We start from the raw sequence: 117,341 nt of genomic DNA, 5'->3' as shown, positions 1-117,341 counted from the left end.
AAGCAAAAAGTAAAAAGAACAGTATTTGCCTATGAGCTGTAGCAGACAGTACATGAGTGAATATACTTGGTTACTTTCTACCACTGAAGACTAGACAATGCTATTTTAACACAGCACTTTGATGTTGTGAGGTATCAGGTAGTGGTATTTATAATTTCATAGTAAGTACACACTACCATGAGCCACAGAAGTGCTGCCAGCACTTGAAGCATGCATACAAACTGAGCAAATAGTGTCGCATGTTGGGAGGAGCCATCAATCAGCAGCCTTACCCCTGAGGTGACCGACAATAACACACTTCAAAGATCAGGCCGCTGCAGTTTTATATTTTTCTTATTGTCAACAATTTGCTAGAAAAGACCAAAAACAGTCTCAGTCCTTTCTACTGAAGATGGGACACAAATATAGAATTTATTGTCACAACAGTTTATACCAAATGTTACTCACAAAGGAGGAAATGGTGCATATTGTTGGAGACTGATAGTGAACTGCCAGAGCAATTAGCATGAACTAATGGTTACTTAATACAATAATGAGCATTAAGTAGCTGATAACAAATTGTCTATTGTTACCCAAAGGAATGCTTTTTCAGCATTCTTTCTATTCTATGTTTACATCTTTAAAAAAGGTCACAAAGGGAGCTGATTAGCTCAGTTGATAGAGCGTGAAATAGAAAAATATTATTATGTAATAGGGCCTATATTAATAATACAAATAGTATTCTAGTATGTGGTTGATTTATATGTTGCACAACTTTTGTACATACAGAATAAACACCAGAAGATACTGTAGAACTTGCATAACACAGAAAAATGATTATGTCAGTGTTACAACAATGAATATTAAGCAGAAGAAATGAGACACAGCAGTATGACCTGAGAGGACACTGGAGCCAAACCACTGTAAATAACAACATCAGTCATTGTCAACCAAGGAAGTTACTATAGAGCAACACTAGCCAAAGTGAGGCGTGCGAGCCAAATTCGGCCCGCCATACATAAAAAGATACATTAAAATAATTAATTAAAAAATTAAATATAAATAGCTGTATATTCAGTCAATTAAAGGGTTACTCTGCCAATTTCACACATTAGTCTGTTTACAGGTCTTGGGTAGTACTACTGTGGCTCCAGAGGAAGCTGCCTGTAATCTAATAAATCGCCTCTAATGATGTCACTCAGTGGCAAGGTTGCATTGTGGGTAACGGGTTTTTTGAAAAGCAGCCCATTTGTCTTGCATTGCACTCCTATAAAACTGTTAAAACTGTTTGTTAAAAACAAATGGAAATCGCCTCCTTCCCACCACCACCTCCTCTCTCCCAATTTTACATGTCTCATGCCTCTGCCCGCCCTCAGCTTCTCCCCTCGCTGTTGTTCTGACAGCATCATTAACCCCATGTGATTCAGGCTGCTACTCTGATGCCAGAGGCCACACACACACACAGAAACAGTCTCGGTACAAGACAAAAACATCACAGGGAGTATACTAACACACTCACAAGGATGAAATACTAGACTTGCACAGGATAGGGGAGTCATGAGGAGTGTGGTAGTGCTACCTCCTCCTCCTCCTGTGGTGATATAATATTAAAATTCATTTAAAAGTAGGCAAATCCCTCAACTAAGCCATGAGGATTCTGTATCTGATCAGATAAGACTCTCCATGGGCACACAGCTCCTTTCAGTGGCACAGAAAAGGCTTTTAGAAGCTTTCTCAAGGACTCCTCTTATGACGCTCATATGATGTACAAATCTGACACTGGTTGATTGTTTCTGACCTCTTTAAATCAATTGCTGATACGAGTTATGAAATTATGTTGGCAGTTGTTGTTAAAACTTTAAACCACACGAAGGTTTAGTGGAGGAGAAAATCACAGTTTTTGCACACTTTTAATTGCAGAAACATTTCTTCACTCTTCATGCTGGCTGAGTGGGCTCCATTAAGATCATATCTGTGCGAGACATAAAATAGTATTATATTTCCAGTCTGTGTGACTGTGCAGAAAGAATGCTAGCTCAAAAAGACAGGACAGGGAGGTTTTAGCTGCTGAAAATTCTCCTCTGCTGAGAAGCTCGAGCCCAAATCTGAAGACATCGCTCAAATCAACTTTGGCCTCTGACTCGATGCCGGCGTTCACACAACAGGTCAAGCTGCGAAGTCAGGTTGAACCTGCTCTACTTCCCTTGCAACACCGGCAAGAAGATATGTGGGAGGTAGCTGCTGTTCAGCGGTCGAGAGCACTCGGCTCAGCTTGTTTTTGTGAAAGTGAGGGAGCAATTGTGTGAAAATCTGAAAAGTTGAATTGCAGTAAAGAGGTGCAGATGCTATAAATGTAGCCCCAAAGTGACAAGGTCCTGCAATGTTTCTAAGATAAGAGCTTTTCAAACATATATTTGTTCCACTTCAAACATATCAAACCTACAGTAAAAGGTCAGTCCACCCAAATTACAACAAAAAGCTGTTTTAATCACTTACCTCGAGTGGAATCTGTTCACATGCTTGGTTTTATTTGTCTAGATTTTTAGATTTATGCCACCACTGCCAGAGGATGAAGGTTAAAGGAATTTAATTGCAGCACTGAAAATTACATTTTAGAAATTCAATAGCAACACAATGTCCTTGTTGCTCACTGTGAGCGGTTTCCAACTGCGTAACCACTAGCTTCTGTTTTTACCAGACCGCAATAATAAAGCCTACATAAAGTAATAGCATTTGCCAAACTGTTAAATAAAATTGCGATGGGGAATTACAGCTTTCGTTGTTTCTCTGTTTATTCCATCTTTTGTCGGCCTAACTCACCATGTGCTGTCTACAGTGGTAGACATGGTTTTATTAATGGATGATGAGTCATTTACTCATGCTTTATAGAACTGTTGAAAGACATTGATAATTTGTAAAGATTATACCTTTTTAATGATGTTTATTGTTTCTATTTGGTAATAAGGAAGTTATAAATGTTGGTAATAGGGATGTCACAATACTAGAATTTCTAACTTCGATACAATACCTTGAAAAATATCTATATTTGATACCACTGGGAAAATTTGCCACAACGTTGAGGGCATCAAATTTCAGGTTTTTAATTAAAAGATAAATAGAGCAAGGCTTGTGAACAGCATCTAAGTTAATGTACTCCTGGAGGACGTGGGGATATGTTGGCACTCCAGCGGTGCAAGTGTTAAGAAAGGAGAGAAAAAAAACACAGCTAGTACTGGAGTATTGATACTGCAAAACATGAGTATTGAAACCATTTCCAATATTCAGTATATACATTTCAATCCTTTCCATTTATTGGTACGCTGTTTTGTAAATGGATTCTGGTCCAGATCCTCTGCAGCCCCTTTTGATGAAGTGAGTGGTCATACAGTCTGCTCAATGAAGGAGAGTTTTTTCGCAACCTGGCAACCCAAAAGATGGTCTTGATAATGACTTTGCAGATCATTAAAGTTTTAGAAAATGATTCCTTTAGAAGAGAGTGGTAACCAACATAGAAACTGTCTGGTGTGTATAAATCCATGTATATAAATCAGCAAAAACAGCCACCACTGAGTTATTTACACACACTTCAGACGCTAACTCCTTCAGCTTAGCAGCTAAAGTGAAGATTTCGTTTTTTTAAGAAGGGTATAAATAAAGTATTTTTTCAGTTGCTTATTTATGTTTTAAAACAAGTCCCCATCCATTTCAGTTGTTCAGGAGAATGCTGCAATGCATGCTTTGTGGACTATGCAACCGGTTTGAGAGTAGATAATGCCTGAATATCAATTTTGGGTGAACTTATCCTTTAACTCACAACTGCTGAAATGAAGCTGGACATTGACAGACTCCCAGGTTCATACTGTATTAAAAAAGCAATCTGTTGCTTCATTTGAAGGTATGAGACACCATTATTACAGCCTCCTCACATGTCTGTAAGAAAAGCCTGCTGCCCCTCCCAACATGTATGTGGCTGCGAGTGCCTGAGGTGCATAGACCCATGAAGTAATGTTGACACTCAAAGATGAGCCTTCTTACGCTGGGTCAAGTCGTGTCACAGCCTCCGGTGCTGGGTCGTCAGGTTCATGAACAGGCATGCTAATCAGCACACAAAAACAAGGAACGCAGTCATCGTCATCCATCTCTTGAACGCTGTGTTTGTCACACGGCTGATCATCAAGATGTCTGTCCTTGTGTTCTCTTTTGAAAGTCTTTGCCTTTCAGCTGTCGGGGAAAGCTGTTGTCAATTCGGCATAATTTTCCATTCTGTGTGAATGTCTAGATTAATAAAAGTTTAAATTTTGTGTAGTTTCACTGAGAGGCTGCAGCTCCACTTGCTGCCTCCTGAAAAGATGTTTCCTGTCTTTCAAGTCTTCCTTACTGATGTATCCATGTCTTTGTTTGAACTACGCTGTGCATGAGGCCAGTCTGTCAGCCGGTTCAGGTGTGATGTTCCTCAGCCTTCGTGGCTACTTTGTCCAGTTTAAGATAAGATCAGATGCACCAGAGGGGAAATTTGGGAGTTGCAGCAGCACAAGGACAGAAACAGACAAGATAAACAAGTTAGAGACACACTTGCCAACTTTGAGACCCTAAAAAATAGGGAGGCTTTCACAAACAAAGATGGGGTCTGTGTGTCCTCCCCCAGAAAAATCTGAGTTTTGACTTTTAAAGAATGAAAATAACAGTTTTATGTTGAATTATTTTAATTTTACTATTAATTCTCAGGAAAGAATATAGGATCATTTCCCCCTCTGGTGTGAGTCTCTGGCACAAACTAATGTTCACCATAACCACTCATGCTCGACAGAAAAACCGATGTGCATGGTGTGCAAGCATTTTTTTTCTCAGAACTCTCCAATTCTCTGCAGGTGTTGTGCAGGTGGAAACATGCTGTGCTGTGCCAGAAACAGGTTGCTATAACGAAAAGGGAAAATAAAAGGAAAACGTGCCATGAACTGGGAGAAATATCGGGTGGAAACAGCAAAAGGGCAATGAAGACGAGAGATTCCCGTGAAAATCAGAATGGTTGGCAAGTACGCTTAGCGTGCTTTGAAAGCTCTTCCACGCATGTTTTAAGACATAACAATCCTCTTATATGTTTTTGCATGATTTTTGCAGGAAAAAAAGTAATAACGACGTTCAAATCCTTATTAAAAAGAAGTTTCTCCTTGTACCTACTTCAAAATTCAAAAGTCATTTCGTTTTCTCGATAACAGGTGTTCCTTACTTCAGTGTAAAGTCTATTCTCAGTGTGTCATGCTCGTTGGACCGCCTCTCCAAATCGATTTTTTAAAACGAAGAACAGGGAAAATTTCGAGCTTCAGCAATGAATATGAAAACAGCCTTCTACTCTCAAGCTCTGCTTATTAAAGCTCAAACATTCAACTGTAGGAACAAGAAAAAAAAAGGTCTTTCACAATTAAAAAAGTATAAAAAAGTTTGTTCAGAAAGCACAGAAACCTCTAACTGTAAACTCCAGATCACCTTAATTTATGTCTTACATATATTTTATTGAACTGAAACTGACCTGACACTGTAGCATATGCAATGAATAGTTTGGCAGCTGGTCAAAATGTGTTTTATAGTTATCTTAAGACTTGAGGAGTTTAATGTAATACAGCTGCTGTGAAGCAAAGAGCAGATCTGTGGTTGGGCCTGACCTCATGGTCGTGGAATGTATTCTTTGTGATAAAAATATAAAATGGACTAGTGGGAAAACAAACCTTGTTTGTGATGGCAAGTGATGAAAACAGGGAAATCCCTGTAGTTCACAATGCCATGGTAGATTTTGGAATTCCATATTTGGGTTCTCATGTTTCCAAAGATCGGCTGATTTTTTGATGGATAACAGAAAGTTTCAGGTAGGATGTCATTAGAGGGCTACTTGTCGATAATAACCTGTCTGGAATCAGACTCAGAAATACTTAATTTTTTTCCTGAGGTCGAATTCGGGTTACGTTACAGTCGCTCCTTCTAGAAAAGAAAAGTCACAGTATAGAGAAATTATAAGAAAACACTTTACAGTAAGGTACACAAATATTTGACTAGTTACTCAGGAAGGAGTGAGGAATGAATCAGGAACTACTTGATAGTGAATGAATCGTTACTGAGTAATACCTGAAGAACTGTGATTTCAGGACTGTGTAAAAGATAATGATGAGTTACAAGATAATAGACTGGGAGACACCAGATTAATGAATCATTTGAGTCAATGAGTTTGCTTGCTAACTACTCAGTATTATGCTGCACTACTTAAAGGTTCACATAAAGAGTAACTAATGATTAAGTAATTAGCGATTAATGAGTTGTTACTAGGTTGTGCTACTCAGCGATTGGTTCACGTTAATCAAGAGCAACTCATCAAGAAAGTGGTCAGTACGTTGATTCACAGATATTAATATACTAATCATTACCTAATGATTCATTAGAATCTCCCAGTCTGTTCTCCAGTAACTACTCATTATGCACTACATAGTTGTGGAAAAACAGTTATTGAGGGATTACTTGGTGAGAAACATTAATTACTAAGTAGTTCCTGATTCATTCCTCACTCATTACTTGGTAACTATTCAGACTTGTATGCACCTTATTGTAAAGTGTCACAGAAAAATATAAAATATAGAATAGATAAGAAATGAGAGTATGTAAGAATAAGAAATATATAAAAGGAAATGCTACTAGAAATATAAATATGTTAATATATGTGCCTCATACTGCACATTAATTACAGTGTAGATCATAATGAGTGATAGTGAAATAATAATAACAATAATAATAATAATAATAATAATAATAATAATAATAATTGACAATAATTTGCAGTATACATGTCGCAGTGTACCAGAGTAACTGCTTAAACAACACTAGAATAATTGTGTAAGTGTTGTTCATGTGCCTGATGACAAACTGAGACTGATTGTATAATTTCTGAGGTTCAGGTGTTGTTTACTCCACTTCATTCTCGGGACAGTGTGTCCGCTGAGCAGCAGCTGATTGGTCCAGGGGAGCGGTGATGTCACCGCCGGCCGGTGCTGCCGCTCTTGCATGCTGGAGGGGAGAGAGAGAGAGACGGACAGAGAGAGAGAGAGAGAGAGAGAGAGAGAGAGAGAGAGAGGAGCTCCAGATGGAGTTGGCGCGCGACGAGAGTGGAGCTGTGGCTCGTGCGGCAGACTGGAGACGCTGCCTCGCGCTGCCTTGATGAGCTCGAGCTGGTCCCGCACTCAGCGCAGCAGCCCGTCATGGGGGACGGCGGCGCATCCTCGCTGGTGAACCTGCAGAATGGCTCCGCTGGGAGCGGCGCGTCGGACGCACCGGGCTCCGCCGCGTCCGAGCAGTGGATGGCGGGGATGAGCCTGGTGATGGCTCTGATCGTCCTGTGCATCGTGTTCGGGAACATCCTGGTCATCGTGGCCATAGCCAAGACGCAGCGGCTGCAGACGCTCACCAATGTGTTCATCGTGTCTCTGGCGAGCGCGGACCTCATCATGGGGCTGCTGGTGGTGCCGTTTGGCGCCGCGCTGGAGGTGCGCGGCTCGTGGCAGTACGGCTCCTTTTTCTGCGAGTTCTGGATCTCCGTGGATGTCCTGTGCGTCACCGCCAGCATCGAGACCCTGTGTGTCATCGCCATAGACAGGTACGTGGCCATCACCTCGCCTTTCCGCTACCAAAGCCTGTTAACCAAAGCTCGGGCCAAAGCGGTGGTGTGCGTGGTTTGGGCCATCTCTGCGCTCGTCTCCTTCCTGCCCATCCTGATGCACTGGTCCCGGGACAGCGTGGACACAGCGTGCTACGACGACCCTGAATGTTGCGACTTTGTCACCAACAGGGCATATGCCATCTCCTCATCCATCATATCTTTCTACATTCCTCTTCTGGTCATGATATTTGTTTACGCCCGCGTGTACAGGGAGGCGAAAAAGCAGCTGAGGAAGATCGACAAGTGCGAGGGCAGGTTTCACAACACCTTAACCGGACTGACCTCCAAGTGCAAGAAGAGGCCGTCCAAAATCCTGGCGCTCAGGGAGCAGAAGGCGCTCAAGACGCTGGGCATCATCATGGGGACGTTCACCCTGTGCTGGCTGCCTTTCTTCATAGTCAACGTGGTGCGGGTGTTTAGCGCAGAGGTGGTGGACAAGGATCTTTTCGTGTTCCTGAACTGGCTAGGGTACGTGAACTCAGCGTTTAACCCCATCATTTACTGCCGGAGCCCGGACTTCAGGAAGGCTTTCAAGAGGCTGCTGTGCTGCCCGAGGCAAGCCGACCGCCGGCTGCACATCAGCTCCTGCGACCTGTCGCGGTGCTCCGGCGGGTTCGTGTCCGCTCTGGAGCCCGGCACGCTGGGGATGTGGACGGAATGCGCCGGCTTGGACAACAGCGACAGCAGCCTGGTGGGGACCGCGAAGCTGTCTCACTCTGAATCCCAGCTGTGAGGGAAGACATGAAACTTTTTATTGAGGTGGATTACAACAACCTGGTGATGGTGACATAACAGGAGAGGTTTGCGCAAAAAGAGGCACGAGTGGGTCCATTTTTTATATCTGCGTAAATCACCAGACATGTATTTTGAAAGCCATATTTTTGAAAGAGCCATGATGCCGAATGTTTCCAACACGCGCAAATCTCTCCAGGACACTTTAGTGCCGAGGATTGGATCATTCTGCGTCATGATATCGACCCTAGAAATGTATTTAAGTGGATCTGATAAATCACAATGCGTGCGTAAAACAGGATTCAGCGACAGAGCGCATTCGCTTTTTTTATTTTTATTGGATCAGCTGTTCAGTATTGAGGAGCATAACGTGTTAAGTGGAAGTGGGTTTCCTATAATTCGACCCCAGGGTCGTCATGGGTCACACTTTTGTCCTTAAGATGGACACGAGCGAGCCATTTGTCGGAGTGACTGTACTGTAGTCATGTAGTGCTGACTATCATGCGTATTTTTATTTTTATTTTTTACCTCACAGCCATCGACAAGTGCAATTTGTACGACAGGTATTTGTTTATATTAAACATTTTAATGTGAGATAGGTGTATTTATTCCGCGCTGTCTTTTTCCAACTAAGAGAGTGACCGTGGTGCCTGATTCCCACGCACTTTGTACATATGATAGTAAGTGGTGTTTAGTGCCCAAGTGAGGAATTCGAGTCTCTCTCTCTCTCTCTGTCCCCTCTCCTTTAAGCTTGACATGCTGTTGTGAGGTGGTGTGTTGACTCCTGTGAAATAAAAGGAAGTTCTATTGTTAATTAATTACCGTTTCTGTATTATTCTGTTAAGGGTTTGAGGTTTGCTGACATAAAACTGACACAAATGATTTAAAATGTAGAGGTAAACAATGGTTTGGGATGATTCTCTCCCAGCTGATGTGGCTCTGTGTGGTTTCTGCTCTTGCTGGGACTGCTGGGAGCAACTGGAATCTGATTCGGCCTCTGTGGAGAGATGAGCCATGAAATCTGTTTTTTAAACAAGGGAGTTCATGCACACTCACGCACTGTGGGTTTTATCAGCTCTTGTGTTAAGTGTTTACATGATTGACCTACTTTATTCTCAGCTGTGCACTGATTCATCCATACAGCACATCTGCATTGTTTTAAGCACTTGCACACAGGCAGACACTGAAACAGCTGTATTGGGGCTGGACTGGGTTAAAGCCGAATATGTTTTTAGATATATTATTATGGCTGAACATGTTAAAGATTAGTTGCTATTTCACATTATAATTGAATTGGACTATGAGAGGAATGGATTTCTTGCATGTTAGTAGTCTGCAAGCACCTTTTACTCCACTGTGATGTGTTTTTACATGGTTAAAGTTGCATTTTGATTTGAAGCCAATGCACTTTTTAAAAGTTTAAAAGTGCAATTCCAGCAAGAAACCAAATGCACTAGCTTACGTACAACATAACTGCCTTTTTACAGTCACGTTATTTCAAAGTCTGTATCTCCCATTCATCTAAAATGCTCTCCTTATTATTAAAGGTGCAACATGTAAGAATTTCAGTTCAAAACACAGAATGTGAAGAAACAACATTGTTGACGTCATGTCAAAGACGTCTATGTACTGTGTCGAGGAGATATCTACTGAAGTTAGCATGCTAACCAGCTAGCCCTGGACATGAAAACCTCTTTCACCAACACTAACTCTCCCCTGGTAGTCCAGCTAGCTGCACGGCTAACTAAGCTAACAAGCCAACAGTAGCCAAAATAGCCAGACTTTCCATCCCTGGCGAGGCTCGTCCTCCAAAAACACTGCATCCTACATTTCCCATAATGCAACTCGCTCACGTCTTTCATTAGACCCTCCCTGCCTCCTAAACCTCACGCCTCCAGTTTGTAGCGTAGGCTTTGTGTTAAAGTATTCAAAAGAAAGCCCCAAGCACAAGGCGAAATAACCCTGATGACATCACTGTGACCTCATCGGGGTTATTACTTTAGATTTTGAAAACAATTCAGACAAAAAGTACAAAAAAATTCAGTGGAATTACCTTGTAAGTCTTCAAACGCAGCACAGTTGCAAGAATAAATGTCAGGAATGTACATTTCTGCATATCATGAATATGTTCAAACTTGTCGCATCTTTACGTTTCTTTGGGTTCATTTGTCTATGTCACGTTGGGACGACCATGTGTTTATGATCTGGTTAGGTTTAGGCACAGAAAACACTTGGTAAGGGTCAGGAAAGGATCATGTTTGGCTTAAAATACCAGTTTTAGTCGCCGAAAACACGGCTGGTAATGGTCCAGAGGTCTCCTTAAAAACATCCAGTGGTGTCGAGCTTACAAATGTTGAAACGACATGGTCCCTCGTCAAAAACATTCTCTGGTTTCACACTTGCTAACATCGGGACGTGTGTCTTCTTGTTTATCATTATTTACTCTGTCAAACCTGTTGAAATGGTCCAAAATCCAAACAGGCCCAGATGTTCGTCCTGTTCGATGTTAACTTTAAACTTTGCTGTTTGATTGCCGCCTCAGTCTGGAAGCCTATAGAAAACATCTCAGTAAACATCATGACAGCTGGTGTTACGAAGCGCATCTTACAGCAGACATTTCCATTTCTTTCTGGGGAATATTAATTAGCCCTAAAGCTGGACGTCTTTAAAATGCATTAGCATGATGTTGTCGGCTAACGATGCTCTCCCAGAGGGGCCCGGCCGCACATTTCAATTAGGCCAGAAAAAACTGAATGAGACTGAGCTCAGCTGTTTTGACTGTTTAGATGTGATTGGCTTAACTAATGTGTGTGAATGAGACCCAGCGTTTGGGGGGAAAAAAGAATAACAACAGCAGTGCAGCCAGAATCATTGATGGCCTCCTGGCAGAGACCCACGTCATTATTAAGCATTGTTTGTTTGGCAGGAAGTTTGTGTTTGGGCAGATTAGCAGTGGGCTCGCAGATGGAGAAGCTAATCAGCGGCTTTAAGAATAATTGTTTCAAATTGCCTGTGTATTTTTTGACATTTTGGCAGCTCCAGGTCGAAGTAGATGGATTGATATCAGCGTGACCTCGGGGCGAACGGAGGTCACGCTGATATCAATCCATTAATAGTGTTTCACTGGAGTATTTGACAATCAAGTCACCAGAACATTCATTTAACCGTTACAGGGCACACAGTATGTTCAATGATGCAGAATACAATGTTTATATATTCTATTAACTGTAGGCTTATTATATTTAATGCTAAAACTTGTTCATATCTATTGTCTAAGAAACAAGAAGACATTTTACAAGACCAACTTATCTTAGCTTAGCATGAAGTCTGGAATGAGGAGAGAACAGGTAGCCTGGCTCTAAAGTACATACAATCTGCATGTATCTAGTATGGAGGACTGAAACTGCCAAAATCAAAAATAAATAGAGAAATAACTAATTGTCTCAATTATTAAGTAAACATGTCATTAAATGCATAATTGATATTTTTGTTTTAATTTGCTTCTGTATTTATTTACCTTTGTATCAATTCACTCTATTTTCTATGCCATCTGTTTTACCTTTTTTTAAAAAAAAGTATTTATTCATGATTAAATTTATTAATTTAATTATGTATTTGTGCAAAATGCAAAATGAAAAGAATACAGGAATAAATACAGAAATAATATATTTTTAAAAAATAATAAAAAACAAAAACAAACAATAAATAAATAATAATACAAATATAAAAGCAGATTAAAACATAAAAATATCAATTTAAGTCACATTTTATACATTTATTCATGCTTACATTTGCTTTCAGGATTATTTTTGGTGCATTTAATGACATATTTATGTATTGATTGATTGATTGATTGATTTATGTTTGATTTTGGCAGTTACAGTTACTCTAAACCTGACTAACTAACACTTTATATCTCCTTTGTTTTATGCGTACAAAAAAAAGTGTAAAAACTTTAAGTTTCGGTTTCACCGCAGAATAAAGTCAGACATTTTCCACGACGTCCCGAAGCACCACATCCACACTGCACTGACACTTTGAAGGAGCATCTGGACTTCTTTCAGATCCTCTCAGGCAACAACAGGTGTGAGGTTTCATTCAGTTATTACAAAGCCTGAACCTGCTGTCGCCCTGATCATGAATATTGTCTCTGCCAGCCTCCTCCCACCGCCATCTGTACTTGATGAAAGACACAAACATCATGATCATCAAAAAAAATTAAAACATGCAGACTATGAGAAGTCTTTGTGAACATTAATAATCCTCTCATTCCCTAAATGCTACTGTTAAAGTGATGCACGAAGAAAACCAAGTCGGTCGGTGGCCGAGGACAAAACAAAGAACAAAAAAACCATCAGCGATGAGTGATTCAGCTAATTACGGCAAGAGATGCAACGGAAACACGATTATGAAACATGATATTGTGAAATGCAATGTCACTTTCGGCAGGAGGTGGATGGTAGGAAGGTTGTTCTGAGGCAGAGAGTGAGAAAAACAAAACAGTCATTGCTAAAAAAACAGAAATGTCAACACCTGGAGATAATTGCTGCTGATTGCTAAATAATTAGGCCCACAACCTTATCAGATCTGCACAGATATGCTTAAAAAGTGCACGGTGTAGTTCTGAGGAAGACATTTTAAACGAGAAGAGAAAGATCTTCATTGATTTTTTTACACAAACTAAAAAAACAAACTCTCTTTGTTTCCATGACTGAATAAACAAACTGACCTTAAAGGACAACACAATTTCATACTGTTGTACTTAGTTTATATGTGGCGGACCCCGCCACCTTTCTAGCTTCAAACAGTGTCCTGGGGGACCTTATTTTCGGACATTTCAAAGACGTCTATGTGTTGTATTGCAGAGACATCTTCTGAAGTTAGCATGCCAAACAGCTAGCCGCAGCGGTCCAATGCTCCTGAGGTAGCGGCGTTAACACTCCCCCACCGCTCCGAGCTCCCGGTCTGGGCATACTCGCTAGACAGCTGACTTGCTAACGGCAGCTACAGTTAGCAGCAGTTAGCGGTAACTCTGTCGATATGCTGCGCCCTGTTTGTTTGGAGTCTAAATTCAAGCTTTCTGATTTTGCACCTTTAAAATATTTCATTTCCAACTGATAATGAAAGAGATGTCCGCCATTTTTTCAGTTCCACAGCCAGAAACTTGAAAGTCACAGACAAAAAAAAAAAAGATAAGCACACTAAAATGTAAGTACCTCACAACTTTTCAGCCTTTGTTGTGAAACTACTTCTTCTTGCGTGAGGATTTAATATACTTTTTGGGGAATTTTAGCTAATAGGAAAACAAATATTTAAAATCTTAATTATGCATTAACTTTTGGAGACCCTGTTGCCGGCTAAACACAGATAAAACTTCCACTGGTAATTAAATGGCGAGTAATCCTGTCAGATATACGTAATTCCCCTGTGATTTTTTCCACTCTAAATCACGCTGCGAGTGTCGAGGTGAGCTGCCAGAAGCTGGTGCCACGCTTCATGTGTCCATCTGTTTGGAATCCCATGTGAACTTGGCGCTTAGCTTCCTCCATCTGCCGCGCTTCGGCTTCATGTAAAGATGGGGCGAATGTGGTCAGTCATTTTCAGCATTTGCATTCAGCTTCGATAATATAAACTGACAGATATGTGAACGTAGAAACGGAGCGGAGCACACTCGTGGCCACTTGACTGCCTTTAGAAAACAAGATGCAGCAAAGTTAGCAGCAGCAGAAACAATATTAGTTTTATAGAAAAAATCTTTGCCTGAGGACTGATCTGGGATCAGACTGTGTGTCAGATTAAATGAGTTACAATATGGATTGGTATCTCGGCATCTTAAAGAGGATGGCTATCTTTATGTACGTTGTAGAATTGATGATGACTGTGTGGAAAAGCAAGTCCAAACAGCCTTGAAGTGGAGCGATCTGCTGACAGGCTTGTCTCACGTGGGTATGGTGCACTCTAAATTCACCACTTTTCTTTCTTTTTTAGACCTGATAGTCAGCGTTCTCTCTGTCTCACTGGTTTCCTCACTCCAAATTAGAAACTTTTGGCACAGTCAGATCTATGAGTTTCTTTCCAAATTGTACATAAGGGTGCCAACCTCTCGAGTCTTGACCTTTCATTAAATCCTAATGAGCTGGTGATTCAGCATCTGATGGTGCAGGAGTCCCTTTTGAGATTTTGTGCGCAAGATGACAATGGTTATGTCATTAAAGGAGCAGTTCAGACATTTCTTTCTGAGGGACAAATGAGAAGATACCACTCTCATAGCCTGGCTCACTGGATGTAGACTGTTGGTATAAACCTGCCACTGGCCGACTATTTCAGGAGACATTCAAAAATACAAAAATCAGTGGAAACAAAAAAAAAAAATCAGAGGGTTATGTGCCAGTTCACCTCCTGAGCACTGCTGAGGTGCCCTTGAGCAAGGCACTGAACTTCTAACTGCTCGCCAGCATCCTATATGAGGCCGCCCACCTCGCTCCATTAATGCAAGTGTGTAAAAGAAATCATGACACTGTGGAAAACCTGAATTTCTCTGTAGTGTACTGCTGGTTGCCCTTGTTTCCAGTCATTATGCTAAGCTAAGCTTAGCTAAGCTAATCAGCCTCATGTTAAACAGACAGATTTGGGAGTGGTACTGATCCTCTCATCTAACACTCAGAAAAAGAAAGTGAATTTTAAAAAAATATCAGACTGTTCCTTGAAGTCAGCAGCGTCTGTGACTGATGCACTGATGAGAGCGCATGAGAGTTATTATGGAATCCAGTTCAGACCCCTGCAGTCTCCAACCTACTGAGAGCAGAACCAGGCACGTGCTCCTCCAGCAGATGGCAAACACAGTAAGATACCATCCTCCGCTGACGATTTCTGACCAAGACTCTTCATCTCTTCGACCAGCGTGCAGAGATCTGACCATCATCATCATAGATGCAAACATTTTTAGACAAACGCTTGCTGCTTATCCAACTGGAAGCGTCTTTTTTTCACAATAACAATCAGGTTCAAGAGGTGAAGACTTGAATCACCCATGATGAGCGGCTCCACTGAGCGTTCAAAGCCCCCTGAGAGGCCGACCTGAGTCTAAAAGAGGAAGAGTGCCCTTTTGCAAGACCGCCGACTGACATTGGGGTTTTTACCCCTCATGGTAAAACATCACAGAGGTGAAATAGATCACAGAGCACCTCAATTGTTCATCTGAATCTCTGCTGACCAAATCAAACCTCAGTAAACTAATTGTAAAAGTGGTTGAAGAAGTCTTCTTAAGTGGAGGTAGGATTTAGCGGCATCTAGCAGTGAGGCAGCACATTGCAATTGAAATCTCACCCTCCTTACGGTAGCCGCTAAAAACATGAAAAGGCCCCCTATAGAGCCGTGTAGAAACATGGAGGTAGACTCCATGGCTCATTTTAAGGTAACGAGAACACTCTTAGTTCTTGGTTTCAGGTGATTATACACTAATGACAACAAAATTATAAATATAATATTACATTTCTGCCAATAGATCCACTTAAAGTGAAAGTACCACTGCAACAATGTGAAAAATATTCCATCATCACTCCTTCATTCATACTTAGAGTGTCAAAACTCAAGTGTTCATTCTGAGGGGTCGTGACATAATTAATGGGAGAGGAAAGAAGAAAACTAAACAGTTCTGTCATTTTCAGGACATTTCTCTAATTTTTTTGATTGTAAAGGTCTCACACAAGTATTTAAATGAAACCATTTGAGAAGTTTAGACGGGACATCACTCCGTCTCCTTGTTGGAACAGCTAACTATTCACAATCGTCATAAAAATGCCAAGAGGCTCCAAGTAGAAACATTTTTCTTTTTGTAACGGGTCGTGTGTCAGAAAGCTGTTATTTCTGTAATGTTGCAATCTGAATTAGCTACAGCTGTCAAATAAATGGAGTGAATTCGCACTGAAGGACAGTATTCAAGTAAATGCCAAGTATGAAGTATCCACCTCTTTCATCAAGCTCAAGGTCCTTTCACTGCATTCAGCAGCACTGACTCAAAGCTTTCACTCCACAAGGATCTGCTGCCTCCAGCATGAAGACACAGGAGTCAGTCTCACACGTCATGGTGCACATTCTTGTTTAAGCATGAAACAAAATGAATTTCATTCACTCTGCACTTTTTGTGTCATGCAATTCATACAGTTCAGTTATGTCATTCGTTCACAAAGCTTTGGATAAGAATCAAGGAGCAGTGAAACAACAACAAGCCTAATTTAACTGATAAAAAACAAACAAATGCAAAAAAAAATCATGTCTATTAAAGAAACAAAACATGGCAATGTTCTATGTTTTAGCCCTTTTTTTTACATGCACATCCATAGTGAGATTATATTCATATAATGGATTTAAGCTGTGACCTTTTCCATTTTATGTTTGGGGATTGTAGCATTTACCATGAGATTGATATAGTTGGCCAATTACAAGTAGGATTTTTAAAGGAAAAATTCACCCAAACATGAACATTTTTATCATTATCTCCCCACCCTGCGGAAAGTTGTGTGAAGATTTGAAGTTCACTAAAAACATCTCTGGAGCTTCACAGCAAAACAGTGTTGCAGCATAAACAACTGAAGCAGATGGGGACTTGTTATAAAATCTCGACTGTGCGTCAAAGTTGCAAATAATGTCTTTTTCGAACCAATTTGGGATGTCTGGAGCTCATTGGAGACTTGGATTATACCGGACAAGCTATTTTTACTATTTAATTTCCTAAAGGGATCCCTAAAATGAATAATTTTGGGTCCAGGTTTAATTTGTATCCAAGATTAGTTCTGTTTCCTTTGTAACATCAGCATCATTGTACTGTAGACAGTAACGAGAGGTCTCCTTGGTGGACACAAACCCTCAAACCTAATCCTGACAATCCTCTATTCAGCCATTACGACCGTAGATCCGAAATACCTGTTCTGTCCTGCACTTTTTTATGAATTAAAATTCTGAATGACCAGTACAGAATCTGAGTAGAATAATGCAGCACCTGGAGAAAATGAATCATCTCAGTTTCCATTGAAGTGTCTGGAGGGGCCGAGCGGGAGAGAGTGGCGTACAATCAAAGAATTACACGCGTGGGATATTCCCAATTAACAAAGGTCTATTTTTGTGCACAGACTCACGTAACACTGACGTTAAAAGACAATTAATGGGCTGTAATAACGTTCATTAAAGAGACTCATTCATATTCAGATGTTTTTATCTTAATGGTGCAGCCGTAACTGTGTCTGTGCTGGGATGGAGTGTAGTAAACAAAAACAGGGGGACAAAGACAGGACAGGCTCCTTATCTCTGCACCTTGAGCGCTACTGTCATGGCGGCTGCTGCTGCATCCAAAGGACACGGGAGATGCTTTATGAATTCAAGGGTGGTCATCTCAGCTGATAGGAGAATCCATTATCAGTGAGCTAAAAATAGCCTGTCAGTAATCATTGGCCTGAATTGGATATTCGAACCTGCAGTGTGCCGCTGCGCCTGCAGATAAAATGGGAAATTTCGACCAAGCATGACGAGAATGGGCAAGGAAGCGAGTTTTTCCTTTCCCCTCTGCTAAATGATGTATTGTTTTAATGGCAGGTGCTATCAGTTGGTCTGTAGGTGTTTCTGCACATGTGCATGCGTGGGGAAGGAATAATAGAGAGAGTGACTCAGGATGGATCAACAAAACTGCCTTTATGACGACGATTTTTATCAAAAAAAGAAGGACGGGAAGTAGAGCTGGGATGACAATCAATCGACTATTATCGGCAACTATTCTGACCATTGATTGATTATTGTAATTATTTTTCAAAACATTAAAAGAGTTCTCCACCGATTTAGCATCACAAGGAAGACAGAAAATAAATAAAAGATGAAAATTGTTGCAGCAGAAACAGAAATATCCTCTTTTTTATTAAACTACAGGAGGCCATTCACACAAGAAAGATGCTTTCAGTTTCACTAAAAGCGACAGTGAAATGAAAGTTCATCCTCGACTTGTTTTCGTTTTGTGAGTGTTTTCCCCGAGCGTCTGCTTTTTAAATCATCCGAAATGCTGCCGGCTTTGACTGACAGTGGTGCAGTGTTGTCCGTGACCTCCAGCACTGCGCTGACGCTGCTGCTTTTTGAAGTGGGACCTAAAGCTACATCCCACAGATTTACAGTGCGAGGTTATCTGTGTGCAAAACTTACCAGCCACCTTAATTACACCTCGTTCCCGTGTAATTAAAAAAGCTGAAACCAGGACAACAGATGTTCGTGTCAGGCTTAAATTTATGAGACGAGACCAGTGTGGAACATTCAAGAGAAAGTTTAGACTCTCCTTTTATTCCCTGGAAACACCATATATATATATATATATATATATACACACAAACATCATCCAGAATCAGCATTTTTAAAAACATCTCATCGTAATTTTTACAGAATGGCGTATTTACAAATGTATATTATAATCACAGTTTGTATATTCCACAAAACAGAGCAGGAGGAATCATTGCACAGCAGGAAGAGAAACAGAAAAATGACAGACTTTGCATTTAACGTTTTGACACTCATATACACTGAACACCATTTCTTCATATTCATTCGCTCACACAATGCTGCAACATGGCTTCATTTCAAGGCTGCGGAAATGTGTCAAATCTCAGATCAGCGCGATTCTTCCAAGTGACCCAAAATCAGAGGAAACGTATTAGCATGCTTCGGAGAATTATGGAGAGTTAATTCAGAAAATCCCATGCGAGTGATTTGCATAGGTTGTATTTTTCTTCTGTGACAGGAACGAGCTGCAAAACAACAAAAAGCTGCTTTGATTTGCAGCAAGCAGCTCATCTTCACGTCGTTTAAGACGCACAAAAAGATCCAGATGAGAAAAATAAACCTCAATTTTAACCTTGCGAAACTTTTCAGAGTTTCGAAAGGTTAGTAAGTTTTCGATATAAAAGGAGAATCAAGATGTGATCTGCAGGTCTGCTGTCTGTACACTGATCCCATGTAGCAGAATAATCAGTTTGGATGAAATAAAAGTAGATGTACATCAAACAACTAGCACCCACCGGAGCCACGAGGAGGCTTTAAGGACTCCATGACCTCAATCCTGGAAACTTTCATCTCTATTCACGTAGTAGGCCATTTCGACGTAGCCCGAGGGCCTACGAGAAGGGGATCGGCGTGTAACCATTCGTGACCCATAAAGCCTGTTTCTGATTGGGAGGAAAAGGAAGACGGAGGGTTTAATCTTTTGTGGCAGCAATCAGATCAAGTAAAGACCGAAGAAAACTTTAGTATCGTTGAATCAAACTCTGCTCATTACCCTTCATCCTGTGTGTGTGTGTGTGTGTGTGTGTGTGTGTGTGTGTGTGTGTGTGTGTGTGTGTGTGTGTGTGTGTGTGTGCTGACAGACTCTGGTCTAAATGCAAATCCTGTTTAGCACTGAGGAGGAACAAACTTCATGGTCAACCTGTTAAAGCCTGTAAACCCTGACAGCTTGAAGCATGTACGCAAGGTATAAACACAAGAGCTCGAGAGGGTAAAAAGAAAGAAAAAGGCACACATGCAGCCGTGCACGCGCACACACACTCATGATTTGGACACTTAAATACTCAAACATCAGCACAATCGCATGTTGCACGTACACAAGCATAAAAACAGACAGTATACTGGCGCACAGAAGAAAAAAAGTAAATCAATGCAAGGAACAGATTGCACTTTGTCCCTGGATATATTTCTGTAGGTTCCATTGGCCTTCCTGAGCTACAGCTACAGATCTCCTGTCCTCCTTCTGACTCTTCTACACTTGATTTGCTGCTACGGACTCAGTGACACAACAGAGAAAACAAAAATAAGAGAGGGGTGTGACAGGAATGCCTCGACATTTTTGATCTTTCCCTCCACTAAATCATACTGTGAGAGCAGAGAAAGTCGCTACAAGCTGTGAGCGTGTCTGCTGTTTGAACTGAGAGAAGACGATGCTAATGAAGCACTGACACATAAACATCTTTAGACGCTCATGTCTGATTAAAGGGATAGTACGGATTTTTTGAAGTGGGGCTATATGAGTCAGTGAATGTCAGACTTAGGTGCTACATATTACCTACTTACTTACTTACTTTAAGATGGGCTATGTAACTCTTTCTCTATTCAAACAAATAGACAGAGCTGGAATCGCAGTTTGCAAGAGCTTAAATTAATTTTTTTATGCACTTTAAAGCCATGTGTTTACATTGGTATTTGTGAACATTAGAACAAAACAGTGTATTTTGAGTTAGTCATTAAGTGAGAAATAAAAACAGCACATTGGCTACCTAGAAGTCCTTCAAAAAACTTGATAAAAAAGGGGTGGTGAGTCGCGCTGGACGCCCCCCGATTTGCAAAAAGTAGCCTAGATTGCATCTTTATCCAAACAGACAATGCGGTGCCCTGTTTCTCAAAAACGCCAATACTGACTATGGATAAGAAACTCATTCACCCTACGTCAAAAAACCCAAAATATCCCTTCAAAAGAAGTTGGTACTAATAAAGTTCCTCCTGCAGCAGCAGCAGCAGCAGCAGCAGCAGCAGCACATCACAGTGAAGGAAAGGCAAAAATGCTAAAGGTATTCATTATCTTAAATTAAGAGCAAAGACCCAGTATTCTAAAGAAAGCTTTGTAATAATACAAAACAATAAGACATACTAAAATAAAATGTAAATTTTAAGCCAACAAAAATTAAAATAAATTAACAATGACATTCAAAAATGGCTAAAGACCAGCTCTACATTTCAACCTTCTCATGATATTATACTTGTCATAGATTTTCTTCAGTTTGACACAGCTTAACATTTGGATACTTCCACACTGACGGTGCTGTTTTCTGCACGAAACACTGCAAAGACACAGCCTGCTTCCTCATGTCTAGCACCGGTGTCACACAGATGGGTGAGTGTGCTGATGCGAGGCACCTTGCTCCACCAGCTTGTTCATAAGTGCTAGTTGTGCAGAGCAAAAATATGATGAAAAATGCGAAGGTGGCATGCGATGTCCCCGCAAAGCCGGGGCTGATTTTCATTTTTTTGCTTCACGTATGGACAGCCATGTAGTGGCGCTGGAGAAGCAGTTGTTCCAAAATACATTTGGCTTATTGGCAGACGGGAGGGGTAAAGTAGAGAGAGAGTGCATGCTGGGCGTTGATCATCTCATCTCTGTTTCTGTACGGCGGAAAGAGCTGCGAGTCAAACCAGAACACAGTCCGGTTTTTATAGGATGAACTAATTGGCATATCAGTCTTTTCTGACAGGTAGAATTTGCTATACATTCACAATTATGGCATCTTCAATCTATCCGTTTACAAGGCAGTCAGAGTTTCAGGCTTGATGCAACCTGCCCGAAGAGTTTTTTTATCTAGACAAGGCTCAGGGGAGAAGGACGTCAGCCGGAGGAAGATTTGTCGTGTCTGAGGTGGAGACGGAGGTGTTGCTATGTGGATGGAATGATGACAGTTCAAGTAAGTTTGGACAAAATGGGCGAAAAGTTCAAGAGGTCCTCCATAAAGCAGCCTGAGGTGCTACTGGCACTTAACAACATTCAGTTTAATCCTTTACTTATATCTCGCTAGAATGAGGGTTTCGCTGTTCCTTCAAAAACAGTGGGCTGGAGGTTCCTCAAGTGCTTTTCGGTCCTTCATTTCTCGCGTCACTTCGTCCTGACTCCGTCGTCAGGAGCTCGCTGCTGTTTTATGAGCCTCTCGATCTCGGCCCCCAGCGTCTGCAGATTCTCCTGTTGAAGAGAGTGAATACTTTTACGACTCAAAGGCAACGTTTAATTATAATAAAAGGTAAAAACTGAGTTTGCCTTTCTGCTTTTTTTCTGTTGCGTCACCTTCGAAGTCGTGAACACGCCACAAAACGGAACAGCAGATCATAAACCTCATCACAAACAGGAGTGGAGCAGATTGTACTTTACCACTGAAGACAAATTTTTAGTGGATGTAAGTGGGCGTCTTTTCCATTGTGAAAAGTATATAAATGTGAAGCCTTTATTTGACTTCATCCCAGTGTTTTTGTTGCACTGCACCTGTGTTTATTGTTCTTATATCATAACTTCCTGCTTCCTGCCAATCATCTTTCATCCACTGAAAGAAAAGTCGCTGCCAGAAAATACTCCCACGTTACTTACTATTCATCGTCTCATTTAGGCTAGTACACGGGATGTCTTTAAGATAAGTAAGACACAAAATAAAGACAATAGCAAGCTGCTTGTTTGCAAAATATGAACAGAGAGTTGGCCTTGTTCATGTGGGCGCATTAGATGATTTAATACATTTTTGCTTTCCATTATCTTTATGTTGCACAACACTGAGCCTGTTTGGAAGCAGTTTTTCACCCACTGTATTTGACGTAGACTCAAGATGCTTTTGAAACTTTGCATTATAGAAAAATCACTACATAAAGTATGAACAGACATAGTGGTAAACAAGTTGTAACTAACTGGAATTAATTTTTCCTGAAGTAAACACATCAATCTTAATTTATATCAGTTGATCAACATTAAATCTAATGGACCAGCAAGTAATTGGCGAGCAAAGTACAGCGTAAATTGAATTTTCAACGCACAAACTTAAAGCTGCATTAATCAGTGTGTTTTAATGAACGACAGATCAATTAGAGAGGCAGAACTTTTATGTTCGACTCACATGCAGTAATAAAGTGTTAGTACATATAGAGTAAGTAAATCAAATCTAAACATATCTAGACAATGTGGAACCAATGGAACAGTGTGCTAAATGTATACACACTTTAGCTGGTGGTTAATGTAAACTTTTAACAAGGTAAATCTGGGAAATGTGCATATTTCTTTGTGGAGAAATAAACTTGTCACAAACGGCTGCTGCTGTCCTGGCGCTACATAAACAGTGCATCATGTGGTCAAAACACATCTTGAGACAGGCTGCTGCTGTAAACTGAGACTTTAGATGAGTAACGGATTCATTCATGTGACACTAATGATTAAGGAAATTAGTTCAGTTAGGTGAAATCCTAATTCAATTGAATGGTCAAAAGACCGTCAGGTGCAGAAGCTGGACTAAGCTCTCACACACAAGGGCTACATAGTGTGAATGGATGCTTAAATCTGTGATTACAAGAAGGAGCAACACATCTAAGTAACAGTGGGAAGCAGTCTCCTTACTCTGCAGAAGCATCAATGATGCGGGCTGTAATGTATACAGCTCTGGAATTAGTTGTTTTAAACCTTTGTAATACAAGTGGCTTTGAAGAAAGATGAGCTTCTGCACGAGGCTAGTTTTCCATGATTCTAAGAGTCATTTTTATGTAAGCACAAGTTTGGGACGTTAATTAATGAATTAATGGAAGAAAGTGTTTAGAAACACTTAAAGAAAGCAGAATACACCTTTACAAGCATGAACACCATCTGTGCAATAACAGAATGACCAGAATTTTCAAGGTGGCTCCAAAAACGTAAAGTAGCTGACACTTGCTGCTCTTTGCTGGCTATCCTTGGCTTTAGCTACCTACTGTCGGCTAATTGGCTCATGGTTCAGTTACCGGTGGAGTCAGCGGCTCTAGAGTTAAGAGTAGAGCCAGAACCGGGACCTTGGATCACAGGGGTAGTCTGTTTTGGCGACTTATGTTTAGATCATGTTGAGTTTGAATGAAGTGTGTTTTTACGATGAGTTGCTGAGGCAATTAATATATCTGCCAGCTGAAGCTACGTGGGCTATCAGACCATCACCTCTTGCCGTTACAAATGGTAATAAGAGACAGGATGATTTCTTATAAAGAAACTTCGTCAAACTTCTTGCTGATGGTCTCCCTGGTTTCATAACCAGATAAAAATTCCTTGTAGGACGTTCAGCTCACACCAAAGCTTTCTGTATTTGGATTTGATTGAATTGAACATGAGGTTGGCAGTGCTTTAATAGTCAAGTCACATCAGGCTGTGTGGCTCCAAAAGGTGGAGCATATCACTGACGCAGCCAATTAATTATCCACTCAGGTCATCTGAGCTCAAACAATTACACACTCCCTGCAAATTAAGAGGCTTGGAAGGAAACTGCACACATCATCAATATTACTAACGCATGTAAATCAGGGGTACGGTGTATGACGCCTGCTGAGGAAGGCCTTACCTTCAGGGTAATGTTCTTCAGCAGCGTGTCCTCCAACACAGCCTGCAGCTTCCTGTTAATCTCCAGCGACAGGTCCAGTGTCAGCCCGCTGTCCGCCGGGTGGGAAGTGTAGAGCGAAGCCATGATGCCTCCCCGCCGGCTCAGGTTTGCCTTGTTAATGTCTGAAGCCTCTGAAGAGAGGGCCCCTGTTTCTTCTCTTAGCACATAGCTCTGGATAATTCTGTGTGGAGGGAAAGGGGAAGGAGATGAGTCAAACGGTGCGCTTCAAAAAGGACAAGGGAGAACGGAGTGAATGCGTGGCCTCGGCTGTTGAGCAGAGAAAATGGAGAAAGTGGGATTTATAGGTGGGAGCACGGAGTGCTCCTACAGAACGATAAAGCCGTTTCCAGCAGTGAAAACAGCGGACGTCTCTAGAATAGTAATTCCAGCGGGATGGCTTGATCTCACGTGCGCTGGATACATTCAGTCATTGTGCCAGTCGGAGAAGAGAAGGTAATGAAATCGGCAGCATTAGAGTCGGCTGCCAGAGTTAAATTAATCAACTACCTGCTGTGTGTATGTGTGTGTGTGTGTGTGTGTGTGAGAAAGTGAGATAAATCTTCATGTTCATAATCCATTTTCATCTCAATAACAATACAGTGCTGAGGTTAGGCTATGTTTGTTTAGGAAGTGAAGGAGGGAAGAGAATTAATTTGCTTAAAAGCTCCAAACTTCCCGTTGTCAAATTTTCCCGAGAACAGCGACATGCAGGTGTGTTTCCATTTAGATGAAAACACACCCAGAGAGAGCCGACACTGTGATTCAAGCTCATTACTGCCTCCTGCATTATTATCTTTTTCGTAATATGCCACCGAGGGAAGGGAAACATGATACAAAGATGGTTGAGGAAATTAATGTGTGAAACTCATAACATTTTTCTGTCACTCCAGGCAACACGTATAAAATAAAACGAGGGTTGGACCTTGGATTTGTTGTGTGGGAAGGTGAAGAGGGTTGTGTAAGGTCCTACAGAAAAAGTCAACAACCTCTTGTACATGTGTTGAGATGGGTCGGCAAACAATATTTTGATATACCTCAAGAACTAACCTGAAACAAATGGATATTTTGAAGGTGGGAGGCTGCAGGATGAGCTCCACTCAGTTAAAAAAGTGTATTTCTCTTCAAGAGACTATCAAGAAGATGAATAGGGTGTAGATTCACTGGACGAGAATACCTAAGGTTGCAATTTCTACTACTACAACAACAACAACTACTACTGCTGCTACTACGACTGATCACTATCCATCTATCAAAAATTAAAAACAAGAATCGAAACAACACCAGAAATAATAAATACCACAAACAACAGTTTATGTACTACTTCCTTGAAGGGTTATTCTGGTATTTTACACCTGGGCCCTATTTTTACATAGTTTGGGATCTAAATGACTATTCACTACAAAAAGTTTTGGAAGTGAACCAGCAGCCACGAAGCCGGCTGCAATAGCTGCAACATAATCCTCTGGGGGCAAAGTGCATTTCAGATTAAGTCTATTAAAGGTGCTTGTTTTTGCCAATGACAGGCTTAGATTGATATTACAAGTGTCTGAACTAGTTTTGGAAGGGATCAGACATTTTTGCTAAGATTAAGATTATTTTCCTGTGACCTGAAAATGCCATTATAACTCCCTGTTCAAAGCCACCAGACTACTTCAACAGAACTGCTCTGTGCAGATACATAATGACTCTAAATCAAGGCAACGACTTTATGGATCCAATCTTGAAAGACTTCCAAGTTGTCTCTTTAAATATTAAAGCACTGAGTGACCTAAAAAAAGAACCTGCTGTTTATCTCGTCAGGCATTTTATTGTTGTGAAAGCAGCGTAGTCAGATGGGAAATGTTTCCGCTATCGTGCTTAAAATTATCCTAGTTTGGGGAAAATCATCGTACTGTATGCGAGTCAAAATATGCATTTCAACAAATTTTTTAAACACCTGTCAATCTACCCACATCAGGTTTCATAGAAAGCCAGCTGATGTGGCTTTAGTGTGTGGAAGGGGGTATCCATAAGTCCAACAGTCTGATAATTTTTGTAATAGCCTACGAATAAAAAGTTACATTACAAGACAGCATAACTGGAAGCCTGTTCATATTGTGCATGAAACAATATAAGCTACTTGAATAAATAACTAGAAATAGTTATGCATTATAAAACACCTCAACTTGAACACAGCAAACCTCAGTTTTTTTTATTATTTATCATAATTCATTTTAGGTTATTGATCCGACATCATATAGGAGGGCAAAATGATTGTATGATAATTATCGCACATCTGGCAAAGCTGTGTGAAACAGATGTAGGGAGGGTTGAAAACATGCCAGTGACCTCTGTTTTCAGAATAGACCATGCATTATTGGTGGTGGCCTTTACCAACATAAAATAGCTGAATTGTGTTGCAAGTACCAGTGGGCATGCAGCAGCCTGAGACACTTGAGCCTCACTTCGTCAAAAACGAAAAAAGCATTCACCAGGAATGAAGATCTTGGTATCGTAAAAGTGTTTGTTGCAGTGTTTGCAATTAAAGCTAATAAAGCAAATAAAGGGATGGTGCAAAAGAACTGAGAGGATACAGGAGCTATGCAAGCACTAAAAAGAAGCCACCATCATAATCATCCTCATCTACACACACCCACACCCACACAACACCTGGGCTTGCACAGACACAAAATGAGACTTACCTCTGACTAGACTTGCGAGGGTCCATATTTGGACCCCAGTTCCATCGCGACAGTGTTTAGTAAAAAACAAAAAAAGTGACAGAAATTAAGGGTGTGGCCACACGGTCGCGCTGAGTGGCATGCAGAGGTCGACGAGGGAGGCAGGGATGTGAGCAACAATGACGATGATTTAGTGTTTAATTTGTGAGTAGTTTGTCTTTTTGTTCGCAGCGGAGAGAGTGTAAGCTATGAGGACGGCAAGGCAAGCATGCATGAAGTGAAGGTGGCAATTCTGGGTAGAGTGCAGCTCTCGGATATGTTGTGTCGGAATACAATTATAGTTCTTAAGGTGCCCAAAAAGTGGCGAGACAGAAAGAGAAGATGCAGAGAAAGAAAGATACGCCTGTGGTCTGAAAACCTTTCAGTAATCAAAGCCGTGTTTTAACCTAATCCCACTTTAAAAAGATAATTATCAGTTTCATGTTGAAGGCTGGTTGATGCTCAATAGGACATCTAAATACATCCTTATCAAACATCACAGGCATTGGCTTGAATCAAAAGCGTCAAGAAACCCAGAAATCCCACATAACCTTGAAAGGATCAATTAAAATATCTATATCTTAACGGTCAGCAGCTGTGGATCCATAATATCCTACAACAGAGCTCTAAAATTCCTCCTGAACAGAAGTCCTCCTCCCACTTTGTATCGCCATCATTTTAATTCAAGTCACGTAAATGGACCATTTAGACTTAATGGTCATATTAACCAGGTGTTGGTATTGAAGGACGGACATCATTGCCCTTGAAGGATGATGCTGTCGTTCCTGCATGTTTTAGCTCATTTACTACAAATTACATACACTGTATGAACATTACAGCCAATGACCCCTCTTTGACTTCTTATTATCACATGAATATGCTGCTTGTACAGAGCGCCATTGTTGCTGAGTTCATCCATAATGACCCAGAATGAGTGATGATTTAACGGTTCCCGCTAAAGAGCCAAATTTTTAGCTTTTACCTGTGGTTAGCGCTGTACATAACGGAGTTTTAAGCTCTGTGATTGGATGTTTCTTACCAAAGTGAAGCCTGGAGCTTTCACCCTTACACTTCATGACTCTATATTCTTTAGAAAACTGTGGGTGTACTATTCTTAAACTGTAGTAAATGAGCTTAAAGAAGCAAAAATGTTGCTATGATCATACAACAAATAGGTATGGATCTGGTAAGGTATATCACACATTAGCCTATTGACTTTCTTTCCACTATGTTGCCGCTTCCACATCTCTTCCTCTCACTTTATCACCTGCTTCGGGCTTACAGTTATTTCATCAGTGATCACCAGGCTGCCCTGGAGGGAAAGGAACAGAAAGGCAAAAGGGACAACTTCACATCCTCATTCTGGGTAGTGCAACACCCCCCCGCTTAGCTGAGATTTTATAGCGCTAAATTTAGACCGGCAACCGTGGGATTCGTCCTCGATCTTAACTCTTGAATGTAGGTTGAGGCTAATGCATTCAATCCGAATGTACGGCTGCGAAATAAATGAGAAGTGGGATGATCCACGTGGAATCGTCCGAGAGATCATCTGGCAACAAGAGGTGACGTGATACTTAACTTTAATGAACTGTTTAAGGTAATCTGAGAAAAAAAAATCTAATTTTAACACTCCTAGCATCGGCCCACAGTCCATGTGAAGGCCTAACCTATACATAAAATGATGATGCGATTAAGATAGCTCCGACGTCCTTCACACCTTCTCTTTTGTTTATGACCATGAATATAGATGGGCTATCATTAGGGATCCATACTGATGCCTTCTTTCCCCCGATCGGCTCGACTATAAATAGCTCCTGACTGAAGTTTGTCACGAATAAGGAGTTTGGTTCATGAGTTTGAATCTAAAGATGAGAGAGAGAGACAGAGATGTAGAAAGCGGTAGGGGGCTATAAACTGTGTGTGTAAGCATATACTGTTTGTCAAGGTCAGCTGAAGCACCGGTGTACCGAGGAGTGAGGTATATGTGTGTCTAAGGATTTCGTTTAAATGGGAAGAAAATTGGTGTCAAACAGTAGTATTTTTACACTTTAACACCTCAACACTTCTGCAGGAAACTGCTCTCACTCCTGTGCTACACTGGAGCGACTATTGATGTTATCACACAAGGTGTTGCTACTTTTCTTTAAGGGCAGATCAGACCACGTGATATTACTTGAACTTCATTAAGGTAACGAACAAGCGGTGGTGGAGCATTCAGACTAACTGTCTACCATTCTTAAGTAATACGCTAAAGCCTGTATCTAATATAAGTATATAATTCAACACAGTAGTATAGTCTTTCAGTGCATCATCCTCTGAACACCACAGGATGGCGCCTGCAAGCTCCAAGAAATAGCCTACACCATCCTATCATCTCACATCCTATTTGGTATTCAACTTGCTACTTCAGGGTGTGGCAGACAGTACACATGGAGTATCATTGTCTGTGAATATTTTGATATTGACTCAGGGAAATTAATATGGCTAGTTAGTTAGCTATGTCTACATGATGCAATGTTACTGACTTTGAATCTTACTAGCATAACATTAGCTTTCTGGCTAATAGCTGAGCCAAGGGTTCTACGAGTTGACTAGAAATATTGCCCGTTGTCAAGTCGTATCTAAGGTTCATCCTATTTACTGGAGTAGTGAACAGTGTTTCCATTGCATAAGAAACATACGGGATTGTAATGACCGTTCCAGGTATTAGTCAAACCCTCAGGTGCTGCCAGGGAAATGTTATTGCTTGTGAAAAACTTAAACATTTTTTTTTTTAAAAAGGACTTTCTGTGGCAAGTGACCATGGTATAAGTGGGATAATGCCCTTCGAGGTGTCCATTATCAGGTATTTCAGGACTCTGTAGAGTCCTCCGCTGCACTTTAGACCCTCTGGCCTCCATCCATTAATTCCTAAAAATGGATTCCTTGTTGGGCATTAACCCTTACTTAGTGAGCAACTTTTTATATAATGCTGACTATAATGCTGTGTGGCTATAAATTTAATATGTCACTGTGTTAAAAGGAGACAGCTCTACTTTTAATAAAACTGCTGTAGGGTCTGAGACACTTCCTAGCATTCCTAAACTGAATCCGTCCATTAGTATTGTTTGAGCACAATATACCTCCATCATCTGCACCAGTAACATCTGGACACACTCTGTGTTCTATGGCCAAAAAAGGAGTTCGGCATTGTTCTCGCCATCTCTCTTTCTCTGCTCCCTGTGCTTTGGTCCATGCCACTCACTTGGTCTTTTTCCGGATCTCCTCCACCAGTTGCTTGATGTGATCCTCCATGAACTCAATTTTTTCCTGCTTGCGAGCCAGCGCCTTTTGCAGGCGGACGATTCGATCAACAAGCACAGTTTTGTCGACCTCTGGGAAGCTGTCCACGACCACCACCGACGGACCCGACTGGCTCTCTGGTGAGCGCTCTTCAACACCACTGCTACCACCGTGGCGTGCATTCAAGGAGCCTGGCGAGTGGAGCGGAGATGAACTTAGAGAACAGTTTATCGATGTGATTTTGGTCATGTTTTGCACAGGTAGTAAGCTATTATTTTCCATGAACAACAGAAGAAATGGTCTTTATGTATCACCTTTTGTAAATAAAGGATACCTTTATTAGCAATTTTATCCCAAAATAGAGAGAAAAACATAAGAATATTGGAATTTTTTCTATTTTACTTCTATGTGTGTTAAATACTAACCAAATCCAGGAGTAGTACCTGAGGAACTTGAGCGACTGCCCATACTGCTGGCATCCCGGTCACATCCTCCATTCTCAACCTGCTCCAGTTTCTTACGGGCTGCAGAAGCAGAGAAAGTAGAGAAATGTCAACTGTTTCATACTGTCTGAACACCCAAAAAGGTGTCAAAAAACAGCTCACTGCTTGTCTGACCAACAGTCAAAACCCCCAACTATTCAGTTCAATCATATCATTAAAGACAATTAAGGAAATCTTTGCACTTAATTGATTACAAAAACTACCAGAATCAGATAAACTCATCCTCATCGATTCCTCAACTAATTTGACTGACTTTGTGTGAGTAAAGAAGAGAGAAAATGCACAAAAAGCACAAGAAAAGTCAAAGCTAAGCATCATTGCTTGAATGAACTTGCTGATTTTTCCTCAGTGAAGGTGTCCACCTAAATAAATGTAATGCAGCTTTTGCTTCTGAAGAAGAGTGCACGCTCAGCAAACCTTCCATGCATAAACAAAGGCTTATAATGACTGCACTGTAGTCAGAAAGTGTAACTGCGATGCTGATGAATGATCAGAGGCTCTCCTAATGAAAATGTCATCTCTGCCCCACATACCAACTAAAAGTGAAAGGCTTGTGCATACAAGATAATGGTGCTGAACTTCATGCTTTAAGGTTACTTTGTGTGCCCAGAGAACCAATTAAGGGAGACTGGCTCACTCTATTAAGTGTAATCCTAGCATGAGAAGAACATAAGCTCTCTATACACCGCAACTATCTGTGCACTCCCATCTCCCTTGTTTCTAATCAACCTGCACTTTCTTCTCTTAATCCGAGTGTGTGACCTGATATTTAATCCTGGGTAGGGACGGTCTCAGTCTGAGTCGAGCCATTCTATATTAAAGATAAGATATCACAGCAAAGTGAAATTAGATAATGGACACAGCGGCCACTTTGGTGAGGCTGGAAATGATACAACGCTTTTAACCTTTAAATAAAATCCCATCTACATTAATTGTGACACAAGGTAGTTTCTATTTAAATATTAAACCGACTGGGGCGGATGACGACTTGATAAGAGTCACTGGATTACATTACAGCTGTGTTGTCTGTAATTTGAATTCTGCAATTGTCTGTAGTGGTTCCAGTAATATTTGTTGTTTAGGTGGACTGAAGGAGAATATCACATGGTTACATTTTATAAATGTGGATGCAAGAACAATACCTTCCACTCATATTGTAAGCTGATCTGGAAGAGAACTTATTTTAATAACTGCTCTAATTATAAATTCCCTAACCCCAAGCTCTTTCATTCGTTTCTATCTGCACAATGTCTCTTGGTTTTTATGACTCACTCTGTAATATTGAGTGTTTTGTCAGAGTAATTGTTATTTGGGGTGCTTTAAATCTGCGCTCTCGGTGCGTAGGGAGCCATTTTCTCTACTACTCTGCTCCATGTTGGACTGTTACAGAGCATAACCATCGTTTCATTGCCTCATGGTGAATTATACTGTCTGTGCCAGCTGTGCACACAGCACATTACATTTAATTCTTAAATGTAATGCTTCTTAATGTGTACTTTATTGTATTAGACTGTACTCAATTTAAAGGTGCAGTATGCAGTTTCGAAAAAACTCAGAAAGTTAATATTTATAATATCAATGAGGTAATAATATGAACTCAGAAATAGTTATTTGATATATTTCCATATAAACAAGCTGCCCTTAAGGGGAATAAGGTCCACAAAACATTGTTCGAAGCTAGAAAAGGAGTTACTAAGAAGGGCCCTGCAACTATAAACACAGTATAAAATCGTGTTGTCCTTTGAGCACAGTTTGTTTATTCAGTTACCATGAGGGAGCAACAGAAAACTGTAAGCTTGTTTCCTCACCTTGCGTGAGTTGTTTTGTCAGGTCCTTGATGTTGGCAGCTTGCTTCCTTTTCTGAGTCACCAGCTCGTCCCTCAGCTCTTCAACTCTGGTTTTCAGTTGGGCCACTTCTGTCTGCAGTGCCGCCCGCTCCTCCTGCAGGCCCTGCACCTCCTGCTGCCTCAGCATCTCTTCCCGTTTCAGCTGCCGAGACTGCAAAAAATATGAGTAATAATGCAATAAATGCCTTGATAGAGGTATTGTGACTATGTCTGCTTGTTCCAGACATAAAATTGACAGTCTAGCAACCTCTAATTGAATTGCAAAAATATTGCACAAGCATGTTTTTCTGAATGTTAAGCCAGAAAATATCACTATTCAAGGACACTGTATGTTCTAGGGCAGCCAACTCAGCAGTTATGAGGATGCCAGACACACAAATCACTATAGTATAATAACCTTTAAATTAACACTGACAACAGCAAGGCATGTCTACATAATTTTAGTGAACTGTATTCCACCATCAGTTTTAGTCATGTATCACTTATACATCTCACTCTATCCCTTTCTGCTATCAGGGTTCCCGACCTTGTCATCTAGCTGCCCGCTGGTTTCCTCCAGCCTCCCTTTGAGCTCTGTGAAGCTGCTGGAGAGCTGATCCAGCTGAGACTGTAGTGCGTTGCTCTCGTACTGGAGCTGGGCGTTCTTGCTGCTCAGCTTCTCGGTGAAACCCAGCAGCTCGGCTTCGCGCTCCCTGCTGCCTTGTACATCACGCTGGAGGTCAGCCATCTGGCCGGTCAGGCCGTCCACTTCCTCTCGAAGAGACGTAATCTCCTGTTTATCACTGTGTGAACAAAAAATGATTGCCAAGGTGTTAATAAAGACTCACATTAAAATGGGCGGACGACCAAGAGCTTCCCTTCTTGTGTATGCGTGTGAAATGTCTAGTATTAGGGACACAATTATTTATGAGAAGTGTATGAATAAAAGGAAAATATACTTAATAAGCCAGAAATTAGAACTGCTTGCTTTGATTGTGATTTACAAAATAACAAAAATGAGCAAAAATGAGCTTTACATCAAGCCAGGATGAAGGTCACAATGTTCACTGGTAGTAAAGTTATATATGGACAGCAAAAACCCTGATGGTATCAAATCATTTTTTCTTGCCAGCAACTAAAAATGTTGCCGGCATGTTCCTTCTGCTCGAAATGACAGCCAGAGAAAATAAAGAAGAGAAGCTCTTTGAATCAGTTTGGGCTGGCGCCACCTACTCATGGCACCGAAAGCAGCATTTCAATAAGTGGAAAAGTTTCTCTGTCAAGTCATCTGCACATGGCCGGCAGAGACACATAGCTACAGAGGGACCTGAGTCCCTTCTTGCCCTGTGTGCTATATCTGTCACTGGCCTAAAAAAATAAAAAGGGACAAGAACTGTATTACAACCTGTGCAGTTCTATCAGAACCAATTATGTTTGAATGGTGATACAGGAGGACACGTCAAGAACTGAAACTGGCCTGCAAGATAACCTAAATGCACAGCTGGGTTTGGGTAAGCATATGGCACCTCTTGCATTTTGACGAGAAATTAACTCAAAACCTGAATGTTTCCAAAGGTGTGCTCATGTCACGTAATGGTACTTCCTTTTAGTACTATAATAATATCAATGATTTTATCTTTTTTCCCAGCAATGTCTAAAGTCCCCAATGTGTAAGTGTCTTTCCTAGTAACATTTCAGAAGCAGCTAATAATATCTTTATAAATCAATTTTAAAAACAACTCTGAGAAGGATCTCTGCATTGTGAAGTACAATCCATCATTTTAAAATACACTTATTTGCCTACTTAAGCAGCCAATTATGCCATTTGATAGGACTACTTTCAATTCATATGGCCTTTCACAAAATGTGCTGGGGTAACTGGAAGAGCCAAATTATAATTCACTGCAGCCTATACAGCATATACTTGCTTTAGCCCTAAGCCCTGCATTAACAACGTGATAGCTCATTTTTACAAAGTTCACAGCAAGCAACAACGACATAAAAATGTCAGAGTAGCTATTATAGCTTAATAATCGGCCTAACTTGTCATATTTTAGAATTTTAGGACTTTGATTTTTAGAGCTGTTGACATCACACATGCCTGAAATACATCCATGTGTCAATGCTTGAGCTTTTACTTTCAGTATGCGGTCAGTGTAAGTGTGTGTTCGTACCGTTCCTGCTGTTCCTGGAGCGCAGTGATCTCTTCCATTTTCTCTCTCTGGCGCCCAATCTCAGCTTTCTGCCGGTTGATGATCTCCCTGTATTTGCTCAGCTCGTCCTCCCAGCGTGGACGCTCGTCCTCCAGACACTTTAACTGCAGGACAACACAGAGACACGTATTAAACTGAGGCTGACCTGCTGATGTCATGTGCACACACAGACATTCAAGCACTTATCTGTGTGACAAACCTTGGTGCGTAGAGTACTGAGCTCATCCATGGCCTCTTTGTAACTCCTTTTCAGGTCTTCCAGCTCCTTGGCTTTCACTCGGTGCACCTGCCAGATATAAAAAAGTTCTATATTAGATATTTATCCACAATTATAAGAAATGTATGTTTCTAAACCTTTGAATCTTTGACTCTTCTACCAGTTCATTTCAATAGTTTTACCAAACTTCAACCTTCTTTTTTTTTTAAAAAAAAAAGCATACATATTTCCTGATAATCCAACTGTGGCATTCATTAATGTTATTTTGCTTATGCACTCATTAAGCATGTGAAAGCAACACTTAATAATGTTTCGTCTCATCTTTTAAACAAAGCCATTAATGGTTCAAATCCTACTTAACTTTTCCAGGAAGCTATTAGTTGCTTTTGGTATCCAAGACAACGTGCCAGTAATGGAGATGCCAGCAAATTTACTGTCTCTGTCTTCCCTTCCCATCCCATCTTAATTACCACAGTAATGGAAACTCAACTGTTTTGTTTGCATTATTTATGACTGAGCGCCGTCATAACTTGAGCATAACACACATACTAAAATAAACACAGGCTTGGACTAATTTATCCACCAGTAGGGCAGCGATATCTGCAAAACGAGGTCCTGTCCTAAATCAGTCAGTAACTATCAGTGACAAGCCTGTAACATACTGTACATCACCACTGGAAATGTGTCTGGATAACCGAATGTTTAAAACCACAGAGTTGAGGTTAATCATGGTAATCTTTTATATGACCAAAATACTGACTGAAATACTTACAAAAGCAAGTAGGATTTTTCTTTTTTTTATTTAAGACCATTTTAAGACCATTTAATGCCTGATTATTTGTGAAACAGTCATTCTGAGGACTTGTAAACACCTGGGATAAACGAACCCGACGGTGGGATCAGGGCAAGAAATGTGTGATTTCCTCCACAGCTTCATATTGATTATTTCCAGGCCATTTATTTTTAAAGCGTGATTCCCCCCAGAATGGGGCAGAGAGAAAAACAGGCCATTGTGTTTGGATTGAGTCCATGTCTGCGCCTGTGTGTAGAGCCTATGTGCCAGCTTGTTACTCATTCCTAGTTATGCCAATTACACCTTTCAAACTGATGAAAACAGCTGAAACAAAATAAATATTTTTTACTGGCATTAGGACCATCAATAAAAGGGTGAATAATGGCCTGGCAGAATATGTAATTTAGAATTAAGGTAGATAAATGGGAACAAAATTAACAGACAAGTTTGTCTGCAGACATGCAGCAAGCATGTAAACAAATCATGTTTCTGGTAATGCTGCTTCAGGATTTTTTAGTGCCCACTCACTGACCACTTCAAGCTTATGTGTGTGAGAACGTTGTTGTGTGTGTGCACAGCGGTTGTCACCTCTAATTGGTCTGTTTGTTCCTGCTTGTGTTTCTCCAGCTCTCCTTTGGTCTCCCTCAGTTTAGCATCTAGCGCATTGGACTTGAGTTCCTCTGATTCCTGGAGGAGTGAGGGGTAAATGATGCAAAAACAAGACAATAAGCTGGGCGAAAGACAGAATGCAATGGCTGAAACAGCATTAAAAGAGGGGGAGAAGCAGCGATCTATGAAATATAAGAGGAAAAAGAGACACCAAAACATAATTTCCCTGTTTGTAACAAAGATCATTTTGGTTCCAGACAGTTCAAGTCAACTCCTTTCCTGGTCTTTTTCCCTATATATTCTAAATGAAAGTACACTTTCCTTTTTAAAAATACTAAACAAATATGTCATATATTGTTTTCTTTGGAAGCTTCATGTCCAATCATTTCAGCTTGAAATCTTGTTCTGTTAAAAGGTTGGCATTGCTGCCTGTGTACGCTCTGATAACACGCTGCTGGTGAAAGCACACAGTAGCTCAAATGAATATTTCCACCACAGAGAGAAAACTACAGCAGCTCTTTACTACCATCATAAGGAATAAATGAAAACTGCCTTTCATCTAGAATAGAATCAATCATGTTCCAAGTAAATTTAGCTAATTTAATTAAAATCAAATATTCTTTTCAATTTCTACAAAAAATAAAATCATTCAGTCCATGTATGCAAGTGTGACTGACCAATCAGATTAGATCAATTTAATTATTTGAGCTCTCGGTTGGTTCAATCAGAGAGTAGGTGAACTGACTGTAGCACACACGTTGTGACATTGCCAAAAAATCTGTATCCATTCCATGCAAATAAATCCAGATATATGCCATGTTTCTAAGAAACAGGTGTTTTCTATTTGCTCACATTCTCAGTCAAGAGCAAACTTATACTTCTATGTGATAAATATCACACACCTGGTATGTTCGGATCATGTCCTGGCAGTTCTTGCGGATCTGTTCAGTCTCTTCTTTGGCCTGGACCAACTTGGACGTGGTCTCCCTCAGTTTGTCTTTACTTTCCTGCACACAGATAAAGAGAACATAAACAAAGATATCAGGATTATCCTGTCCAACATATTTGCGATTTGAAATATTTCCAGATGATCATCAAAATATCCTTTTATATTTCATATTTCTATCCTTTTAGGAGTGTACTACAGCGAGCTCGACAGTTTTTTGAAGTCAATCGTGAGGATATTCAGGATTATCTCAAACACAATTATCCTGATAATTAAAATTGACCACAATCAAATTATTGAGTGTTTTTTTAATCACGCTCTGTATAACATTAAGATTCGTAGAAGACAAATTCACTTATACACATATAGACAGAGTGATTTATCACACACATCAACCACACAAACCACCACAAAGACAAACATTAGCTGCTCTGCTCCTGTGGCCTCGAGCAATTACTGAGGTTTTGCTTTCCCCTCTGTTTATAGTCGTGTATTGGCCTGGAGACAGTTAAAAAAAAGCATTATTTCTATTTTTTAAAAATAGCAACAATGTTAACGACGACTTCCTTGCAGGATCATTACTGTACCATTTTCACCCCATTTCATTTCATCCCCGAATCAAATCATGTCTTTTATGGAGCGGCTGCAGATAAAATGACTGAAGGGAAAGTTTTTTTTTATATCCTGGAAATACCCAGCAGGCGCACATCTTTGACAAACAACAGACATGGTGTCTAGACTAAATGAAGAAAACCAACATTAACCAGAAATTTTAAATGGGTTTTTTCATACTTATATGGGCAATGTACTGTATACACTCTATACTGGAGCTGCAACAACTTTACGTAATCATGTAAATATGTAAATTTCTAAATGTATTTAGCGCATCATTTGCTTAAAATTTGACTGCAGCATATTCAGGTTCATACCCATGTCCCAACTAGCATCCAACGCACAAGGATATTATTAACAAGTCATTTAAATGTAGTGCTCTGTGTTTTTTAGTAACCAAAAACAAGAAAAGATCAAAAGTTCTGATAGACAGTGACTACCTAAAGTGTTGTGAATGGTTACATGTTGTTTGACTGCAGTTCTGTCTGATAAGCAACAGGTTCAACAAAGATAAATAGAAAAATAGCACAGTTACAATACCTTGTGTGCATCTGCCTCACTCTTTAGTTTGTTCTGGGCCCATTTGACCTTGATAAGATGTGAGTTGATCTCCTCCTTCAGTTTCTCCACCTCTCGAGTCGACCTGCTGACCTCCCCTTCCTGAGAGCGCAGAGAGATGGATGAAGCAGGAACAACATCGGAGGCTAACAGGTCTTTAGATGAGCTGAGATACATACTAAATAACTAATCTTAATGCGTTTCTCCTGCTCATTACCCAATGATTCAGTAATCATTTACCTTAGCATCATACAGCTGCTGCAGCCGGCCTTTCTCCTGAGCCAGCTGGTTTCCGCGGAGGGCCTGGCGGTCCACCTCCTTGGTGGCTTCCCTCAGCCTCTTCTCCAAACTCTCCTTATCCCGCCTCAGGTCGAGGGCCTCTTTCTCTCCGCGCACGTATTTCATCACCATGGCCTCCTTCTCTTGGCGTGCCTCGTCACACTTCTTGTTCACCTGAGATGGTTGTTCATACAATGAGGTTTATATAACTCAAAGCAACATTATGCAACTTTTTCCCCTTAAAATAACAGCTTCAAAATCATTGTCAATCGTAACAGACCTGGGACTTGTATTTACAAAAAAGTGTTGCACTCAGAAATTGTGGGGGGCGCCAAACTGCACAAAATGCCAATTTCTACATAATGTTACCGTAATATGGAAACTGCTTATATGATTGGATCCTTAAGAGAATCATTTTTCAGTCCAGGGCACGCTGTGCTACACCTCCTATACTGACACCTCACTATCATCCTGGTGGTTCACTCAGGTTTCTCTACTGGGGTCACACCGGTGTGTTCATTCCTCATGCCAACAAAACGCTCATGTGCCATTTTTTGGTTTCTCAGTCGACAGTTTTATGCTCCCATCTTCACTGCATGCTGTAACAAGTTGGACTTTCAGGAGAGCAAGAGAAGGATGGACAAACTGTGTAGAGAGTTGCTGTGTGTGCATTTATGTGCTTAAAATATTACACAAAACAACACATTTTGTACATCAGGCTACATAAAGTTAAAAATAAATTACCAGCCAGGTGGCACAGAGTCTAAAAAATGACAAATGTTTCAAACCTCTGGGGCAACAGTCGATTAGGACTGGGTCACCATCTTAATAAAAGGAAAAAGGAAAGGGCTTTAAGGTGGCGTCTGAGTGCAAAATCTACTTCATATTGTTCACTGAACAGTGAAATTAAAAATTGAGAAGTGTGACAAAACTGCAAGGAGAAAGTTAGCCTACGTGGTGTCAACCAGGTGTGCAAACTATCGGATGAAAAATGTGCTTTCCTGCACTATTCACTTAAATGATTTAATCTGCAATAACAAGAGTTTGGTGTTCAAAAACCTTGACCGTTCAGCTGATAGTTTTGTGCAAACATCTTAAAAGGTATACAGGGATACAGTGTCTTCACTAACTGTTGTGAATAACCTTTATCTTAGCCATTTGAGCTTTAGCATGATCACTGATCCTGAACCTGTATGTGTTGTGGATGATAAAGAGTTCAATGTGATGTGTGGTGGTTTTAAATGTCTTCATTAACTGTCTGAGTGAGCAGCTGTCCATGTCTCTCTGAAAAGCCGACCACATGATCTGTAGTTTCAGCTCATATCATAACATATCCGGTATTATCACAAAAGTATATTTGTAAGTATCCCGAATATATTTGGTAGTAATGTCTGTTGCTGTATCTTGTTTGGATCAGAGAATCTTAATTATCTTCACTTCAGCTTCAGTATATCAGGTCATTTTTAGAAGTCAGGAAATTATGCAAGAGTTCATAGATTTAATTTGCATTACTTGACACTGAATGGATCCTGGGCAAAAACTGAAATCTACTTTACATTAAATTAAAATAGAAATGTTGTCATAGATTTTGAAAATAAGGATCAGAACGGGGCAAAATAAGTTGTGTAACCAGCTCATCAAAAATACACTCCGTTATACCTGTTCTAGTCGGAAGGCTGTTTCCTTCTGCATCTGCTGGAGGGCGGCCTTAGCTGAATGGTCGTGGTGAATCAGTTTATCCCGCGACTCCTTCAGCTCTTTCAACAGCTCCTCCACCCTGCCCTCCAACTACAGAAACAGGGTGGATGCAGGATTAGCAACTCATTGGGCAACATGTAAGCCTGGGCCTCACCTGGGTTAACCTGCTACACAGGATGACACCTGAGACAAGATTGTAGTAGGCAAAACAAATCTAGACAGGAAGAGGGAAGGGAAGGGAAGGGAAGTTTGGCATCGTTTTATACCTCAAATATGGATGCTTGTACAGTGAAATATGACTGAAATCACTCTGGAAAGATAAGTTTTAGGGGCATTAATCAGTAATAGACATGTCCAGCTTAAATCTATGGTTGGGGAAAAAATGAAAAGGGATCCAAGCATACATTGGGTGTATCTCACAAAATTCCCTCCTCCACCCTCTTGCTTGCACAATGCTTAAACAAACGCTGTTGCCTAGAAAGCATTAATCAATTATAGCTCTTTCTATGGCAACAACGATGCTGGTGTCCAGTGAATAGAAAAGATCCAATGAATAGCAAAGTGCTCTGGAGTCCTATGTACTGTAAATGGTGAGCTTAGTAAATCAAAGGTTAGGACACAGTGAGACATTTAAACAACACAAAAATGAATAGAGCCATTCATTCACATGTAGCATGCTTAATGCGAGTAATGAGAACTCTGTGTCCTTTTCTTCTCACCCACCACGCTGCTTTGTTTGACTTACTTAATCACCAGCAACACAGGGCTAGACCCCAGATTTAATTGAATCAGAGTGTCACTGTGACCGGTGCTGCTACACACAATTTGTCCTCTGATTGTATGGTGTGTTGCGAAGTAAATTGGTCCTTGAAATTTCCATATATTAAAAGGATGATTCTACCATATCCCTACTTTCTCACCAAATCAATACCATATGAATGTCGAGTGTGCAATTTCTATGTTTTTGATGGGGAAATATTGTGTTAAGACATTTTTTGGATGCTGGTCAGCAGCAGCGCTCTGATGAGTGTTTGTATAATTTTTTAAGGCTGCTGTAGAGCAAAGTTTTTCCTGTCTTTGAGCTGTGACAGTCCCAAACACTAAACATTATCCAGCAAAAATGAAAATATTTGCAAATATGCAGGTGCTACGGGATCACAGTTAGCAGAAGTCAATGTCCAGCACAGGCAGGAAGTCAGACAAAACATCGCAGCACAGCACTTCCTTGTTGATGACAAACATATGCTATAAAGGCTTCCATTGTTTTCATGCATGACCAACAAGCCCATTATTTTAGGATAGGCTTGTTTTGGACCATGGGACAGATACAAACCACATCGTCTGTGCTTGTGTTCCAAAACACTCCACGCCATATGACCATGAACAAACTGAACAGACGATACAGAATGAAACGAACCTTTTTGATGGTGGCCATGTGCTGCTTTTCTGTCTCTGCCCTCTTCTTCAGCTCTTCCCTCATGTTATCCTTCTCTGAACAGATGCCCAGAATCAGCTCCTGATGCCTCTTGTTCTCTTCGAGCAACCTATACACACAGATGAAACACGCGCACAAGAGCATACAATACTTATTTAGGTCAAGTCCATAAAGTACTGAAAAACTTAAGACTGTTTTTATGAAATATGCAGGTTGTTCTGTGTCATTTAGCCAAAAAGTGCACTTGAATCACTGCAAAAAACCCTGCTTTGGTTCTAAAACAATACTCCTTTGTGTTAGTTTCAGCCAGATTTAATGCAACTTAAGTGAAAGAAAAAGAAACAACACAGCAATTAGCAAATAGGTTAATCCTTTGCTGAACTGACTTATTATGATGGAATCCACGTATTGTACATATAGCTGTGCTCTAAAATGTTTATCAGATTATCTTGGCTGATACACCAGATACATAACTGACACCACAGTGCATCAACTGCAAAGAACAGAACAACGGTTTACCTCTGAACAGCTTTCTCCTGCTGCGCGTACTTGTATTGCACACACTTCTCAAAGACCATCATGCAGCCCTCTTTGTCTGTAGGGACTCCGTTGACAGTTGGGCTCCCTTTCCTCTCACCTCCACTTTCACCCTCAGGCAGCTGACAGGCCAGCAGCTCCGACTCAAGCTCATCCAGCAGTGACTCCTGTGACAGCGAGCGCTGGATCTGGGAAATGAGCTTTCGGCTGCAATCAGTGTCATACGGACTCGACAAGGAATGAGAGGGGGCTGAGGTTTCAGCGCTGGTTTGCGGGCTGGAAGCCGGCGAGGAGCTGACAGTGTCAGAACTGGGGGTAGACGGGCCATTAGAGATCCCAGAGGTGGTTGTAGAGTCGGTGGGGGAGTTTTTAGAAGCGCTTTGGACGGATAATGGACTCTCGGCTGAACCGCAATCACCAGCAGGCGACGGCTCCGTGGAACCATTTTTAACCAAGATTGATGGCTGCTCATCGCTGTTTGGAGTGGTGGCATGAGAATCGTTCACTTCATCAAAAGTCAATAAGGTTTCTATTGTCCCTTCAAGAACAGAAGGAGAGCTTTCTACCACATCATCTAAAGTGGTGACTGGGGCTACCAAAGCTCCACCAGCCTCATTTAAAACTTGACTGCTACCACTGCCGGTATCAGCATCCAGCTCACTCCCCTCTTCATGTTCCTCACTGCACGATAGAGCTTCCGACTTTGTCTCTGTGTCCATCTGAACATCTGCCGCAGTCTCGATTAATTCACTGTCAAGCTGTGCTTCACCTTTTGCCTGACTGCACTTGTCTCCCTCATCTGCACTGTTGTGGGAGATCTGTTCCTCCTCGTCTACCTTAGACGTGCTGTTGTGAAGCTGATTCACCGGCTCCAACGCAGATTCGACCTCTGATCCTTCCATCGTGTGCGTATGTAAAGCAGGACCAGGCTGTTGCGTGGTCCCTCTCTGGTTCAAATCTGGCAGACAGAGGAAGAAGCAGAGGAGAGAGGGAGACTGAGTGGGAGCAAAGACTGAACTGTTTTGGTTTTCATCCAATGTGTGACAACAGCTGTGAACTGCCTCAAATTCCTGGATCTCGCTAATGCAGCAGTGCTGTGCTTTCTGCATGTTGTGCCTTTCTGGTCCTTGTGTTGAGCCAGGAAGTAACTCTGACAATCGAAACAATAAGCTTAAAATTTTTATCTGTTGCCAAAAGGAACACGTAACTCAAAGGCATGCCCAGCACACAAACACACTTTCTTTGACAGACACTAAGGTGTGGTCCTGTCAACATATGTGACGTAGTGACTCTTGTGAACATGTGGTAAAGAACGTCATTAAACATAGATAGGTATTCAAGATTAGTAACCAGACTCACCGCATTCATCTTCAACTGAATGAGCAAACTATTCGTTTCCGGTTCATGATAAAACACACCGTCAGTGTAAGAGACAAGTGTAAAGTAAAACTGTTTAATTTTTTACTTACTTAGATACAACTTTTGTAACCATGTCTAATATGAAAGCAATATGACAAAATAAATAAAACAAGGCACCTCTGAAGGGCTGGCAGAACATTTGATTCCATTTTCACTTTTACTTTTTAGACTGAGACTTTTATGTTGTAGTGTGATAACACTTATTTAGTTTATCTTAGGGATATGGGGAAAAAATAACCAATTACTAGACTTAAGCTCACTAAAACTGTAAACAAAGTAGCTCTGTCTCAATCTAAAGACATTAACTTGAACCTCACAAATTAAGCATTCAGCAGTTATGCAATATTTCCTTGGCTGGAAAATGGCTCTGTCAGCATGTACTGTGTTAATATTCACTAAGAGATGACTGCAAATAGCTGTAAGCCATGCTTCCTGGTTTATTGTCCCTGAAAGATAATGTTATGGTAGAGCCCCCTTCCTCTGTTACACCATGTTTCCTGATCCAAAATCCCCCAGCACCATTTGTAACACCATCTTCTCCATGCACATTAGAGTTGTCCCCTTTCTGTTCAATTATACAAACAGGGATCGAAACTGTAAGTCTTGCAGTACAACCTGAAAGACCTGTGCTAAAGCTACACACACCAACACCATCAAGCTTCTCAGGTTAAGTAGGGAAAGAATAACAGTTAGCTTAAGACACATGCAATGATGTTGATGCTCTTGTGACAGGTGTCGCCCTGTCAGAAGCATTTAACGTTAATGTCAGCAGCCTGCCTTACGAAAACACACCCTGTAAGTGTCCATTCATCGGGTAGTTAGCAAGCAGCGGGCCGATGTGTCCTTTGTAACGTTATTTACCACCATTTAATCCACACTTTCATTTAACCTTAGCCCTCCCTACTTGTCTTTAACTCGCTAGCTGTTTCACGTTAGTTAGCCACGGCAAGGCAGTGAGGAAAACACATTACCTAGCGTAACACGGAGCGCACGCTGAGACAGAGCCAGCTATAGAAAGGGTGGTTCAAACTGATTTAACGCTAGACTGCAGACTGACATATTGTATGGAGGCACCGCTTACTTTAGCTGGCTAGCTAGCCGAGCTAACGTTGATAAGAGAGGCGTTCGCTACGAGTAACACAGCCCGCTAACGCTAGCATGTAGCATAAATGACAAATACAGATGGTTATATTTTCACCCACCGATTGTGAGAGCCCCATGGTGTAGTTCAATGCGGAGACAGTCGGGATAAGTAGGAACTTTGACGTTTCTGTCTCACCAGCTGAGAGCCCCAACAAGTCACTTTGATATGACACATCAACAAATATGGCCACTGCGGGAGAAACGACGAGGTGATAGGAACCAATCAGAGCCCAGTGAGATGTGACGTCAGTCTGACGTCAACACACGTCAGGTACATCCATCCCCACAATATAACTTCCAGAAAATTAAATATTGTAACACAAAAACAAACGTGTACACACAATTAAAATGTCTCACACCATTGATATGATATTAATAAATATTGTTGTACTGACTTATAGATCATTAGTAAGCTGGGGATGTTTAAAACTTGTTATAACTATACTTTCATCATAGTTTGAATTTGCTTATAAACAAGCTGCTTTGGTGTAAATGACTTTTCCTTAATAAAAAGGCAGAAAAACAAAAATATTAATTAAAGCAGGCAAAATCTGATCATATAATAACTATGATGTGAAATAATTTTGGGAGCCTAACTGAAAGCTGTTGTTGCTCAGTGTTCAGGTTGATACCCAGCAAGATTATTCAATCAAATAATTGTTTAATATATTATCTCAGAATATAAATATGAATCAAGGTACTTTAGTTTAACAGCTTTATTTTGGCCACTTATCACAAAGCTTCATCATCTTTTCAGCTTTATTTACTTGTCACAGAAATGTAATCCATCAGAAAATATAAAGATTTCGAATGGAAACTGATTTAAAGACTAACAGAATTAAAGTGTCACTTAAATACAAATAATAAAGACAGTCTCCTTTGTTAAATGACCAAAAACAGTCAGCATTCAGAGCAAATGATTGAGGGGTTCTGACAAGAGCCCATACAGTATTTTAAGACACTATGACCCCCACAAATGTTGAAGGTAAATATGATTTTATTTTCTTTATTCCTTCTCTGTCGTCAGATCACAGCGTTCGGCTTTTTACGGCTTTCTCTGTAATGGACATTAACATTTTCAGACAACAAACCAGTCCTCAGCTTTTCTCTGGAGACAGAAGTACAGGAGGACCTATCTGTAATTGGGTCTACTGCGCATGCGCACCACTTCACCTCTCTTCAAACACGTGCGGAAAGGTAAAGTATTGACCTTGGAATATAAAACCGTAAAGTTCATATACATTTATTTGTTTCGGTTTATATATTTCGGCATGTCTCGAAGCACAACATTGTTTGAGTTTGTAGTTGTAAGTTTTACTCAAGTATCGCCGTTTGTGTTAGCATGCTAACGGTAACCTACACGTTAGCGAGCTAGCCAGTGGAGGCTAACAGTTACACCTTTGAGTAGCTAGCTAAAAATGCAGCGCTGTTTCCTCGTGAACGAAAACTTTGCGCACTTCTCATGCTCACGTCATGTTATCAAGCTGTCTGACTCAATATAACTTCTATCACATTGACAGCTGGCACCATGTATCGTTCATTTTCTCCCAACCTGCTTCGACCTAACCTTCCCTTGAGGAAACCATCATCGAGCCCGATGGCTCTTGGCGCATCTCCTGCTCCAAGACTTCCCACCATCCCTGATGTTACACCTGAGCGCCCCGCGCCAGGCCCTGCTGGAGACGGTAAATCAATGACACCATTACCAAACTGGGAGAGACTAGTGGGGCGCCCATTATTGGACACACCTGTCTGGCAAACCAATAAATATGACAATATAATTAGCTACCTGGACCTTATATTTCACCAGATTTATTCCTCTTTTCTTTTTTGCAGGTCCTAAAATGCCACCCTTCAGCAGGGATATATCTGCAGTATGTAACAAACTTGCACTTCTTCATCGTTGGCCTAATCAGTGTGCTCTGTGTTCATTATCAGTGCCATTTTCCACGTTTGCAAGTGTTTTTTTCTCATCACAGGTGTCAGGATCCGTGCCCCCAGCGCTGACTGTATACTTCTGCAACTACTGTGGTCAGCAAGGTAATACTGTCGCCATTGAAGTCACACCGACATGTGAAGTGATGCATAGAGTTCTCAGATTTCTGTCACATTTACGTGGTGGAAATGACCACGTTTTGCTGAGGGAACCGTACTTGCATACATTCACTGAATGTATTGAGTGCGACCAAAAGTGTTGCCCATACAGAGGATATTCGGTCGGGGGTAATGGTTACTCTACGGCGTTCCCGTGCTACCAGTGATCGCAACACCCCCAAACTGGTCCCTGAGTGGCGTTTCTAATTACTATTTTGGAGTAGGACATTCTCCAGAAATCATCAGACATGTTTAACATTGTATTTAATCAAATTACTTACTAAATTAATACATTTTGACCTCATAAAGGATAAAATGCTGATAAACTGTTGTGATTAGGTTACACAGATGTTAGGATTTTGTCATCAGGTCACATGTACATACCTCAGCTATGATGCGATGTGGGTTGAGGCAAATTATTTGAATGTTGACGACGCTTTTACATAATTTATTCTCAATATTTTGAAAAGTCACAAAAAAAAAAGTAACGAGTGCTACGGTGTGATATGCTTTTAAGAACACAATGGGTGCATGCACCACATTTCCTCATGGTTGTTTTGTGATCGTCAACCCAGCTCAGACGCCTCTTGTTGCCTTTTAGTTTGAATTCAGTGCAATCAGCAGTTAATAAATTACTTTTCTTCACTCGACAGGAAATTTCCGTTGCAAGCGCTGCAAGAAGACGCCTTACTGCTCTGTTGTGTGTCAGACAGAAGACTGGAAAGCACACAGACACATGTGCAAACCCATTGATCCAGAACCTGTAAAGTAAGCAGGGTCAGCTCTGAGTACCATTGACTGTCAGCTGTGAGGATTTATTAATGCTATCCAAAACCAGTCAGTATGTGATTCAGCAGCAAAGAGTTGAGTCATTATGTAATGTCTAATAAATAATGTGTACTCACTTGTTTCTTCTTAAGAGAGAAACCAAAGGAAACCACAGCATCACCTGTGACGGGAGACAGAGCTGGCCTGCTTGAGTCTAAGGTAAGTGTACTGATTTGGAGATCTTCAAGTTTTCATCATCTGAGATAGCACTATTGACAGGATTTCTGATCTATGTTTTGTTATCTCTTCTTAACCTTTTTACAGGCTTGTGGTGATGCACCCAGCCCCCAGAGGGTCTATTTAAAGGACTTGCAAATGACTAAAGTCATTATGGGAACAGACATCCAGGTATAAGATGCCCAGTGTACCTCAACTTTAAAGACTGATCCAGCCAATGTTATTAATACCAAAATCTCTCTTTGTTTTAGGCATCTGTTGTAGAGTTCTACAGCCCTGGCAGGTTTTTCCTTCTTGCACAAAGCCCTGAACTCCTGGAAGTTCTGAAAAGCATCAGCACAGAGCTTCAGAAAACGTACAGCTGCCCATCAGTGACGACATATATACCCTGCGCTGGAGAGGTGTGCGCGGTTCAGTTCTCCTGTGACCTGGTGAGCAGAGGCCTTCTCAAGCAATTTGACAAGATAGACAAGTACACAAATATGCACATTGGCGCAGTCCATGACTTTGACACTTGTGTTTGCCTCTATTTTTCTACTTGTAGAACTGGTACCGGGGCCTCGCCCAGACTTTGGCAACTGACCAGAAGAAGGCTAATGTCCTTTACATTGATTTTGGCAATGAAGAAGATGTTCCTGTGGAAAGGATCAGGCCCCTGGCTGCTAATATCCCACCATTCTGTCCATGTGTAAGTGTATATTCACACCATTGAAGTTAGATTAATGTTTTTATATTCCAATGTGGCATACGGATGTCAAAATGTTTTGTTCCAAGAATATTCATAATGCACAGACAACTGTCAAAGTCATTTGACATTAACCCTGACAGTTTGTGGTGTCTCACAGCTGGTGTGATGACCCTAGCACTTGCATCTATTACTTCTAGGCAATGGAGTGTCGTATCGCTGGGGTGGTGCCAGTGGCTGGCAACTGGTCAGGCGAGTGCTGTATTGCAGTGAGACAGCTGCTCGCCGGCAAGACTGTGACTGTGAAGCTGGTGGAAACATTAGAGCATGGTCGCATCCACACTGTGGATATCCTGCTTTCTATGGGTAGGTTATCACAGAGCCCCTAAAGTCCTGAAATATTATGATATTTTCTCTATCTTGCACAAGATACACATAACCTGTGTACGCAAGATAAAATATATCACTTTTCAGTCTTAAGGGGCTCAGTAGGTTATATAAAGTTAGGGAGGCTGAAAAGCAAAATCCATTTATGATGGGGGAGGTGCAATTTGTGATTGGGAAACACATGCAAGAGTTTTGTGGAATTTCAAACCCAGATAAGAAAACTCTCTCCCTGTGTTTTTCAGGAAAGCAGCTGAGCACACTCCTCCTTGAACATGGTTATGCAGCAGAGGAAACCGTCAACACAACACCAACTGAGCAAGAAATAAGTGAGTTGGCTTCACTGTCTCATCTCCAATCAGTCTGCAGACAAAGGCTGCAACATACAGGACAAAACTGAGGAAAATCACTAGAAATCCCTGTTACACTGCACTCTGAAATATTTAATATAGACACTTATTTTTAAGGTATCAAAAGTCCTACATGTAGTTTAATTCACATATCACAGGTGTCACAGCAAAAATAAAGCAATGCATGTTGCTTCTGGCAACGTGATGGGATTTTTCAGCTCCTGAATTTGTTTTGTGTTTGCTACCAATTTAGAGTGATGCAAGTCCTCTTTTTGTTAAGGGCTGTTATGGCTCCTCCACATTTGTCCGGGTGTAAATAAAATACTTTTTTTTTTTTTTTTAATTTTCTCAGAAGGCATGGTGAGTGCGTCCTTGGAGAACTTCAGGCGTCTCTCTGATGGGAAGGATGACAACATCTGGGCTCAGCGGCCTGAGCCCATCACACAGGCAGTGGGTGACTCCTTCTCTGCTGTGGTCACCCACTTGCAGTCACCGAGTGAAATTCTTGTACAGAAGGTGGAGAATGCTGGTAAGAAGCATTTGTTCTGGTTCTCATAATGCTCTGGACTTTGATATGTATTTTTAACCTGAGGGCTTTTGGTCTGCAGGGGTGATTCAAGAGTTGCAGTTGAAGCTGAGGGAACACTGCTGTCAGGTCCCCGCCCCGCAGAACTTCAGACCAGCCGTTGGCACAGTTTGCTGTGCCCAGTTCTCAGGTACAACACATACACTTTGCAGGATGTGACAGTTTGGTTAATGAGAATACGCCTGGTTGGTTATGCCATCCTCTAAAGAAAGAGATAAGATAGTATTGGAAATAAACAAGTTAATAAATGATGCAGATTGCTCAAACTGTTGACATGTGCCGCCTTTAAAATAAAAGTTTTCTCTTGGAGTGTATGCTCAGTCTGTCAGTGTGCTTCTTTTAGAGGACAAGCAGTGGTACAGGGCTGAAGTTCTGGCTTACTCATCGGAGGAACGCGTCTGTGTCGGCTACCTCGATTTTGGCAACTCTGAGGAGGTGGATTTAGGCCACCTGCGGCCGATCAGCCCTACACTACTGGCCCTTCCCATGCAGGCTGTGCCTTGTGGTCTAGCAGGTAGTACTTTTAAATTTTAAATGTTAGAACTTGAGTTTGAATTGTTTTCCTTTCCTTTAGCTGTAGTGTCACTCAACTTTTCAAAAGAAGTCTCCCCCAGTGTGTCTGAATGTGTCTTTGGGCTCCTTTCCAGGGGTGCAGCCTGTTGGGGAGAGCTGGTCACAGGACTGTGTGATGGCCCTACAGAAAATGGTATTGCACAGAATACTACGTGTCGAGATCCAGGGAGTGCACGAGGGCAAGGCGTTGGTGGACCTGTATGACGAGGCCAGCGACCCTCAGGTCAATGCAGTGGAGATGCTGAACTCTGCTGGTTTCAGTGCTCCTGCTCCTGTTACCACCAGCAGTGAGCAACAGGTTGAGCAGAAAGCGACTGCTGCTGCAGAGCCACATGGTGGGAAGTGTGAAATAAATCCCAATTACTTTGACATAAAAGTGTTAAAACATAAGAAATACTCATCATAGATTTAAGTAATCATTATATTATAAGTAACTATTTTGAGACTGTTTAGAAGTACTCATTCTATCTATCAAACCATAGTCACAGTTAAAGTACTTATCACTCATTGACGTGAGCATTTTTATGCAGCTGTTTGAACCACTACTTTTAACTGAGATTTTAATGATTTGAACTGAGGATTTTTATTTTGACAATAAAATACATAAGCCTGTTTTATGTACTTTTGTGCTGAAATGTGCTTCAGTGCCTGCCCCAGCCTGTGAGCCTCTGCTGTGGTCTTATACTGAGCTTCCCTCTGATGGCCAGACAGTGGCACTGCTAGCCAGCGTCGTGGAGAACCCTCAGGAGTTTTACTGCCGCATTGACAATCCTACAGGTATTGTTGTTTCTTCAGCCTAGAGGGCCACAATTATTGTTTTTTGACAGCATTAGCTCAGTGTTGGCTGATGGTAACACTGCTGTCTGTCTTTTTTATCTTACCATCTTAGCTGATTATCAGTGATGTTCAGTATAATTCATCTTGTAAAGTTGTATTGGCCACTCAAAATTAGAAGAGTAGACAACTTTGTGTTTGGTGTCTTTAATGCAGTAATTCATCTGATAGTTGGTCTACAGTTGCAGTTCATTATTGCATGTATTTAAATCTTTGATCTCCAAAAATAATGCAAGCAACCCTGAAATCTAAGGGAAACACTGCAGTGTGTATGATACTAGAGCATGGTTCTGATGATTTCACATGTGCACATGAGACTTGATGATGTTAATATTGTGATGTGTGTGTTTTCCAGACCATCAGCGGCTGATAGAGCTCGGGGCAGAGTTGAAACAGCACTGCGAGGTGAAGACCTCACCTTTTGTGCCCAAAGTGGGGGTGCCCTGTTGCGCCTTGTTCTCTGGTGAGACCATCTACCTTACCACTCGCTGTGGTACACACTGTCAGGAAACTCATCAAACAGACGTTGACCATCGGAATTGTCTTTATTCTTATTTGTTTTTGGAGATTTAGTTGCACTTGATGTGCTTTTTGCTCCCCAGGTGATGGAGCGTGGTATCGTACTATGGTAAACGAGCTGTCTGAAGACGAGGCGTCTGTGAACTTTGTGGACTATGGATATTGCATGAAAGTGGAAAATAAGAACCTTCGACCCATTACACCCCGACACCTGACTCTACCCTTCCAGGCTGTTCGCTGCAGCCTTGCAGGTAGCGTGTGCGCATGACAAACGAAATATAAAGCCAAATATGGCTTTATTGTAAATACATGGCTGAAATCACCTGTGGTATTACAGACCACATGAGATTAAAATAGGGCATTTTTTGGCATATTCAGCCATGTGAGGATGGTTATCACTCTCACAGCATGATGGAAATTTGGCACAAATTTGAGCAATAGAAGAATTGTGATTTGATTGTTCTCAAAAGTTGGATTAAAGAAGGCCAGACATCAAACAAGGTTATGTGTGTGTTTGGATTCAGGTGTGGAGCCCCCGGGGTCAGAGTGGAGCAGTGAAGCCCTGCTGTGGTTCCAGAGTCTGGTGGATGGCGAAAAGCTGTCTGCACGTGTCCTTTCTGTCTCTGAACAAGGCTACAATGTGAAGCTGGAGAGCAGAGGGCAGGATGTGGCGGTTGCCCTAATTTCCGAGCAACTAGCCAAAGCTCCTGGAGCGATTCCCTTAGAGACACATGGCACCACAGGCTCTGACTCAGAACACCAAGAGAAAATAAAGGAAAATGAGCACAGCCAAAAACAGGCGCAAGCCTCCAGCCAGACCGGAGCCAGTTGCAAAGAGATACCAACTGAAGGGACGGCAACGCCATCAGAAGGTCAGCTGGAGTGTAGGTGTTCAAGATGAAATGTAATGGGTTGATGATTTCAGGAGCCTAATTGAAATTGTGTGCTGTAATCTTGCTTCAGCCCCATCTTTCCCAGTGGACTGGAAGACAATGGAGCTGCCACTCGACAAGACCTTTGAGCCTTTAATCCCAGCTGTCATCAGTCCTTCCCTCTTCTACCTGCTCAGTCCCAGCCAGGGTCAGAACACTCACTCTTATCCCTCTCTGTCGTAAGAAGATGCACAAATGGTGAAACATTTTAAATCTCCTTTCTATCGTGATTGCTTTGTGTTGTTGTGCAGTGGATCAGCAGAAGCTTCAGGGTGTGATGATGGAGCTGGCTGCGTACTGCAGCAACAACCAGGCCTCTTTATCCTCAACTGTCCTGAGCAGACCAGGTCCCGGGGCCGCCTGCTGTGCCCAGTTCTCTGGTGAGGAACACTCATATTATTTCATAAATACAATCTGTATTTTAATAGTATATTAAAAGTCCAGAGATAAACTTTAATCAGTGGTCTTTATATAACAATGCCAAAGAGACATAAGGTGTCTGCCCAAACTGAAACAAGTGCTGCTATGGCATGCAGCAACAAAACTTTTGTTTTGAGGGGAAATTAGTTATTTGCAATATCTAGAAGTAACTGGCAAAACCAATTTTAGGGCACAGTGATAATAAGTAATACTGTACTTGAATGGAGTAAGCGAGCCAAGCTCAGTGTTTCTAGGCGTTGCTATGACCTCCTGAAACCACTAGGTATCAGACAGGTAAATTAAAAGTGGGTGACAAAGTGAGCAAGCTTCTGACAAAACAATGTAATCTTGTTGGAGTTCTGTTAAGGTCGATTAGTTTCCACATCATGGTCTATAAGGAAATTGCAGCCAAAGTTTAATAGATACTGTCAGCGGGGGAAAACCCCATCACACAGGCAGTATCATTCCCACTCATCGTTGAATGATTACAGGCAAGAAACCCCATCAGGACGGACCAGCTGAGCCAGTCCTCTTACACAACCTGGCACTATGTATTCCCTTCTCTCATTCTCCCATCCAGGTTTTATGTTTGCTCGATGAATGTGCTCGAGACCCCACCTGCAGTTGTTGCCCCTGCAGACCTAAGCTGGTAATTTGGTGTCTGCTAGTGGATGTAATTACACAGCGCGTGTGCAGCCGATCGTAGGAGCGGCTCTTCTTTAAACACAGTATGCAGCGAGGAGACTATAGCCTGGCATACATTCCGCAGCTAACAACAGGGTCTGTTTTAACGGATTTGTCAGGGCTGTCTGTTGGGTCTTAGCTGGTAAAGGCCCATTATTTTTTTAAGCACTGTGGTGTAGGTAGAGTCGTCTTTGTCATGTCTTGATTCAAGACTTTTTTTTAGGAAGCCTGAAAAAATCTGGAAGATTGGTGGCTTTTATGAATTTTGGTACCATTTTGAAAACATTGAACATTTTGTAGATGCATGAATATGTTCTGGAAATACTGTATTTGCATCGGTCTGGAATGAAACACCCTGGTTTGACTTCTAATTTCTGTTTTCAGCTGACAATAACTGGTACCGTGCGGTGGTCCTGGAGGTCGGCGAGAATGAATTGAGTGTCATCTATGCAGATTACTGCAACACCGAGAAGGTGCCGTTCTCCCGTGTCCTGCCCATCCCCGTACATCTACTGCAGCTTCCCTTTCAGATCACTCGCTGCACCCTCACTGGTAAGGCAAAAGGGATGTCATTCCTTCTCCATAAAATTATCACCACAAGTGTTTTTTATAATTGCTCTGGGTTGTTCTCCTTATCACACCGCTCCCTCACACATCACTTTGCCCTCTCGCCTCTGTTTCTAGGTGGGGAACACTTCCCTGCAGAGTGGCCAGAGGGGCTGCTGCTGGTGTTCAAAAGCCTGCTGTTGAATGGTGTCCTCGCCACTGTCCAGTCCTTCGATGGGTCTGCTAACGTGCTTTCACTCACTCTGCATGCTGAGGCAGGTGGGGGGAACATCACCGCCATGATCTTGGATGCACTGCAGGCCCAGGCCAAGAGTAACCCTCGCCCCTCCACCACCCAGAAGGTTGAGCAGACCGATAGCAGCACATCTGCTGCCAACACATCCGCTAGCAGCACATCTGCTGCCAGCACTAAGGTTGTGCCTGACTGCCCATCCACACCTGACACCCATAGTACAAGCGCTACCACTGGCCCACCCCCTGAGACAGCAACCTCGACTCCTCAGCAGAAGAAAAACACTTCAGTGATACACGACGGTTGGTCAAGTCACAATTTCAGTGTGATTTTTGAATTCAGTTGCTAGTCTTTACTTACTATTACATCATATATTTAACAAAATATTCAACATTGCATTCACCCAACTTTGTATTTGAATCCCAGGTCCTCAGACGTCTGGCTGCTGCTGTCTGAGCCTGAAGAATAAGGTCAGAGCTGGTTTTACAGAAAGCATCTTTAAACTTCTGTTATCCTAATTCGATAGAACCAGGATATAATGGTCATCTTGTACATGCTATGTCCGGCTTGATAATGTCAATAATGAGCATGTTGTTGCTTTCACAGATTGACCACATGGAACAGTTGATGCAGCTGCAGCTTTCTCTCATCCAGCAGCTTGTGGCACAGACAAAATAAGACTTACCATATGCATTACTGTGTAGCCTTGTTCCCCAACTTGGTGAAATCAAGGATGTTGTGTTTTTTTCTGGACTATGTTTCACACTGAATGTGGCCGCCAGAAGCAGCCACCCAGCTTGTAATTTTAATTTTGTCACCTTATTCCAGAAGTTGCCATCCAGCTTTTAATTTATCTTTTTCAGTTCTTGCTTTGTGTCCTTAAAACTGATCGTACACGCTGCTCAGTGCTTTTATGTTTTTAACCTATGGTTCACTTCCAGTCACTTTTAATATTTCTGGAGGTCTTCTTAAAAAATGCTGAATGCACTTGTTAAGTTTGTTCAAGTTGCCTAAAAAAATAACTACAAAAAAAAGTTCAACCCTCAAATTATCCAAGTGTTGCAATAACGCATGCTGTTGTGCTGCCGTCTGTTCCTTTGTTCTGTCCTAATCACCTGTTCAGGTGGGATGTCCAGCCTGATTCATTTATGTTTGACATGTTTCAGTTTTTACATAAAGGTTCTGTGACTAAAAGAAAAGAAAATGAATGCAGTGAAGTGGTTTTATTATACCTCCACACTGGCAACAGCCATGGCTGGAGGCATTATGTTTTCAGATTGTCCGTCCATCCATAACTTCTGACACTAATGTCCACTCTGACTTAAGGGTGAACTGATTGGATTTTGGTGGTCAAAGGTCAATATGACCTCTAACACTTTCTCAAGAATGCTTACATTAATTATGACAACATTTCACATAATCTCACACATAACACCATTACTCAGCAACAGAAGGGAAGATTGCATCCATAATTCACATTTGGTAGGATGCTGAATTGATGACACCTTGAAACTTTACTGATGTTATAGATCTTCTGTGCTGCCGGATTGAAGATGTGGTGTCAAATCAGCTTTACTATGAGAACGCATTTACCCTCTCAATGAGCTTATACACTAATAGACCTACAACTTAAATATAATTGATATGCAATCAAATTAACTGGTTATTTCAGACCCATATATTTGCTCAGCCTCTGAAAACAGTTTTTTAATTATTATAATTGTATTAAATTGGTCATACAAACATTTATTTAGCCTAAAAACAAATACATAAACTTACAGTATCTAATTAAAATCTAGCTAATTAGTGCAGAAAGTAGGTTAACTGTGAATTAAAGGTGCAACATGTGACAATTTTAGTTTCAAATGATAAAAATGAAGTAGAAAAGGTCCAAAGCACCAACACTGCTCTCAGTCTGGACTGCTAGCTAACTGGCTAACTGAGCTAACGGCAGCTACAGTTAGCATCAGGTAGCCGTTACCATGGTGATATGCTGCCCCCTGCTGTTTGGAGTATGAATGTAACATAAAGCACCTTTAATGCTTCTTCACCAACATGTAACTTAAATAATAAAGAGTCAAATACATTTATGACGATAAAAGTGCGAGTGTGAATACAGAAAAAAAACACAAAGACCAGCAGGAACCGTCGGACGAATCAGACCGCACCGGGCGCAGGTACATCAGAGGTGGGCATGGCGAGTAGGTGGGGTCGCTGCTCTCCTCCTGTCCGGAGCGGAGCAGCCTTCAGTGCGGAAACACCGAGCAGAGGAGAGCCGGAGAGGAGCGCTGCCCGAAGGAGAGGCTCAATTCACGGATTGTGGAAACACTGAACAGCGCATGGTGAGTGGAAATATGTTGTCGATCATGGAGGAGAAGCTGGAGCGGGTTTATTTTACTACAAGACGGGACTGATGTCTTATTTTGAGGGTATCTGCTAATGATTTTCACTGATGTGTGGCTTGAAACATGGTAAAAACTGCAAACTGCAGGTAACTTGAGCCACTAAAAGCATCTCTTTAAACTCGATGTACATACTTAAGTGCTTAAGTAGGCTGACACACATCCATTTGTTTGTCTTCTTGAGTAAACCTCGTCTACTGTTGCATGTCAGGGTCATCACCTCTGGCCCCATCTCAAAGCTGCCTTGACCCCTGACACATTTAAGAGTGACCAGATGTTGGGAGATTACAGGCTTAGATGTTGAGCAACAAGGGAAGTAAACACGTTTAAATCAACATGTTCTGGTAGTGAAACCTTTTTGTATATCTGCACCCAAGTCTTTTAATTTGGGGTGTTGTAATAGATGATCGATCAGCTGAGGATGAGCCACCATCTAATGTTTCCTTTACCCGCTGGAGGCTGGATGCTGGATGCTGGGGGCTTTACACCCTCTCTGTGTGTGGTTGCCAGCTTCAATCCATACCATGAGTTATAGTTTAGTTGTCACATTGTGGAAAAAGAAAAAAAAAAGTTTCCACATTTTGCTCTCCAGTTGTTTTAAGAGTGACTATTTCAGGGGACTCACCCTGAAATAATTCACACCGATGTGGATGTTTTGTCACGGTGACACACCTCCAAGTAAAGGTTTGTGAGATCTTGGGGTTTTTTTGTATGAAGTTGGTCCAAAAACTAGCACTCCTTTCTAATTATAGGCTGCTGAGTGGAGGCACTTTCCAGCCTGCCAACACAATTCAAAACAGACGGCACATCCATCCTTACATTTTCAGGAATGCCCCCTGTTTGTAGGGTTATTTTTAACGTCGTCCTCGACAGGTGAAGTCAAAGTGACCCCGCTTTGGCATTATTTTGCATTTAAAGCGACATATCTATGAGCCTGAAAGCGAGATAAAAAGATATCAGACTTTGATTAGCGAGTCCAAAACTTCGAAGACTCCCAAACTTCACAGAGAACAGAGCAGACAGTCGCTCACTGACAGGCAGAAAGTGAGGACAGCCGAGAGATGAGGAGGTGGAAGGAGCCGCAAGAATGCTTGTGAAGAGGGAGCCAATTTTGAGACAGGTGTGTGCCGCCCATGTGTGTGTTTTATATGTAGGCACGCATGACTGCTTCCTCCTGCGAGCATTATGTGTGTCCGTGAAGCAGTAATGAAATCTCTTGTCCTCGCGACGTACCGGCGGGTGCACAAATAGAGCATCAATAGCCCCTGGCGATGTTTATCAGACAGCCGCTGCATGTCAGCTCTGCAGATCTGTATCGCAGACACACAGTCTCCTCTTAAGCAGAGGCTCCGTCCTGCACACAATTCTATCTCTGTCTCAGGGATACACACAGCTTTACCTGTATGGAGGATTTTCTCTGGCACGTCCTGCCTCTTTAGTCCACCCAACACACACACACACACACACACACACACAGAGGATATTATGGCCAGGCTTATCAGCAGTCAGAGTTAATCAAACCTTATCTGCAGCCCCTCAACTTCTTATTGGTGGCCGGCAGGAAGAGAATAAGGCAGGTAGGGTTGTTAAATCCTTCATTTAGATGTCAGGCTCATGTTCACTCAGTTAACAGGTAAACAGGCACACCTGTGTGATTGAATGGCATTTAATATGACAGCCTTACATGTTAGTTTGAATAGTTTTAGTTGCCTCCGTCAGCATCAGTTTTTAGGCCTCACTTGTGATTTGTGGAAATCTGCTTGTGTGAGTCAGTGAATGTTGAAGTGGGTTGAAGTGTTTTCACTCTGGTAACCCAACCTCCCAGGTAAACACACCCATGATCACACTGTAGATGTAGAAGACACTTTTACAGCCAGCGTTGCATACAGTGCTCTGACGCTCTGACACATTCCTGTCAAAAGCTCTCTCATGGGCTTCCTGACCACACACATGCTTCAACAGAAGATTAGGCCTTGATATAAAACTAAATGGTCCGCATGGGGGGTGTCAGCAGCCGCTGGGAGGAGCTGATGGGGGTTTGATAACTTCTTGACGTGTTTTTCCCTTTGATTTAATCGCTCTGTGAGGAATAATAACCACAGCCGAGTGATTCTGAGCTGCAGGACTCCTCATCCTGGACCTCAAACTCCTCGGCTCCAGCACCATGCTCCATATTTTGTCACCATAACCTTCTGATAAGATGGTTACAAGCAATATATTGTTTCATTTTCAGGATTTGTAATGTTTGAATGTTATGTGTGCATTGTGTTTATCATTCCAGGTGTCCCGACATGCTCCCTCACATCCACCCCTCCCTCCTCTTAACGCTGCTGCTCCTTCAAGGTCGGCTTACTTATTTTATTACTGTTTTGCATTCACTTTCAGTTGAGGAGTGCCTCTCTGGTATTCAAAGCCTTTGGATCGAGCCCTGATCTAATTAATGTTTGTTAATGTACCCTTATCATTACAAGTGTTTTAAAATAACAGTATTTGAAGAAAAATGTGACGGTACGCAACCTTTCACTCATCTTTAAAGTTAGGTGAGAAGATACGCCGCTCTCATGTCTGTATGGCGGATATGAAACTACAGCCATTAGCCTGTTAGCTTAGGCTAGTGTAAAGACTGGAAATGGAGGGAACCAGCTTTGCTAAAGCTATCCTAGCTCTGTCCAAAGGAAACAAATCCACCTAAAAGTCACTCATAAAAGTCTTTATTTATTTAAAGAAATGACTCAACACTTTGGGATTTAGGCTTGTTTTCTTTTTTCTGAGTGCCAGGCTACATGAAATCATACCACTGTCATGTGCAATCAGTATGATACTAAACCCAGCAGCCAGCTAGCTTAGCCTAGCCTAGCATCAAGACTGGAAACAGCTTCAGCTAGCCTGGCTCTGTCCAAAGGAAACAAAACTTATCAAAAGTCACAAATTTATAAGTTCTTAGGTTATTTTATTTAGGTATTTTGCAACATTTTAGGAAACTAGCTTTTTTAAATGTTTTTTATTTTTTATTTTTATTTTTTACTGTAAATAGGAACTAGTTAGCTTAGCCTAACCTAGCATGAAGACTGAAAGCAGGGAAACAGCTTGCCTGTCCAAAGGAAACACAATCCATTTACCAGCCTCTTCAAAAGCTACTAATTAAAACGTTATATAGTGAGGTATGTTTTCAACATTTTGGGAAATAAGCTGTTGTGCCTAGAGTTGGGCGAGGTGTTTGTTAGCACTTTTCATGACTGTATGGTAAATATGATGCCTCAGCCAGCAGCCAGTTAGCTTAGCCTAGCATAAAGACTGGAAACGGGGAAACAGCCAGCCTACCCTGGCTCTGTTAAAAGAAACTTATTAAAATGTTAATTTATTTAAATAAATGTTAATTTATTTATTTAAAGAAATTGTTAAATATTTCAGGAAATAGCCTATAGGCTTTTCAATTGTTGATTCTACTTCAATAGGCTACAGTACATATGAAACTAAAGCTAGAGCTAGCAGTTAGCATAACCTAGCCTAGTCTAAAGGAAACAAAACACACCCACCAAAATGTTTTAAAAGTAACTGATTAAAATATTAAGTGACTTTCGATATTTTGCCATATCGATAGTTGATAGTGAAATGAAGTCAGTGTTGTGTTCTCACAAAAACAATGAGGTGTCAGTTTGCGCCCTGCGTGTCGGAAAATGTCTGACGCTTAACCGATGCTCCTCTGGTCAACCTGAGACTCTTTACAAGATATTTTACTGCTTAAACCTGTCACGTCTCCAGTGCTGAAGAATTCCCATTATCTTTCCCGTCAAAGTGATTTCCTTCCCCCGGCGCTTAAAATACTGCTCGTTTCCAGTCGTCAAATTTTGCATCGGTTTTATAGCGTACGGTCAGCCGCTCTGTCGGAGCTGAGAGTATCGGTATTTGCCTGAGGGGAGAGGCAGGAGTCGTAGAGCAATATAATCTCTTGAGTTGTTTTCAAAAATGACAGCTTTAGCACCATCTGAAGTATTTATTAGCGGCCATTTAAAGACTTTGAACTTGAGCAAACCAGACTGTTTCACCTTGTCAGGACGCCCCCTTTTTCCTCCTGCGCTGACAGCACAGATAACATGTTGCAAGCGCTCCACCAGCTATATCCATGTAAGCCAGCCTGTCAAATGAAATGTCTCAGAGAGGTAGATACCGATCTTCATCGTAATCTCTGATTTCAAGGGAATACATATCTCCCAGACCACGGTGGGATTAATTAGACACGGACTTTACGTTCACAGACAGTAAAGATACACAGTCACTGTGCCCGAGGCACTTGGCTGAACAGACGGACTTTTTGTTCGGAGCGGTGGGGCCCCGCCGACCATGAGAAAGCAGCTTGCCAAGACTCAAAACTTTCACTGTCAGGAGGACTTTAGAGCCGGGCCGACGTTGGAATTAGGGGCAGATGAAAGGGTCAGGATTGTGTGGGAGCTGAAGTCTCTCGGTTGCAGGTGGTACTTTTCTTTAACGTTCCTGACCTCCTGCCGTTTGCTCCTTTTATTCAATCAATTAACGAGGGAAAGTAAAGTCTGTAAAGCCCTCGATCCTCGATATGCTTGTGAAATGTCTACAAAACTCCTCAAGAAGTAAAAGAAGACACAGGAGCAGGTCTGTGGTAAGGACCTGCAGTGGCACCCTGACTGCAGCCACGCTTGGCAGAGGACCATCTCTCTGTCGGTCAACGTCTCAGGGAGACGCCCGAGAGGTGACACAAGCCAGCTGAACACGTCTCAGCTTGTGTCTCCTCTCCCGACCAACGCTCACTTTCTCCCCCCACGTGTCACCCTCACGCTCACGGCAGATTACAGGCATCAAAGGAAGATTGTCTCAGATTATTCGCCAATAAAAAAAGCAGTAAATTCAGCGCTTGAAGTACATCCAATTATTAGTTGGAGTCTTCATGAGTGAGTTTGCTTCATGTTTGTAAACTCACTCAAGTGCTGCGTCTCCTTGCCGGACGAATGGCCCGTGTGACCCGTCGGGGGTTATCAGGGACAGCAAGAAAGTCACATGTCCCTCTTCGCTCCCTCTCCGGCCTGCACACAGTACGTGTGTCTGAATAGAGCGACGTCCTTTCAGTGAATGGAGCGAAAGAATGGTTTTCTTCACTTGTCCACTCACATTAGCTTTGAATACTTAATTGTCCCTCGCAGAAGAGGTCAAGTGGGAGTCAGTGAACTGTATTCAGGGTCAGACTCTATGTAGTGTGTCGGCCTAACTTCTCTATCTAAATGTTACATGGTGGAGCCATGCCTGTGCGTTACACTGTGTACATACAAGCGTGTGGAGATATCCGGCTAACCTGTGTGTTGTTTTATCTCCCCCAGTCCAGCCGGGCAGCTCGGTGCAGGAGATCCAAACCAGCCATGAGAACATCCTGAAGATCAACTCAGCGGGAGAAAGTGAGCAGACCTTAACCACAAAACATGTTCATCATTCCGAAATGATTAAGAAATGATACACAGGCCTCAGTAAATAAAAAACACAAGCACTCCAATGAACTGAAATCATGATACTCATATTACAGTCCCACAAATTCAGCTCCAGCGCTACAAAACCAGAGCTAGTAAAGAACGAATAAATTGTGATGGTGAAGACAGGAGCCGGTGTTTGGAGGTGACAGACAGACAGACGGCACACTCTCTCTGCCTCTAATGGCCCTCTTCATGATCAGCTGCACATTCTACCATGACAGCAACAACACCGCTGATTATTTAAACCACCTGCGAGTACAAACATGCTGAGGAGAGAGACGGAGGAAGAGTTTGTGCTTGGTAATGGTTTTGCGAGTGAAGAAAATTGAGCCCTGGCATGCTAATGTGGTTTCCTCTTATTATGTCAAGTTGTTATTTTCATCTGCAGCAGCCCATTTGATCACTAACACGGATAATCCCATAATGCTTATATACAGCAATGGAGTAGATGTGCGATGTGTTTAACTCTGCGTGTTTCCATGGGAAGTGATGCAGTGCTCCGCGGCCATGGACATCCTCTTCCTCATGGATGGTTCGTACAGCGTGGGGAAGGGCAGCTTTGAGAGGTCCAAACACTACGCCATCAAACTCTGTCAAGCGCTCGACATCGGACCAGACAAGGTTTGTATTTTTTCTTTTTACTCTTCGTCTCCCTTTTTTCTCTCGTGTCAATCACTATTGATGTGACTCCGCCCTCGAGCAGGTTCGGGTCGGCTTGATTCAGTTTGGTTCCGCTCCTCGGCTGGAGTTCGGCCTGGACTCACACAACACCAAACAAGAGCTGAAGAAGCACATGAAGAAGGTTTCCTACAGGTGTGTTTCTCCTCTTATCTCACCTTCAGATGAATAATGGTTTAAATATTATCTATCATTATTATTATTATTATTATTATTATTATTGTCAGTACGTTGTCAGAAAAATCCGCTACACAGAGAGGTTTTTGAGGGACTTTGCAAGAACAAACAAACATCACAGAAATTTCCATATTGATGTTTATGTAAATACTTTGTACATAAACAGGTCATTAGTAGTATAACATGATGTATATCTATGTTGACAAGTCACATCACCTGAAGCGGATTTAGTTCAAACTAATTCCGAAAAGCAGAAACACACACGTCTACACACTTTTAGAGTGCTACAAACGCTCCCTGGAAAGAAAAAACAAATTAATTTCAGATTAGCGGGCTGCAACACAGGTGGTCACCAGATATTGGATAAGCGCATAAGCCGAGAGAGAGGAAGGTAATTTGGCCAAGTGTGTGTGAGTGTGTGTGTGTGTGTGTGTGTGTGTGTGTGTGTGTCAGTATGTGTGTGTGTGTCTGTGGCGTTCACAGCTTGCAGGCAACCTTTTGGCTCGTCTTCTGGTTTGAAGTGGTTACCCATGTTTTGAACTTATCAGCTGTCGCATCAACTCAAATCAAACTAGTAGCTTAGAGAGTTGAAGTGTAGCAATATGCTAAAGCCAAGACTTCATTTGTTCAACATATATGTTTATTAATGCATTACTGGTTATGTAGTGCTCTGCATCTCTTCCTCTGACCAATAATATGAATAAAATGAATACATACACCTGCAGGAGACAGAGAAGGACTCCCAAAAAGCACTTTAGGATGTAAAGTTGACACAACTTTTAAGAGGATTTAAGGTTCAGTGGTTGAATCCAATTGTAGAAGTAGTTAAAGTAGATTTTTTTTAACGATATAGTGTGTAAGCTTTTAGGAAAATACGGATACACAAACCCGGTGTTGTCTTAAAGATATAATATGTGACATTTCTGCACTAAAATATGTTCAAAGCACATGTTTTATTTTTCTTCTGCACATAAAACAAATGTTTAAAGTGTCAAAGATCCAACTCGTCTAAAATGTGTGTATGCAAATGTATTGTTGGGCACAAAAGAGAAGATTTGCATGCTAAGACATCTGCAGCAGGGAGTTAAGATCGTATTAAAATCCAGCCTGAAGGCCTGCGTGTTGTGTTTTCACTGTATTGTCTTGTAGTTTCAGCGCTCCGAGCAGACGCAGCATTGTTTTCACAGGAAAAATGAGAAAGTTAATATGGTGGCACCCGTCATCATCATTTTAGTTTCAGCACTCCTTTCTTCTTGTAAACTTGAGGCGATCTGTTTTTCTTTGTGTCTCGACTGAAAGAGACTCTCGCTCTGACTGACATTTATGTCTTTTTGAAAAAACATGACAGACTTTAAATGGATTTCTCGAAGCCCTGAGGTGATGAAACGTAGCCAACGCTCAGACAATTTAATGTACGCGTTCTGTCCGGGAATCCAAACAAAATTGATCCATGGTTTACTTTGGCAGTGACATGCGTCAGACTATTGACTCTGCTGGTTTCTGTGGTGCAGAACGTATTCTCTAATTGTTCTTGTTTCAGTAACACTCTTCCAAACTCTGAACCCTCAGGGGAGGCGGCACCCAAACGGGCCTGGCTCTGAAGTACGTGCTCAGGAAAGGTTTCCCAGGCGGTCGTAACTCCTCCGCCGCGGCCCGGATCGCCATCCTCTTATCAGATGGGAAGTCTCAGGGCAACGCGGTGCAGGCGGCTGCTCAGCTCAAAGAGACAGGGGTGGTCCTGTTTGCCGTGGGCCTTCGCTACCCCAGGTGTGTAGTAATAACACATGAAACTTCTTCTCTGTGTTTGCAGTGCAGTCTTTAAAAAAAATGTTCTTCCAGGTGGGAGGAGCTGCACTCTTTGGCCAGTGAGCCGATGGAGAGCCACGTCTTCTTCGCCGAGCACTTCTACGACGCCGTCAACGGCCTGTACACCACGCTGACCACCTTCTCAGTCTGCAACGCCACACCTGCAGGTGGGAGTTCAAGTTCTACTGCACTTCCCTTCATATCCCTGCTTTTACCTCCTCCTTCTCCCTCACAATCCTCCTGTCCTGTTCCTCCAGGCTGTCAGCTGGAGTCGTTCCCCTGTGCGAGGAAGACGCTGGAGACGGTGAAAGAGCTGCAGGGGAATTTCATGTGTTGGAAAGGCTCCAAGGGGTATTCCCCGTACGAGTCTCTCTGCCCGCACTACAGGCAAGTGTTCATCACACTCCTGCATTCTTCTTCACCTTGAAGTCGAAATTACGGTCTTTCTGAGAGGATTCGTTTTGAATTTCCGGACTCTTACAAGAGAAAACCTGTCAGCCTATTTAATGAAACCGGAGACTTCTCATTTCTATATAATTATGATATAAAATGTCGGTAACACCTCATTATACAAGTCTGCAAATTTCATGGTCTGTAGTAGTAAGTAATACATTACTTTGTCATTACAACATTACTAATTAATGTATTTGAAATTTCTCTGATTTCTCTTTAATGCATTCCCTTGAAACTTCTGTCTAACTTCCCCTCAGCAGGCCGCTAGATTGAAGCGAGTTGTTGCAGCTTAATTTCCAACTAGTTTCTGATTAACATCTGCTGACCACGTCATCATACCTTCAAACAAGTGTGCCAGGTGATGAAAGGGAACAGATGCAGGTTTCTGATAAAGGAGGACACCGGGGTAAAAATGTATAACTCTCGTCTTTCATTGCTCAATGAACCGCAAGACTTCATTTGTTCAGCGGGGCACCTCCCATGTGTCAGTGTTAATAAAAACAAGCAAGTGTAATTCTGTCAGACCCTCCCGGGGCCAAATTAAAACGGCCTTTGACAAAATTCATTTCACAGCGCATTGCAGCTTCACCACAGTGAAACGACCCGAAGGCGAGCAGAGCTCACGATCCACAGAGCTATCAAAACTTTTCATTTGAGCATTCTTCTACGATCCTTCTAAGGATTTTTGCCTGTACAACACTTTAAAACACATCTATATTGTCCAATAAATGTGTTTTTTGTGTTTTGCAGGTACAACAAGGTGTACAGGAGACACCAGACAGTCTGCCATCGGACCATCTGTCCAGGTTACAACATTATTCTTTCTCTCTTTTCTTCAGATGTATTTGTGTATGTGTTTGTGTATTCACACTATTCTCTCCACTGTGCTGTAGATCCCTGTGACTCTCAGCCCTGTCTAAATGGTGGCACATGTGTGTCAGAAGGTCCGGATGGTTACCGTTGCGTGTGTCCACCTGGCTATGGAGGAGACCCCCACTGTGGTCCGTACACTGTCTTTATACTAACTGAGAAATTAGACTTTAAAGCAATTTATGAACTAACTCGTCTGCCCGTCCCTCCTCAGCTCCTGCTCTGTCCCTGGACTGCTCTGTGGACTTGCTGTTCCTGGTGGAGGGCTCCGCCACGCTCACCTTGGAAGGCTTCCTCCGCCTCAAGTCCTTCCTAAAGCGCTTCCTGCAGACCGTGATCGGCTCAGACAGCCCCAGCAAAGTCGGCCTTGCGGTGTTCGGCGGAGAGGCCAGAGTCGAGGCCCAGGTGGGCAAGTTCAAAGGGGACTTGAGAGGTCTACTCAAGGCCGTGGATGCCCTTCAACCGATCGGCGGCGAGACCAAGACGGGCCAGGCGCTTCGCTACGTCACGCGTCACGGCTTTGTGAGCGCACCCGTCTTTGCCGACGTCTCAGACGATCTGCCCCGCGTGGTGGTGCTGCTCACTGCCACTCCTGCCGTAGACGAGGTGGTGGAGCCCTCTAAATATGCACGAGACAGAGAGATCTTCCTGATAGGCGTGGGACCGAATTACATGAAGGGACAGCTGAATAATATCACTGGAAATCCTCAGAGGACTATCACCTACTCATCACCTGAGCTCGGTGCCAAGATCCCTGAGCTCAAGGCTAAGATCTGCAGCGTGGATACACAAGGTACTGACCGACAGATAGCCCATTGTTTTGTAATCCTAATCGTTTTGAAGTAAATGTTGATTACACAATGTAACTGTTATAGAATAATAACAGTTACATTGTGTGCACATTGCTGCATATCTTGGCACATTACTGCCACCCTTAAGTCAGTGTAAGAGCGTGAAATCAGTGTCAGAAATGTGTATCTCATCGTATAGACAAACAAAATGGGGACCCACTCTTAAAAAAACGACTCTGTAGCGCCATTAGAGGTCATAAACTGCATCGGGCATCGCAAACATTCCAAATTTCCATCGGGATCCAACATAATTCTTTGTCTGTTTTTGTTCTCCAGGTTGTCTGGGCCAGGCAGTCGACCTTGTGTTTGCCCTTGATGCCTCTGGCGGCGTCGGCCGAGATAACTTCGCCACCCTTCGCGACTTCGTGCGCGGCCTCACCGTCCAGTTCGACATCAACCGCGACGTGGCCCAAGTGGCGCTCGTGGCCTACAGTCGGAGAGCCACCACCGTCTTCAACCTGGACACCCATGACACCGGCTCTGCCATCCTCAAGGCTGTAGCTGTGGCCGACTACATGGGTGGAGTGGCCTCGACGGGCGCTGCTTTACTTCACGTCCACTCCAACGTCCTGACCGTGGCCAAAGGCGCACGGCCCGGAGTCAACAAGGCTGTGGTGGTGGTGACAGACGGCTCAGGCGGCGATGACGCCGCCGTTCCAGCCCAGAAGATAAGAGACAACGGAGTGTCACTGTTTGTGATCGGTATCGGAGATGTGCAGAAAGAGAGGCTGCTGCAGATCGCCGGCTCAGAGGAGCGGATGATCTCGGTGCTGTCTTACGAGGATCTTAAGTACTTTGAGGATGTGGTGGTGCAGATGGTGTGTTCAGGTGAGAACGCAGGGAAATAAATCTCTTAACAGACCTTTCTAGGACAGCTTGCTCTATGGATAGGAATAAGGGATAGATTGTGATTTCATTTCTCCGTTTAAAAATGTTCTTACCTTTTTAAAGAAACAAAAAAGATAGGAAATGATTGGGGAACTGTACAAAATCTGAATGTGTGGACTTTATGTGAAAGCAACCAACTATTTTATTATAAATTTCTTTCTATTAGAGGCTAAACTGCCAGTAAACCTGTGCAAGCCCAACCCATGTATGAACGATGGGACCTGCATGCTGTCCGGAGGGAGCTTCCGCTGTCAGTGCCAAGGCTATGAAGGACCACACTGTGAAACAAGTCAGTATCATTAATGAGCCTTCTTTCTTTATTTTCTTACCTCTCTTATTTTTATTACTTTGTTTTTACCTTCCTTTCCCTTCTTCAGTAATGTCACTATTTATCTAGGAGCTTCTGTATATGACTTTTCCTGTCATTTGTCCGTAGGGAGCAGCAGGCCTTCATCCAGAGGAGACCTCCCGAGGCCTGCTGGTCTCAGGAAGAAGAGCAGGCAGAAGAAGAGCCACCAGGAGCTCCTGCATCACTACAAACTGCACCGCAGGAGGCATGCTGCCTGATAACACCACACACACACACACACACACACACACACACACACACACACACTATACAAAGAAATAACTCACTTACGGACACTTATGAACCGAGGATGTTTGCGGGCACACGGTGGAGTAAAGGGAAAACTAATGCTACTGTTTCAATATTTAAACTTGCATCTCAAAGTGCCTTCAGACTGTATGTACTGTATTTCTACTGCTGTGTTTGTTCTTGTTGAATCTGTCAGCCATCACTGTGCAATTATCTCAACATGGTTTCCGTCTATTCAGACATGTAAACGTATCATATTATATTATAATGTATATCTGTGTCATGATTTTTTAAAATGATTATTTTTTAAGGTCTCATCACCGCAACGTCTTTTCTCCCTCCGACTCAGACTCACAACATCATGTTTGTGCCAAAAAGTGCTTTAAACCAAGTGTTATTTTTAATATATATTATATTTTCTCATTCTTTTTTACAATAGACTACGGAACGAGGTTTGGTAACACTTGATCATAAACAATAATAAATGGTAAAGTTAATGGTTATTTCACTGTTAAACAAATTAAATGCTTTTTAAAACATTTATTAAGCATTTGTTTATTGGAAAGTTGTAACTGATGTTTCTAATTGATATACTGTGTAATTAATCTATAAACTATTTTTTGTTACCAGTGAAATAACAATTAACTAAAGTTTAATTAAAGGTGCAATATGTAAGAATTTTAGTTTAAAACACCCTAAAATTAATTATCATTAACTACAATTATCAACAGAATGTGAATAAATAACAGTTTTGGCTTTATGCTAACAGTGGCTACAGTCGGCAGCAGTTGTTACTCTGGTGATACGCTGCCCCCTAGTGGCCAGTTCTTCTCTACATATTGCACCTTTAACTATAAATTTAACATGATGGTTAATATAAAATGATGCCAAAGGTTTTTTAGATGTTAGAAAGGTGATTGTTTGTTCTCAATAATGAACAAAATTATGTAATAAATATATGTATATATGTATTTCATTACTAGTTACATTAGTGTTGTATAAAAACAGAAAAAAGGCTGTTTTTTTCTTTTACTTTCATCAATATTGGGGAAAAGAGAAAATAATAATGGGACAAATTCCAAAATTCATGATTAGCATAGAGCATCTATGTTTGAGTAAGTTGCCAAGCTCTGAAGTTCTTTATTTGCAATGGCAAGCCATTTACATTACTTTTTAAACCTTTGAAAACATTCGCCAGATGAATATCCTATAATCAAATGAGTCGCCTTCATGAATGCTTTATGACTTCATTAGTGAGAAGCGACTCAGCTGACTCTAATTACCCTGTTAAATTTTAATGTAGCTGGCTTCCAGTGCCTTGTTTGTACAGTGAACCTTGATTCTATTAGCGACAGACCAGCTGGACTGACAGATGTAACATTAAAGGTGCATTATGTAGTTTTGGGGAAGAAATGTTAATCATTGACTGAATTTTTTTTTATGCTTAAACAAACTACATAAACAAACTCTCTTTGTCTTCATGACTGAACAAATCGAATAAACAAACTGATCTTAAAGGACAACACACTTTCATACTGTTTTACTTTGTTTATATGTGGCGGACCCTGCCACCTTTCTAGCATCAAACAGTGTTGTGGGGACCTTATTTTCCTCTGAGAACAGCTTGTTTATTCAGTTATGGAAAAAATAAACATATCGTAGCACTGAGTTTGAATATTGTCTCCAATTCTACAGAGTGCCCCTTTAAAGGAAAAAGGTAAAAAACATCTTCATAAACAAACTTCAAGCCAGTGTTGTTGTCAGTACATTTTTATTTGAATAAAAAGTGCATTTTTAGCTAGCAATACAAGCCAAACGGCTGAATAATGGTGTAAATATATTTACATCTTGGCTACCAGCATATACGAACCAAGCTACAATCTAGAGTGTACAAAATGGCCAATTTCGTAGAGGGTCGTCTCTTGTCTCAAACTTCAGTGGTTTTTTTTAAACGTTTGGCTGTTTTCAAAGTCACCCATTTGTGCATCTTTATCAGGAACAACTTGTTGGACTGGCCAAAATGCTACTACATCAATGTCCTCGCTTTAGCAAATGGAGCAAATACAACTTGAAAAGTCATTGAAGATCATCCAGTGGTATTTGAGAAGACGGCTTGTGCATCTCTCTGATTGGCTCTTTATAGTCTTGGCAAGGAGGCGATGAGGATGAGGGATCCGGAGGGAGTAAGGGAGGATGTTGATGGAAGTGTCTGGTCTGGGTGGAATTGAGAGGTCAAAGGAGTTTGTCTAGGTTTCCTTCTAAGTGGTGGATTTCTTCTCCCACTCCTGTCGATACAAAAGAAGGATGACATTTTGGTATTTTGAGATATGGAAACCAAGAACAGCCTTTTTTAAACATTTTTTAAAATGTTTTCTCACGATAACAGGTCAATTTATCTCGTTCTTTTGTGAAAATGTCTTAAATCAGTTGCTAGTGTTGTCAAGCTGCTATCTATGCATGTTCGCATGGCACTTCTGATCCCCAATAAACATTAAAGTTAGGAAAATAACTTTTTTTCTCATAATAACAAGTTGATTATCTCATCGTCTCGTGATGATAAAGCTCCTTTTCTTGGGATTGATAATTGTGATCTTGAGATAACAGCATTTAAAGAATGATTGCAAGAATTATGGCTGTTCTTGGCTTCTGTATCTGACAGTATGAAGTTTATGTGATCATAACGGTACTGAGATATACTTTCTCAAATATCTATCGTCTCACCTTGGCTTTCTGCAGGACTTTGCCTTTGGTGGCCATTAAGGAGGCAGGTCTGTTCTTTAGCGCGGATGCAGAGTTGACTGGGGAGGCCGGGTCTGCGCTGACGTTGCTGTTGGAGGGTTGGACTGCTGCTGCTGATGATGATGATGATGATGATGATGATGATGATGATACTGTTGATGATGATGATGTCTGGGGAGCAGGGATGGTGGCTGGTTTAGGCTGAGGGTAAAATAGTGGAGAGGTAGTTAGAGAATCTGGCTGAAAGTGTGGAAAGAGATGGATGTTGAACGTTAAAGCCAGTGCACTGACCGTGGGCGTGTCCTGGAGGCTGCTGTCCAGTGTGGTTCCCAGTGTGAAAGGCCCTGACTCCACCTTCTTCAGACTCTCCTTCACTTCTACCAATCGCAGCTCCCCTTCCACCCTGCGGCGCTCAGCCTCCCGACACGCCTCCTCCTTCTGCTTCAGACGGGCCTCTAAAGAGGCCTGCTGCTTGGGATCTGAGGACGACAGACAGCTGTCAGTCACACACATCAGTGTGTATAGGTGCTGTAACACACCACAGGAAGTGAGGTGATGTACCTTGGCAGGCGCTGAGCTCCTCTTTGCATTCCCTCCTCTCCTTCTTCAGGTTGGCCAGAGTGCTCCTCACCTCCTCCCGCTCTTTCTCCAGGCGGTCGCGCTCGTCGATGTAGCGCCGCATGTCCGCCTCTGTGCGGTTCTTGCCCAGTTTCCCTTCCACCGCGCCGGGAGACCCTGGGAATGCATTGTCAAAATTGTATACATTTCAGCTCATAAACAATAACTGATATTAACATGACATTTGCTCAAAGAGAGTCAAAAGACAGAGAAATGTGCACTCCACTGTGCAGCTGTGCCTTTGACTGTAGTGGATGCAGCCTTTCACTAGAGGGCGCCATGGTGATGTAAGATCACACAGGAACTGAAGCAGTGTTGAGGGAAACAGTAAAAGCTGTGTTTACTCACTAAAACTCACTTCTACGACCATTTTCTGCTTCAAGTTGAAAATATACTTTCCAAATATAAAAAAAAAAGGTGTGTGCGCTCTCTCGTCCTCACCTATGGTATGTGCCTTGGGCCGTGCGGGTTTAGGACTGAGAGGGAGCCCAGCAGCAGCCTGCACCGTCGGGCCTTTATGGATCTGGACCCCCGGGGAGTTGAAGGCCTGTGGGATTCCCAGACTGGTCCTCTTGGGGGTCTCCTGGCTTTGGGCTGAGGTCTTGACCAGTTGAGTTTGTGGCTGCGGTGGAGTGGGAGTCGCGGGGCACTCTTGTTCTGGTTTGCTGGTCCCGGAGGTCGAACTCGTTCCATTTGTCACAGGTGTTGAGTCCGGCTCAGTGCGGTTAGTAGAAGTGACCTGGAATCAGTGCGTTAAACAGGGAATTAAAGCACAAATTACTGCGTATAAATGTAATCCAGGAAACATAAATAAGTCATGATTATGTACCTCTTTCACTTGAGATGAGGTGTCCTTCTGCTCCTCTGCTGGGACCGGGGAATGTCTAGAAGTATCTTTGGCAGTGGTGCTTTTAACCCCAGAGGACGTGTGGAGGAAGGAGCGTACAGGGATGAGGTCCAAGTAAATCCTGTTGTCAGCGTCCTCCTCTGTTGCCGCTGAGTCCTTGGTGCCTTGCGTGCACGTCTCATTCTGTTCCTGCAGGTTGTTGTCCTCGCTGTCCGGCAGGCCGCTCTCTTCAGCATCCTGTATAACACCGAAGGAGGAAGTTATGAAACTGGAAAGTGGCCAGATGAAAGTATGTGTAAAAATGAAACTGAAATTGAAAATGATACATGTTTCGACACAGTTCAAAATGGATGCCAGATGGTGGAGTTTGACTGAAACAATCAAAAAATCAAAAATCACTTTTTCTGACCCCTGTGTGCTGTGAACATATCTGACTTGATCTAAAAAAAATCCCACTAAACATGTTTTGCATTCGCTGTGATAATCATCACTTTGTTACATCTGATATTGCGTTGCTTGTTAAATGAGATGCTTGTTAACATTAAAAGGTGCAATATGTAAGAACTGGCCCCCTGTTGAACTCACACTCCCATCCTGCAGGGTCAGCATATCACCAGAGTGGCTAGCTGCCGCTAACTGTATTCTGTTTATGACTGTGGCTACTGTTAGCAGTTCAGCTAACAGTTAGCACAGGTCCTTTGGACCGCTGCCTTGGAAAAAGAGGTATTCATGCCCAGAGCTAGCTGATTAGCATGCTAACTTGAGTAGATATCCCTGCAACAAGATACAAAGACGTCTTCTACATAATGTCAAAACAGGAAAGTGTTAATAATAGCATAACACATTTATTATTAGTTTATAAGACATTTATAAGCACTTATAATAAACATGTTAACAGTTTATAGACTACCTCAGAACATTAACAGCCTAATGAGTTCCTTTTAATTCTTTATGACAGAATTACACGCACATTTATTGCCAACTTACAACTTAGTTATTGTTTCATTGCAAAACCTTTACAGAGCTTTTTTAATTGATTCATTAAGATTAATGCATACTTTATTGTGCATTTATTAACCAAAAAAAGCTCTAAAAAGCAAAATATTAAACACATTTCTCTATAAAAACCAAAAGCGGAACGTACCTCTGGATCAGCTATGGACGCCACATCATCATACAGTTCTTCAGAGTTGTTAGAGATGGTGGGTGGTGTGTCTATGTAGGTGTTTGGCTCTGAATACCTCCTCTGCATCAAGCTAGAGAGACACAAACACACACAGAAACCTGGTTTAAATCATGTGCCTACACACAGCAGTGGGACCAGTGCCTGTTGAAGTTGACTGTATCTCACTAGAAGGAAGTCTTGGCAGCAGTGACGATGCTGGTGATCCTCTCAGCGTTGACGTAGTCGTACGTCAGCTCCTCGGGGTCCGTCTTGTTCCCCGTCTGTGAGAGCAAGAGGCCCAGCCAGTGGCCCATGTCTGCAGACGTCTTAGCCTGAGAGAGAGGAGAGAGGAAGGAGTGGAACAAAGTGCATTCATTACATACCATGTACTTGCGACATCATGCGATTAAAACCCAATTGTGGTTTATATCGCATACCATCTGTCACTTTGTATTAATAAAATGATTGCTACGGCATTAATTCCCAGCAGCATTTCAATATGAATGACCTCTTAAGAACTGAGATCTGAGAAACAGCAAGACATAACAGCTGGTAGGGATAAGAATTAAGGACAATTAAAGTGGAAATAGACAACTTTTATTTTTCAGACTTATAATTATCAAGTAAATACTGATTGCTCAGTATTTTGGCATTAGATTGCCTCACTTCCTCTTTGCTCCTTTGTCTGAGATCCAGGCTGGCCTGTTTCCAGACAGGCTTGATTTACAGAACAAAAGATGGGCGTCTGCTATTGCGCAACAAGTTTCGGGTAGGATTTCTTTTCCCTGGAACTATACGTTTTCATCCCCAGGTAATGATGGGGCAACCAGAGTTACTGTGAAAAACAGCCAACTGTTTTACTCTGCATTCATCAAAGCTCTGAGGTTGAGGTCAAATTGGGGTTCTTACAGTTGATTCTTGCTTTGGACGGTGGCTAGGCTGCTAGCGGTAGCCTAGTAGCCAGAAAACAAACCAGCAGCCGCAGGGAAGCCAGGAAAAGCTCGCGTTAGCAATCTGCCAATAATAATAAGCTACCACTTGGAAACACAATGTGGGGAAAGCTTAATGTTGTCTTGTTTCCACTTTAAAGGTGCATTATGTAGTTTTGAAAACAAATAAAACTGTCAATATTTACAATATTTGCGAGGTAATATTACAAACTCAGAAATAGGTATTTCATATTTTTGCATATAAACAAGCCGTCGATATATTTTTCTCTTCTCTTAAAATGTCCTCATCAAAACTACTAAGAATATAACCAATAATATACTGAATATAAACCTAAGTGGTAACTTAAGAATTGGTGGAATTGTATGAACTGTTACCAACACACGCCGGGTTGACACATATTACTCAGAATTAAAATAGGTCGTCTGTTTTCGGTGGACCTGCTTCGTGAAATCAGAGAAACTCATAACAAGAAAAAAAACAAGCCATAAATGTGTCAGACTGAGCCCTCAAGACTAAACATCAAATTCCATTGCCTATGACCAAATATCCACTGTAGCAGGGTGGTACTGAGAGGCTAATGAAAAAGGGCGTAGCATCGGTCCCTGAAATCCCAGTACACCCACACCCTACACACACACACACACACACATGAACACAAACATGCAGACCACCCTTTGGTGCACACGTATATTACACATGCTCAGTTTGATGTCAGCAGAAAGTGATTTCCATGAGGTCATGTTAGTGTTCAGGGTTCCTATAAGTGGCTGTATACCATTTCTCTTTTGGAGCAATGCTGATGTTTGTTTTTGCCGTTCCAGACATGTTCGACTTCTGGTGTTTTCTCTTACAGAGCAATGCTGAAGTAAGCTGTCATGTGAGGCAAACCACAGCAGATATCGTGGCCTCAACAGCTTCGTCATGCTTGTAACCCACCAGATCGGTCCCTTCAACAGCTGACACCCTTCACTCTGGTTAGAGAGTGTTATACCATTCATTCAGCGGCAGCTGGAGAAATATTTGTTTTACCAAACAACTGTAATTGTATCCAGCTTTTACAGTCATAGCACGATGAAAGTGACTAATAACCTAAATCCAAAACATTTGCAGAGACAGTGGTCGTCTACCTCTAAGGTCGCCAGCTGTGTGCCGTCCATGTCGATCTTAAAGGAGTACAGGTGCTCGGGGCTGGGGTCGGGCAGAACGCTGCAGCCCTCCAGCGTCACAGCTGGCTGGCTCACTTTGTTCTTGCCCTTGTCCTGGTAAAACCACAGCTGCCCGTTCTTGATTAGACACCAGCAGGTCCGCCATTGGCTGTTCACCAACACGTTGAGGTAGCCTGGCAGAGGAAAGGAAAGGTAATGTAACCATGAGGTACCTGTTTCTCTTAGCATCTCATACTGTGTTGTTTTGTGCGAGCAAAAACAAGTTCCAAGGCCAGTAGACCTCACCAGTGGTCACCTCTAGCCGTGTTTCCACTGCAGGAACTTTCCCCAGGGACTATTGGAGGAACTCTGGAGGACCAGGGTGTAAATTAAGTTCTGGAGACTTTATTTTACCCCCCAAAAAGTCCCTGCTTGAGGCCATCTTTTTATAAAATCTGCGGCTGCAAACCATTTTTTTTTTTTTTCTTTGCACTTCGACACATCAGCGTGGAGTTAGAGAAGAAAGTATATGACGGATGGATCCATGATCATTGTTGTTTGCATAGGCACGCACAAAAATGAAATGTGTGAAAACACCTTCACAAGTCTTCAGACCGCAGTGGAAACTCAGATGACAACAGGCTGAACCTTCTTGAAAGTATTTCCTGGAGTCTGACTGTGTCCATTTCAGCATTTTGCTAACGAGATTCTTGTTTGAAGGATATTTTTTCTGGTGGAAGTGGCGTGATGTGGATAAATTCTTGAAAAACCCATCAATAAACGACTTATTTCAGGTGGTAAAGCAATACTAAAGAAGTGCACCTGAGTGACATTTAGTACACGCTTCAGTAGATCTCTGCTCACCTGAGGTGTCCACACATTTCTCTGGGCTCTCTAACAAGGACGTTTTCTTCTTGCCGATGTTCATGAGGTTGCTGAACTTCAAACCTGCGCCGTATTTTTTCTTCACTGTGAAGAGAAGGAGGAGAAGAAAGTTTTAATGATGCTCGCAGCAGCAGCATGCGCCTAAACCCATATTTGTGGACTGGAGTAATGACTCACCATCTTTGTTTTCGGGAGTCTCAGCGTGGCTGTCGGTGCTGCTGCCGCTCTCTGACGCCACCGAGTGTCTCTCGCTCAGCTCTCCCTGGAAGTAAACAGCAACATTTGAGTCATTCCTGAAAAATTCCGGTTGCAAAGTTGTCTGCTTATAGAACGACAGGTACTCTAAAGCATGAACGTTCAAAGCAAGTCCACCTTTGTACAAATGAGCCTCGGCGAGTCGGACGCAGAGTGCTGGGAGTCACAGTTTTCGGCTGGTTTGGGACTGATCTCCTGAATCACCTAATGAACGAAGAGCAGGTTGATTAATGACATCATCAAAACTGCACAATTCTTCTGAAACTTCAGCTAAGTTGAGTAATAAACCTGCTCCACTAGCATTTATTGGAATGGCTTACCCTCAGCCACTGCTCTGTCTGCTCCTTGCTCTGCAGAGCCAGCACGATGGCCTCTCCTCCCACAGGTACGATCTTCAGTTTGTGCTCTTTCCTCTTCAGCTGCTTCTCCTTGTAGACAACGCTGCAGCCCAGCAGACTCACATCCAGCAGAGGTGTCTGCTCCTTGGAGCTCTTATAGCACTGAGAGAGACAGAGATAATGTTAACTTTGCAATTTTACAGTACGAGGGACGACTGTAGGCACCAGTTTGTGGTAGCGTGTGGTGTCTTTGCAGTGAATTATTTGCTGTTTAATAAATATCAGTAATAAATTAAAGCTGCAAGCAGCGATGAACGGGCCCTCGCAGGCCACGCGGGTCGGGCCGTGCTGCTGGCGGGGCGTGCTCCTTACCCGGACCCATTGCCCCGTTATTGTGCGCGCATGTCTTAACTGATAGCCAAAAAGCGGTTATGTGTTGATAATAGCGCCACCTGCTGGTGATTTTTGGTGTGTGAGTTACAGATGGCAGTCTATACCACCCCAATCAGTTTCATATCCATAAGTGTTATGGTGTGGGCACAGTGCCAATTATAAAATGAAACTGCCACCAGAGCGCCACCTAGTGTCAGATCGGTAACACCTTCGTCAGCTGTCCTCAGGAGGCCATTGGCAATGAGTGTACCAAGTTTCGTGTTAAGTCGACCAACTGACGTCGAGATATAAAATACTTCAATTTAAATAGCGCCACCTAGTGATCATGGGCCAAGATTTTACACAGAGCCTTAGGGGCTCATGGGGAAGTAGTGTCCTCAGTTTCATGTCATTTGGACACACCAATGTGGAGATATGCAACACTTCCTGTTTTGACCCGAATCCACAGGAAGTTGTTATTTAATAACTTGAGTATTCTTTGGCGTATCAAAATTCTTTTAATAACTTTTTGTCAGAAGGGTCCACTGATGCTGTGTGCAAAGTTTGGTGAAAATCGGTGAAATTGCCTGGGAGGAGTTCGAAAAAGTAGGTTTGTGACATTTCGCGAGCTAGCGAAAAAAAACGCTAGGCGCAAATGGGCGTGGCCTATATCAGGAGATTCAGCAAGATTCACTGAACGTGTGGATATAAGGTTTTTGAATGTGCGACAAAGTATGTGGGAGTTATTAGGCAAAAATGGTTTGTGTTGATGATAGCGCCACCTGCTGGTCATTTTTGGTGTGTGAGTTACAGGGGCCAGTCTATACCACCCCTATGAATTTCATATCCATAAGTGTTATGGTGTGGGCACAGTGCCAAATATAAAATGAAACTGCCACCAGAGCGCCACCTAGTGTCAGATCACTAACCCCTTTGTCAGCTGTCATCAGGAGGGCAGTGGCAATGAGTGTAACAAGTTTTGTGTTCATCCGACCAACCGATGTCGAGATATAAAATTCTTCAATTTAAATAGCGCCACCTACTTGTCATCACCCAAAATTTCGCACAGAGCCTTTGGGCCTCATGAGCAAGTAGTATCCTGAGTTTCACGTCATTTGGACAAACCAATGTGAAGATATGCAACACTTCCTGTTTGGAAAGAAATCTGCAGGAACTTGTTATTTAATAACTTGAGTATTTCTTGGAATATCACAATTCTTTTAATAACTTTTTGTCAGGAGGGTCCACAGATGCTGTGTGTAAAGTTTGGTGCAAATTGGTGACATTGCCTGGGAGGAGTTCGAAAAAGTAGGTTTGCGACATTTCGCGAGCTACTGAAAAAAACGCAAAGCAGAAATGGGCGTGGCCTATATCAGGAGATTCAGCACAATTCACTGAACGCGTGGATATAAGGTTTTTGAAGGTGCGACAAAGTATGTGGGAGTTATTAGCCAAAACGTACTTACATTGATAATAGCGCCACCTAGTGGTGCACGTTCACAACAACAACAGATTATAAAATTTTTCGCCAAGCCCACTGACTTTGCCAAATAAAATCGACTTTTCATTCACATTCAGGCAGTGAAAAATGCCATCATTTTGGACGAAGGAATAAAATAATAATAATAATAATAATAATAATCATTGCAATTACAATAGGGACCTCGCAGGTTCCCTGCTCGGGCCCTAATGAAGCAAAGCAGTCTTTTGTATTCATTCCCAAATCCATGCTGTTCAGGCCGTCATGTTCTGTACTGGGACAGTTTTGATTTCTTGTGGATTATTCCATGTTTTTTGTAACACGGTGTATAAACATTTACACATCCTGATATAACACGAGCCGTGATTAATATGGTTACAAGGACCACACCTTAGGCCAGTGGGCCAACAGCAACTATTATTAAAAGGCTTTTGATGATGAGGAAGTGAACCAAGCAAGTCATACGCAAACAGAAATAATACAGTTAAAACAGGTTGTACTGGTACCTTTGAAAGCCGTGTCGTCGGACCAGAAAATAATTTTAACAACAGATATTTGACATGTTTGATTACATTAAGAGAACAGTTGAACATTATGGTAAACAGGCGTATTCGCTTTATTTCTGGGAGCCAAACGATGTGGCCTACGCGTGTTATTTATGGAGCTAGCGTCAGGAGGTCATTGGCCAAGCTAGCATAACGATTAGGTCTTAAAAAAAAAAAAAAACAGTAATATACAAACTATTTTTGTGTATATGGTGTGCTGTAGCAATTTCTTGATGAACCCTAGTTTATTTATCTGTCCAGTGCATTTGCTGCCTGGTACTCCGAGACATTGGCTAATAATGCCCGGCTAATGTTGTTGCTAATAAAAAAGTTGCAGGAAGTAACTCCCCCCGAAACCACAAATCATTTTTACGTTGTAGTATTTATATAAATGCCAAAAAAAGTGTATTTTTGAACACTGGAGAGAGCCAGGCTAGCTGTTTTACTCTGCTTCTCGTGTTTACGCTGAATGCTATTCGCCTTAGCGCTCTAGCTCTGTACTTCAGTGTGCGTTAACTGAATTTTTGGCCACTTGGGGGCAGCGCCACACACTGTAAACCCGGCTGCTGGCTGGTCCACTTTCTTCACCAGCAGGTCGCTTACATTGTCTGCCATTCTGTGCTGGGCAGCTAGCTTAGCCTACAGTATGTTTATCAGAGATTTGCTGCCCTTTTCATACATGTAGTCACTTTCCTCACTGTAAATATAAAGTGTAGGTTAAAGCTAGCCTTACTGAACAGCTATGAGAGTTTCTTAAATGTTTAAATAGTCTTCTAAGTTTCCCAGTCACAGTTCGAGGATTGTGCATTTTGCCTCCATGGCATGGGCGACCTTCTTTCTCAGCCCACATGAGTAGAAAACCATAATAGACCATCCTACTACTACATTTATTTACAGGTTGATTTAATGGATTTATATTTTCCACTCTAAAAATAAGTGGCAAAACGAGGACAACTTGTGCCAGCTGGACATGGGCTATGAAATGTATTTTGAGGATTTGTTTATTTTAACATTTTTCCATGTTGAGTTACATAAAACTGCTATAATTACAAACACAATACAAACAAATCCTTCTGTTCATAACACCCTCTGTGCTTGTGACCGTGACTGTTGCACACCACACTTTGATTCAGATTTTCACACAGTCTTGTACCCACCAGCAGGCGATGGTCTTTGATGACACACAGCTGTTTGGCCCACTGGCCCAGCCACTTCTTCCTCCACAGGAAGGCACAGATGCGGGCGTCCTTCATCAGCTCGATGGACGCCTCGGCTGACGGCCACTGGTGCTGCGCTGACGGCGACTTTCCTCTGGTCACCACCTCCTCCTCATCGTAGGACTCGTATGAACTGCTTACCGCTTCCCCGTCATCTGAGAAACAAAAATCAGAAACTCGATGCTGTCACTGGAGAAACTGAAACATCTAAAGGTCACAAGGGGGGGATTAAATGGCATGAGTAGCAGCGATACACGTTACACTGTTAAATGAGTTTGAGGGGCCGATGATGTCAATGATTTCTTGATATTGATGACCTTCTTGAGTGGGAGGGAATCTTCTTGCAACAGTCAGGCTGCAAATAAGCCGTTAAAGGATTGATGACGATGGTGACAGACAAAAGATACCGAGATATGATGCAAAGGAAAACAGGAAGTTGATAAGATGGGACTTGAAATTTAGTTGTCTGTCTGCATGCAAGGATATGGTCATGCTGGACAACGAGGACTGGAGGACATGCCGATCGGGCCGTGCACATTCTGGCTCATGCCTCAAACAAGTGCAGGACCAAGACATGCCGTGCATAAACACACACAACCAGTGATAGAGAGGTAGCTACCCCTGTTGATAACAGCATACACCACACTGTCAGAGCTGTGCACTCGCATCCAGGGCCCTGAGAGGAGGCCAAAACGTGGAGAAGAAGAAGAAGAAGAAGAAGAAGAAGAAGAAGAAGAACGTGAAGAAGAAGAAGAAGAAGAAGTTTGGAAGATCGCAAGAAAGTCAGGAGGGAAAATATCTATTTTTATATGTATAGAAAAGATAAATGTATAAAAATCTTTACGAATTGCAGCACATGACAACAATAAAGGGTCATTGCTTATTTTTTTTGTAAATGTTTTTAGCATTCAACCTACACACGTAACATTCTCAGCAACAGGACACCAAATTAAGTCGTTTAATTAGTCCACTTTTCCAAAATCCATGACAAGTCTTCTGGCTTTTACGCAAAACTACGCATGAGGATGCATGAAAATGTATCCTCATCATAATGTGTCATTACTCGCCAATAACTAAAGGTATGTTTCTTGCTTACGTCAGAGATGATCAGGTGAGGTTGTGTAAACAATAACATGCATCCTCTGACACGCATCTATATTCTCAGTGGCTGTGCTATAATGATAAATTTATTTAAATTTACCACAGCCAGACATATGGTGTATGTCTTGCGGTGCAAGAAACCGCTTTCTCAGAAAACCTGATATTTTTCCTGTAAAGAGTACGTCACTTTAATGTCAGCCTGTTTCTATTATGGTTAACAGCTTAAAGGTTTGGGTTTTCTAAAGAACAGACACAGCAGAGCTGTTGATTATGCTGATATGTTTGTCACGCACACCACTCTTTGGTTTTGGTTGGAACTTACTGTTAACACGTATATGAACAGCGAGATACCACTTTTATTTTCAAGAAAAGCAGCGGTGGAAAGACCTTTACATTTACTTAAGTGCTGTTTTTAGGTATTTGTACTTCCTTTACTTGCAAACTTTCTTTTTTGGCTAATTTAAACTTCTACCCCAAAACAATAATATGAAATATAATCAACAAATTAATTATGATGTAATATTATAATAAAATAAACTGTATTAATCCCTGAGGGGAAATTCGCTACCTAGCAGATAAAAAATACAAAGTACTTAAACCACCTTTACCAGCTTCAACATTAAAGTGATAAACATGTGATTGTGATTATAATCCAATAATATAATATTCTTAAATGGGCCATTCTGCACAATAAGTACTTAATTGAAGTATATTTTCATGTTAGGTGTGTGTTAGGCATTAGGACCAACCATAATTAATGTGCAGAAACATCCAATCTTCTCGCTGATGGTCTTGTTTTCTTATTTAAGTGAGTAAAAGTTTAATGCTTGACTTCTACACTGTGGTATTGCTTCTTAACTACAAGATCTTAGTACTTCTTTCCACCGCTGAAGGAAAGGATTCCACGGTTTACCTGGTGAACCACCAGCTTTTCCATGACACAGCCTGAAATGACGTTCGTCAAACATGAGGAACTCCTCTTCACAGGAATGCCTCTTTCGCAACACAACTGCAGCGTATCAAGTGCTGAATCAAGCAATCCTTCAGCTGGTTTGCTGTGAATAGTCTGAGCCAGGGCTATTTAATTACAAATTCCAGGAAATGAACATGAGCCAGACATTTTCAACAGCTTATTTCAAGCTTTTTTTTTTTTTTTTGAAGCTTTTGGTAATGACTAATTCTAACTCTTACTTCTCTGAATTTTGACTTTTGAAACTGCAAAAACAGAATAAAAAGGGAGCTGTAAGTGTGCAGAATCATACCAAGCATCAACAACAATAAAGGTCACATCTGACCCACTATATATTCTCTATAAAGCTTACATGTTTTGTCATATATCAGATTTATGTATGCTGGGCCACTCGGAGCTCGTCCAGCTTCTGAGCTGCCAGTTCTTACCATTGAAAGCTTCCCCATAGGGCTGAGCCTCCTCGTAGTAACTCTCCGAGGTGTCTATGCAGGCTGGAGCGGGGACTACAGGTAAGGGGAACGGCTCCCGACCAGCCACGCCCTGACAAACGGGAGAAGGATGGAGGAAAAAGAGAGAGAGGGGTTAGGGAATTTATCAATCCACACTCACACACACAGTATCGACATGTAAACCTCCCCCCAGGTTGGACATGTGTCTAATCCAGCTGTGTCGTCGGGACTAAGTAGGGAATTCCTCATGTAACCAATCCTCGTCTGACCCGAGAGAGTTACACGCCTGCCTTCGGGGAAGCGTGTATGTGTATGAGCATGGAAAAGAGAGGGAGAGCATGTATGTTTGTGTGTGTGTGTGTCTGTTCGGTGTGTGGGCCCTGTGGCTTTCCTGAAATCAATCAGCAGTCTGGCTTCACTTCTGTCTTTCTTCTCATCTCCTGTGTGGTACCGACCGTCTGTCTACCCCTTCCAATACTGCTGGAAACTACCAGACTCTCTGCTGCATGGCTGCTTGAATAAGACTCATTCATTCAGAACATCTCTATTACTTTTGCAATGAGCTAAAGTCAGTTAATGGGCACCACATTCAACTGTCATCACAGGAGTGTTTAGGGTGAAGCCACGTACAGCTGAAGCTATACTCCACTACTATATGTCATTTTCTACACGTTTTTTTCGCTTTAACTTAGCATTATGAAGCCTTAAACCTCACCAAGGAGACCATTAAACTGAAGGATACCTTTCAACATCTGTAAAATGGCAACAAGGTTTATGACTCATATCTTTTAAGGTGTCACACATCCACACACGTGGTCATTGTTGAAAATTCTGCAGAAATTTGTGAGAAAACTGTGTCAGATAAAGTATTAAAATGTTTCAGGGATACAGTCACACCTTGTCAGACAAACACAGTTCTCTGGAATTGTGAAATGGCTGACAACAGCTTTTCTGTTACCAAGTACAGGATGATAAACGTCTATTCATCACACCCACGTACACCTTCCTCTCTGTGGGAATCCCATCATCAGATGTTGATATTTCTGGCGTTTAAAGCTCACCGTCTGTGCTGACCAGAATGACTTTCGTAACGGAAATGCATTCTTTATCTCCTCGACCTGTGATCACAAGTCTCAAGCTATCTCACATCTATGGTGGCAGGCAGGAGATGGCAGATATGCATGTTTTTGTCATAGTACATACTAGAAGAAGACAGCGATCTCTGCATTCTTTCCAGTGGTAGAGAGAGAAAAATGAAGCACAGAGATAGGTGATATCCTTCTAGGGATAAAGAAGGAGGGGAAAACATACAGGCTGAGACACCTGAGGGCACAGCTCGTATATTCATATCGCAACAGTCTGATGGTGCTGAATATAGCTTTAAAAAGTTTTCTCAAGTGAACTCTATGAAACCCTACGAGTTAGGGGACATAAAGCGATTTCTTAACTATGTCTGACGTTTCCTCCCACCACTGATCCGAACACGCTGTTTTCCTTCATTTTCCTTGAGATTCCCCCAAGGCTGTCACATTCTCTGCAAGATCACAGAAATATGAAATATAGCCCTTGAGCAAAGGAGCCGCATATATCATTGCGAGCAGCGCCTGAGGGAGGATGGCTCCGCGGAAAAAGTGCGCGCGTTCACAAAGTTGAACATCTTGTCAGATCAGAGTTCGGTTAATTGAGGGCGGGGAGCAGCTGATCAGAACTGCTCAGTTTCTCTTTGGTGTTTGATAGAGAAGAAGCTATTCCCTCCATGCAATAACCGGGGAAATTGACTTTGGGAGTTTAATCATGTTTGGTGTGTAGCAATGGTTAATCTCTATAAAAGGAAAATGAGCAAAATTAAAGAGGAAAGAGGCAGTAAAATGTGGCGGTTACCAGCCTGTGGTGGGTCTTCAGATAGTCGTGCTTCAGTTAAGTCTTAGAGAACAACAAAATACTGAAAAACAAATCACATTTGTCTGTTTGTATAAAACTGATCATTTCTGATGTGGGCTGTCGAAGATCCCAGAAAACAGGGGAATCCCCTGTTTGCGAGCCCTTTTTCCCACCATATCGCATCAGTGAGCTGACACGTTTCCAGTAACGCATAGCAGATGCCGAAGTCTGTCAAAATAACTGGCGTCATGTTCGACGCACCAGCACATACTCACAGCGACGATGACTTGTCTGTGTGATTAGCCAGAAAGTGGAGGACAAGGATCCACGGAGAAGAAGTGTGTGGGACAGACAGAGATGTTATCACTGCGGTTTGTAGGAGTCTTACATCAGTTTCACATTTTGGAGCTGTTGAGGATTTTCCGTAATGCAAGTATCAGCAAATACAAATGTCAGGATGTTTTATGAGTCACATTTCTCTCTCCAAAATGATGCAAACATGTGAAAGTACTTTGAAAAAAAGGAATGTGACTAAATGTAAACTGAGAGGCTACACTTGACTTTGACTTATCATTTCCTTTACAGCACTTAAATATATAATATGTAGCAATTCTTGCATCAAAAACAACTTTATTCTATATTTTGTTGAGTCATGTACTCGCACTATCTCAACGTTTTCAACCATGTTAAGAACCAGAGAAAATGCTTATGTTTTTTGCGTTTCATTTGGGCGCCTGTTGCTACAACTTACAGGAGAGAGTCAGAAAGTGAGGAGGGAAGTCGGCAAAAGTGACTTAACATAACGTGAATGAAACTCTAACACATTACCTCATCCATGAGCATATGCTCATGAGTCACGTCAAATAGATTGTCATCAGCATTGCCGAGAATACAACAACAACTACCATGAACCCGTGAACTCAACTTCCACTCACGTCTTTTCCTTTGCTTTGATTGAGAGCCCCCTAGTGGCAGAAATTACACCCTGTGCCTTTAAAGTAGCTACTACCTGGGCTAAGCATACATTTTTATGCTTTTTTTCCGGGTTTTAAAGACAAATTGTTGACATTTCACCTCTTTCTGAATGATCCTCAACTGGAAAGATAACGGATAGTGAAAATCCAGAGGGACACAGCCATATTTTGATGTAGAACAACGTATTTGATAACCTGTTAGCTCTCGACCACTTTGTAGCTTACATAACTGTTTGGTAGTATTAAATTAACTCTAAAATATCAACAGACATCTTGGACACTTTAATTTATGCCTGGAAGTAAAACACACTAGATGTAATCAAACGACTGCTAACGTTAAAGTCAATGGGCCACCAAATCTGTCAAGTTTTTCACTATCCATCATCCTTCCAGTTGCTGATCAATCGCAAAGTGGTGAAAAGATAACAATTGTCAGATCCCCTATGTTTACATGACTTCTAACTTGGAGTACAGCGACATCACACTATCCCAGCATTAGAGCTTTTTCACCCTGACCACGACCTCATGGCCGCCACGTGAATCTGGCCTATTTATCCAAGCAATTCAGCCATAACGTAAACAACTTACCGCCTTTGGATGCTGGGTTGCACACAGACAGACCCTTTTAGCACGACAAAACAAAGGAGCCCCATAAATACTTTAAATAAGTCCGGGGGACAGCATTACACTTCATTGGCTTTTTCAGACGAGGGCCCAGTCTAAAGTCCTGATACAGAGCAAGATGGACGATGCCATGAATCACGGAGGAGCAGAGTGGAATCAAGCCAGTTTCACAATAATGGAAATAAACAAGCCTTTGGATCAAGGGATCCAATAAAATATATGTCACTGAGTTTAACATAGGCCGAATACTTGTAGATTAATAGTAGAGCTCTTTGATGATGACAAACTAGTTAATTGAAATGATAAAAGATTAAAAAAACAACCTATAGGGATTAATAGTAATTACAGAAGTATTTATTTGATAAACAATAACAATAACAAGTTGCAACACAGCATGTTATGTCATTTCGTGGTTTCGATTTGACCACAAACTGGCTTAAATCTATTTGAATGACCATTATTGAGATTCCTCAGCGAGCGTATGACCCCGGAAGTAAGAGAGACAGCTACAAACGCTCAAGGGCTGACGGGGACGTCGTAAGGCGAAGTGATCCTTCTGAGAAAACGACCATAAAGTGTAGCGCACGCACGCACACACACAGTGTAAACCGCTCCACAGTGAAAGAAAAACAGCAGCCCAGGCATCTGTTATTAATTAAAACAAAGAGCCAGGCATTCCAGAGCAGCAGCAGCAGCAGCCCCCCGGACCGCCCACCCACCCTTATCTCTATCTTCTTTCTCTTTCTCTCTCAGTTTCAAAAAAAAATTAAATCTGTCTAAGGAGGAGCACAGCGAGCCGTTCCACAGAACAGCTGGACTGATATTAAACAGAGAAGGAGAGGGGACATGCCAGGTGTAACTCTTTTCTACCAGAAGAGTTTGCAATCGCTCCAGTCACTTCAACCCCTTCCTTTCACTTCCCACACACACACACACACACATCCTCACCACAGAAACATTGGGCAGAAGGAATGGATCGAGGAGTCAGAGCATAAATAACAAGGCAAGGAGAAGGGGTGGCGGAGGAGGAACAGGGGTGTGGTGGAGGGGGCTTTGAGTAAAGAGTGGGAAAATGAGCCCAAAAAACGAACGAGTCAGAGGAACATGGAAAATCCCTGGTTCCCATGCCAAGAATCTGGCACACTGGAAACACACACACACACACACTCACACACAGAGAAGCCTGCTGGGAGCTCAGAGCAGAGGAGAAGGTAGTGATAAAAATAATCAGAGTGGCTCAGCTTCGGGAAGCCAGATTGGGGAGAACTCTCTGGGCTTTTTGTTATCTCTCTGACACTTGTAACATATTTTCTTTTGGGTCAGAAACACCTATGTAGGATGAAAAGTCTTCTAATTATATTTGAAACAGCTGCGTTGCATTGTGGGAAGCAGAAACAACTCACATGATCGTGCACATATTTATTTTTCCATTATCTTGTCTTCTTGGGAACACTTTAACCTCTCATCTTTTTGGTTGCAGATTTTAGTTTTTCCTCTATTGTGTGTGGAAATGTTTACAAGTAAGTAACCAATTTTAAGTATGATATAATATAATAAGAAAAAGTTAAAAAAACAAAGAAAATACACGTGTTTAAGACTGAAATACTCATGTTAACCAAACTGGATTTAAAGGGGCAAAAGCTGGAAGACAATCATGAATAATTCAGCAAACACTTAAGCAAACCAGTTATATTGCGGTTATGATAATCACCACTTGCCTGCAGCCACATTACCGCTTACTGTGCATGTCAACAGTTTTCCTTTCCCTGCCTGACGCTTGCGAGTGGCCCAGCTGCTATCTATAGCACCGCTCTATTTTCAGACCATGCAGACGGGACGCAATGGAACCCTCACAAACCTTTATTTACCGTCCACTTCTGGGGAAAAAATGCCTCATCTACACCCGAGGCGCACACTGTCTTGTCACTTGAGAGCCTGTTTTAGCAAGAGAAAAGATCCGGGGTTTAAGAGATCATGGAAGCGCCTGAAGGCATGGGAGTCACCCGGGATATTCATGCCGAGAATGCGACCCAAGATCGGGAGCAACAGGCAGGCTGGGTGAGAGTGAGGGTGGAGCAGAGCTGGTTCACCGTGGAGCGGGCCTTGCTGACGAGTTACAGCAACTACTTCTGCGCTCTCTTCCACTCTGGGATGGTAGAAAGTCACCAGGACGAGCTGCACCTGAAGGGAGGGGTGCGTGCGAGGGGTTTCCTCATCGCCCTCGCCGTCTGCAGGGGCGAGATTCCCACTATCACCGATCCCGATGAGCTCGTCGAAGCCGTCGAGTGCGCCGCTTTCCTGCAGGTTGCGTGTTTGGTGCATTATCTTTGCGACATTATCGACTCGGACAACTGCCTCTTGCTTTACCACGCTGCCTCCATCTTTGGGGTGCAAGCGCTCTTTCACAAGGCGGCTCTTTTCCTTTGTGACGCTTTCGACGATCTGAAGGAAGCGGCAGAGAGCGCGATTCCTGAAGAACTTATTGAATACTCTCAATCGTTGTCTCCTACTTCCTATATTGCTATAGGCACACACTCGCCTTCGATGGAGCTGCTGCACGACTCCTTCAGAGTTGTTTGCTACCTTGACGAAAAAGAGGGAGAGTGGAAGCATCTGACGAACCTCCCAACTCTCTGTAGCACCTCCATGGCCGGAGTGGCGGTGCTTGACAATCGACTGTACATTGTTGGGGGAGTTTATGGTTATGGCAAGGACACAGTGGATGCCAGCTTCTGCTACAACCCTGAATCAGGGGTTTGGACTGCTCTTCCAGGTCCCCAGCAACCAAGATTTGACTTCACCCTGCTGGGGCACGATGGACGACTGTACGCCATTGGCGGAGAATTCCAAAAACGGACCATTTCCACGGGAGAGACTTACGACGTTGAGAAGCAAGAGTGGACGTTTATACAACACGCACCGAGGCCTGTGGCGTCCGTCGCTTGTGCTGTGGCAAGACGGCGGATGTTTGTTTGCTTCTGGAAACCACCAGACACCACAGATATCTACGAGTACATACCAGTGAAAGATGTGTGGAAACTTGAAACAACGATGATCAAACCTCAAAGCTACGGCCACTGCATGGCGGCTCACAGGGACAATCTGTACGTGATGCGCAACGGGCCTTGCGACGACTTCCTGCGCTGTCTGATGGACTGCTACAACATCACGACGGGCCAGTGGACAGCCATGCCCGGACACTACATCAACAGCAAGGGGGCGCTGTTCACCGCGATGATAAGAGGCGACTCCGTGTTCACTGTTAAACACATGCTGACGCTTGAATACGCCATCGCCGGGAACGTATGGAAGCCCCGCAGGCAGATGAAGGGGTTTCCAAAGAGCGGTTCACTGTGGACGTGTTTACTCAGGCTTCCCAAGGCGGGACCAGTTACACCACAGCTGGGTGCAGAAGGGAAGGAAGAAGAAATGTCTTTGCCAGACACATCTGAGGGACTTGTGGAAGCTGTACCACAACTGTGAAAAACCTGAAAAACAATGCCACGTTTTTAAGGGGAAAAGTCTAAGAATAAAAACTCTGGCGATTGCAAAGTGACACGAATGTTCCTCGTTTCAGTGCCTTCACTTTCACATGCACTCACGCTCGCGCACGTGCTGACACTAAGCATTTGTTCTGATTAGCAACAGCTGCTACTGTAGTTTATATTAGAGGGAGGCCACTGTGCATGTGTTTGTGTGTGTGTGTGTGTGTGCAAAGTTCAAAGGCACTGACGGGATGTTCTAAACCCCTCGTTCGACGTTTTTCCTGAAGTCACACTGGGCCAATTCAGGAGCCACCGGCCTCCCAGTCGACATAAAACACACCGCAGCCCTCTCACACACTCTCGGATACTCACTTCCACAGGTTTCTTGCCCCGTGAGTGATTAAATACCTGTTTCTGTGGGAGAATATGTTTCACATAGCGTCAGGGTTGTGACTCTGAGGGTTGTGGGAAATGCTTTTGGCTTGTATGACCACAGACTGCATTTCTTCTAGTATATTAAAAAACAATTTCTCTGGCAACATGTGATATCAATCCATACTTTATGCTCATCTGTATTTTTTGCAACTTACTGTCATTTTAAAGGGGCACTGTGTAGTTTTGCAGAAAACATTTGAACTCAGAATTTTAATATTGGCAATATTTACGAGGCAATAATACAAACTCAGAAATATTTATTTTTTTCCATAACTGAATAAACAAGCTGTTCTCTGAGGAAAATAAGGTTTGAAGCTAGAAAGGTGGCAGGGTCCGCCAAATCTAAACAAAGTAAAACAGTATGACATTCTGTGGTCCCTTAAGGTCAGTATGTTTATTCAGTTTATTCAGTCATAAAAGCAAAGAGAGTTTGTTTTATTATGTGTATTTAGGCATAAATAATCAGTCAATTTAAACATGTCTTCCCTAAAACTACATACTGCACCTTTAAGTTGGAATTTGTCTTTGGGCTCCTTCTTTATACTGCTGAATATTATACTTTCCACTGAACTTTCCCATGTACTTTATCAAGTTCAGCAGCCCCACTGGGGTCAATTATGCTATTACCATTCCCGTCACAGTGGCAGAGGCTCACCAAGCAGTGTGTGTTAAGCCAAATCATTTCACATGATAATCCGCTCTAATGAAATCGAGCTGGTAATCACTTACTGCTCTGGGGGGCGGCAGGTCGGGAAGGCTCTTCTGTGGGACGGGGACATATTTTCCTGCTTTTCCATTGACCAGGGCGTCTGCTCTGTCATCTAGGTCATGAAAACACAGAGTGGAGTGGGAGGTCAGTGAATAACAGAGATCTTAACTTGTACATTTTATACTGACTGTTGTGAAATGACTTTACAGGAATTAAGGATAAACGAAAGACCCGGTTCATAAAGCAAATCCAAAATTCTGTCATTTTTTTTTTTTTTTTTTTGTATTCAAAACTATTTCCAGATGTCCAGATGTCTCCTATACATATCACCACTTCCTGGGATCCCTCACCCTCGCTGTGAGCACAGACCCTTCATTGTTAAGATTACAGTGACCACATAACCCAAATACAGGGGAGGCATTTGTATGGTAGCAACAACCCCATTACACAAAACACACACAGGATCAAGATAATTAAAGAAGACTTTGCATTGACAGGATGATGTTTTTCAGTGGATTTGCCCTTTAATTAACAATGGGCAAGCAGTACAATGCTCTGCTTCCCTGTTGGTCTAAGATCTGCTCTTTTTAAATGATAAAAAATACAAATTGTATGAATGTTGATCGACTTATACGGATACGGTGACGTGCCAGTGGCCACTCGCGGTATTGCCGCAGTAGTTCCCCTGTGGCCCCAAAAAGCATTTTCCCCATAGACGATCATTACAAAAGACACGTCTGAAAAACTGTTTTTCTCTCATGAATTTTTGCTCCATGGAGGTTTTATATTTGCAAAACTTTCCTCGAGCCAAGAAAAGCGATTTGAAAGTCCTTGGTGTTAAGTTTAGGGGTCGAGCAGGGACTCAAGGGTGGGAAACGATACTGTGCATATTCACTGGGCCACATAACCAGGAAGTAAACCAGGAAGTGAACTGGACTGAAAAGGCGCTATCTTCTCCAAAATTTTAGCTAGCGAGCATGCATTCCGTGCGTTAGCTAGTGAACAAACATCCGTGGCTTGAGCCTTGAGCTAATCTGTTTTTCAGACCATGTTGGCATGACCTGTTAATCATTGACAGGTGCCGGTAAGCAGATTTAGTTACCTTTGGACAAAGTCAGACTATTTATTTACCACTGCTGACAGCATTTCTGCTAAGCTAAGCTAACGCTCTGCTGCGGCTGTAGCTTAATATTTAGCAAAGAGGGAGATGCGAGAGTGGTATCATGTTTGCAGGAGAGCAAAAAACTATTCCCTTGAATTTTTGTCCACTTATGAAGAGGTACAGTCATTTAGTAGGTAGCAAAAAGTAGACAGTTTTGTGAGGCTTTCTTATCTTGGTACCCTCGACCTCTTGAGGTTGGAATGATGATGCTTTAACTGCTAATACTATTCATTGGCCATTGTTTGCTACTTCCTTGATTGACAGTGTTTCACCGGGGTCTAACACGTCATTGTCACTGCAACAAAACGTCCAGGTTTACCACATGATCAATGTTTAAGAGACCTCCACGCTCACATCTCAGCCCCCCTATTTCCATCGGTCTCTGCGAAAGAAAACCTGTGGCTTTGCTAGCGTCGCTGCTGAAAATATGTGTGTTAAGTCTAGTGCTCGCTGAAACCACATTCTTCAACTCTGTCCAAACAAAACAGGTCAGTCTCAGATGGTGAGCAGCTACGAAGAAACAGACAGGAAATGGGGGTGAGAGAGGTGGGGGAGCTGCGGCGGGGGGAGAGGGTGCTTTGTGGCAGCTTATTCTGTCTTCTGTCTGCTGTTGACTTGAATCATGTCAAATTGAATATGAGGTGCAACAACACAACAAGTGTGCACTTATGTTTGACCCACTTGGACAACCTCCAACTACAAGTAGGAGCCTTTTCAAACATAAAAAGTATCGGATTAAACATGTACTACGATTCTTATTTCAAGTAGACTATCGTATAATCGAAAGGAATGTAAAATGACTTGTTTGTGAACTATGATGATTGACTCAGAAATGCTAACTAATTGGATGAGTCTCTTCTAACAAGACTGATCTGCATCCATGCTAGAGGCTCTGTGAGGCTTCAGGGGAGACTGGGGGCTATTGTAACAATTTTTGGTTTTGATGTCATTACTCGAAAATCCCCTTGAACCATTTGGATTCAATTTTTTTGTAGGTAACTTGTATCTGTGTTCTACTTGTTGACAGTCATCAAATGCTTTTTACATTAAAGGTTAGAGTGACAATGTTCACTGAAACACAAGAGGTCAAATGTTGCATTGTACCACAGCGTTTCCATCGCCCCCGGTGTCCCCTACTTAGGCACAGCAGCGCTTTAAGCTAAATGCTAACATCAGCATGCTACATAGCTTGCTCAAAAGTTCGAACTTATTGATATTTTTGCAGGTATGATGTTAACCCTGTTCTCCATCTTCAGTTTTGGGTGTTAGCATGCTAACGTTTGCTAATTAGCATCAAACACAAAGTACAGCTGAGGCTAATGGAAATGTTTCTACCTTTGCAGGTACTCCGTCATGAGTCAGTGTATTGGACAGATTAAAAATGTGACCTGATGATGGTGCAAGTTGTATTTAAGGGATCACAAAAGTGTATATATTAAACTATATATCATGGCAATCCATCCAGTAGATGCTGAGACAAAAACAAAAATGTGAACCTCATGTTAGCACTCAAGAAAAAGTCAGAGCATCCCCAAAGTCATGCATTCATGGCCTCTGGGGATCATGAACGTGTGATTAAAATTTCATGGCAATACATCCAACAGTTGTTGGTCTGGTTGCTAGCATGACTAAAAATGCTTTACTCCATCATTGTCCCTTGTTTTCAACAGGAAGAATAGATAATAGTATCAGTATCACACTTGTGAGTCACAACTGAGTGGAACCTTTTGAAACTCACACCTTTGGCGTCTTTGTCCTTCCCACCAACAATGACTTTGTTCATGTAGATATACTCCTCGTCAGCACCTGTGACAGCAGAGACAACAGAAGGTGGTTAACAGAAAGCATGCTTCAGCACAGAAAGTTTTACTTTGTGGGTTGTTACCACAAACAAAAACAACGTGTTAAACTGCAGAAACTGAATTTAAATACCACTTGACAAGTGTGTCCCATAGGTTTGCATCTGCAGCATAACATTGAAGGTATTCTTAAGATATTCTGCCACAGTCTCTACATTTAATAATAGTAATAAAAGGAGGGCGGATGTCTAAATTGCTGCACCTCTACAGCCTATGCACAGTTATATATTATAGTGTATTCCACATTTCCTTCTAATAATTTGTCATCAAACTCAATTTTATTTTAAAGGTCACATATTGTGCTCAGTTCCAGGTTTATACTTTTATTTTGGTTGTCTACTTGAAAATGTTTAAATGCTTTGCTGTTCATTTGCTTTTCTCCATGGGCTGAGCGTTTTTATACCTATTATCTTAAAAAAAAAACACATGCTATAAAAGCTCATGTAACTGTAGCAGCTCAAAGCTTTCACTCTGGTAAACAGCCTTGAGAAAGACCTCTCAATGCATCGTACGCACGGCGACTTAACTGTATACGATCACTAGATGAGCGTGCATTTATTGCTTCCGATGGAATTTACTTGTAAACACCGATGGGAGAATCTGACTCCACCTTAGTGCCAAAAAAACTTTCATCACATTTGTCAAAAGTCCAGGATTACAGGGGAACTTGACCCAAACAAGTGGCCCATTGTGCCGACAGATGGGCCCATTATTGACACCCACTTTCACCGTGGCCGGCATTCATCGGACATTAGTCAGAGCGCTCCTTGCCTGCACAGATAGAGCACTGTGTCGCTCGTATCTTTGAAGTTTTTGAATATTGTACAACTAAATATACAAACGGAGCTCCTGAGACGAGTCTAGACCTCCAAAGAGTTTACATTATAATCAAAAGTATGGTTTAGTTTTAAATTTAAAACCCGTAGTGGCCCATACGTTTCTTTTTATCCAATATAGGCATAAAAAAAAGTCTGAAACTCAGAAAGCGTACTTTCAAATTAAAGTGAAAACCAGAAAATATCATAATAATTGATGTAGTTTCCTGTGACAACAATAAAAGCACAAATTAGGAGGAAAAGCGCTTGATCAGATCCATCATTAGAGACCGGACTTGACTTCTCTATGCACCCCAGAGTAAATATTTACAGGTCAGCGCGAGCAATGGTATCATTTAGGAAATGAGCGGAGATGATGAAACCTCGGGTCATACGCCGACGCTGAAGTCAGCTCAGTGAGAAAAGGACTGTGTTTGGTTTAATGTTGGTCCTAACATGGTGGAGTAATTACAAGCTGGCGAAGACATCACCATAACATTGCCACATAAACAGTTAGAATGAATGTCTTTACTCGAACAATAAACCCTGCGGTTTTGGCATCGCAGTTTCCAGCTGGTTACTGTAACCTGTTATGGGAATTTGTTCCGGAGAAAGGTTGCTTCATTGAATTAAATATTTCAGCTGACTAAGATGATACCCCGAGAGGAAATCAAACAGAACTCTCACATCGGGCTGATACTCTGGAGAAGGTTTCTCCCTTTGAAATGGATATCGTGAGGTGAAACCAAACAACAGCAGAGTGAAACGATGTTTTGCCTGTACAGTGAAAACAGATTTTTTGGGGGAACAGAGTTTGAAATGCTATTTATAAACCGCTGCTCAAAGGAAGTGAGCGTCCCCGGAGGATAAATGCAGCTTCGGAAAAATGATACAGCTTGGAGCCGGGAGAGGAAGTACGGAGAGACGAGTCCAGGACCTGAACATGGAAAAGCATGACTGCTGGTGTGTGTGTGTGAGGCAGAGGAAGACAGGGAGGGAAAAGCAAAGACCCATACTGGCTTTTTCAATCAAGAAGTGTCAGCGAATACAAATGAGTTGGATCAAAATATAAAAAGTTTTGCAGCTTCGTGAAGGAGCAGCAGCAGCCGTTCATTATTCCCACTTAATCACACACCTAGGGGCTTAAAACTTGGACGTGGCCCAGCGCAGCACTGGTTCACATCGTAACTAACTTGACTTCCAGGCACCGTAAATCACGCCGGCCCACAGGCGGTTGCCACATTTTCATGTTGAGTGTCGGAGCCAGCGAGCAAGAAAAACAAACACGTCTCTAGCTGTTTGACAGGACGCGTTAACAGGCCGTGCTTCACTTTAAGATGGAGCAAGAGCCACTTTGATTCTGATTATGTAGCTTGCTTGTAAGCATTACACTAATAACCACAGATCTGGTCGTTTTGCAAGCAAAGTAGAAATGCAGGCAGAAATATTCAATTCACCCGCCGCAATGTGGTTTTCAGCCACCAAAATGGGATAAATGGTCCCAAATGTATTTGTTAATAGAAGCCTGCGAGAGTATTATTATAACATGGTGGTTACGCAGAGTTTGCGAGAGCAGAATAATACCAGAGCGGGCTGCTTGATGGCTCCTCTCAGGCCAAACGGCCGACAGCGTAAGCTCACTGAATTGTGGGAAAGGCAGGGCATGACCACGTGTTACATAAGGTGCTTTGCATCGAAAAGCTTTTAAATGTAAAGTTATCATTATCTGTGGTTAAACCTCAGCCGATTAAACTGTCGTGTAATCACAAACCACAACATTAGGAAACAGAAATAAGGAAGCGGGGAAATGTTTGGGGACTTCTTTTGAAATGAGCTTACTCACAGTTTTCTTGCTAATACTGCACCTTTAGACGATAACATACTCGATAACTGACCGCGCCTTCAATTCAAAGTGCCATTAGGGTCTGAGAGCTTTGCCAATACATGTATCAAATACAAATATTTACTTATTTTCTTTTCCTAGAAACCCTGCAGCGACTCTCCAGAAACATTCGTTGGAGGCAAACGTCAAGTCATAACAGAGCAGGCGAGATTGTATCACTCTGAGGAATGAAAGATTGTATTTCATTGAAATACAAGGAATGTAGTGTCTTTGAGCGAACCTTTGTGGGGAAACTCAAGGGGCCTTTTTTCAGTTCACTCATAATTTTCTCATTTTGGGGTGTTTGCAACACAGCTTCACTGCCTGGGATGTGACTTGTATACCAAATATATCCAGCCACTTGTTTAAAAACAATGCTACCCCTAATACCACTATTAAGTTTTGAGGTGTCATAACATCTCAAGTTTCCAATTCCTCAGCTCACTTCCTCCTTGTCTATTTTAGTAGCACATGTCCAAAAATGAAAACAGAATTTCCCTAAAATACCCACCGAGTTCAGTTCCTGAATCGATTTAAATTGAGAATTCGGTCATGCAGTTTCTGAACTGCATTTCCTCAGTCGAGTCCAATCTGGACTGCCAAATTATATGTTTTTAATATAAAGTCATTCAAAGGGCATTGAAAGACACTGATGTGATCGTTTGTAGGTATGCGCTTCTCACTTCCACTTCGTCAAATTCTGCAGTTTGATCAGTTCCCTTGAGCTTCAAACTATGACACATTACCTACCCCTCTAGCGTCAGGCACCTTGGTTAGGGTTAGGCAAATTAACTACTCAGTTAGGGGTTAGGCAAGAGAAACTACATGGTTAGGGTTCGGATTCGGGGTTAGGTTCTTTACAGACATCTGAGTTTTTTCCTTCATACCGTTGGAGGCTCTGTAGGACTGGAGGAGATCGGAGAGCAAGCCCTTCTGGACGGTGGCATTCCCACTCAGGGTCTCCTTGTCCAGGATGAGCAGGAAGCGGTGGAGCTCCATCAGGAGCTGGTCCAGCACTGGAAGCACAGACAGAGAAGAAGGTCTCAGAGGCAAAATAGAAATCAAAAAAATTCCTTATTAAAACAATGGCTGTAGACCAGAGCTGTCACAATTCCCACCAGAGAAAGAGGAGCAACATAAAGCCTGTGAAGTTTCCAGGAAGAAATATTCAGAAAATTATACTTAAATTTATGGCTGAGAGCAGGGAGTTCAAGTCAAGGACTCGTCTTTTAACACTGAATTCAGCAGCTAGTTTGTTCGCTATTTCATTCTTGTGCGCTTCAGGCTGCCAACATTTAACATGGGAGAGACTCTTCAGAGGTTTTCAGCTGGCAACACTCGATAACCATTCAGACTTAATGTCATTCAGTCATTACTCTCCTCCCGCTGCTGCTATTGACAGTTGCGAGTCTTGTTTGAGGTTGTTTTGGGAGTCGCGCGAGTTTAGTGAAAGGTCAAGTCCAGAGGAGGGAGGAGCCCGGGCCCCTAGTCGGCAGGGCCACCGTGTCTGGGTGCAGCCCACACACATCCTTCAGGGGTCAGCGCTGAGCTCACAGCCCTCTTCACTGTGTGGGGAGCTCTTTGTGTTTCCCTTCGCTGTCTCTTGGCCTCATGAATAGGCCCCTTGCTACAGTGGGCCTCAGTGTGTGAGCGCTTCAGCAAAAAAGACGAGACAGAAGGGGGATAAAGAAGAGAGACTTTATTAAATGGAAAGGTGGGGCTCATATCAGAGGGGGGGTCGTACTTTTCTTAGATACTGGAATGTATGAAATCCCCCACAGAATGAAGCCCACGCCACTACCTTCTGATGTATTTTTAGATGAGTCTCTGTACTATCATCAGCTAAATGCTTGTTTCCACACAGTCATGAGTACATACAGTTGAGGTACAATGTAATTAGTTATGTAAACTGTTGTAGTACTATCCAAAATTACCATAAAAAAATCCAAAAAGTCAAAATTAAACAAAATACACTTATAAAACAGCTTAGCCTAGCATAAAAAATGGAAACAGGTGGTAGCAGCTAGCCTAGCTCTCTCTAAGGGTTAAAAATACACCTTCATTTATGTTTGTGTAACAACAAACAACGTATTAATGCTTTATGCTAAGCTAAGCTAACTGACTGCTATAGCTCACCCTTAGTTAATGTACTTGAACAAAGCATGGGTTATATTTATGCTGAATTCAAATAGTGTGTTTTACTATTAGCACCACACACACATTAGCATCGCCTCCACAAATACTCATATGTCTTCATCGGTCTTGTGCTTTTATTGTAAATCTATTGTAGATGTAAAGGTTGCTTAACTTTTAACTCTTATATTCTCCATCTCTGTGCACCTTGGAGACAAGTGAAGTGCAGGAAAGTCCCTCTGCAGTGTAGAAGCTCGTGAGTGGGCTTTTACTGCATCACTAAAAAGTCATTTTCAGACATTACATGAACACACGCAAACTAATAAAACTCTAGACTGGACACATCATGCTGTAACTAAAACTGAAATTAAAGTTAAAAGTCAAAACAAACTCCTCGTATGTTATAATCTTTTGGCTCTTGTTAAGAATTGAACTCTAATCCCCATAAAACAAAACACAAATCAGACAACTATGATAAGGAGAGTAAACTAACTCCTCTCTGTTTGAACTCTTTTAAAACTGTCAGTTAGTCAGTTTTAGTGGCTCCTTCCGGCTCAAACTGATCACTAACTGTGCCTCGCGGGGGGAGTACGTTCATGACCTCTCCCCTCCTTCTTCCTACACTCCCACACATCAAAGAACCTCCGCAATGGGTGGAAATTTCTGCAAAATAAGGTGTCAGACTCCGGTAAGCTTTGCCTCTCGGAGATGACGAGAGGCTTTCCCAGAGCTTGGTGTTTTTAATGACTCCTGCTCAAGCTGAGTCAACTTCTGCTGAGAGGCCCCGTGGTGGGAGGACCTGCACCATGGAAAACATCCCTAGTTCCTGACATATATAGAGACACACACCAAGAGACTCAAAGTGGATGTAAAGTAATTAAAATCAGCTTACACAATGAAAAAGATCCCTTTAAAACTCCTTCTAACTCCAAATGTTGCTTAAATGATTAAAACCACATTACAAGAGTTGTTTAGCTGCTAATGTTTGGCTGCTCAGTATGAATCTAAACATTTTTCCAGCTTCTCCTCCTTGTGTGTTTGCAAAGATTGACTCCGATGGCCTTTCGGATTGGGGGACCCTGGGAAACGGAGTCAGCTGACAGGACGGGGAGGTCTGTAGCAGGCCGTCTCTGTGGGCTATGGGTTGGCCAGACGCCCACTGCACATCCAGTGAGTGACCGCAGCCTCCGCAGCATAAACAATTCACTTTCTGTAGAATTGCCAAAGGGAATCTGAGAGACCATTGGCCGGCCAGAGCGTTACGGTGTTCTGAGTTACGTGAATGCATTTGCGGTGCCATTAAAACACACTTAACAAGAGCAGGTAAGAATAAAGAGTACAGAATACAAAGAATAAAGCTTGTGTCAATAGCCACGTTAGTTTTCATCATGCATGAGGGGAATTTCTCTTCCTCGTGCCTGAAGCGTTACTTCCTGGTTTGCTTTATTATCAAGAAAAACCAACAAAGGTTTTGTTTGATTTCTGCCTGATTAGGTTCAGATAAAAGACAGAGACTGAGCCTTAAACTAAAAACACTGGCTGAGGTTTTAGAGGAATCTTCCATGACATTACAACACAAAGGCAAAAAGTTGAGATCAGAGAACAAATGTTTCCCGCAGAGTTTGCAGCTACTATTTTCAGCTCCTTCTCCATGTGTTTACCTTGTCTGACCCTGGCTGGGATCGATCGAAGACGGCAAATTCCTTCAGTCTGGCTGAACTCTCTTTTTATTAGTTTATTCCAAAAATAACCAACAGAATCTAAATTTAATCAGAATGTCTTTGAGCCCATCTGTGCATCTGGGCTACACATGTTCGTTTTAGTCTTTGACGGCCTTCAAGCACAACTGCTAGCCTCCTGTCAAGTCAAAAGTTTAATGTTCACTGTGCATGGAAAACTACATGTTCATGCATCTTAAAACGGTCCAAAATATATGTAATATATATTCTTAATTGGATCTCATTGAAGGGACGTTAAAAATAGACACAAACTGAACTTCAGAAGGCTAAAGTACACACAGTTAAAGGTGCGATATGTAGGAATTTTCATGTAAAACGACAGAATGTGAAGTTTAATGTCATGTCAAAGAAGTTAGCATGCTAACTGGCTAGCCCAAAGCTCCTGTGCTAGTGGCATAAACACCAATACTCCCCTGGTGCTCTGAGCCTTCAGTCTGGGTGGACTTGATGCAGCTAGTCGGACAGCTAGCTGCACTGCTAACTGAGCTAACAAGCTAACAGCAGCTACAGTTATCAGCAGTTAGCGGTTACTCTGCTGATATGCTGCCTCTTATCTGTTTGCAGTTTGAAATCGACAGGTGGCCAATTATTACGCATTGCACCTTTAAGGTAATGTGTAATTAATACTGTTAATAAGTAAACTGTTGCAATATTATCCCCAGTTAGCATAAAAAATGTTCCTTCAATCAGCGTTGTATGATAGTATACTAAGTTATATGGCTCACTCATCTTAACCTATTTTCCTTTCACGCTAATTTATCTTAAAACCAAGTCAAAAGCAAAGCAGAAAACATTTTACAAGGAATAGTTGGACATTTTGGAAAATACACCAGTTTGAAGTCAGAGTCAGAGTTGAATAGCTAGCATTAAGTGCTAACCTAGCTCTCTCAAATTAAAAATACTCCTTCATTTCTGTTAATGTACAGATTAAACTAACAACACATCCAAGTTTTGGAGTTGCTAGTAGGCAAATTCTTTAACTTTAAAAGAGCTATGGTAGCTGTTTCCCCCTCTTTTCAGTCTCTGTGCTTAACTAAGCTAACTGACTGCTCGCTGAACCTCAGCTTAAAGCTAAACTAAACCTAAAGCCAAGTCGAATACTTGGCTTTAGGTTTACTTGGACAAGCAAGCCATGACTTAAATGTATGCTTTACTGTTGGCATTTCAAAACAGTGTTTTTCACCTTACAAGTGAAATTTAGCTTATTGGACCAGCATATATTGGATAGCATAGAAGGGTAAGTCATTACATCTATTTGTAAGGGGGGATATGTGGGCTAGCTAGGTCAGCTGAGGACTGAAATAGACAAAAAAAATAGGCCAGCATTCAAAAACTCAACGTCAAAATCATTTGAGAATCAGGGCTTTCCATTAAAAGAAGACATGAAAAAAGACTTGGTCCTGTCCCACCTTTCTCCTTGTGATTTTGAACAAATTTTCTCCTGAACAAGGAGGTCTTGTCAGGAGCTTGGCAGCCTTTCTCATTCTGAGATGCTTGAGGTCCTGCATCAACATTAACGGGCCACATCTTAGCAGAGACAGGCGCAAGCATTTCATTTAATCAAATTAAACGAGGCAGGCATGGCCTCTCATTGCAATCAGACTTGCTTCCAGGTTAAACGAGGTTCTACTTCTACTCGGTGGGATCGGCCTGGAAAACATGCTGGGTGAATATAATCTAACAAGAATCTAATTAGCTCTCCCTCCAAAGTCTCTCCTCCAACAGCAAAGCTACAGAAACAATAATGAGCGTTTGGGACGACACGGAAGAATCGAGCGTTTCTCTTGTGGCCGGTTGAGCTTCGACACGTCACGCCAAAGCGTTTAGTTGTCACCCAAGTCCTCTAAGTAGCAAAAAAACCCTCAAATCTTTAAAATGCTCGACTGTTGTGTGCTTCAATCTATCCTTTCTTGGCCCCGTTTGCAGGTTTCATCATCTCCCTTCATCCGTCCTGCTTTGAAAACAACTCCTCAAATCCCAGCTTATCAATTCACGCTCCAGGAAAAATCCAGTTTTTCACTGATGCAATATTTGTGCTGCTCTCAAGTATGTTTATGTCTTTGATCAGCAGTGAAAAAAAAAGCCAAACTCTATCCTACAGGGTATCAACATGTCTTCCTTATAGCCCGGTGCAGTGAACGACTTGAGTTATGTTATATAATATGCCATCAGTGGGCAAAAATCTTCATAATCCGAATGCTGACTTCGCACTGGCAACCGCAGTGTTTACTTGATTAACATAATTAAGTAATGAAGGGATATTAAATCAGACTGCAAAACAATCTTTCTCTTTCTTGAGCAAGCACTTTGTAAACTCATGAAGCTTGTTTACAACACAGCTGTCACCATTACTCGTGACAGCCTTTAACTGGCAGTTTATTTGAAAGTGATTTCATCTGTTTGGCACTCTGGTTGAGCAGCTGCCCTGGCATCCTGGACAGAGCAGTTTTAGACTACTGTACATTCATTGTCATTTCGATTTTGCAAACATCTTAACAAAATTTTACCGGTAGAACAAAGGTGTGATTAGCAAGAAATGGTCGGTACAATCAAACAATCAAACAATTCCTCATCGAAATAGAGCAAAACCTGCTCTGAAATGTATATAAATTCTTATAAATAAGAAAAAGACACTTACATAGTTCCATTTTAAAAGAAACCAATGATTTGGTGGATATAGGAGACTGAAAGTTACATCAAATGATACAAATTATCTTGTAACAGAGCTGCAACTCCACCTAAAAGGGAAGTGGTGGCGATAAGGAGAACTGGAATCAGTGAGCGAACATGTTGATGACGATTGGTCGCAGAGTCAAGATGCTTCTGCTTTGGTGGAAACGGCTCTCACACACCAGATTTCCAGGGGAAAACACAAGGATGACACCAACCTTTGGGTCAGTTTCAATGCTCACAGCTGGAAGAAGGTGCCACGTATGATTGGTCCGTCCCAGCCTGACGATTGGCTGATAGCGAGGGACCGATTGAAGGATCAAACGTCGATTTGATTGGTGTTGATCGCCCGTTGGCAGGCGCTGGTCTGACTCCCTGCAGCATGCGGAGTTCAGCTGTGGGGCAGGGGCTGCGTGGACACGGCTGGATTAATCCAAGCTGTGTTTGGGTGTTATTGCCGTAGAAACTGAATAAAAAAAAAGCGGGTGTGAACTTGATGACTTCAGAGGAGGGGACGTCTGCGTCTGACAGAAACACCGAAGGAACTCGGGGTAGAAGTGGACACCGAGAGTGTAGTGAAGCTAAAAGCAAGACAGCTCCTTTTATCATAGCTAAAGGGAACATTTCCCTGAGCTTTACCTTTCAGGCAAATTATGCTTTTGATGTGTCCGTGAATGCAAATGAAAAACCTCACCTATAAGAAAGAGTTTGCAAATGTCGTTGTCGCTGGCTTATCTGAGACAAACAGCATGTTAGCCATTAACATCACACACTGATGTTGCTTCATTTCTTCAGCATCGAATTCCTTCTAACTCACCACAACCCCTGAATCTGAATGAGAAAGAATACAATGATGATGAAGGATGAATCTATGGCCGTATAATCTGCGTGTTGAATCTGCGACGGAGCCCTTCAGTGAGAAAAAATACTCTGATTGGGTGTTCGGCTTAGCGAATCATTGAACGAGAAGAGAAAACACTTGAACCTAGTGCTGTAGTTTCCACAATTTCACCTATTTAGCACCATTTCTTCTTATTTTTTATCTCTGAATGTCTTTTTATCAGACATATTCTCAACAAGTGGCCAAACGGTGAGAGAGGTGTCAAAGGCTGCTTTATCATAACAATGGTTTGTATATCCGCAGTCCAGACTCTTCCAATTTCCCTTTCTGAATGACGATTACACACCACAGCTGTGGTAAGGAGAGTTATTACCTCCCATGCCAACGCAGAACGTACAATCTAGTTGGCTGTCAGCTGAGGTCTTTACAGTGGGTTCAAGCGAGTCGAGATGACGCAACAGTCCGCTTTCGTCTAGATTTTTTATGTTGGTTTGGTGTCTGGGCCCTAAAATTAGGTTTTTGTGGCAGCTGATGTTGACAGGCCACATCCTCTGATCAGGACTGGTTGTTCCAGTCAGACAGAAATGGGCTCCCTCACTGCTCTTTAAAACTATCTGGCCCGTCTGTCCAATATCTGAGGAGCTGGTTTCACTATCAGCAGTTGTTTCAAAATCAAAGGTAGAAATGAATTAATCAATACTGGCTTATCAATTATATGTAAACATCTCTGACCCTGTGGCATAGTGGTTCAAATATAAAATCTGTGTCAGTCTCGAGGTCAGAAAGGAGGTCATGGCTGAGATTATATACTAGAAAGAGGAAGTGTTTGCAGACTGTGGGAAAAAATTCGATGTAGGTGGAGCTTGAGGTTGTCCAGTGGTCCAGTCGGTCAGGGCCCGAGGAGACTAAAGAATCCACTTGTTTTGACACTACAGCAGCTGGCTGCCTGATTAGAGAAGAGAAACTCTTTGTTTGGTTGAGAGGAATAATGAACTGCCGTACTGCAGCCTATGTCTAAAGCACACTCATTTTTGGGAGTGTTTTTAAGATATGCTCGAGGCATGCTGCTACGGCACAGTTCAATAGTAACCAGGTTTGATCGATGTGATAAGAACATGAAAAGAAACAGAGGCGCCGATGTCAGATAAGGAAGAAAATAGAAGGGTGTGGTGAAGGTAAGTACGACTGGCAAGAGGCTTTGGGCAGAGTTACCGCCAATGTTAAAACACCAGCACTAGGCTCACTGCAGCCGATCATCCTAAGACACTGAGCCACAGTGTTAACTTTTACAATGGTGCAAATACTGAAGACAGAAGCTGTAAAGAAGTCACTCATAAAGTTTAGTTCCACTTTCTTTCTCAAGTTTCTCCTCTTTCATCTTCCCTCTGCCCCAACTATTGAATCCTGCCTTTCTTCATCTCACGCTTTATCTTTCCCAACACCCTTTTCTTTTTTCCCCAATCCTTAGATCTGCGCTGTCTCAGTAATATCGAGGCTTACACCTCGGCCCTTGGAGAAATCAGCATCTCATAGCTGAAACTTGCTAATGGGCTGCAAAAAATCCCAAGTAAATCTCTTTTTTTTTTATGGGAAGGGGCCCTGGTGCACTAGAGCAACAATCTCGATTAGGATGCAGCGCATGTTACTGTAGTCCCTGCAGAAAAAGGGGCTCGAGCTGGAGGTTCAGCATTCTGGCTGTTGATGACATGACGTTTGTATGTGTGAGAGAGCAAAGCAAAGTCAAAGATGTGGGAAGTGAGACAAAGAGCAGAATGAAAATAAAAAAAGTTTGGAGGATGATGCCAGAAAAACTTGTCCACGCGAAATAAATCAGCCGTTTATACAGATGTTCATAATCTAAATTCTAACACATAACATTTCTTTTTTTTCTTCTTCTTTTTTCCAGTTTTTTTCTTCTTCTGCAGCCTCTTCCTGGCTCATTTTAATGACAAATGAAACGTTGACAACACCAGCACTTATTATTAAGACGAATGAAACAAGCTGCACGACAGTTTGCAGTCCTATTACAGTTTTGATAGGCCGGAATGTTAATAAAGACAAAAGCCAATAACCTTTCTGCAATGATGATGAAGATGGTGACATAAATGGAAAGTGAAAGTTTAAAGTATCATCTGTTAAAGCTGCTTTATTAACAACGGGTCAAGTAAATATGTGTACGATGTTCTACAACCAGCAGCTTCATTTTTTGGGTCGAGTCTGTCAGTCAGCAGCTGTTTGAGCCAAAATAAGGTCAGATAAACCCACGATACGCTACATGCTACATGTAACAGGCAGGCAGAGAAACTTAGCAACGAGCTAGTGGACAAAGCGCAGCACTTAGCAGCTAAAGAGCCAGATATTTCCCTCAGGAGCTAGATGGTGGATAGAGGAATGACTCCAAAACCGTGCTAATGCTGCCTAGTGACTGCTGGATGTGTAAATAGGTAACAGTTTGCTAAACACATTAGCTAACTGTATGTGAACAGCTTTTTGCGCTACCCTCAATTGGCCAAAAAAAACCAATTCAGGCTAATTCAGTAGCTAACGTTAGCTTTGGGTCTGCTAACATAAGCTCGAGACTTTTCAGCACAACTTTCAGTTTCACTTTAAAGATATTTTTACATCCGAAACAAGTTTCTAGAAAAGCATTTATACTTTTAGTAGTTAGTAGTAGTTTTAGTAGTTTTTAGGTCATGACTGATGCAGAAAACTAAACGTATGCTAGCTAGGGACGATCCTAACGACGAATTTCCCTGGAATTTAAGCAGAAGTTTGAACTTACATTAGTCAACTAGCTTAAAAGTAACAAAGCAACATTTGAAGAGGAGGACATGACATTTCAGTGCAAACTAAGTAAAGTTAAATGTTTGTAAGGTTAACTTAGTAGTATTTTTGCGCCAACTATCGAGGGTAGCAACATTTAATCGACTGGGCTGACTAATTGCGAACATCCCTACGGCTAGCTACCAATTACGCTAGCCATCTTTGACAGGAAATGATAGTCACACATGTCTCTATAACTCCCTCCAACTGTTTTTTCTCACAAACACACACAGAGATGAAAAATGTTTCAGCCCTGGGCCACGAAGCAGAGGAGGCTCAGTGTGGTTCCCCCCTCCTTCAATCCTCCTGTCTCCTTACATTACCTCGCACCACACGACCCCACCAACACTCAGAGGCATCATCCTCAAGATATTCAGATGTCAGGGGGGATTATATGCATGTATACTATCCCACTCTGTGTGGCCATTAATCATCAGTCATTTTTCAATTAACAAACTGTCTAGTGATGAGTCGCTTTTTGTTTTAGAGACCATGTTTTTTAGCTTTACAAGGCTCCACAGTCTTGGCTTGATGAGAAAGAAAGCGACAGACTCGAAGCAGCTGCTGACAAATAAAAACTAACTAGCAATGCCGCCTCGGAGCCACCCACATAAAAGCTCCTCTGCTTGGTTATTATCCCACAGATAAGTGCCCAGGAGGGCTGCAGGGAGAGTGAGAACTAGTGCCTGTGCACATGTGTGTGATTACAAGTGAGTAAGCTCCTGTTCTCCTGTCTTAAGTTGCATTTCCTTTGAAAGAGTACTACCTGGTGAGAAAAAAAAAACACAATGCAGGTCTGATCCAGAGCTCCTGTATCCAATAAACAAAGCCACGTTTGATGTGCTGTAAATGAAGAGCGAGACCCAGAGGGCAAGAAGGGCCAAACTCACATGGAGCTCTGCGCTGCCGCGGATCAGGAAGACCGTGTTTCTTTTCATCATTTTTATAGCCCAGTCCAGCTTCCTGAATTACACTCCGCTCACTCCCCCGTTGGCAAGTACAGCCCACGACACACTTACAACCGAACCGGAGGACCCCATGCCAGCCCGGATGGCCTACGTCTTAGCGTTTCCTCTGCCGAGCTGATGGGAGGTCAAACCCTCTAAAACCACTGACAAGGGAACTGAAACTGAAAAGTTTGGCATAAGATATAATACATACAGCCTCACATAGCTGCTAGCGTGGCTGTAGCCTCTGGTCTTGCTGTCCACAGGACATTAATATCTTCCACGATTTCTCAAGGCCAGACAAAGTCAGTCAACTTTTAAACACTAGCTGCTTGTGTGAACGATCCCCCTCATTCATTAATGGCTGTCAACACGTCCGTCTCCATTTGTCTCACATTGTATTTTGGCAGAGAGCACAGAGTCAGATTAATGCTGGAGAAGACGGCTGACGCTGGAGGCAAGAAAAAAGTCATCATCATCACCATAGATCTCTTCGTTTTTCTGGGTGAAACCCAGCTGCAGAGAATGTGAAAGCAGCACGGTGAATTCAGCGTAGACGAGCTCTACCCGGAGACCGGTGGGCTCCAACATAACATTGGAAAGCAAAACAAGCAAGGGCGTGAGGAGGAGGGCAGTGATTGACAAGGAGAGGAAGATAATAAATACTGGACAGGATCCTGCATGAAAATAATCAAACATATCCAGTCTGTTTATGGGAATATTCAGAAAAATTACACTTTAAATTATTTCTTTAAATGTACTTGTATATTATTTAGGCATTGTTCCATTTCTAGGATATGGTTATGAAAAATGTATGTGAGGCTTTCATTTATTTATCAGCTGATTAACAGAGATCAGGACGGTTGGTGTATTCATAACCCTGTCAGAGTGACGATATGATTATCAAAACATTTGCTGGGCTAAAACATCAACATCTGGAGGCTTGGCAAAGTGACCAATGGGCTACTAATTGCTTCACCAAGTGCTCCTATCACCTCTTGGTTGAGCTGCTGAGGTACGTCTCTCAAACATGTCCCATCACAGCCTGACGGTCTTTCAAATCAAACACATCTCTGCCAGAGATTGATCCTCATCTCTGGCAGAAGGTGTGATAATCGGTGACGTGAGCCTCTAAAGTGCTTCTCTGGAATGAAACCTGCGTGAGTCAGGTTTGAGACACACGGAGCAAACCCAGAATACAATGCCTTGCCTTGTCATTGGCCTTCCCCGGATTTTCCCATGTTTCCCTTTACTGTACCTCTTCCACTGGCTGCCTCTGGCTGTTGGTATCTAATTCAGTGTCCTGGCGCCGCTGCACACAGCTGCCAAAAGAGTAAACTCCAGTCCTTATTTGAGCCCCACACACCAGCTCCCTCTCGTAGAATCATTGCCCTGCATCGTTTTCCCTTTTCCCTCATGAATTACATCCTCATTACTCAGGTCTCTCGCCGTACCTGCCCTGCAAATAATGTGTTTGGCTCAAGGCCTTCGTCTTAAACCAACAGTGGTGATTTAGAAAGTGCAACCAGCTTTCAACTCTTATCAGCTGATCAGAAACACATTTATGCCACAATGCTGCAAAACCACTATAAATACTGACACATCCTGTATGGGCAGTTCAACCACACTTAAAGGGCAACTACACCAATTAAAGTTACAGAACTATTACATATGTGAAAAAAAGTAGTATGAAGTCTTTTGTGGCTCCAGAGGAGGCTGCATGCAATCTGATGAAGTTGCATTGTGGGTAATGTAGGCACCAGGAGCGGTGCCTACAGCAGTCTGCTGGTCTTGCATTGGACTCAATATGGACAGTTTTGAAACAAATGATCAAAAATGAATACAGCAGAACCAGCGTTATCGCCTTCATTAACCACAATGTAACTTATCCACTGAGTGACATCAATGGAGGCAGTTTATCAGATTACATGCAGCTTCTTCTGAAGCCACAAAAGGCTTTATGCTACTTTTTCCACATATGCAGTGGTACTAAAGACCTGTAAGCACACTTTATTGTGTAAAATAGGTGGAGTTAACCTTTGATTTGTTTTAGACACAGTCAGGAGCATTGTAGCGCCCCTGGTGGACAATGAGAGTAATCTCAAAAAAGCTGAAACGTGACAGCAAGATGCATCACTCCCCTACATTTTACTGATATCTAATCTGTGTATACTGAGATACTTAATGTGATTAGGGCTGCAGCTCTGAAGTTAGCCTGTTAACCAGCTTTCGAGCAGGAATTTGACAGGTGGCCAATTCTTACATATCGCACCTTTAATCTTATTAACTCAGTTGTTCACTCTATGAAATGTCTAAAAGAAGCGAAAAATGCACATCACCAACGAACCCAGACTCAATTTTAACTCATTTTTGAACATTTCAAACAAAAAATCTTGCATATTGCGCCTTTAATTCATTGTCAAGCATCACATCAATGAGTCCAAAGATATTTTCAGCTCTGGGTACATGTTGATAGATGAATGAACAAATGAATGAAATGAACACAGACCAGTCCAAAGCCCACACACTGCTAATAAAAACCCCCTCACACACAGAGAGCGTGGGAGTGGACAGACCGGGCTGATAGTCAGCTGGAGAACCAGAATGTTTCCTTGCAAATTGTGATGATTGTGGTGGTGATAGACTAGTCGTCATTGTTCTCAGTCCTGCAAAGCTGCTTCACCCAGCTGCACCCAGACCAGGAGGAGGGGGTTTCTTGTGTCCACTCCACTGTTGTGTCTCTGGATCAGTGCTGAGGTCCAAAGACAACTAACTAACTCACTAACTAACCTCCCCGTGCTTGATTTCTTTACGATGTTCTGACAGCAAGAAGGTGACGGCCAATCAATCTACTTATAGTAACATTTTGGCTCAGGCTCTTTGTTTACGTCTATCAGGAAGTATTAAATGTCCTTGCTCATCCCTCATGGACAAATAACCGCAGGAATGTGAGGAATGCCGTGAGAACAGTGTTGCTGCTATTGGTATTCATCAGTGGCCACAGTGTACACTATTTTACAGAGCCCACTTGGAGGGGAGGCATCTGGGGATAAGCCACACATGTTCACATGCATGGTGGTGACACAGGGTGCATTCAAGTCTCAGGACTTTAGTAGTGCAGGTGAGCAGCAGGTAAAGAAAAGTGTGAAAACAAGGCAAAAACATCAGATTCTGTTGTCTGAATCTTGTCTTTTATTCTGGTTTCTGGCAACACGCATGTGACTCAGAGAGACATGTCAGGGTGTGATTCAGATGTCATCTAAATGTAAGAGCACACAGTCGAGTTTGACAAACATTGATCAGCAGAAAGTGTCAGCAGTCAGCAGCTGTGTCTCATGTTCCCCTCTTACCTTTGTGCTTCTCCATTCCCTCGCAGTTTCACCTTCGTGCCCCTCGCTTTCCTCCTCTCATAAAATCAAACAATCCCAACAACAACAACAAAAAAGAAGTTTTCTGAGTGATGGCGACGGGACAGCCGACAACTTCTTCTTCTTTCTTCTTCTTCCTCTGAGGAATGCAGCCCCGGCGCTCCCGTTTCCAACAATACGCTGACTGACTGACTGTCCGTCTGTGCGCTCGACAGGCTCAGTGTGTTTTGACGGAACAACAGCGCTCTCCTCTTCTTCCAAATCTGCTCTGCCGCACCTCCTCCTCCTCCTCCTCCACCTCCACCTCCTCCTCCCTTCAGTATGCAGCATCCAGGACGCACCGCGGTTTGGTGTCTCGACCCTGCAAACTTCTCTTATCCTCTAATGCGCGCTAAATTGCGCGTAAAACCACAAAACTGCAGCAAACACCAGAGGCACAACTTTAAATCAACACACACGTTTCCGATGTTTGTTTCCTGCTAATCTTGAAATTCGAGTTTGGGAATTTATTCACGAGATCTCTTAAAGATTAAAGCTTGGAAAACACGTTTAGTCTTTTGCGTAAAAAGTCCAAGAAAACGGTGTCAGAGGTCAAAACTCTGACATGGCAGACTATTAATGTGGATACCCACAAGCTGTCAGTGCTTTTCTTAAAGGTGCACTATGTAATTTTGGGGAAGACATTGACTGACTGATTTTTTATGTCTAAATAAACAAACTTTCTTCATTTTCACGAGTGAATAAACTGAAGAAACAACCGCGCTTAAAAGACAACATAATCTCATACTGTTTTACTTTGTTTATACGTGGCGGACCCTGCCACCTTTCCAGCTTCAAACAATAGTTGAGTTGAGAGCAGATGGTGAAACATTTCTGAGTTTGTATTATTACCACATTAATATTTGCCAATACTAAAATGCTTCCAGAAAAGTGAAGTTTCCCTGCTGAACAGCCCTGCACCTCCGTGGGAGAGCTGTGACCGGGTGGAGGTATGAGAGGAATGTCACGCAGAGAAACAAAACATTCTCCAGAAGATGATTAAAACGCACATCTTGCATGCATCCCTGTGTTTTGTGTAAAAGCCTCCACTTGGTTTGCAGCTCAGACAATCAGGGCGATTATGTGGTCAAGTAGGACCAGAGTGCCACTCGGTCACGGTTAGTTTCTATTGCCGGAGTCACGCCCAAGATAAACCCCCGGCTCCATAAAATGGTAGGTGGTGGTCCTGATGTCATCTGATGCTGGTTAATGATACACTTTCTGCGGGCTGAACTGCAGCAGACAGCAAGGGTGGGTGAGGGGCGGCACAGAAGATGTTACTTCTGATCAGGCGCCGTGCTCATGATGTCTGTTGGGACAAAGAGACACAGCTGATTAGGCGTGATCATGCATGTGAGTCAGGATTTTATCTATGGCATCAGAAGTGTGCCTGAACTCTGTTTCCTTTAGCACACAGGTTACACAACATGTTATATATTGATAATTGTATCCATATAGCACTTTTTAAGTGATTTAAAAAGATTTACAGAAATTAAAAATAAATCAGAAACCCGTGTAAGCCCCCCAGCCCCTCCCCATTACACACAAATATCAAGAACATAACAGCACATATCAGGCAGCACTGAGCTGGTACATAAACAGACAAAGGAGGAAATATAAAATGAAATAAACAAGTTGATATATGAGTAAGTACTAGAGACTAACCTTGATGGGATCACACCAGCTGTGAAGCCTGTTGACATTCTGACCCATGACTTCTCATCACTACGTTATTACATGAGCAGGCCTACTTATTACTCATGTGTCCAACTACACCCATCTTCGAACTCAGCCTGTGTTTTGATCTCAACCACACACCCGTGAAGTTTCGTGACTGTGTCCTGCAGGGTTGCAATGCTATCGCATGCCCACAGACAGACATGAGGAAAGAAAGAAGTGACCACATATATAAATAAATAAGATGCAAATAAATTACAAATAAAATTACAAACTTTTGAATTAAAAACAGACAAAAATGCCTAAAAAATTCTAGAAATTTTACTAAAACAAGCCCAATTTAAATATGTAATGACAATAAACAAGTGTGTGATTCATAACACCATGTCTGGGTGTCACAGATTTTTACATAAAGTTGCACAAATTTCTAGTCATTAAACACATCCACCATCTTCATCCCCCCTCTGTTTTCTGCACTCAGGGTCATAAGGTGCTTCAGCTTCATACTCAGTGGTACAAAGCACCCGGCACCCTGAAGAAAGCACCTGTCATCAGGGTCAGACAAGGTCGAGACAGGAAGTCCCGCTCACAATATTAGAGCCCGATCCACCTGACTTGTACGTCTTTGAATGGGAATGAAGGGTCTGAAGGTCACAGCGTACACGTGTAAATAACATCCAAGCACAATAGCAGAGGCTGAGAGCAGAAACAAGGCCTCCCCTGCTGCACAACACTGAGCCAGCCAGTTAACATTTATGAGAAATTGTGACAAACGCAGGTTCTTCCCAGGAGCTTTAATATGTTAATAATATATGTATGAGCATTGATCACAGTATCTTCACTTACAGTATGTGTGTGCTTCTGTGTGGGAAAATTTCTCACGTGTGGGTCAAACTGAACTCACTGTGATTTGTGTGTTGGCATGATGGCTGGTTGCCCAGTCCATTAGACAGCTGTTTATAAAGGGAAGTTATATTAGTGTAAACCTTTAAGTAGAAGACTACGATTACAGCCCTCTCTCCGGACTGTACTATCCAATAATAACATCATTAACTGTCTACTTTGAAAACCTGCCAAAACATTGTAATGTGACTTGACACTGTTTATACTCGATACATTAAATGAGCCATAAGATGCAGCCTTAATCACTTTTGTGCTTTACGTTTACGTCAAATGATTATACTATAATACAAGAGAGATAGGAGACTGGAGGACAAACAGTATCGCTTAATCTGAAGTTTTATGCAGCCCTGTGGCATTATGAAAAGGTCTGCAGGTAATCAGAACATTTCTTTGTGTACATCTTTACAAGTCCTTGTAGCTCTATTGCATTTACAGTCAGAATACTGTAGGATAAGCTGGTAAGAGCAACAATAGGCCAACCTTCAGCAGGGATTTTGTTGAAAGTGCTCAAAGTTTCTAAGTGTGTGTGTGAGTGTGTTTGCCGGAAAAGTAATTTACTGCTTGGACGGTGAGGGGTTTCATTAAGAAAATTCAGTTATTTTGTACTGCCTCGGTTGTGGCCATCAACTGCTCATGGTTCCTCGAACAATTCAAACAGACGATGTGCAATAACATGGTGAGCAAATTTAAATGTGTGTTTCCAACAAAATGAAAATATCCTCAGGGTCTGTTGGCAGGTTGGTGACTCAAAACGTTGGCAGAGCTAGTTTTCATCCTGAAGCAACTTCCTGCTTTTGTGCCTTAATTTACTGTAACAAAGGCTGATAGATATCACACAGAGGAACATCCGTGTGGCTCCTTTGGGTCTGTATTGTTCATAACATAAGCACCTTGTCTTTCCTGTGGTTTCGGGGAGAGAAGGGTGAATGTGATGATAATCTCATTCATGATGTTGCATCTGATATCATTGCAATCCGTGACCATCAAAACACAGGGGTAGACGTCGCCTTCTCTGTGTTATCATGTTAGATTTAGGAGATATGACGCAAAATACATCATTCAGTTATGGATGAAAGTCAAATGGCCGCCACTTGGCATTTTTGCGATGGCTGAATCTCTGAAAATGTTCAGATGTCCCCAAACTGTACATCTGTACCATATCACCTGGACCAAGTACAATTATTAGCTTTTCCAGAGCTTTCAACTGCATCTTACGGTCTTCTTCAGTGGATGGAGCTGCTCTGGACAAAGCTAATAAGTTGACCGTGAAATTTTTTTTATTTCCACGATGAGTTTTACTGGTTCAATATTTTTGTTTTGTTGCTTGCTATGCAGCGATTAATCTCCCAATTATTTTCAAAAATGTTTTCAAAAAGTGTGAAAAAATACATCTTCAGGTTGCTTCTTTTGTCCAACTAGCAGTCCAAAACCCAAAGACTCTTCATTTACTATCATAAGTGGCGAAGAAGAGCATCAAATTCTTATGTTTAAGAAGCCAGAACCTGTGAATGTTTGACATTTTTGCTTGAAAAATGACTGAAAATGATCAAAATAGTGGACTAATCATTGCAGCACTAATTTGCAGACTTCACCACACTTTAAACAGGTCGTTTAAAAGTCAACAGGTGATGTCACAGGTTTTTTTTCTACACTTTAATCATACAGCCTTGAGCGAATGGTGAGAGTGTGAATGTGAGTCAGGCATGATGGCTCAGCATGAATCGAACACAAGGGTGGTCTGCCTTTCTCTCCTCCTCTCTACCATTGTCGACAGCAAAGGAACGGTCTTCTTTAATCCAGCAGGGGAATTCCTATTGTGCAGCAGACCTTCCCTGTCTGTGCGGGTGGTTTCACGTCAGATTTAGATGATTTAGCATCATCACGC

General features: G+C 42.2%; 6 protein-coding genes across 8 annotated transcripts; 4 read left to right on the top strand and 2 right to left on the bottom strand.

Annotated features, from left to right (window-relative positions):
* Nucleotides 1–7,217: 7,217 nt before the first annotated feature.
* Nucleotides 7,218–8,429, top strand: adrb1 (adrenoceptor beta 1). The gene has a single exon (XM_073490044.1). The coding sequence runs from the start codon at nt 7,218–7,220 to the stop codon at nt 8,406–8,408; it is 1,191 nt and encodes a 396-aa protein (XP_073346145.1). The 3' UTR covers nt 8,409–8,429.
* Nucleotides 8,430–18,691: 10,262 nt separating this feature from the next.
* On the bottom strand, nt 18,692–45,486 carry ccdc186 (coiled-coil domain-containing protein 186). Of its 2 annotated transcripts, none has more exons than XM_073489826.1 (16): nt 45,393–45,486; nt 42,754–43,729; nt 42,217–42,343; nt 40,761–40,889; nt 39,063–39,275; nt 38,805–38,924; nt 37,609–37,713; nt 36,686–36,784; nt 35,287–35,373; nt 35,049–35,191; nt 33,422–33,677; nt 32,857–33,046; nt 30,971–31,069; nt 30,508–30,736; nt 24,526–24,745; nt 18,692–22,154 (listed from the first exon to the last, which is right to left on the bottom strand). In XM_073489826.1, exons 2-16 carry the CDS (start codon nt 43,671–43,673, stop codon nt 22,071–22,073), a joined length of 3,021 nt encoding a protein of 1,006 aa, XP_073345927.1. In that variant the 5' UTR covers nt 43,674–43,729; nt 45,393–45,486; the 3' UTR covers nt 18,692–22,070. The 2 variants fall into 2 exon arrangements, with proteins under 2 accessions (XP_073345927.1, XP_073345929.1); XM_073489828.1 differs by having other exon boundaries at nt 30,989–31,069.
* A 960-nt stretch (nt 45,487–46,446) lies between these two features.
* On the top strand, nt 46,447–56,406 carry tdrd1 (tudor domain containing 1). Its single transcript, XM_073489071.1, has 25 exons — nt 46,447–46,530; nt 46,854–47,018; nt 47,170–47,207; nt 47,313–47,373; nt 48,081–48,195; nt 48,348–48,414; nt 48,520–48,603; nt 48,684–48,863; nt 48,977–49,120; nt 49,318–49,483; nt 49,747–49,830; nt 50,204–50,380; nt 50,460–50,567; nt 50,781–50,951; nt 51,085–51,345; nt 51,656–51,787; nt 52,200–52,307; nt 52,447–52,614; nt 52,888–53,235; nt 53,327–53,443; nt 53,547–53,675; nt 54,784–54,951; nt 55,084–55,500; nt 55,625–55,668; nt 55,805–56,406. Exons 1-25 carry the CDS (start codon nt 46,491–46,493, stop codon nt 55,874–55,876), a joined length of 3,564 nt encoding a protein of 1,187 aa, XP_073345172.1. The 5' UTR covers nt 46,447–46,490; the 3' UTR covers nt 55,877–56,406.
* A 1,072-nt stretch (nt 56,407–57,478) lies between these two features.
* Nucleotides 57,479–69,878, top strand: vwa2 (von Willebrand factor A domain containing 2). The gene is made up of 14 exons (XM_073490040.1): nt 57,479–57,540; nt 59,882–59,943; nt 62,946–63,020; nt 63,580–63,713; nt 63,796–63,905; nt 65,517–65,714; nt 65,787–65,920; nt 66,011–66,140; nt 66,957–67,012; nt 67,100–67,207; nt 67,291–67,869; nt 68,204–68,755; nt 68,982–69,104; nt 69,252–69,878. The coding sequence occupies exons 2-14, from the start codon at nt 59,892–59,894 to the stop codon at nt 69,380–69,382; spliced, it is 2,382 nt and encodes a 793-aa protein (XP_073346141.1). The 5' UTR covers nt 57,479–57,540; nt 59,882–59,891; the 3' UTR covers nt 69,383–69,878.
* A 1,289-nt stretch (nt 69,879–71,167) lies between these two features.
* On the bottom strand, nt 71,168–113,061 carry afap1l2 (actin filament associated protein 1-like 2). Of its 2 annotated transcripts, none has more exons than XM_073490036.1 (19): nt 112,820–113,061; nt 99,204–99,332; nt 95,501–95,566; nt 92,619–92,710; nt 84,470–84,581; nt 81,911–82,125; nt 78,339–78,518; nt 78,136–78,222; nt 77,941–78,025; nt 77,743–77,847; nt 76,861–77,072; nt 74,969–75,114; nt 74,762–74,873; nt 73,600–73,854; nt 73,212–73,509; nt 72,714–72,887; nt 72,444–72,631; nt 72,135–72,353; nt 71,168–71,698 (listed from the first exon to the last, which is right to left on the bottom strand). In XM_073490036.1, the coding sequence occupies exons 1-19, from the start codon at nt 112,833–112,835 to the stop codon at nt 71,672–71,674; spliced, it is 2,718 nt and encodes a 905-aa protein (XP_073346137.1). In that variant the 5' UTR covers nt 112,836–113,061; the 3' UTR covers nt 71,168–71,671. The 2 variants fall into 2 exon arrangements, with proteins under 2 accessions (XP_073346137.1, XP_073346139.1); XM_073490038.1 differs by lacking the exon at nt 112,820–113,061 and adding an exon at nt 110,728–110,992.
* Nucleotides 89,944–91,452, top strand: LOC141016139 (kelch repeat and BTB domain-containing protein 13). Its single transcript, XM_073490406.1, has one exon. The coding sequence runs from the start codon at nt 89,944–89,946 to the stop codon at nt 91,450–91,452; it is 1,509 nt and encodes a 502-aa protein (XP_073346507.1).
* Nucleotides 113,062–117,341: the final 4,280 nt, after the last annotated feature.

Source organism: Pagrus major, chromosome 20, assembly GCF_040436345.1.
Source record: "Pagrus major chromosome 20, Pma_NU_1.0".
Classification (NCBI taxonomy): Eukaryota; Metazoa; Chordata; class Actinopteri; order Spariformes; family Sparidae; genus Pagrus; species Pagrus major.
This window is presented reverse-complemented; position numbering and strand designations above follow the sequence as displayed.

Excerpts from the sequence above, each read along its gene's own strand:
- afap1l2 (XM_073490036.1), bottom strand. Across the intron at positions 78,223-78,338 it reads AGACAGAGCAGTGGCTGAGG|GTGATTCAGGAGATCAGTCC; the intron begins GTAAGCCATTCC and ends TTCGTTCATTAG. Across the intron at positions 77,848-77,940 it reads GACTCCCGAAAACAAAGATG|TGAAGAAAAAATACGGCGCA; the intron begins GTGAGTCATTAC and ends TTCTCTTCACAG.
- vwa2 (XM_073490040.1), top strand. The coding sequence starts at position 59,892 with ATGCTCCCTCACATCCACCCCTCCCTCCTCTTAACGCTGCTGCTCCTT. Across the intron at positions 65,715-65,786 it reads GTGGGCCTTCGCTACCCCAG|GTGGGAGGAGCTGCACTCTT; the intron begins GTGTGTAGTAAT and ends ATGTTCTTCCAG. Across the intron at positions 69,105-69,251 it reads AGGACCACACTGTGAAACAA|GGAGCAGCAGGCCTTCATCC; the intron begins GTCAGTATCATT and ends ATTTGTCCGTAG.
- ccdc186 (XM_073489826.1), bottom strand. The coding sequence starts at position 43,673 with ATGGAAGGATCAGAGGTCGAATCTGCGTTGGAGCCGGTGAATCAGCTT. Across the intron at positions 39,276-40,760 it reads CAGCCTTCCGACTAGAACAG|GTGAACAAGAAGTGTGACGA; the intron begins GTATAACGGAGT and ends CAACCATCTCAG. Across the intron at positions 35,192-35,286 it reads TCAGTACTCTACGCACCAAG|TTAAAGTGTCTGGAGGACGA; the intron begins GTTTGTCACACA and ends GTTGTCCTGCAG.
- adrb1 (XM_073490044.1), top strand. The coding sequence starts at position 7,218 with ATGGGGGACGGCGGCGCATCCTCGCTGGTGAACCTGCAGAATGGCTCC.
- LOC141016139 (XM_073490406.1), top strand. The coding sequence starts at position 89,944 with ATGGAAGCGCCTGAAGGCATGGGAGTCACCCGGGATATTCATGCCGAG.
- tdrd1 (XM_073489071.1), top strand. The coding sequence starts at position 46,491 with ATGCGCACCACTTCACCTCTCTTCAAACACGTGCGGAAAG. Across the intron at positions 48,604-48,683 it reads TTATGGGAACAGACATCCAG|GCATCTGTTGTAGAGTTCTA; the intron begins GTATAAGATGCC and ends TCTTTGTTTTAG. Across the intron at positions 48,864-48,976 it reads TTCAGTTCTCCTGTGACCTG|AACTGGTACCGGGGCCTCGC; the intron begins GTGAGCAGAGGC and ends TTCTACTTGTAG.